Source organism: Ixodes scapularis, unplaced genomic scaffold (genome assembly GCF_016920785.2).
Source record: "Ixodes scapularis isolate PalLabHiFi unplaced genomic scaffold, ASM1692078v2 PGA_scaffold9__187_contigs__length_104089568, whole genome shotgun sequence".
In the NCBI taxonomy this organism is placed as follows: Eukaryota; Metazoa; Arthropoda; class Arachnida; order Ixodida; family Ixodidae; genus Ixodes; species Ixodes scapularis.
The window spans coordinates 42,185,934-42,311,061 of NW_024609884.1; the positions used below are offsets into that span (position 1 = coordinate 42,185,934).

The window sequence follows — 125,128 nt, forward strand, 5'->3', positions numbered from 1 at the left end:
TCTTAAGTAGTATCGCGATACTTGTTTCGCCATACTGTAACTCGTTACATTTTTTTAGTAACATTCAACTGTAACTCGATACATCTTTTTGCAGTAACTGTAACGATAACTTAAATACTTTTTTGAAAAAGTGACCAAAAAATATCGGCAAAGATACAGATACTTTTTGCGTAGAAAAATTACCCTGTTTTGCGAACACTACAGCAGGTTCGACCATGTGCGGACGTTGGGCCCCCCATTAGACACGACAAAATAAAACAACTCAAAATTGTTTTTTTTATCAGAGCAAAGTGCCAAAGCAGAGGGCAGGCGTTTTTATACTTTTGTTTCTCCTTTTTCATGGCGCGGAAAATCGCATTTAGCATTTGCTTTATTTCCACCTTTTTGCGGGTCTCGCCCCGCCTTCACCTTTTCCGGCCTCATCGAACAGCCCCGTCTCTTCAGCCAGGCGACAGAGCCACCTCGCGGAAACACGCGACGCGTAGACACCTAACGGTTAACTGTTTAACGCCGAACGAGAGCCTCTTTCGCCGGTCCCGCCGCAGTCGCAGGAATAGCTTTCTCTGCGAAAGCGCGTTGCCGCAAGGAAAGACACTGAATGACAGGGAGCCACAGGCAATGTTTTTACTGGTCGACTTGCCCTTTCCCAAAGGCCGTGAGCCCGTGATCTACGGTGCAGTCTTTTGTTCTGCGTTGCATAGGAGAAATTAAAAATAAAACCGTAACGCACTTCAAGACAACTTTGTGGGGTTTTTATTCACTCCTTTCTTTACCTTGTTTGATACTAACGGTCTATTCCACTTTATACAGTTGCAAATGGTTTAGACTTCTACTCTCCTCCCTACTATTGTAATTGACCCGTTTGTTCATCGGCATCCCCTTTTCCTGTCAGCTGAGGAAGAGGAATAAGAGTCCTCTTAAGAGAAAGAGGAAGGGATAGTGAATGTCGCAAGAAGGAAAATATTTCGATTGCAATCAACCGTTATCGTTCAAACGAGAGGCTGTCATGGGTGACGAACGGCAGGTGTTACCTTGGCCCGACTATGAACTGCACTTTGACCTTGTTGAGTATAAGGGCGATAACTTCACCGTTCGCTGCAAACACTGCAAAAGAGTATACGCAGCTGGGAGCTCCTCTTCCTCCAACCTTTACAAGCACCTCGGGGTGAGTTTTGAGTTTCATTTTTGGACATTTCCGCTAGGCATGGAGACGGAACGATGGAAGGCTGAAACCTCGACAGCGCTCTTCAGTGTCAACGACTTTCCCATAGTTAGAAAATCTTTTTACGCCTCAATACTGCGCTGCCGTCCAACGCATCTGTTGACGCCTCTTTAGCAAGAATAAGGATGTGCATCAAAAGCGGAAACTTAAGTGATGACAACTTCGAAAATTATTTGCGGCTGCGTTACATTAACGAAATATTTTACTGTTCATCCTGGTATCGAAGCAGCAAACGCCTTGATTCAACAAAGTAGTGCGACGGTAATAATATATATCTCAAAAAGTGAAATAAACGTTTTCTGAGAGTTCCAAATGAATATAAATCGTAGACATCATGTGTTGTCATCAAAGTCTCCATAGTTAAATTTAAAAAAAAACACGAAAATATCTTGAAAGTAACTAAGTTACTATGACAAAGTAACTGTAACTGTAACGCGTTACATTTATATTTAAGTAACTGTAATTGTAACTTAAATACATTTTTGACGAACTACCTGTAACTGTAACTAGTCACTTTTTAAAAGCAACTTACCCAAGACGGCTAGTTGGCGGACGGATAAGGCGCTTAAGGGACTGTAAAGCCCCCTCGGTGTGATTGTCTGTCGCCAGTGAATATCATCTAGGGACTTCACCTCAGTGCAGTCCGTGAACAGGTGGATTTGTATAATTTTCAGCTGATCTTTCTTAAGCTTTGATAACGATACGCATTACATCACCGACTGTGTTTGCGCCCGCATTGTATCGTTATCAGAGCGCAAACACGATCTATTGAAACCTTGCACCGAGTAAATATAATAAAACTATCGATAATATGCAATCGTTGGATAATTGTCGGTACAAGTCACAGCCAAACTATCGATACAGCTGTGGCCGAGTACCGTATGCACTATCGATGACTCTATCGATGGTCGACTACCGCAAAACTATCGAATGCGTCCTATTGGCACTCTATCATTGAAAATATTGATACTGTACCATTGATAATAGACCTTAGTAAAGCTAGTAATAGTAATTGAAAAGTCAATTAAGAACGCCAAAGGCACCACAGAAAATATTTTCAAGCTCATAAGATTTCGCGACTGGAAGCTTCAGCATGCTTATCAAGCAACAATAAAAAATATAAAAAAACTATAGAAAAGCGATACAAATACGGCTGTAAAAATAACGACACTAAATCAACGAGAAGCTATCAACTAGGGACGCCGCGAACCACCCTAGGTTCGAATTCGAAAGGTTTCGGTATTTTCGAACCGAGCTGACGTTCGAATTCGAAAGGTTTCGATATTTCCAACCGTACGGAGGTTCGATTTTGAAAAATCGCAACTTTCAAAAATCGTGGAGTTTCGAATTCGAAAATTTCGAAGCTTTCACGGTTTCTAAAGGTTCGGGTTGGATTATTTCGAATATCTTTTTTACTTGAGGGTCGAGAAATTCGAAAATTTCGAACTTTCCTAACTTGAAATTCGTTGCGTGTCGAATTTTCATACAAATAAAGTTGGAAAAAAGTCGAAGAGTTCGAATTTCTACATAAAGTTCGAAAAGTTCGAAAGTTTCGATTCTCTTAATGGGCTAAATTCGAAAAAAAAAAAAAAAACTTCTAAGGTTTTGAATTTTTCAAGTCCAAGTGCGCAAAGTTCAAAGACCGGTTTTCATGTTCCTGCACCCCCCCAGTTTCAGTTTCAAATAACATTTTCACGCCTCACTGGTTTTCACCAAATCAGGTTTAGAAAAGTTCGGGTATGATATTTAGACTGCGCAAAGTTGGTCAGGCAATTAAATGAGACGACGAGTGTCCCGGATGTGCTGGAATATTTGCCAGTGCAGAGTGACGTGTGACCTTAGATCAGTAATTGTAACCATAGGCGTGCGCAGGATTTTTCATTAGGGGGGCGAGGTTTCCCCAAAGCGCCCTCGCCGCTCCCCCCCCCCCCCCCCCCCCGCCCCCCCCCCCCCCCCCCGCTTTCTATTAACGCACTCCCACTGATGTCCTTACGCTCATATTGTAGTGCTGAGACGAGATATGTTTATGAAACATTTATTTCAACAATATTGAATTGTAACATATACAAAATATTATTAAGCAGTAGGTTTCACTTTCTTGTGAAACGTCCGCGAAGAAAGGCAGTCCCTGTCCAGCTGAGGCGTCAGTGACACAACGCGCATACAAAGCATTTTCATTCTTTCTAAACCAGAGAAAGATACGACACATATGCCATCTCTAACAGCACAGAATATTTAAAAATATTGCCTCAACGTGACTCTGCTAGTATGGAAAATATAGTATACATACAGGGCAAACGCATGGGTGCACCTACACATGACGAAAGCTGTCATATGGCGTCTGCAACGTTCATGCAGAGGACGAAAAACGCCACCCAGTACACAACGTAATAGCAAAGCTTAAAAGCACGAGAATATACCGCAGATTAAAAATACGACAAACAGCAAGTTACAATATTTAGTAAGTATTGAAGATAAACGCTATGACATGCCATTTTTTGTCTTCTGAGCATCCAAATGTACAGTTGATAATCTTACTTTCCGGCGCTTGATAGAAACATGTAATAGAAACAACAAGATAACAAGCACGCATTATGTCATGCTCAACAAACATTATACAAACTAATGGGTATGTTATGTGGTGGTAAAAATATTTTATGACCAGAATTCTAAAAATGTGTAGCACGTGGGAGATATAGTACTTTTCACCAACCGTGAAAAGTCTAAAGCAAAATTTTACGCGATTTTGTCGCGAACTGTTCGATGACTGACTGCGTCGCGGCGTATTTTTATGGTTGTTTTTTATTTGCGCGCACTAGAGGGAGGGAACTTTGGCGTCGGTGTTTTATGCCGTCGAAAAAGAAACCATGGGCCTCCTGCGCTGCCCAGAGGATGCTGCGAATGGGACTTGTTAGGACTTGTTTTGGGTAGTACAATATTTAGCGTCTCAGACTGTCGGCATGCAGAAGCGTACCTGCTCTGGTGCGGAGCGCGAGATCACGATGAAAATACAAAAACAGAACAAAAGTTCGAAAGCCGTCAAAGCTAAGACGCTGAGAGCGTGAGCCAAGAGCATAGAGTTATTATAATGTACGCTAGAGGTTCAACTGGCGCTAGTGTGCTGCTGCAAATTGAAGCAGACAGCAACCAGTCGGAACATGACTTCCGGTAATGCTTTTCTATGGGAAAAAGCGAGTGCATTTTCTCGCTGCGCTCGATTACAAGAGCAATTATCACAAATATTTCGTACGTACTAGGCACATTGGAACATTTCTCAGTCACGCAGACGAAATAATTGGTCAGTTACGGCGTTTTTATTTAAAATTCGTGGCATGAAAAACGGTGCTAAAACCGTTTCGTACATGTATTTGTGTGCACTGCCGGACACTGTTAGCGCGAACACGGCGTCGGCGCTTTCCGCCATGGGGATATACGTGTCAAACGAACGAAGGACATGTGGAAAACCAAGAGAGACGGCAAAAACTACGCAGTGACACTGGATAAGTAACTCCTTGCGCATGCAGGCGATCAAAATAAATTGAAAGCCACGTAATATAGTCCGATTTGCAATAAATAAGTACTGCTTTATTTTTTCTGCACGTGAATATGTGCGAAGATGCATGTTCTGGGTTCAAATCATCAACAACACGCTCCAAATCTTTACAAATAGGGAAAGGTCAGAGAACAGGTGCCCGATAAAAACTGCCTGACATAAAAAATAATAAATAGACACACCTTTCGTAGCCCACGTGCTTTATTTTTTTACATTCGAATGTTCTTTAACCGATCGTAAAGATGCACGACGGAGTCATATTCATAGAGTGAAAGGACGGGCATATTAGCAATATATAACAGGCACCAGAATGCTAGCGAACCTTGAACACACTCTACATTCCTTTCGATCGTTAGTTAGCTCAGAATCGTCGCTCGTTTTTACATACCTGCCATGGAACAGAGGTTTGGCCCTGAAATATAGCGAAGCGTAACATCGTTCAATGGCAAAGAAAAATGCTGCAATTAAAGCAATTACACTTTTACAATATTAATAAAGGTACATACTATCCGGTACAACCGAAATAATAAAAGTTATTTATGTTATTTTCCGGCGAAGAGACAAAATGCACGCGCGTTTTCCCATGGGAATGCACAGGAGCACCGCAAAAGTTGACTGGTTGCTGTCTGCTTCAATTTGCCTCCCGGAAGTCGCATAGACACTAGCGCCAGTTGAAACTCTAGCGTACATTATAATAACTCTATGTCCAAGATATTCCGTTTCATGCGTTTCAAAGTAGACATCAAAAAGAAAGAAAAAATAAAAGCGTCGCGATACAGGTGTTGTGACGTCACCACCCAGAGGTAAGAGACGCGTGCGCAAGCGGTGGTGTCATGAATTTGGCCTTTTCGATTCTCTTGCAACGTTGAGTTTGGCCGATTTCTGGCGTCCAACGGTGTTTTTTCGCTCTTTAGCACCACATAGAATTGAAAAAGCTCGACCAACGTGCCATAAGTAGGGCTACGCTCAATCAGGTGAGCTTGTATACCCAAAATGAGGGCGCTACAGTTTGTTCAAAGCTTCAGCGCAAGAGGCCTATGCCGCCAGCGCCATCGCGCCTTGAGTCGGGCCAACTTTGCGCCCCCCCCCCCCCTAGATGATTAGAGGGGGCGGCCGCCCCCCCCCCTGCCCCCCCCCCCCCCCCCTGTGCGCACGCCTATGATTGTGAAAACCAACCCGGGAGGGTCATTAACGTGCATCACGAAGTAGTGATCACACGAACACACTGTTTAACGGTACTCATCCAGTTCGAAACGGCCTGGGGCAGGCAGGTGGTTGTGGCTCAGAAAAACCTTGAAGCGATCTGGCAAACTTCCTCCCTATCCCCCTGCACGCTGGTAGTAATCCGATCGAACGCCGCCCGAGTGACGCTAGCATATAGTAAGTTTAGTTTGTACATGATGCAAAATCCTGAGACTGAAAATGAAATTTGAAAGAAAAAGTGTAAGAAGACAGAAAAAAGGGGACAGGACAACGCCTCAAACTCAGCTCTGGGAATGAAATTTTAAAGAAAAAGTGTAAGAAGACAGAAGAAAGGGGACAGGACAACGTCTCAAACTCAGCTCAGGACAACGTCTCAAACTCAAGTCAGCTGAAAACTCAGTTCAAGACAACGTCTCAAACTCAACTCAGCTGAGTTCGAGATGTTCTCCTGTCCCCTTTTTTCTTTCTTCTTACACTATTTCTTGCGAATTTCATTCCCAGTCTCGGGATTTTGCATCATGTTCAACATACACCAGCTCGCCTGCACCTTGACAATTTTTAGTCTGTAACTGCTTTGGAGGTTTATTTCCCGGGACGGAAGAAACGCCGAGCAAAAATCACAGAAGCTGACGCAACTTGAGGTCGAGGAGTGTTCTACCGTACCAGTGGCGTCGGAAGAGGAAAAACTTGGGGGAAGAAGAGAGGAAGGCTCCAATCTCTCCCCCTCCCCCTCTCCCCCCCCCTTCCCCATACATTTCGGACTGTTAAAGAAAACAATACGGGGGAAAGGGCATGGCCGAGCTTATTTTAATCTGAAATTATTTATGCATAGGTATAGCGACTGTCGCTCCTTACTGCATAAAAGATCGCGTAGATAGTCATTGTTAGAAACTCGTTGTCAGAAAGCACTACTCGTCACATGCTCGGTGGTTCCTAAGTTCAAAACTATGTCTTTTCGACCTAAATAACTGTGCCATTGGTAAAAATAATAAATAAATTAACATAACAATAAATGCAAAATTAAAAAGCTGGAGAGAGAAAAAAAAATATCAAGAACCCGCCGGAAGTGTTGTATTCTTGCATTTTCAGAGCCCCAGAACTACGAAACAAGCTTCTCCTACCCAAATCTGTACAGGCTAAAAGAAACACGTCCCACGAACGTAAAATAAGAAAAGAAAATTATGACGTGCTGAACTTGAAAAATTTTAGAAATCTTCCTTCATGAGTTAATGTATTCCTCAACGTGAAAAAGACAATAATACGTTATTTTGTATTCTGCAGATGGTAATGTTATGTACTGTCTGTGGTGTTGATTTAAATGCGATACCTCAAACAATTTAGACGAAAAAAATTACCCAGTTCAGGGCATAATTGCCCGTAGATACATGTTTGGATATTTCTTTGAAACTCGTCTTGAATAACAATAATCATGTCTTTAAACGACACTTACCTAGGCTATACAGAAATCATTCTTAAAAAGTTTAACATCTATACCATAAATAGCTTCGGCTATAGCGCGCTTCAAATATGGCACAAATAACAATTGTCAAAAACCCGTCGTCCTTCTTCGCTCCTTCGGGAATCTATTTCTTTGAAACCAATCATGCCAGATGAATGAAATAAACGGCATTGTCTTTCGGAAGAAATGCGGCACCGCATGTAAAATTGCGAAAAAAAATTACGAATGTACCTTACTGTTTGAATCCAAATGATACTGCCCGCCGGTATTTCGAAGTTAGACTAACTTCGAACTTTTGCCCTAAAAGTTCGAAGTTCATCGAACATTTGACTTTTTAGAAATCGAAAGTTCGACAATTTTCGAATTCTTAAGAGCAATAAGTTCGAAAGTTCGAAAATTATCGAATTTGTTAGCGTAGGAAGTTCGAAAGTTCGAAAAGCCTCGAACGTTTTAATACAAAAATTCGAAAGTTCGAAAATCATCGATTTTTTTTATCTATCGAGGTTAAAGTCCGACAAGCATCGAATTTCGCAGCTTAATAAGTTCGAAATTTCGAAAAGCGTCGAACTTCTTAGTTTAATAAGTTCGAAAATTTGACTTCCGTCGAATTTCTCGATATGGAAAGTTCGAAAATTCGAAATCTTTCGAACTTTTCGACTCGCTTCAATCGATCATCGAAACTTCGGTTCGCAAAAGTTCGCGGCATCCCTACTATCAACACTGAAAAATTATCGATAGCACTACCGAAAAACTTTTACCAGTATACTTCTAAAAAAACTATCGATAATACTTTAAACACACTATATCAATAGTATACTTCCAAAAAAGTATCTAAGTTACATTATCGAGAAAAAAAACATTTGAAACTGATATCAATAGCCGATTATAGTAAAACCATAAATAGTATCGATAGTTAACTACCGAAAAATATCGATTGTACTATTCATAGTCGACTATAGCAAAACTATAAAACCATCTCTAGTATCAAGAGTATAGTTATCGAAAGTTTTGCAAACTAATGCCAGGTCCTCACTCAAACTCAAAAGAGGTTCGTGCTGTCACCATAGATTGGTGCGTTGACGCTGGTGTTGCGCGCGGGGGCACGACTCGCCTTCGTCGGAGTGCGCGTGCGCTTCCGCAGCTCCACCGCTCGGTCACCAGAGCCCGTGTTTGTCAGAGCGCTAACACGCCCGTGTTTGTCTTCTATCTTGGGTACGTCTTTTTAGCGCTTTTAACCATGGTTAAATACAGTCAACACCAACTAGCCCCACAACAAGTTCTTTTACACCAGACATCAAGGAGCCGCGCCCGCGGGAGGGAATGCTTTATCTTTTCGTTTGTTTCCCTCTGACTCATTTCGCACGTTGGCCAAGTGGCCGAGAAAGACGCGCCTTTTTATAGACGTATTTGTTTCTTTTTTGTCCGGTCTGCTTTTATATTTATAATACCCATAGATTTATTTACGTAACACTGTCCCGCATGAGGAGGAGGACACAACTTTAGCTGTGTTTTTGCTGTTGTAATTTTCTGGTGGGCTTACTACGACTAGGGTCACGCATTTTACGAATATAATTCCATCCAATTAAAAAAAAATACTCGACGGTAAATATTAAACGTATTTGAACTTTTCAAGAAAATCCGAGCTGAAGTCGTTACGGCCCGTCAGGTATTTATCTCTTTGGGGGCATCCCCAAGAAGAGAAAACATGTCCAATATCCGACAAACTAAACATTTCCGATTCCTTTCATCTCTTTTTCACTGTTTTCCGACAAGTCGTACAATTGTTGAATTTCGACCATTCAAATTTTTAGTTGACTGGTAGCGAGGACAATATTGCGTGCAATGTTGACCGCGTACATTTATGATAAATTTATTTATCTTGTGAAAATCTCGACTATCATTATATTTGTATGAATAAATTCGGCGAAGTGCCTGCTCCAGGGACTTACGCCAGCATTGAAAATGTGCCTGTATGCTGTAAACAACTTTATTTTCGCGAGTTTGATATTTTGCAAATTTCTGAAAGTGTCGGTTATATATTGATATATTAATAACTGATCTGTGACCACCTGACTTTTCAGGTTATAATCAACAAGCTCACGGAGATCGACGCGTATTGTGTTATTCTGCAAAAATGAATCAGTAAAAGATGACACTTTTTGGAAAATATTAATCGTTCTTAAGTCTTAAGAAACAAGAGGTGTGTAAACAGCTAAAGGCTAGATGTGCAGCGTCAGATTTAACTTTGTATCCATAACACAGGCTAATATCTTGTCCCCCCTTTCCAATAAAAATCTGATGAGTGTCTGCACAGAAGCTCATACAAGCGAAGTCCGAAAAGCTGTAACGAGTCGACGGCCAAGATGATGGACAGGATTCAACATTTTCAAAAAAGATTCCTATGCTGATCCATACAAATTTGCACCATAGCCCAGACGGGAACGAACCAGTGAATTGTACAATCGGATAAGACAGCACCTGTCAGACCCCCAAGACATGTGGGAAAGTACTTTGAGGATATTAGACGCTTACAGGAACTTCTTTTTCAGTTCCTTGACGGGAGCCAAAAACGTATGTTTCAAAAACAACCCCTAAAACTTTGTGCTCTTGCTTTAAAGGCACAAATCTACTATTGAGTTGTAAACTGGTCTCAAGTGACAGACCACGCCGCAGCGAAAAGGGCACACACACTGTCTTTTCAGGAGAAAATTTTAAACCATTTTCATCGGCCCATTTACTAATTTTATTTACAGAGACCTGCGGTTGGGGCTCGGAACTTGAGAGGTTGCAGGAAGAAAAGGAAATCTGCGCATCGTCTACATATAACGAATAGGAGACAAACGGGGGTATCACTGCAGCCAGGCTGTTTATCTTCTCTGCAAACAGAGTAACTCTCTGTCACCTCCTTGAGGGACCCATTTTCTTCTGAGAAAAAAACAACATCACAGAGCGTGGAGCCAAACCTCATCTGAAAAGTTCGGTTAGTAAGAAAATATTGTATGCAACGCCACATCCGGCCACGGATGTCACACGTGTGCAACTCCTTAAGAATCCCATAATGCCATGTAGTGTTGTAAGCCTACACTAGGTCAAAGAATACCGACACACAGTGCTGAGTTCCGATGTACGAAAGCTTCACGTATGGAAGTTTCCAGACGAACAAGATGATCTAAAGTTGAGCGACCCATTCTAAATCCACACTGGTTCGTATCTAAAATTCTTTCAGCCTCCACAAAGTGCACTATACGTCGTCTCATCCTACGATGGACTAAAGGCGAAAGCCACGGGCCGCCAGGTCCATTCACGTTGCACGCTATACTATGACACGCTTAACATTGATTAGCGGTGGACGAATTACGCTCGCGAATCCAAAAGCGCAGCATCATTTCTATAGCTTCGAAGCTGCAAAGAGCCTAATGTCATGGCTTTCTTAGCAATGTAAACTTGTTGAGTCACTCAGTGCTCTTCAATTCGAACCACCTTCCACCCGTCCTCTCATCAGTGGTCTGAAACGCGTGCACCGATACGTGCATCGAAGCGAAATACCGAACAATTTCTAAGTGGCTCGTGATTGTATCTAGCGGTCCGTAGCTTTCGCCTTTAGTCCATCGTAGGGTGAGACGAAGTATTGTCGCTTATTTATCAGCCCCTCGTAAGTTTTCCCGAGATAACTGGTCAGCGCATTGGGACGCTAACTCGTAGGCAGTGAAGAGCTTTTACCAAGTTTCAGCAAGGGAATTATATGCGCACGTTTCCAGCACTGAAACAAAAAACAGAAGCTCCCCACAAATTGTTAAAAATGTCAACAGATATCATAGGGATTCACGAGACAAGTGCCGCAACATTTCATAATTTATTCTGTTCGGTCCCGGCGCAGATTCCTTCTTTGTTGCAAGGGCCACCTCAAGTTCACACAAGTTCACACCTCAAGTTTGCACAAAACACAAGCTGCAGCACGATGATTCGACAATCAGAAAGCCGTACACTTTCCAGTACTGCCAGCCGCATCGATTCGCTAATACATCCTAGAGATATAGGGGGTACGGATAACCTTTGAAATAACCACCGCGTCAACGAGGAACGTGCATTTGTCTGGTTTAGCTAAGGCAACATCCAACTGTCATTTAAAATACATCTGGTCAGGAGACCTTTCATTCGCTGAGCCGTCACACGGCAAGCAAAAAAAGAACGCTTGCGAACGACGGCACTGCTCTAGACCGCCCGGGTCGGTACAAAGTCGCCTTTCTTATGTGGAGAGTTTTCTTTTTTATTTTTTTTTTTTATTGTTTTTCGCCTACGTGAGTGGTAAAAAAAAACGGCTTGAATTTTTATACATTAATCGCACTGATCTGCAATACTTTGTAGTTCTACTTCTCTACAGGTGACACCACGTGCGAGGTCCATTTCTGGAAGTCAGTCTTATAAAACAAGACTTGGTATTTTAACACAAAGTACATTGTACATACTTTGTTCCAGTGTGTTTCCCGGTGATTGCTCCGGTGGGCTATAATTCTAGCAGATCGTAATTGTTCTGCTTTCTTCTTGTATGTTCATTATGCATCATTGGGCTAAGCGAAAAAAAAAATTGAAACTACAAAATCTTTATATATGAAAGTCCAGTTAAGCCTATTTCTGTGAGATTCTCATTACGGGACGCCGGAGTCACAGCGGAGGAGAGTGAACCCGTCTTTTCCTCCTGAACGTGATTTTGTCCAATTCAAGGGTTCATATCGCATGAGCGAATTACGTTTTAGCGAACAGCGACATCTGAGCGAATCGACGTTTTAGCGAGCAACGCGGGCGCGCGTTAACCCTTCCGCCGCGCTGCGCTAACGCCGCTTCGCGGCGACAGTCTGCGGCGGCTCATTACAAAAATGTGAACCCATTTGGCCCACCCGAAAACGCCGCTTCGAGGCGTCCGACTATTCGCTAAAGTGTCATTCGCTGAAACGTGGGCGTTCGCTAAAATGCCATTCAATCAAGCCAGTGCCTCTCAGTGGTGGCTAAAATAATGCGTGAGGTGTAAAGCGAGCCCATGGATATTGATGGTCACGCACCTTGACGAAGCCCATTTAGCATTTACTTGAGAAGTTCGTTTTCCTTATAGTCACTGATGGTAAAGACCCCAGGAGCCATGGAAAAAGAAAGTTTATTGTTTTTCTCCACTAGTACTACACTAATGTTATCCTTAAGGTTGGCTGCTTTCTTAAGTGAACTCTTGTAAGTTCTGTCCCTCATTCTTCAGGGGGAAATCGGTGGTCGAGTGGTCTAACATCAGTGTTGGCAGAATGCGTTACAAGGAACGGCGTCACCGGTAGCGCGTTACTTTTTCGGGTAACTTAGTAACGTACTCGTTACTTTTTTCCAAAACCGTAACGCATGACGTATTTACGTTATTTGTTTCGACTAACGGGTAACGCAGTTACGTTACTCATTACATCTCCTTCCCAAGATTTCAAAAACGTTTTAGGTCTTATGAATTATTCCACTCGTCACAGATGTCTTAAAGCTTTTGCCTTTTTGGAACCAAGAGAGGCAAAATATAGGTATAACAGTAAAATAAATAATTATGTTAAGTTTCTATACCTGAACAAATGTTTCTTGCAGTAGTGCGATTATGCACCTGTAACGTCAAAAAAAAAGTAAAACGTTGTAATTCATAAATAAGCACTATGCAAAACTAACGCGCGGCCCTTTTTTATCGATAAAGGTAACGGTAACGCGTTCTTTTTATTTTGAGGTAACGTATGTCGGTAATGCGTTCCTTTTATTTATTTGTTTGCAGGTAACGAGGAACGTATTTCGTTACTTTTTTTTTTTGTAAAGCCTATAACACTGCGTATAATGCCGCGCGCAAGGCTGAGAAAGCAACGCTCGGTCACGGACCTCCAGAAAGTTCCCGTTTATTCATCTAGCGCACGGAACTTCTGTTATTTATATCCATGTATCTTCTGCTTTTGTTTACTAGAAAGTGCGTGTTCATTCTCGCCCCGATCACGCGACGCTCGAACCGCTTTCGCCGAATCTTCGAGATAGCGGCGCACTCTAGATAAGAGGCCGCCCGCGACCTTGTCGAGTCAGTCTCGCCCTAGCGCTCGATTCTGCTAACACGCCGACTTCGACGCCCGCGACGCTCTGCTTTCTTCTGTTTCCTTCTTTATTTTTGGCACAAGTTCGCCACATTAAACGTTTATTTGTTTCTGTTTATTTCTTGTTTATTGGTCACGACTCACCACCCGTGACATTCTGGTGGAGGTGCGGGGTACCGCATGTTCGTGCAGCGCAGCCCTCCGAGTTCCCGCAGTACAAGTCCGAATCCAAGCTCCCGAGGACCCAACGAAGACCAGATCGAGACTCGATCAAGTCGCCGCACCCAAGGGCTAAACCCGGAATACGGACTTCTACCACCCAGGACCAGGCAGCCGACGATGGCCAACCAGTCGCAGACCCCCGCCGCTCCTGCCGTCGTCTACCTACCCGTCGCTCCTCGGACACCGGCTCCGTTCCACGGCGAACTCCACGAAGACGTTGAAGATTGGATCGACCAATTCGAACGCGTCGCCCGCCACAATAGCTGGACCAACGAGCAACGGCTGCAAAACGTGTATTTCTCGCTCGAGGGGACTGCCAGAAGCTGGTACGAAAATCACGAGTCTTCATTGACATCCTGGGACATTTTCAAGAGCCAGCTGAAGGCGACATTTGTCAACCAGCACCGCCGAGAGAGAGCCGAAGACTTACTTCGTACCAGGACTCAAGGCCCCAACGAGAGCATTACCGGCTTCGTGGAGGATGTTCTCCGCCTAAGCGCCCGCGCCGATCCTCAGGCTACCGAGGAGAAGAAGCTGCACCACCTGATGAGGGGTGTGAAAAGCGAGATTTTCGGCGGTCTCATCCGGAATCCCCCAACAACAGTCGACGAGTTCATCACGGAGGCGACAAATATGGAACGGGCCTTGCTAGCCCGCGCCAGACACTACCAACGACACCCTGGCGTAACTACTCTAGCGACATCTGGATCCGACCTGGGCACCACCCTCCCCGGCATCCGTGACCTTATCCGTGAAGCCGTCCAGGAGGAGTTGAAGAAGTTGCTACCTGCTGCCACAAGCCTGGCTACGCCCTCAGTCGCCGAGATTGTCCGGGAAGAACTTCAGCAGGCGCTGCAGCCAGAAGTTCTCGCCAGCGCCGCTCCTGAACCACCGAAGCTGAGCTACGCCGCAGCTACCCGACGACCACCGCCCCTTGCTCACCCGTATACGGCGCCACCTCGACGTGAACCTCTAGCGCCGCAGTATTCACGACGCCATGAAGATCGGGCGTACGTCCGCCCAGAACAAGCTGCTCCACGAAAGACCGACGTGTGGAAAACGGCCGATCGACGCCCGTTGTGCTACCACTGCGGGGAGGCCGACCATATCTACCGTCGTTGTCCCTACCGGCAAATGGGCCTGCGTGGGTTCCACCCGAACGACCCACGCCCGAGGTACGGCGAACGCCCTCACAACATCGAGGAGTACCTCCGACGTTCGCCCTCCCCAGTGTCGTCTCTCCGCCGTGAAGCCCGCTCCCCATCGCCACGACGTTCAGCCTCCCCAGCGTCACGATCCCGCCGAGAGAGCCTGTCTCCCCTGCGTCGTCGGGAAAACTGAGTGCGGCAACGCCTGGAGGTGACGTTGCCGAAAACGACGGAAGCAAACAGCCTCCAAGAACGCCGGAGCGCTCCCACTCTCTCGACGCCCCGCATTGCACCGACGCGCCTGCAACGGTGTCCAACAACCTAAACGTTGTTATCGATGGCCAAAACGCATCGGCACTCGTTGACACCGGGGCAGACTACTCAGTATTGAGTGGGAGGCTCTCTCGCCACCTTCGAAAAGTCACGACACCGTGGGATGGACCGCAGATACGAACCGCCGGGGGACACCTCATCACGCCTGTCGGAAGGTGCACCGCTCGCGTCGAAATTCACGGCGAGACGTGTCCTGTGAAATTCGTCATTCTACAAGACTGTTCCAGAGACGTCATTCTCGGCATGGACTTTTTGTGTGAATACGGCGCCGTCACCGACCTTGGAGAAAACAGATTGACGCTGCGGACACCTGTTCCGCCTTCAGAGAAACTCCAAACTGCGTCAGCCGCCGTCCGAGTCGCTGCCGACCACGTGAATCTGCCGCCGCGATCAAGTGTTGTCGTACCTGTCGTGACCGATGCAGCTACCCGTAGCGAGGTTCTTCTGGAAGGTAACCTCCAGTTGCTCCTGGGAAGAGGAATAGGCGTCGGACGAGGAGTAGCTGAACTTCAGGATGGCCGCACTGTGGTCCTCGTGACGAACTTCCGGAATGAAACGCAACACCTCACAAAAGGTGCAGCCGTTGGCCACGTCGAGGATCTCCGAAACTCCGCCGAAATCGCCGCCATTACTGATGAATCCTCGCCACCTCAGCAAGACGGTACGTCACCAGCGCAACTCGACATCGACCCTAAGCTTCCGGACCCGAAACGACGGCAGCTGATTAACCTCCTCGCCGAATACCGTGACTGCTTTGCGACGTCATCGAAGGTACGCCAAACAGCCGTTGCGAAGCACCGCATCATTACCGAGGACGACGCGCGCCCTGTGCATCGATCACCGTACAGAGTCTCCGTTAAAGAAAGGGAGGTGATCCAGCAGCAAGTTCAAGAGATGCTGAACGACGACATAATCCAACCATCAAGCAGTCCGTGGGCCTCTCCAGTCGTGCTGGTTAAGAAGAAGGACGGAACGCTTCGGTTCTGCGTGGACTACCGGCAGCTGAACGCGGTGACGAAGAAAGACGTCTACCCACTCCCCCAATCGACGACACGTTAGACCGGCTGCGCCACTCTCGATACTTCTCATCGATGGACCTGAAGAGCGGCTACTGGCAGATCGAAGTCGACGAACGGGACCGAGAGAAGACAGCTTTCGTCACGCCGGATGGGCTGTACGAGTTCAAGGTAATGCCCTTCGGACTATGTACGGCGCCAGCAACTTTCCAGCGTGCTATGGACACCGTACTGGCAGGACTGAAGTGGCAGAGCTGTCTGGTCTACCTAGATGACGTCGTGGTGTTTTCCAGCGACTTCGACGAGCACTTGCGACGACTCCGAGCTGTTCTTCAAGCCATACGGACCACTGGACTCACCCTCAAGCCGTCAAAGTGTCGGTTCGCCTATGACGAACTGAAGTTTCTAGGTCACGTGGTTAGCAACGAAGGCGTACGCCCAGACCCTGAGAAGACTCGCGCCGTCGCGTCATTTCCAGTGCCGACCGACAAAAAGGCCGTGCGAAGATTCCTTGGACTTTGCGCCTACTATCGTCGCTTCGTTCGGGATTTCGCACGGATTTCCGCACCGCTCACAAACCTCACGAAGGACGCCGAGAGGTTCGAATGGGCCGAGAAACAACAGCGGGCATTCGACGAGCTGAAGCGACGACTCCAGACGCCTCCGGTTCTTGGACATTTCGATCAGGATGCGGACACCGAGATTCACACTGACGCAAGTAACGCAGGACTTGGCGCGGTACTAGTTCAAGTACAAGAAGGCACCGAACGAGTCATCGCCTACGCAAGTCGTACACTGTCCAAGGCAGAGAGAAATTACTCCACGACTGAGAAAGAATGCCTTGCGGTCGTCTGGGCAATCACGAAGTTTCGTCCGTACTTGTACGGAAGCCCGTTCCGCGTAGTCACGGACCACCACTCGCTCTGCTGGCTTGCGAACCTCAAGGACCCGTCAGGACGCCTCGCTCGGTGGAGCCTCCGGCTACAAGAGTTCAACATGACTGTGGTTTACAAGTCAGGACACAAGCACAGCGACGCTGACTGCCTGTCCAGGGCCCCTGTCGAAACACCTTCCGGCAGCAGCGACGACGATGATGACGAGTGCTTTCTAGGGGCAGTGAACACCGATGACATGGCACGACGTCAACGAGACGATCCGGAGCTGCGAGCCTTAATCGAGCACCTGGAAGGGCGCGGCGGTACCGTACCCCGTGTTTTCTCACGAGCCGTGCCGACCTTCACCATTCGACAAGGTGTACTCTACAAAGAGAACTTCGGGAACAACAACTCGCCGTGGCTGCTGGTAATCCCGACCGACCTTCGAGGGGAGATCTTTCAAGCATGTCACGACGACCCGACGTCCGGACACCTTGGATACAGCCGGACACTGGCCCGTATTCGTGAAAAGTATTACTGGCCCAAGCTCCCCAAGACCGTCCACCTGTACACACGATCATGCCACGAGTGCCAGCGACGCAAGAAACCTCCGACGAGGCCGGCCGGACTCCTGCAGCCTATTTCTCCTCCAACTGCACCCTTCCAGCAGATCGGAATGGATCTACTTGGTCCTTTTCCGCCTTCGACGTCGGGGAACCGCTGGATCATCGTCGCCACAGATTATCTCACGCGGTACGCCGAAACGAAAGCTCTTCCTTCGGGGACTGCTGTGGAAGTTGCCAAGTTTTTCATTGAGTCCATCGTCCTCCGGCACGGCGCTCCAGAAGTTCTGATTACAGATCGCGGATCATCGTTCATGGCACAACTGACCCAAGAAATCTTCCGACTCAGTCACACCAGCCATCGTCGTACAACTGCGTACCACCCGCAGACCAACGGGCTGACGGAGCGACTCAACAAGACAATCGCCGATATGATCTCTATGTACGTCGACGTAGAGCACAAGACGTGGGACGAGGTGCTCCCCTACGTCACGTTCGCCTACAATACGGCGGTTCAAGAGACCACTGGATTCACCCCTTTCCAGCTGGTACATGGTCGGAAGGTAACGACCATGCTGGACGCCATGCTGCCCCATGAGCCATCTGACAACGAGAGCGACGACGCCCAGGCGGTTGCTCAACGCGCCGAAGAAGTTCGCCAGCTCGCCCGACTCCTGATTCAAGACCAGCAACGCGTCGACGCCGGCCGCTACAACCTTCGTCGCAGGGACGTCCACTTCCAGCCCGGAGATAGGGTGTGGGTATGGACGCCCATCCGTCGCCGCGGCCTCAGTGAGAAACTGCTGAAACGGTACTTTGGACCATACAAGGTACTTCGTCGCCTCGGCGAGCTGAACTACGAGGTGATGCCCGACGGAACACGAACATCGTCACGCCGCCCACCACGACCTGAGGTCGTCCACGTCGTGCGCCTGAAGCCGTACTACGCTCGATAGGACTGTGGACCTTTTGTGCTCCAAAAGACTCTTTAGTTTATCGTTCTTTTTTATTTTGATTTGTTTTACACTGCATCGGGGCGATTCACTTTTAAAGGGGGGAGTAATGCCGCGCGCAAGGCTGAGAAAGCAACGCTCGGTCACGGACCTCCAGAAAGTTCCCGTTTATTCATGTAGCGCACGGAACTTCTGTTATTTATATCCATGTATCTTCTGCTTTTGTTTTCTAGAAAGTGCGTGTTCATTCTCGCCCCGATCACGCGACGCTCGAACCGCTTTCGCCGAATCTTCGAGATAGCCGCGCACTCTAGATAAGAGGCCGCCCGCGACCTTGTCGAGTCAGTCTTCGCCCTAGCGCTCGATTCTGCTGACACGCCGACTTCGACGCCCGCGACGCTCTGCTTTCTTCTGTTTCCTTCTTTATTTTTGGCACAAGTTCGCCACATTAAACGTTTATTTGTTTCTGTTTATTTCTTGTTTATTGGTCACGACTCACCACCCGTGACAATATGCAGTATTAAAAGATGAACGGTGGTCGGGAATACGACTGTCCAAGAGGAGACAAAGGTATGCAATGGTTATTGACCGCGGCAATTCCCAGCGGCTCGTTGGTCTAGGGGTATGGTTCTCGCTTAGGGTGCGAGAGGTCCCGGGTTCAAATCCCGGACGAGCCCGCATACTTTTTTTTACCACCTTCTCTGTTTAGTTTGGCACTTAACTGCGATTCGCTGAGCGCTTCATTTCGGGCTTATCGAGCTAGCGCCATGGTTTCTTTCTCGAAATCTCCTCCGATTTCAGACCTTTGGGTATCAAATTATAATTGCTTCTGCTTTTAACAATGTATGTATGTCTAACTCCGGAGCCGCGATGGGCAAAACCCTTCTAAAATTTTATTTAGATACAAGCACAAAATACTTAGATAAAAATGTATTTAATTACAAATAAAGTCACACTTTTAAAGAAAGTATCTAAATGCAAAATACATATACAACGACCGCATCTGATCATCTTCAAATACTTTTCCTTTATAACTAACTTAAATTTAACCTAGGTAAAAAGACCATGCCCACATAAAGTGTGGATTTTATATATATTAAGAATCAGGTGATTAGAAAGAATGTTGCAGCTCTAAAGATCAAACTTCTTTGTCAACGTCCAAGGCGGAGACAATATAAGTAAAAACAAATGATCCAGTATACGATTAATTTAAAAGGCTGAGTTGATGCACCCAAGCATTAAAAAAAATATGCCGTTAATTCGACGTGTTTGAAAAATTAAATAACCCTGCCAAAAAGACTAATAATTGTATTATTCCCATTATTTCCTTGTTTTGATCTTATTTTTTCTTCAATGTTTATTCTCCGCAAAGCGCAGCAAGTTCTATGGTCTTTGGATATGACTCCCTTCGCAAAGAGCGCCCACTATTTTATTTGATTGCGAAAAACAGTGCCCAAAATTGTATTTGGGGCTGTATTTGTCGAAATACATGTATTTGAAGTAGTTAATTTTAAGTATTTAAATACAGTTGACAAATACATTCCCAAAATGTAATTAAATGCGTACTTTAATACTTTAAATGTATATTTCAAATACTTATATTTGAAAAAACTGCCTCGCTAAGATATTGTCTCATCTTTCCTAAAGAAAGTTTATGAGTTTCTTCATAGACGCTCATTACAGGAGAAGTCCGAAAAGCTCTTGTAGCGAGAGTCAAAGGCCAAGATGATCAATCAATCAATCAATGATGATGATGATGAACAGGATCCAACATTTTCAAGACAGATTCCCGTGCTGATCCATACACAATTGCACCATAGTCCAAACGCGAACGAACCAGTGAATTGTACAACCGGATGAGACAGCGCCTGTCAGACCACCAAAACATATGGGAAAGTACTTTGAGGATAATAGACGCTTGCAGGCCCTTCTTTTTCAGTTCCTTGACGTGAGCCAAATACGTAAATTTCCTCTCAAAAACAACCCCTAAAACGTTGTGCTCTTGTATTACAGGTACACATTTACTATTGAGTTGTAAACTGGTCTCAAGTGACAGGCCACGCCGCAGTGAAAAGAGTAGGCACACTGCCTTTTAAGGAGAAAATTTAAACCCCTTTTCATCGGTCCATTTACTCATTTTATTTATAGAGACCTGCAGTTGGCGCTCCCAACTTGAGAGGTTGCAGGAAGAAAAGGAAATCTCCACATCGTCTACATGAAATGAATAGGAGACAGATGGCGGTATATCACTGCATAGCCAGGCTGTTTATCTTTACTACAAAGTAAGGCTCAACACACCCCTTAAGAGACCCCTTAAAAGACCCCCCCCCCCCCCCAACAAAAAAAAAAGACGAAAAACATCAGAGAGCGTGGAGCCGAACCTAATCTGAAAAGTTCGGTTAGTAAGAAAATATTGTATGTAACGCAACATCCGGCCACGGACGCCATACTTGTGGAAGTCCTTAAGAATCCCATAATGTCAAGTAGTGTTGTAAGCCTACTCTAGGTCGAAGAATACCGACACACAGTGCTGTCGATATACAAAAGCTTCACGTATGGAAGTTTTCAGACGAATAAGGTGATCTAAAGTTGTGCGACAGATTCTCTAAATCCACACTGATTCATATCTAAAATTCTTTCAGCCTCCAAAAAGTGCACAAGTCGCCTATTTATCAGCCTCTCGTAACTTTTCCCGACATAACTGGTCAGCGCATTGGGACGATAACTCGTAGGCAGTGAAGAGTTTTTACCAAGTTTCAGCAAGGGAATTATATGCGCACGTTTCCAGCACTGAGGAAAAACAGAAGCTCCCTACAAAAATTGTTAAAAATGTCAACAGATATCATAGGGATTCACGGGAAAAGTGCCGCAACATTTCATAATTTATTCTGTTAGGTCCCGGCGCAGATTCCTTCTTTGTTGCAAGGGCCACCTCAAGTTCACACAAGTTCACACCTCAAGTTTGCACAAAACACAAGCTGTTGCACGATGATTCGACAATGAGAAAGCCGTACACTTTCCAGTACTGCCCGCCGCATCGATTCGCTAATAGATCCTAGAGGTAGAGAGGGTACGGACAACCTTTGGAATAACCTCCACGTCAACGAGGAACGTGCATTTGTCTAGTTTTGCTAAGGGAACATCCAACAGACATTTAAAATACACCTGGTCAGGAGACCTTTCATACGCTGACCCGTCACACGGATAAGAAAAGAAAGAACGCTTGCGAACGACGGTACTGCTCTAGAGCGCCCGGGTCGTTACAAAGTCGTCTTTGTTATGTACAGAGATATTTTTTTAATTGTTCTTCGCCTCCGTGAGTGGTAAAAAAAGAAACAAAAACAAAAACAGCTTAAATTTTTATACATTAATCGCACTGATCTGTAATACTTTGTAGTTCTACTTCTCTAGAGGTGACACCACATGCGAGGTCATTTCTGGAAGTTAGTCTTATAAAACAAGACTTGGTATTTTAACACAAAGTACATTGTACTTTGTTCCAGTGGGTTTCCCTGTGTTTTCTCCGGTGGGCTATAATTCTAGCAGGTAGTAATTGTTCTGCTTTGTTCTTGTATGTTCACTATGCATCATTGGGCTAAGCGAAGAAAATTAACACTACAACTTCTTTATATATGAAAGTCCATGTTAAGACAATTTATGTGAGATTCTCATTACGGGACGCTGGAGTCATAACGGAGAAGGGTAAACCTGTCTTTTCCTCCTAAACGTGATTTTGTCCAATTCAAAGGCGTGTCACAGTTTCGAAGCAGTGGTCCGAAACGGTTCTCTTATAGACCTTGACACAGTCGCGTGCAGCTAACATAATGCGTGAGGGGTAAAGCGAGCCGATGGATATTGATGGTCACCCACCTTGACGAAGCCCATTTAACATTTACTTGACAAGTTCGTTTTCCTTATAGTCACTGATGATAAAGACCCCAGAGCCATGGAAAAAGAACGTTTGCTTTTCTCCACTAGTACTACACTAGTGTTATCTTTAAGGTTGGCTGCTTCCTCAAGCGAACTCTTGCAAGTTCTGTCCCTCATTCTTCAAGGGGAGATCGGTGGTCAAGTGGTCTAACCCCAGTGTTGGCAGAACGCGTTACAAGGAATAGCGTCACCGGTAGCGCGTTACTTTTTCGGGTAACCTAGTAACGTACTGGTTACTTTTTTCCAAAACAGTAACGCATGACGCATTTACGTTATTTGTTTAGACTAACGGGTAACGTAGTTACGTTACTCATTACATCTCCTTCCCAAGATTTCAGAAACTTTTTAGGTGCCAAGTCTTATGAATTATTCCACTCGTCACACATGTCTTCAAGCTTTTGCGGCTTTGAAACCAAGGGAGGCAAAATATAGGTGCAACAGTAAAATAGATAATTATGTTAAGTGTCTATACATTAACAAATGTTTCTTGAAATAGTGCACTTATGCATACCTGTAACGTCAAAAAAAAGTAAAACGTTTTAATTCAGAAATAAACAGTGCGCAAAAGTAACGCGCGGCCCTTCTTTTATCGATAAAGGTAACGGTAACGCGTTCCTTTTATTTTGAGGTAGCGTAGGTCGGTAATGCGCAGACTTGTACCGTACGCATTACAAGTAATCAAGTTGATTACCTTTATTAGGCAGTAATCACAAGAGTAATCTGATTACTTTTGGAAGTAATAAAATTACTTGTAACCGTTACAATTTGTCCACGGGACCCCCCCCCCCCCCCCCCCCCCCCCCGGGCACACGTCTTTTTTTTATGCAATGACAAAAATTAATTTTTCTTTTTTCTTTTTTCGAACGGAAAAAAAAAGGTTTGTGCGGAGCTGTAGGAAAAGGGTCAATCTCTTTCTATGTACAGTTTCTGTGGAATGTCCGCTTTTTCGTTGTTGTTGTTTTGTTTTTTTTCGAGCTGGGACTGGGAGTGGGAAGCCCCAGGGAAGCCACAGTGCGTGACAAAGGCCACTCAGGGCGAAGTTTGAGGAAGCAGAATGTAGCTTTGTGAGTCCTTCGTTCAAACTAGCCTCCTCACGCACACAAACACAGAAATAAAAGAAATAAAAAAAATCCTGCTTAGGGTACCTACTCGCAGCGCGTAGGAGAACCAGAACCGAAGAATGCCTAAAGCGGATGCAAAATATAACAAAGGCAGTTGAAATATTTCCCCATTTCCCGTACGTGGTCTTTGTAACAATCAGTGTGTTGAGTTGAGAAGTGGTCGGGGCGATCTCTTCCGCTAATGGATACTACACATGATCCGTTTCAAATCCTGGAGCTGCTGCTCTTTTGTATAACATGCGAGCTTATCCACATGTAAATAATAAAATGAGCGACGCAAACTTTGAGAGACAGCCCTTGCTCAAGCTTAACAAGATCTAGAACCTCCTCCGCCCGCACCCCCCCCCCCCCCCCCCCCCAGACACACACACACTGGCGAACGCCCAAATCATTAAACGTCTTCAAACGAATTCTATGCTTGTGTCCGCATTGTGAAGGTGCAACGACCACGAAGAGGGAGCCAGTTTTTCTTCTTCAATACTTGTGCAAATGTGAAATATAGGTTGCAAGTAGTTGATTGTTATAAGCGCTAAAGATGTGTCTTCACACAATAAAGTAATCGAAAAAGTAACGATTACTTCTTTAAGTAATGTCCAATTACTTTTGCCGTCGAGTAATCAAGTAATCTAATCGAATACTTTTTAGCCAAGAGTAATAGTAATTGTAATCAATTACTTTTTTTTAGTAACGTGTACAAGACTGATGTGTTCCTTCTATTTATTTGTTTACAGGTAACGAGCAACGCATTTCGTTACTTTTTTTTTTTTTTTTGAAAGCCTACAACACTGCGCAATTGCAGTATAAAGTGATGCACGGTGGTCGGAAATGCCACTGCCCAAGAGGAGACAAAGGTACGTAAATGTTCTTGACCGCGGCAGTTTCCAGCGGCTCGTTGGTCTAGGGGTATGATTCTCGCTTAGGGTGCGAGAGGTCCCGGGTTCAAATCCCGGACGAGCCCACATATATTTCTTTTTCTTTACCACCTTTTCTGTTTAGTTTGGCTCTTAACTGCGATTCGGTGAGCGCTTCATTTGGTTGTCGAATCATCTGAGTTGACAGCCTTTTCTGATTGTCGAATCATCGTAATACAGCTGACCGGTGAGCTTGGCTCAGAATGTCTATATTTGGTTATTCCCGAAGCTCAGGGTGGAAAATAAAAATTATTTTGATGTAAATCTGATTTAACTCATTATTCAAATCGTGATTTATATCCGACCAGTTCTCCTATGATGATTTAAATAAAACCTTTCCCGGAAAAAGTATTCCCGAAAATATTTTTATTTACCGTTTGTCTATATATTTTGATGCTTGCTCTGTTCATTTGTTTCGTATTTAAATAAAATATTGATTAAGCAAAAAATATATAAAATTGGACACGAGCAAAGAGATAAGCTCTTTGAAAATCGGAGTGCTGAACTTGATTTGTACATTACACTTGGTTCGTCAACTACGTAACGGCATCTGGCAACAGAATCAGAACATAAAAGAAAGAAACGAACACTAGAAAAGTGATGTCCTACTGCAATCAAGTCAGGACTCGAAGGAAAAATGAATAAAGTTTTTGAATTAATTATTAAATCAAGCTGTTTTTGTGCTGGTATGGCGGGAATCACAGCAATAAAACGTTGTTGATTGAACTGTGCTTTACATTCACAATAATTAATTTTTTCGCATTTCCGTGATCGAACGAATTAATCAATCAATCTGCCATGTTGAAAAAATATAGTGATAGATAATTTTTACTTTCAGCGGCAGTGATTTCGATCAAATTAGTCTGATGTATATCAAATAAATCGAATTTATTTCATTAAACAAAAATAGATTTTTTTTTACTCCTGTAAATTGACTTAATAAATCTGTATTTATTTTTTATCAGTGTGCCAGACAGACCCCGCACAAAGACTAGAAAATTGCAGTCCTGATTGGTTGATAAGACAAATATTTGCGATGCCTAGTTCATTCACAAGCAAGCCCAACAAAATGGTCTTATCAGCGCATGGACTTCAATCACGATGTCTTAAGTATTAGGGGAATATTTCAAAAATTCAAGGGCTCGTCCGGGATTTGAACCCGGGACCTGTCGCAACTTAACTGAGAATCAGTCCCCTAGACCGACGAGCCTTTATTTTCTTTATTACTAGACCAACGAGCCGGTGCACGTCACAGTAACACAGTAAGACTGTGAACGCATTTCTCTGCTTGATGAGACTACTCAGGCAATATCACTTTTTGTTGTATGCTGTACGCGTATAATACCAGTCACCGCGAAGATACGAGTTTCAGCTTGAAAAAGTATGCCCGTGTGTGTTTCTTTTGCTCTTGCCAAGCCCTATTTCTGTGAGATTCTCATTACGAGACGCCGGAGTCATAGCGGAGAAGGGTGAACCTGTCTTTTCCTCATAAACGTGATTTTGTCCAATTCAAAAGCGCATCGCAGTTTCTAAGCAGTGGTCCAAAACAGTTCTCTTATCGACCTTGACACAGTCGCGTGAGTGTTGGCTAAAATAATGCGAGAGGGGTAAAGCGAGCCCATGGATATTGATGGTCACCCACCTTGACGAAGCCCATTTAACATTTGCTTCACAAGTTCGTTTTCCTTATAGTCACAGGTGATAAAGACCCCAGGAGCCATAAAAAAAGAACGTTTATTGTTTTTCTCCCCTAGTACTACACTAATGTTATCTTTAAGGTTGGCTGCTTCCTCAAGCGAACTCGTGCAAGTTCTGTCCCTCATTCTTCAGGGGGAGATCGGTGGTCGAGTGGTCTAACGCCGGTGTTGGCAGAACGCGTTACAAGGAACGGCGTCACCGGTATCACGTTACTTTTTCGGGTAACCTAGTAATGTATTCGTTACTTTTTTTTCCAAAACATTAACGCATAACATATTTACGTTATTTGTTTAGACTAACGGGTAACGTAGTTACGTAACTCATTACATCTCCCTCCCAAGACTTCAAAAAAAGTTTAGGTACCAAGTCTTACGAATTATTCCACTCTTCACATATATCTCCAAGCTTTTGCCTCTTTGGAACCAAGAGAGGCAAAATATAGGTACAACAGTAAAATAGATAAGATAATTATTTTAAGTTTCTATACATGAACAAATGTTTCTTGAAATATGGCGATTATGCGTACCTGTAACGTCAAAAAAAAAGTAAAACGTTTTAATTCAGAAATAAAAAGCTGCGCAAAAGTAACGGGCGGTCCTTTCTTTTTTTTTATGGAAAAAGGTAACAATAACCCGTTCCTTTCATTTTGAGGGAACGTAGGTCGGTAATGCGTTCCTTTTATTTATTTATTTGCAGGTAATGGGCAACGTATTTCGTTACCTTTTTGTAACGCTTACGACATTGCGTATTTGCAGTATTAAGTGATAAACGGTGGTCGGGAATACGACAGCCCAAGAAGAGATAAAAGTACGTAATTGTTCTTGACAGCGGCAGTAACTAACGGCTCGTTGGTCTAGGGGTATGATTCTCGCTTAGGGTGCGAGAGGTCCCGGGTTCAAATCCCGGACGAGCCCACATATGCTTTTTTTTTACCCCATTTTCTGTTTAGTTTAGCACTTAACTGCAATTCGCTGAGCGCTTCATTTGTGGTTTATTGAGCTAGCGCCATGGTTTCTTCCTTGAAATCTCCTCCGATTTAAGACCTTTGAGTAAATTATGATTCCTTTGGCTTTTAACAATGTATGTATGTCTAATTCCGAAGCCGGAATGGGCAAAACACGTCCAAAATTTTATTTAGATACAAATAGAAAATATTTAGATAAAAATGTATTTAATTACAAATATAACGCACTTTTAAAAAAAGTGTTCAAATGCAAAATACAAATACAACGACCGCATTTGATCATCTTCAAAAACTTTTTCTTTATATAATGACTAACTTAAATTTAACCTAGGTAAAAATACAATGCCCACATAAAGTGTGGATTTTGTATTTATTAAGAATCAAGTGATTAGATGTTGCAGCTCTAAAGATTAAACTTGTTTGTCATAACGTCCTAGGCGCATACAATATAAGTAAAAACAATTTATTCTGTATACGATTAATATAAAAGGCTGAATTGATGCACCCAAGCATTAAACAAAATATGCCGGTAGTTGGACGTGTTTAAAAATATAAATCACCCTACCAAAAACAGTAATAATTGTATTATTCCCATTAATTCCTTGTTTTAATCTTATTTTCTTCAATGTTTATTCTGCGCAAATCGCAGCAAGCTCTATGATCTTTGCATATGACTCCCTTCGTAATGTGCGACCACTATAATATTTGATTGCGAAAAACAGTGCCCAAAATTGTATTTGGGGCTGTATTTGTTGAAATAGTGTATTTGCAAGTACTTAATTTAAATATTTAAATACAGTTGGCAAATACATTCCCCAAAATGTGATTAAATGCGTACTTTAATACTTTAAATGTATATTTCAAACACTTATATTTGAAAAACTGCCCATTAATGCTCCAGATATATTAATTTTTTGTTTGTGTAAAACATCTTGCATTTTGCATAGCAGGAAGGTGCTGCTCTTTTATTATTTCTCAAGTTTCTGATCTCAACTGGAGTAAAAATATGTGCGATGTTTTAATGATCTTGTATGTAATCTGATTAGCCACGCCAATATAATATTGGAGGCTCACACTCGCAGACTTGGGTAAAGTTTATGTATAATGAATGAGTTGCAGCATTACGCTGTCAATATTGTTATTAAATGTTTAAGGGATGACAATACAGCTTTTGAATTGATTGCGACAAATTTAAGCATCAATTTACTTTCAAATAATATTTCAACTCCATTTGGTTCCATAATACGAGGTTTTCGATAAAAAAACGGCCTGATAAAAGAAACAAGAATGGCACACGCGGTTACGATTCGCGTGGTCTTTACAACAGGCAAGACAGCGATACTACTGACAGGCAAAATACAAGATATTCGTCATTAACGAAGACTACAAATATGAGAGAAGTAGTATAGATGGGACAGTACACACTGCAGGCTTTGTCCCCTGCCGTCTAAATTGCTTGGTCGCTCTTGTGCGTATTTCAATAGTCAAAGGACTAACCTGAAAAGAAAATGTCGAAATTGAAAAGCGGCCCTATCCACTGATATCATAGAGATCCCTTCCATTACTTTTAGCTTCTCCACAAAATGACCTTTCAACGTCCACTGTTTTGATGTTCTCACTGAACTATGATCAGCCAAAGTTCTTATTCAATCAATCAATCGTTTTATTTATGGCCTTTAAGCCAAAGGAGACCCTAGACAAAAAGCTGCCAGTGGCAGTTTGACGAGGTCTGGGGCCCGTCTCAAATTTGTCAGCAGGACATCCATTCAGAACACAAAAGGATATTACATGCAAAGGAAAGATACGCTGAGTAATCACTTCATGTATACAACTTCTAACAGCATTACACAAAAAGAAAAAGGTTCCACCATGTCTTAATTCCTTGTTCACTCTGGCAAGTGCTTCTCTTAGCATTAATGATATCTGAAAAACCCTCCTCGGATGTCATGCCTACATACGTCACATGTCATGGCGTGATGCATCACTGACACAGCAACAAAGTTCGAACTGCACCATTAAACAAAAATTCGACAAAAAGATCTATTGCTGGATCTTTACGGAATGCGTTAGAGTTAGAATGACTCTTGGTAAACGCCCTTTTGAAAACGCTAACGCTGACCTCTTCACTTTTCTGTCCTGACTTTCTCTTCTGGCTTTCTTTTTTGCTTCCTCTATTTTTTGCTGCATCTTTTTGGCTTCGTCACGGGGTCAGTGTTAGCGTTTCCCAGAAAGGGACGTGTGTGGGGTTTCCCAAGGGTCATGCTAACGGATTCCCTAAGGATCCATCAATGGATCTTCCTTTCATTTTTTTTGCCGCCTACTTGGACCAGAGCTAGTACTTGGATCACACTCCATTTTGCAGCACAAACTAAGGCAGACGCACTCCGCACACCTGCAAGTTCAGACTCGCTCCAGAATCCGCGGGCGCATTGGCTTCCGCCCCGTGGCGTCGCTTCCCTCTCGCCTTTACCCTTCACTACTCTTCTCCTTTCTACGCGGCGCGCTTCCCTTTCCACTGTCTTGTCCACAGGCGGACGCCTTCAGCTTTTCCCTTTCACGTGGGTAGTAATGCTCACGCATTAATATAAACGAGCCGATAATACGTCGTGTACTTCAGATGTTCGCCACGGAGACTCTGTCTTAACCTTCTACCGCAAAAATTGCGGTGGCTTAGCTCGGCTATGCCAGGACAGGGATGGGCAGTATTTCAAATAGAAGTATTTGAAATACGTTATTTGGTCTTTGTATTTCGATACATATTTGTATGTATTTTGCCCATCCCTGTGCCAGGATATACGTAGCGTGAGCTTATGCGCACAAAATGAGAAGCGCTATCAAGCGGCTCCGGTGCAGCGTCAAACTTGGTTGAACACGAGCCCCGGCCGAACACTGATGCAGCACTCGTGCCCAATCTCAGGCCTCGATCGATCTGACTGAGTTGACGGTGTGGAGGCCTCCTGCTTATCTAGGTGGTGTTGGCACAAGACAGGCACGTAGCCAGGGGGGAGGCCCATGGGGCCCGGACCTCCCCCGAAATCTTCCATTTTGCTAAGGCATCCTCTCCCCCCTCCCCCTCATACAGCTTTTTGTCATTGGCAGACCCCCCCCCCCCCCCCCCCCCCCACGAAACAAAATCCTGGCTACGTGCCTGGTACAAGACGCTGGGTTAGGACGGTACCGACGTGGTTCCGTACCTTTTTTGAGTTTGTTTCTCACTTTTACCTTTATAATTACGCTACAAATCCTGAAAGGTATCGGCGGAGGCAATTCCGCCGGTGAACCTCACTGTCGGTCCACACTGCACAAGGCGATTGTTTGAGGGGTCGGTGAAGCGGCGGCGTAAGTGTTTCAGATGCTGGTATTCTGTTCCTTGCATGTTTATGAGGTAGGTGAATATTACACCCCGCTTTGCAGGCATTTCAAATGGCATTTATATCAAAGGCCTCAGGACGGTCGGTAATTAGCTCGCGGGCCCGACTCTGCGCGTGCCACTCTCATGCGCTGGTTCGCAGATGTTTTAAAGGCCATGGGTCTGAAGGCCTATGAAATTCTCGCGGTTCAGGCTTGCTTTACATAAATGTAGCTTCTTCGGGAAATAATGACATAGTTGGTACACGTATGCAGGCATGTTTTATTTTTTAGAAGACAAACAATTACTGGAAATAAGTATGTATGGTAGCCGGAAAAACGGCCTAATTGACCCCAGTTGCCTGTATGAGATGTATTGAACTGCCATAAATACGAACAGCAATATTACCGTAAATTGGAATGTTTATACCGTTTCCTAGAATTTTATCTTTATTCCAGCCTTGTGCATTAGAAAAATACACCGTTCAGTTTGAATTATCATTTCCAGGTAAAAGAGACACTGCTGCAGACCCCCAAAAAGCTTCCTCCTTCAAAACTCCCTAAAGCTGTACTCTCGGACAAGATGAAAACAGGAGGGGCAGCATTCGAACGGCTGTCCAGTGGAACTTGCTGCACCAATAGCAGAAAAATGTGGAACCTGTGAAGGGTGACAGCTTGCGTGAGAAAAGCTTCTGGAATTTTAGCTGCAGGAGAATTTGATTTAGCTAACATCTCAATTCTACAGCCTGTAGAACGGAAATCGTTGAGAAGGGATTAAATACCAGCTAGACACCTTCATATACATTTGTTGTACATTACTTGAGTGATATTGTGAACAAGTCCACAGATACCACCAATGGAATCCATTAAAATACTATCCCAATCCAGCAAAGGCCAAGTGCGAGCAATATAAACAGATGTAAACAAATAACTGGTATATGTCTGTGTTCCTTCTTTCTTTACTTGGTCCCTGTACTTGGGCTATCTCACTTGTGAATCTCTCTCCATGGCCCAGACTATATTTACATTGTTGCTCGAGCAGCATGCCCCTTCTCTGCTTCAGCGTTTTTGTTTAAAAACAGAGATGCAAAAAAAAAAAAAACACGAAATAGGATACATAACCTGCCAATTCATTCAGACCATCAGCAGCATTGATTGTGTGAGATGTAAATCTATAGTGATGCTGCTGCAATTGTGGCCATATTTCTTCCTTTTCGTATGCCAGCTGCGTTTCACGCGTCGCCTGTCCTGTCAACCATGCCTGAAATGTTGGCTGAAGTTTCGCCTGCAGCTACAGGCCATACCTCAACATAGCCGCATATGAAAATTTACACCTCCTGTGGAACTTACAAAATTTACAAAAATTTGAAAATTTACAAAACGCGCACGCAAAAAAAAATGAAAGACGTTTAAAAATCTCTGTAATTTGAAATTAGAGCCCAGCTCTTGAGGATGAGAAATCTCTGTAATTCGAAATTAGAGCGCAGGGGCCCTAAACTCGTCAAACACAAAGTTGGAGCCGAAAGTTCGCGGAGCGCGCCGATTGGACGTCGGCGACAAAAGTGCTAAGTCATTGTCGCGATTATCCAATCGGTGCGCTCCGTCAACTTCGGCCCCAACTTTGTGTTTGACGAGTTTAGAGCCCCAGCTCTTGAGAAATCATAATGGAAGAGCGCGACTGTACTTCGTCTCACCCTACGATGAACTAAAGGCGGAAGCTACGAACCGCCAGATCTAATCGCGAGCCACTTAGACACTGTACTTCGCTTCGGTGCACGTATCGGTGCCCCCGTCTCGGATCACCGATGGGAATGGGCGGACAGTGGTTCGGATCGAGCAATGAGTGACTCAACAATTTTACATTACTGGCTCTTTGCAGTGTCGAGGCTATAAAAGTTAGGCAGCGTTTTTGGATTCGAAGCATTATTGGTCCAAACCTAATCATTGCTAAGCGTGTCATAGTATAGCGTGGAACGTGATTGGACCTGGTGGCCGGTGGCTTTGGCCTTTAGTCCATCGTAGGATGAGACGAAGTATAGGGAGCATATCAACATAATACGTACGCCAGCGGTGCCTGGTGTACAGATGTGGCATACGGATTATGTAGATCCGTACGCTAGTCGCCGAGGGCCGGGAATCTGCCGTGCGAGCGGTCACACTCTGTTCGAACAAAACAGAGTTTGAGCGGCACATTTGTTTCTTACACATTTTTAAATGATCACAATCGGAACATCACGTGCAGCATATTTTCAGGCATGAAAAGTTACTACATTTAACCGTTATGCTCTTATTAAAACGGTTTCTCGCTACCACCCCTAGGGGATTCTTTTCGGCTTCTGGGTGGCCAAGAGAGCATGCCAAGCCCTCTATCCGCGTCTGGTGCACGCCCTGGCTCTGCCCGCTCCTCCCATTGTCCAAACTGTCTCTATACGCGGCTCTGGAGTGATAGACCGGAAGTTCGAAAGTGGCGCCCCTCCGGTCGCCGCCATGTAGTACGCAAAAGTTGCTACTCGTCACGTGACCTCACAAGAGTCATGACGTCACCGGTAAGATGGCAGCGCCCCGACCTGGTTGATGCAAGTTTATTCCGTGCGCGGTAGTTGTGATGTGCCGCCGCTTGCCGACGATTTCTTTATGCTCTCTGACGTAAGTATAACGTGAAGATCTGAAGGAATTAGACGTTCTACTCCTTTTGCGCAAGATCGCTCTGGATATTAGCAGACAGCATAAATCGTATCGCCGTAGCAGTGCTCGGATTCCGGGATGTGTTCAAGGTTCGATCTAACCTTCAGCACGAAATTTTTGCATTCTCCTAGCTCTGTTTGAACGTTGGAGTGTCTGAGAATCGATGCGAAATGTATGCGTCGCACGTAGATCCTAGGAGTAGGGGAAGTTGTATCAGCCCTAGGTAACCTCGATATCGCAAAAACGTTTAGCGAGGAAGCTCCGGCGACCTTTAAGTTTTGTACTAATCAACTTTTTTGAGGATAGAAGTTTTAGCATAAAATTTTCGCATTTTTCTAGCTTCGTATGAAAGTTGGATTTTCTAAGAGCCGAAGCGAAAAGTATGCGTCGCTACTCTCGTGTAGGGCCTAGAGAGGGTTGTTTCAGCTCTGGGTCACCTAATAATCACAGCAACGTTTAGCAAGGAAGCTCCCGCGATCGTTAACCTTTTGTACTAATCGGCGATTTTACGAATTGGCAATTCCCAAGATTTTGTTATGACGTGCTTTCATTGCAGTAGCTTGAATTCAATCGCAGTACTTTTTTTAAGTGAAAAACTGGCGTTTGTTCAAGTAACGTGCACGCAAACACTTATAAACATCGAACCAATCATTCGAAAAAAAAAAATGTTCACTATACTAACGTTAATAAAACAGTTCATTTATCCCCTTGGAATTCAGAACACAGTAAGTCATAACATTTTTTATTGATAAGTGCACAAAATACTGCATTTGACGTTCCTTACAAATTAATCTTAGTAGGCTCTTGACCTTGCCGGTGGGCATCAGTAGTCCACACCAGACATCAGACTCCTCTAGGATGGATGTCTATTCTATCATTCTAATATCTAGAATCCTTAAAAAAAATGCAGCCTTACCCCTTAGATCCAGAGATAGAACATATAAAATAGCGCAACAGAAACAAGGACAAGAAGTAAACAGGACAGGCGCGTTTACTTCTTGTCCTTGTTTCTGTTGCGCTATTTTATATGTTTTACTAAGATGAACCAACTAGCCCAACAACGTACCTTACTATCCAGAGATAGCACCACACATTTCAACATTTCTTTAAACTTAATGTCACTTGGAAAAAGAAGATTAACTGCACATTTTTCCTTTTCGTGGGATTTATTACGGCCCCAATTTTTTCCGTCGAGTGCGTTGTATCAGTATGTTGATTATTTACTTGCTCTAATTACCTGGACAGGATAAGTTCTATTTCTCTTCGTCCTTTTCCCGAAGAAGCAGTCTTGTTGCAAAATGTTCATTTCCATTTCTTTCACTCTCTTCAATAGACTTTTTTCAAAAGCTTGTGCTGCGTATACTTCGTTTCGCCATAACTTGGCAAAGGGCAACCGCCACAGCCCCCTCGAGCCGATCGGAGAAACGAAGTCGAAGGTATGTAACAAATCTCTGCAGAAGGAGAGCACTCCGATGATGTGTTGTCACATGCCTCTCTCAAACGTGCATATTGGCTCACTGGGACTGTAGCCTTGGCCGTTTGCCAAATTGTGATGAAACCAAGTACAGTAGCTACTATGCTAATTACCCAGGGCCTTCATACTTTGGCCATTTGTTCGACAAGAAGGTTATGTTACCAATCATTGCGAACTCGGCTCAGCGCCTATTGGACTCGAGTGCCGCATTAACGTTCGACGTGAGCTTGCATCCATTCTCATCTTTACGCCCCCCAAAAAATGGTGACAGTCAATGTTGCTTGATGGGGTTTTGCAAAGAGTCTATTGTGTCTTATGTATATAAAATATCCTGCTATACAATAACTTGACACCACATACTATTAAAGTAGGTGCTCAGAGGTCTGTTCGCCTTTGTAATTAATAAGTTACAGAAATATTTATTGCTTACGAGTGTAAGATTTATTTTCAGTAGCTGGACCCCTTTTGTGCTAATTAATGTCAGTGTGTATGATGTTATATGTGCATAGTTTTAAATATCCTCTCTGCAATGTCTACAAAGGATTTGTAGGAAGTAAACGAATAAATAACATGTTCACATCACTGGAGTTTGTTTTCGGATGCACCGCATGTTCAGGAGAGCTGAATGGAGTGCAGCCCCATGCAACAAGCCTGTCAGTCTGGTTTGTACCATTTGTTAATATTGAGGGTTCAAAGATGCAAGCGTCCTCAAAAGCTCCATCCCATGCAGTGAACACAATTCTTGGTGTGTAGACTCTGAAGGCGTAAAGGCTGGAGTGTCCATATGATGCATACTTGTTTATTCTATCAAAAAGGTTTATTTCCAATTTTTCACTTGATTACATAATTATTGATTCTTAATATAAACGATTCCTTAACCCCTTGCCTTCAATAACGAGTGTCACTTGTGCCATCCCTTACGGACCATAAAGCTTGACCACAAGTGTGACTTGCGTTTCGGTTTCGGCGCTTGCTTAGCGCGCTCTCTGGCAGATGGATAAACCACCCCTGTTGCTTCATTTACCTTGGGCAGTGTGCTCGTTTGTTTTGCGGTTTTACAGAGAAATATTGCTCCATTTAGCCAAAACAAAAAATAAAAAGCAGTCGCTGGTCAGCGTTCACCGTTCACGCTAAAACATCATGGCTTTGGCACGGAGGTCCACTTTAGCCGACAAAGAGATACACAACCTTCTTTTTGATTGGGATTAATGCTCAGGCATATGTGACGATGAATTCTTCGGCCTTTTCGATTTTTAAAAATCAGACGATAGTTTGATGATCAGTGACAGGAGGGATGAAAACGATGTGAATCCTGCAAGCATTCCCTCAACTTCGGCGTCTGCACGTCAGTGGGACTGGGACCCGAAGTCCTGATTTAGAGCGAGACGTTACACCTGTAAGTCAAGAAAATATGTTTTGTCTTATTTTAATGCAAATTGCCTGTTTAAAATAAAATTTGCCTGTTTAAAATAAAATTTTGCAGTATGTTCCCTGGAGAAGAAAATGAATACGCAAAGGGTTAACGAGTTCTTTCTGCGACAGTCTCGTGTCAGGGGTTCAGTCGTAGCACCTGTGCTCCTTGTTCTCGGATGACGCTCCAGGCAAGTCGGTGTTCAGTTCAGTCGAGTGGCGATTTCGACTGACTGATACCATTTTTTGATCATACGTCCTGTGCCGCCGCTGACATCTGGTGCACTGAAACTGCCAGGGCTGGCTTTTAATTCACAAATATTCCTGGTAGTTTTCTGCGTCAATGTTGCAAGTTCGATCATGTATTGCTTATGTGGCTGGCTGTGCCGTTTCCTGTACCATTGAATGAATGAATGATTTGAGTTTTATGGCGCGAGAGCTACCAGGGCCAAAATGCGCCAAGTGCATAATCTATTGCAAAAACAAGGGTTGAAGAAACAAAGCTATAGTAGATGAGGATCTAATACTACTATGAACATAAGTCGTGTACAACATGAACATGAATTCTGGTTATAAAACATTATCATGTCTATGCCTTTTAAGATCAAACTGGCCATAATCTACCACACTTTAAACTATCTATAATGAAAGTGATATATTTTCTGAATAAGAGTTACAACCGGTGTATGTAGCCAGTTGCTTTAAGAAATTCTAAAACACGCCGAGAAGGGACTAGAGGTTGATCACCGAGAAGGAAGGCAGGGTGAAACAGAAGGTGATATCTAAGCAGTTCTGGAAAACATGCCCGTGGCTGCTCATGTAGGCGCCTGCAATTCCACAAAATGTGAAATACAGTCACTACTTTGCCGCAATGCTCACACTGCGGAGCCTCTTCACCACAATGCAAATACAGATATGTCAGGCGTGAGTGGCTAATCCTCAGTCGGGACGTTAAAACTTAATGGAAACGATTCCTGTGATGGGAACTCTCCCACACCCCCAAACAAGGTTCAATTACGTGTAGTTTATTGTAATTTTCCCTATATTATTCTGACTGCCCTATCTTATTAAATGCTCTTTTGAAAGCTGGCTTAAAATCTTCATGTGGTAGTCCAAATGATGTTTTAATGTTATCCTTGATAGAGGCGGCTAGCTTATTTGCCCCTTCATTACCGGAAATTCCTACGTGGCTTGGTACCCGGCAGAGTTTAATATCAAGTCCAAGTAAGAGAGTACGGTCCATCTTTACATGCACTTGTTGTGTAAGCCGGTTCTTTGTGTCGGTAAGAGGAAACCGAGAGGAGGCCAATCTGAGAGTCAAGAAACAAAATAGCTTTCGTCACATGATTCTCCTAGATATGTTCAAGGGTCATCATCATACCATAAAGCTCAGCAGTACAAATACTTGTATTGCTATCGATACACCTTGCTTTCTCGTACTGTGTTGAAAACTCTGCAGAGCCTACGTAGGACTAGGTTTTGGCACCATCGGTATAAAATTGTAGGTAATCTTAATATTTCTCCAGCAATGTTAAAAACGCCTGCTGCATCACAAGAGGTTCGACTGATTTCTTCTGAAATTTTGCCAGTGACCAGTGGCATGAAACTTTCACTGCACTCCAGGGAGGAATGCTCTCGACCCTTTTAATTATGTTATTCTCAGGGATTGTAAGCTGCAGGGAAGTTTAAATAATTTGAAGTCGTAACCTTAAGGGTCGCACAATGCTTGGCTTGTTCTCAAAAAGTCTTAAGCAACAAGAGGTATATACGCAGCTAAAGGCGGGATGTGCAGCGTCAGATTTAACTTTGTGTTCATAACACAGGCTAAGATATTGTCTCATCTTTCCTAAAGAAAGTTTATGAGTTTCTGCATAGACGCTCATTACAGGAGAAGCCCGAAAAGCTCTTGTAGCGAGAGTCGAAGGCCAAGATGATGAACAGGATCCAACATTTTCAAGACAGATTCCCGTGCTGATCCATACACAAGTGCATCATAGTCCAGACGGGAACGAACCAGTGAATTGTACAACCGGATGAGACAGCGCCTGTCAGACCCACAAGACATGTGGGAAAGTACTTTGAGGATATTAGACGCTTGCAGGCACTTCGTTTTCAGTTCCTTGTCGTGAGCCAAAAACGTAAGTTTCTTGTCAAAAACAACCCCTAAAACGTTGTGCTCTTGTTTTACAGGTACAAATCTACTATTGAGTTGTAAACTGGTCTCAAGTGACAGGCCACACCGCAGTGAAAAGGGCGCGCACACTGTTTTGTTAGGAGAAATTTTAAACCCATTTTCATCGGCCCATTTGCTCATTTTGTTGAAAGAGACCTGCAGTTGGCGCTCCCAACTTGAGAGGTTGCAGGAAGAAAATTTAATCTCCACATTGTCTACATAAAACTAGGGATGCCGCGAACTTTTTTCGAATCGAAGTTTCGATGATCGAATCAAGCGGTTCGAAAGGTTCGAAAGATTTCGATTTTTCGAATTGTCTATATCGTAAAATTCGACGGAGATCGAATTTTCGAACTTGTTAAGCTAAGAAGTTCGACGCTTTTCGAACCGTCGATCTTATTACGCTAAAAAATTCTATCTTTTTCGAACTTTCGAACTTATTGCGCTGCAAGGTTCGATGCTTGTCGAACTTTCGAACTTGACTGACCAAAAAATCGATAAATTTCGAACTTTCGAACTTATTTATCAAGAAAGGTCGAAAAGTTTCGAACTTTCGAATTCTGAAAAGTCAGAAGTTCGACGAACTTCGAACTTTTAGGGTAAAAGTTCGACGTTCGTCGAACTTCGAAAGACCGGCGGCCGGTTTCATTTGATTTCAAGGAGTGGGGTACATTCGTAATTTTTTTTTCTCGAACTTTTACACGCGGTGCTGCGTTCCTTACGAAAGACAATGTCATTTATTTCAATGTTCTGGCATGCTTAGGTTTAAAGAAATAAATCCCCGAAGGGGAGAGGACGGACGACGGGTTTTTGACGATTATCGTTTGTGCCAGATTTGAAGCACGCTGCAGCCGGAGCTATTTATGGTAGATATGTTATACTTTTTTTTAAGAATGATCTATGTATAGCTTAGGTAAGTGCCGTCTTAAGATGTGATTATTGTTATTCAACGTGAGTTTCGAAGAAATGTCCAAACATGTATCTGCATGCAATTATGACCTAAAATTGATATTTATTTTCGTCTAAGTTGTTTGAGGTATCGCATTTAAATTAGCACCACAGACAGTACATATCATTGCCATCTGCAGAATACAAAATAATATATTTATTGTTTTTTCACGTTAAGGAATAAATTAACTCATTGCAGAAGATTTCTAGTAGTGTTCAAGTTCAGCACGTCATTAAAAGAAAACTTTTTTTTTTTTCGCTTCACGTTCCTGGGACGTGTTTCTTTTAGCCTGTACACATTTTGGTAAAAGAAACTTGTTTCGAAGTTCTGAACCTCTGAATATGCACGAATAGAACACTTCCGACGAATTCTTGATAGTTTTTTTTTCTCCTGCTTTTTATTCCCGCATTTATTATTATTTTTTTTTGTTACTATCGGCACAGGTGTTTAGGTCGAAAAGACAGCTTTGAACTTCCGAACCACTAAGCATGTGACGAGCAGTGCCTTCTGACAACGAGTTTCTAACAGTGACCATCTACGCAACCTTTTATGCAGTGAAGAGCGACAGTAGCTATACATATGCATAAATAATTTCAGATTAAAATAAGCTCGACCACGCCCTCTTTCCCCGTATTGTTTTCTTTAACAGTCCGAAATACCTGCAAAGGGGAAAAGGAGGCTGAAGCCCCCCCCCCCCCCCCCCCCCCCCCCCCCCCCCCGCCGCTATCCTCTTTCTCCCCGCTTTTCCTCTTCCGACGCCACTTGTATGGTAGAACGCTCCTCGACCTCGAGTTGTGTCGGCTTTTGTGCTTTTTGCGAGGCGATTCCTCCGTCCCAGAAAATAAACCTCCAGGACAATTATAAACTTCACCGGATCGGATTACTACCAGCGTGCAAGGGGTGGCGAGCTAGTTTGCCAGGTCGCTTCAAGGTTTTTCTGAGCCTCAACCTCCTGCTCGCCCCTGGCCGTTTCGAACTGGATGAGTCTCGTAAAAGAGTGTGTTCGTGCCATCACTACTGCGTGATAAAGACCCCCCCCCCCCCCCCTTCCCCCCCGGGAGGCTGGCGGTCACAATTCTGCACTGGCAAATATTCTAGCACGTCCGGGACACTCGTCGTCTCATTTAATTGCCTTACCAACTTCGCAGAATCTAGATATCACACCCTCACTTTTCTAAACTTGATTTTGTGAAAACAAGTGAGTCGTGAAAACGTTATTTGAAACTGAAACTGTAGAAAAACTTGAAAATCGGACTTCAAACTTTGAAAACTTGGATTAGAAAAAAATTCAAAATCTTCGAAGTTTTTTTTTTTTTTTTTGAATGTAGAATGTAGCGTTAAAAGAGAATCGAAACTTTCGAACTTTTCGAACTTTAAGCCAAAAGAAATTCGAAATCTTCGAATTGTTCGAACTTCATGTCTATAAAAATTCGAAGCGTTCGAAGTTTTCGAATTTTTTTTACAAAGAATTTCGAAATCTTCGAATTTATCGAACCTGAAGTAAAAAAATATTCGAAATATTCGAATTCGAAATTTTAGAAACCGTGAAAGCTTCGAAATTTTCGAATTCGAAGCTCCGCTGTGGACAAAAGTTGCGAATTTTTCGAAATCAAACCTCGGTCGGTACAAAAATATCGAAATTTTTCGAAATCGAACCTTAGTTCGCTTCGCAAATATCGAAACCTTTCGAAATCGAACCTAGGGTGGTTCGCGACATCCCTACATAAAACGAATAGGAGACAGATGGCGGTATCACTGCAGCCAGGCTGTTTATCTTTACTGCAAACAGAGTAACGCTCAATGCACCCCTTGAGGGACCCCATTTGCTTAAAAAAACAACATCAGAGAGCGTGGATCCGAACCTAATCTGAAAAGTTCGGTTAGTAAGAAAATATTGTATGTAATGCAACATCCGGCCACGGATGCTATACTTATGGAAGTCCTTAAGAATCCCATCATGCCAAGTAGTGTTGTAAGCCTACTCTAGGTCGAAGAATACCGACACACAGTGCTATCAATATACAAAAGCTTCACGTATTTAAGTTTTCAGACGAACAAGGTGATCTAAAGTTGAGCGACCCATTCTAAATCCACACTGATCCGTATCTAAAATTCTTTCAGCCTCCAAAAAGTGCACAAGTCGCCTATTTATCAGCCTCTCGTAAGTTTTCCCGAGATAACTGGTCAGCGCATTGGGACGATAACTCGTAGGCAGTGAAGAGGTTTTACCAAGTTTCAGCAAGGGAATTATATGCGCACGTTTCCAGCAGTGAGGAAAAACAAAAGCTCCCCCCAAATGGTTAAAAAAAAAAGTCAACAGATATCATAGGGATTCACGGGACAAGTGCCGTCCACTTTCCCGTGAATCCGCCGGGACCTAACAGAATAAACATTTCATAGTTTATTCTGTTAGGTCCCGGCGCAGATTCCTTCTTTGTTGCAAGGGCCACCTCAAGTTCACACAAGTTCACACCTCAAGTTCGCACAAAACACAAGCTGTAGCACGATGATTCGACAAACAGAAAGCCGTACACTTTCCAGTACTGCCAGACGCATCGATTCGCTAATACATCCTAGAGAAAGAGGGGGTACGGAGACAACCTTTGAAATAACCACCGTGTCAACGAGGAACGTTCATTTGTCTGGTCTAGCTAAGGGAACATCCAACAGACATTTAAAATACACCTGGTCAGGAGACCTTTCATACGCTGAACCGTCACATGGCAAGCAAAAAAAAGAACGCTTGCGAACGACGGTACTGCTCTAAACCGCCCGGGTCGTTACAAATTTGCCATTGTTATGGGCAGAGATATTTTTTTTATTGTTCTTCGCCTCCGTGAGTTGTAAAAAAAGAATCAAAAACAAAAACGGCTTAAATTTTTATACTTTATTCGCACTGATCTGCAATACATTCTAGTTCTACTTCTCTACAGGTGACAACACCACGTGCGAGGTCCCATTTCTGGAAGTCAGTTTTATAAAACAAAACTTCGTATTTTAACACAAAGTACATTGTACTTTGTTCTAGTGGGTTTCCCTGTGTTTGCTCCGGTGGGCTATAATTCTAGCAGGTAGTAATTGTTGTGCTTTGTACTTGTATGTTCACTATGCATCATTGGCCTAAGCGAAGAAAATTAACACTACAACTTCTTTATATATGAAAGTCCAGTTAAGCCTATTTCTGTGAGATTCTCATTACGGGACGCTGGAGTCATAACGGAGAAGGGTGAACCTCTCTTTTCCTCCTAAACGTGATTTTGTTCAATTCAAAGGCGTATCACATTTTCTAAGCAGTGGTCCAAAACAGTTCTCTTAGATTTTGACACAGCCGCGTGAGGGGTAAAGCGAGCCGATGGATATTGATGGTCACCCACCTTGACGAAGCCCATTTAGCATTTACTTGAGAAGTTCGTTTTCCTTATAGTCACTTCTGATAAACACCCCAGGAGCCATGGAACAAGAACGTTCATTGGTTTTCTCCACTAGTACTACACTAGTGTTATCTTTAAGGTTGGCTGCTTCCTCAAGCGAACTTTTGCAAGTTCTGTCCCTCATTCTTCAGGGGGAGATCGGTGGTCGAGTGGTCTAACCCCAGTGTTGGCAGAATGCATTACAAGCAACGGCGTCACCGGTAGCGCGTTTCTTTTTCGGGTAACCTAGTAATGTACTCGTTACTTTTTTCTAAAACAGTAACGCATGACGTATTTACGTTATTTGTTTTGACTAACGGGTAACGCAGTTACGTTACTCATTACATCTCCTTCCCAAGATTTTAAAAACGTTTTTGGTGCCAAGTCTTATGAATTATTCCACTCGTGACATAATGTCTTCAAGCTTTTGCCTCTTTGGAACCAAGACAGGCAAAATATAGTGTAACAGGAAATTAGATAATTCTGTTAAGTTTCTATACATGAACAAATATTTCTTGAAATAGTGCATACCTGTAACGTAAAAAAAAAAGTTAAACGTTTTAATTCATAAATAAACACTGCGGAAAAGTAACGCGCTGTAATTTTTTATCAACAAATGTAACGGTAACGCGTTCCTTTTATTTTGAGGTAACGTAGGTCGGTAATGCGTTCCTTTTATTTATTTGTTTTCAGGTAATGAGCAAAGTATTTCGTTACTTTTTTGTACACCTACGACACTACGTATTTGCAGTATTAAGTGATAAACGGTGGTCGGGAATATGACAGCCCAAGAGGAGATAAAGGTACGTAATTGTTCTTGACCGCGGCAGTTTCCAGCGGCTCGTTGGTCTAGGGGCATGATTCTCGCTTAGGGTGCGAGAGGTCCCGGGTTCAAATCCCGGACGAGCCCATGTATTCTTTTTTTACAACCTTTTCTGTTTAGTTTGACACTTAACTGCGATTCGGTGAGCGCTTCCTTTGGTTATCGAATCATCTGATTCGACATTCGACAACCAATTTCTGATTGTCGAATCATCGTGCTACAGCTGACCGGGGAGCTTGGCTCAGAATGTCTATATTTGGTTATTCCCGAAGCTCAGGGTGGATAATAAAAATGATTATGGTGTAAATCGTGATTTAAATTATTACTTAAGTCGTGATTTATATCCGACCAGTTTTACTATTGATTAAAATCAAACCTTTCCCGCAAAAAGTAATTCCGAAAATATTTTTATCTACTGTTTGTCTATAGTTTGATGCTTGCTGTGTGCATTTGTTCCGTATTTAAATAAAATAATGATTCAGCAAAAAAATATAAAATTGGACACGAGCAGAAAGAAAAGCTTTTTGAAAATGAAGCGTTGAACTTGATTTGTACATTACACTTCGTTCGTCAGCTACGTAACGGTCTATGGCAACAGAATCAGAACACAAAAGAAAGAAACGAACACTAGAAAAGTAATGTCCTACTGCAATCAAGTCAGGACTCTAAGGAAAAATGAATAAAGTTTTAGAAATAATTATAAAATCAAGCTGTTTTTCTGCTGGTATGGCGGGGATCACAGCGATAAAACTTTGTTGATTGAACTTTACTTTACATTCACAATAATTAATTTTTCCCCGTTATTATCAGTGATCGAACGAATTAATCAGCCAATCTGCCATGTCGAAAAAATATAGTGATAAATAATTTTTACTTTTAGCGACAGTGATTTAAATCAAATTAGTCTGATGTATATCAAATAAATCGTGTTTTTTCTTTTCATTTTTTAAAAAAAATTGTGATTTTTATTTTATTGCTGAAAATTGACTTAAATCTGTACTTTTTTTTTTATTAACGTGCCAGACAGACCCCGCACAAGGCTGGGAGTTGGCAGTCCTGATTGGTTGATAAGACAAAGATTTGCGATGCCTGGTTCATTCACAAGCAAACCCAACAAAATGGTTGTATCAGCGCATGGACTTCAATCACGATGTCCAAAGTTTTAAGAAATATTTCAAAAGTTCAAGGGCTCGTCCGGGACTTGAACCCAGGACCTCTCGCAACCTGAGCGAGAATCATTCCTCTAGACCGCCGAACCTCTATTTTCTTGATAATCAAAGTGATAGCGGCGCCTGCACTGGAAGAAGTGCCTGTTTGCAGATACCCGGAGGACCGGGCAAAAACTACTTCCTCCGGAAGTCCTCACCGCTGCGGACCCCCCGGAAGCAACCTTTGACTGGGTGAGCCAAATTTTCACCAGTTTTACCGAAAACCACCAGAACGCGGGGAAAAGTAGCTAGACCTAGCGAAGCCTATTTCACCGGCGCGCCGGCGGCGCTCTTCGCCGTCGAGTGGGCGTCCGGGGGTCCCTGCCCCATCCCCCGGGCTACCCAAGCATGGAGCCGACTGGACAGGCAATCGGAAATCAAGAGACTGATCGTAACAGCATGCCCGAACTCGAGGATATGGACGAGGTGCAGGGCGAAGTCCATACCAATAATACCCCCGGTAATGACGAGTCGCAATCAGCGGAAGAGACACACTTTCCGCCTTGGATCAAGATACTTAACCGGAAACAACAAAGACTTCAAAACTAGGCCTACCGGAAGACTCTAGAAGAATCTAGACGGAACGACGAGCAACCACCCTCCGGCAAGATGATGCCAACGGGCGCGAAAACCCGCCAGACGTCGAAACCGCAGAAGTGACAGCTCCCACCGCTACCGATTGATGATTACAAAGTGGTCGTCCGCCCCCTGGATGGTCTGAACCTCGGAGCTTGGGGCCCCGATCAAGTCTACCGAGCCATCAAGTTGGCGGCGAAGCTCACTCCTCTCGAGACTGCGGAAATCAAGACGAGGCTCCGTAAGGACCAGAACTTGGCCGTTGTGAGCACTCCAAGTGTCGACACGTTGGAGCGGCTTTGCAATATCTCCTTCATCGCACTCGGAGAAAAGCAGTTCCTAGTAAAACCTTACGCCGCCATGCCGGACGACTCCTGTAAAGGGGTCATCTCGGGCAGCACATCTCGGCCCTCGTCCGTGTGGCTCATTGAAGAACTCAACGCACGGAACAGCAACTACATAGTCCTGAACGCTCGAATGATGGGTAGTACGACCTCAGCCATCATCATTTTTCACGGACTCAGGGTTCCTCGCCTAGTGAACATCGATGGCGGCGAATTTGAGTGCAGGGTCTACAGACCCAAAAAACAAGTCTGTACTAAGTGCCTAGGACTAGGACACCGAGAGCACGTGTGCCCTCAGCCTGAAAAGCAACGATGCCGAGAGTGTGGAACTGAAGGCAGTGCCATGGATTCGCACGAATGCGAAGCGAAGTGCGTGAATTGTTGCGGGGCTCACCCGGCTACGGACCCTCGATGCCCCGCAAGGCAGCGAGCTCCGTACAACAAGTCACGCGTTCAGAAGTACCTGCAGCAACAACAACGTGGCCGCCATCAGCAGGGAAGTCAACGGCCCCAGCACATGGCTTCACCGCTTCAACCCGGGCAAGCGATCCAGGCTGTAATACCCCGAGGAGCAGTGGCCACGACTACCAACGAGGGGATGGGCGAAGCAAAACCCGTACGCTCTGCTTTTTCTCTGAAGCACTCGACAGCAGCCCAACGTCGACGGCCCTGAAGGTTCAGACACCCGCTCCGGATCCAAGCGGGCCCGGAGCAGATCCAAGGCGAGATCTCGCTCCCGCAGCCGAGCCCGATCCCGGTCGAGACGGAGGATGCAGCAACAACGGTCGGCGCAGGAAGCTGAAACCCGAAAATCAAGGAGCCCCGGTCAAGAGGCCCCGAAGGTGAGCTGGACAGTGCAGCAGCCTCCCACTCCCTCCCAATTCCCCGCATGCCCCCCTTCTCCCGCTCCTAGATCCAGCGTTAGGACACAACACCACACACACAAACAAAACACTCAGCACACGTTCATTGAAAGCAATCCTTGTGCCACCGACACTTCCTTCCTCGATACCTTGAGGCGCGAACTCAGGGCGGAAATGCAGAGCTATTGAGATGAACTCCGCATGATTAGGGAGGAGATGCAGAGATCTAGGGAGGAAGTTAAAAAATCTAGACTTGAGCCACTCGGTCTCAGCGAAGAACTTAAACGCGAAGTTGACAAACGGATCGCCGAGGCCAGACTTGGTATTAGCAAGGAACTGGATCACATGACCACTACACTCAAAGGGGACATGCAGACTGGCATGAATAACGCCCGTGGACAAATCCTTAAGGAAAATAGAGCCCAACTCCCTGAGCTGGTTCGAGACATTCTCTCCACGATGCCTCGACACAGGCTCGAGGTAAAGAGCCTCAAGGCAGCGGGACACCGCTCGTCCGGAACAGGGTCTCCCCCAGTTACGCACTTAAGCTTGTCCCAGAACCATCCCCAGAACTTTAGTCAGGAACAACACAATGGAACGGGACAGTAACAGGGTCAGAACGGCGGACCACCTGGTCCTCCGCAAACGCCCACCCAGTAACATACGCGTTTGGCAGTGGAACTGCAGGGGCTATCGGCGCAAGCACGGGGCGCTCACGCAGTTCCTCGCTACACTCGACGAAAAACCCGAAGTTATCGCAATGCAGGAAACCGCGTGTACACCGGCACTCTCGGGATACGTGACTTGTGCTTCAAAACCGGAACACGAGGGCGAACCTCCGAGGGTAGCCACTCTCGTAGCCAAACATCTACCGTTCATTCCACATCAGTTAGAAAGGGTCACTGGCATACCATATGTCTTTCTCGAGTTGCTCCCGCAGAAAAGCGGACAAAGCAGTCTTTTCGTCCTTAATTTGTACAGTTCACCAAGGGCGAGAAAAGACACCTTTGACGCGATCTTTAGAGACGCTATCGCCTTAACCAAACCGAGCGAGAATACGCTTCTCATAGTAGGGGATCTGAACGCGGCCCACCCGGCATGGAGATATTATCAAGAGTCGGTGAAAGGACGAAAACTAGCCACGGCCATAGACAGAAATCAGCTTGCGCTCCTCAACGAGCCGGATCAGCCCACGAGGGTGGGGAACAGCGCGAGCCGCGACACGTGCCCGGACCTCTCCCTCGCCAGAGCGAGAGGCCCGTGCACGTGGACCAACCTCCAGGAGAGTCTGGGCAGCGATCATTTTATCATTGAAATTCAAGTTCCAGTGCAGGCTCATCGTAGACACAAGAAGGCCCTGCGGTTGGTCAACTGGGACTCGTTCCGCCAGCTCAGGGCTCAGACAAACGCCGAAGAGATAGATGAAAACGTACCATTGGCACAATGGGTAAGAAAACTCCACGCCGACATTCAGAGTAACCAAGACAGTTCAGACGACGGACAAGGCGCCCGTCGTCGACCCGCATCTTCTCCATCCATGGGAAGCCCGTCGTGGCCTAACTAAAGAATGGAGAGTACAGAAATATAATCGGAAACTCAAAATTCGCATAGCCAAAATTGCCCAAGAAGTCGAGCGTTATGCAGAGGAGCTCACCCAATCTAATTGGCATAAACTCTGGGACAAACTACAAGGTACCCTAGGAACCAGGCAGACCTGGAGTCTACTGAAGAGTCTGCTTGACCCCACAAAGACTAGGACCGAAACCAACAAGGCTATAGTAAAACTTGTTCATCAAACAGCACACAACGGGGAGAACGCCTTGTGGGAGTTCCTAAAGGAACGTTACATCGCATCCGGCCCCAGACCAAACTACCGCCCATATCCCTACGAAGAAGCAGACCATCCGCTGGATCAGGACATATCTGAATACGAAGTTAGGGGAATACTCACTGGCCTAACCTGCAATAGCGCTCCCGGAGAGGACGGAGTCACGTACAGGATTCTCAGGAATCTGGACAATGCCTCCGTTTCGGCCCTCACATCATACTTCAACAGGGTATGGAGTACCGGTGTCCTCCCACCGGAATGGAAACACGCCGAGATCACCTTCATCCCGAAACCTGGGAAGGCTCTCACGCTAGAAAACCTCTGGCCCATTTCACTAACATCGTGTATAGGTAAGCTTCTGGAACACATAGTTCTCAGACGCCTTCAATCCCATCTCGAAGCTAACGGATTTCTCGCGGACACAATGTTCTGGTTTCGACAAAATCTGTCAGCACAGGACGTCCTCCTACAGCTCAAAGAAGACATCCTAGACTTTCCTGCAAGAACGCGGACGAGAGCGGTACTCGCGCTGGACCTTAGAGGAGCTTTTGACAACGTGTCTCACGACGCCATTCTCGAGGGCTTGACCAGAGCACACTGCGGCAAAAGAACTTACGACTGTGTCCGTGCGTTTCTGACGGACAGGACCGCTACTCTAGGGCTGGGAGATCTTCGCTCCCAGCCCATAAAGCTCTCGGGGAGGGGAACACCACAGGGCTCCGTCCTTTCGCCGACTCTTTTTAATATAGCCATTTCAAGTCTCCCGACCCTGCTGGGGGCCATCCCTAACGTCAGGCATGCTCTGTATGCAGACGACATCACCATCTGGACAATCAAGGGTTCGGATGGTGAGATACAGGATGGACTTCAGGAGGTGGTCGAAATCACTCAAAAGGTTGCAGAAGTAGCAGGACTAACTTGCGCCGCCGACAAGTATGAGCTTCTACTCATTAGAAGCAAACGTTGCACTAAAGAAGATGAAATTTGTTTAAATCTAGATGGAGAGAAGGTACTCACAGTCGACAGACTCAGGGTACTCGACCCACACATTCAGTCCAACGGCAAGGCATCCTTCACCGTGCAAATGCTTCGCAGGCAATGCTAGCAGATTGCCCACCTCATACGAAGGGTGGGAAATGGACGTGGCGGGCTTAAAGAAGCCGACACCGTGAGAATTTTCCAGGTTTTTCTAGTAAGTAGAGTTATCTACCGTTGTCCTTTCCATAACTTTAAACGTAGAGAGATAGACACTCTCAATACGATCCTCCGAACTGCTATAAAAACGGCGGTTGGATTGCCTCAGCATACGTCCACGCAGCGCCTTCTTCGACTTGGTATTCACAATACTATAGAAGAACTGATTGAGGCTCAGCCTGTTTGACAGCGTACAAGACTCAGTTACACACAGCCTGGAAGAAATCTCTTAGCCAGGCTCGGTTACAAACCACTTAAGAGGGGGCGCACCTCAGAGCCCCATAGAGAATACATGAGGTTTTTCACCAAATTAAAAAAATTCTCACATAATAACGGCTGCGCGGATCTTCTTGAAAATTTCGGCTTTAAAGACATTGAGTCATTATCGAGTCACTAAGCGCAACAAATGTTTCATCATAAATTTAATTATATTCTTTAAAAAATCATGAAAATGGTCAAAATCGGCTAATTCGGCACTCTTGCGTTCGGAGCAAATTTACAAAATTATCTAAATTCAAACATAAGAAATATTGCGCTTAATGTCTTCTAAATTTATTACGGAATCGAATAATATTCAAATTATTCATGTAAGTCGATTTGTTCCGTAACTACAGCAAATATAAAGAACCAAGGTGTCGGTGCTTGTTTTCGTCGTTTTTAAGGTACCTCTCTCTCCCGTGCGATGGTGCTCGCTGTCCACGAAATGCGAAATCGTCCGTTCGGAGATCGGCCGGATCGGCACTGTGCGAGGTGTTCTTCCGCGGCCGTATTCCGCGCCCGTATCCTGTTTCATTCTGCACGCCGAGGCGTCAGTGTGCGTGTCTTGCTTTCCTGGTTCTCGCTGGGTAGGTCTCCGTGTTTTCGCAAGTGACAAATTCACCTTGGAGCTATGGGTCGAAGACAACCGTCCTGTGGCAAGCGGACCGCGAGGTGTTCCACAACCTCGCGGTCCGTCAACGCGTTGTGCTTGTTTCTACTTTTTTTTTTCTTTTAAAAACGGGCTTTTTTTTTCTTTGACGCAAAGTTTTATTTTATCGTTATCCTTCACACAAACGTCCTTCGGCCTTGGGGTCGTGGAAATCGGGGATGAAGCGTGCACAGAGTAGATCGTTGTTTGTCTCCTTTTTATTTTTCACGGACGTCCTGTGACCTCCGTATGGTTCGTGGTCACCGCAATCTAACGCGGGGAAAAACGGGTCGCCTGCTCTGTAGTCAGGGTATTCCTAGGGGAGGGTGATAACTCGCTGTTCTTCTGGAAATTCACATATCACCCAAAAAGGTGACATGGGTAATGATTACGGTATGTTTTTTCCGGTGTTTATTTTTGAGCGAAAACCGGTGCATGTTTTTCCGTGCTTATTTTTTAATCACCAGTGTATTATGGGTTGAACGTCTTGTGATGATGCTAAAAAGCGTTGATAACCAAAGAAAAATGCGATTGGACAAGAACATTTCAAATTTCCAATTCTATTCACATATCCATTACGCTCTTCTCGTGGGAGCATCTATCCTGACGAAAAATGCCTAAGTCATTGAGCTGTGAACGCATACTCAGTGTACAATCTTTCGGCCTAGAGAGGTATTGCGCACGCTCGAACGCGCTTCACAGCCCAGTAGACGAAGTTGGTGGCACCCAGAAGGCGAGTTTTTGAATGGTCTGTAGTAGGCAAAAGAAACAAATAACAATCAACGCATATCAGCTCTTCAAGCGAAGAGGCGCGTTTCTAAGGTCAATGGTTCCGGACGGCACTAATGTTGTTGGCGTTGTCGTAAGATGACGTCAGTTCGTACGAACTGACGTCATCTTACGTGATCACGTGACACAAACACGTCATCTTACATGATCTCGTTACACGAAATGACGTCATCTTACGTGATCACGCTGCACGAAATGACGCCATCTTACGTGACCACGTAACACGTCATCTTGTAAGTCAACCTCTCCCTACAGCAGCGCGCTCCGCGCTTTCCGGGCCCGTGCAGTGCTGTAGTCGAAAGCAAGCTCCATATGGCAAGCGAAAGCTTCTGAAGTCTCACATTGAGAATACTCGCAAGCGACCGTCTGTGGAAGCTTCGCACGTTGAGGTTTTTGTTGAGATCGAGCCATCGTGTTCCATTAACTATAGTTGAAGTTATCGTTCAATAAAGCCCTAAAAAATATGAATGTAGTTGGTGTAGACATCAAGATCTAATCAAAAATGCGGTTTGACGTCGTTTAATTAACGTGTATATACAAGTGTAGAAAAAAATGAGTTATTTGTGCATAGATGTTTAAAAAAGTGTTTATTATTCGACATAGGACTTTGGGAGAAGGATGTGTTATGATTTTTCTTCATGAGCGCAAATATACCTGACGCAATAAATAGTGACGATTTCATCGTCCCAGTGGTGAGCAGGTGATTTCTTGCTCGAAACAATGATGCCATTTCATAAACCAAGTTCTGTGACATATGCTTTTCCAATGTCTGGTCACTATTTTGTAAACCTTTCAGTCCAAACGAGTATACTTCTGTTTGTTTTTGTTAGCTTAGGAGGGGGTCACAGAGCCTATCTTTTTGTCTTCCTCTAGGACAGACGTACAGAGTTATACCGCAACACGCATCTGTGGAGCACACAGAGCTATCGCTCTCCTGTTGACGGTACAGTAGCAGACGACACAACGCAGCTCCGTAGTCTAGCTATCGAGGGCACGGCTGGCCGCGGCCCGTAGCGCGACCGTTCAGACTAGGGAAATGGTTTTGAAGAACCGAGAAATGGTATCTTGTGTACAATAATCACATGTCGTTAGTATACTAGTATTCTACTTGCTAAGCCAAATAAATATTTGCAGCTTGTGAGAATATGTTTGCGTGACGATTTACCGTTCACACTCCTGACGGATGCTAGCGAATCCTTCATGTTCGTGGCTCGCAGTTATCGGTACCCCCTCGGAGTGACTTCACCATATATATTTTTTTCTTGCTTGCAGGACATCATAAAAATCACAAACACGCGAGAAAAAAAAAATCTTATGAGTACGCGTGATTTTGAGCTTCGCAGCTCTAAAGATGCCCGGTAAATGTCGTCCAGCTTGGGAAGAAACTAATTCTTTTTGTTGGAGTTTGACTATCGTATGCTGGCAGCTCGTTTCCGGTTTGTTTTGTCTATACTCCGTTTCACCGTAATTTGGCAACCCTCAGTCAGGGCTGCTGTGAGGGAATCACAGTCGCGGAGCAAAGCACGTGACAGCTACTTTTAGGAGCAGTACTATGGCACCTGCAGCGCGTCTCCGACTGGTGTGGTTAGCGTCTTATGCTGGCCATACATCAAAAGTGGTTCCGAAGTGCAACAAATGACGTCACAGAAGACGGAATGTCACGCTGTTGCATCTCGCGATCCTGGCAATTCATCGTAGAAAGGCTGGCGAAAGCCACGAGGGAACACGAGTGTCGCTGTCGTCATGGCGTCCCAACGAAAAGCAATTATACAATTTCGACGTTTTTGTAATTCGGTAATTTAAATTACTGTATACAATTTTTAAGAAAGTAAAGACATCATAACCAAATAGGAACTTCCGTGCTAAAACATGCAGTGCGAAGTGAAGACAACTACTATCTTTTTTTTTTTTTTCTTGATGTCCACAAAAAAAAAAAAAAAAAGGCTATGCAGCATCGATCCTACCGTTTTTATGTTGTTTTTTTTTCGCACATTATGTGATGCACGAAAGTAACGACGTAAAAGCGCTGTAGAGACGATATAAAAACAAAAATTTAAGGGAATCGAGCTTTGTAGTGGAACGGAAAAAAATAAATAATTAACGACTTTTTACGGTAAACACTTCACCTCTAAGTAGAACTTCAAAAAAGTGACGGTTACGCGCTTTCATGGCCATTTCAACAAAGTTGGGAGAACGATGTATTGCATCTTGTGAATAGACATGTGGAGCAGCATGTTTATGTTAGAGGTATTGTGTGTAATCGCTGCGCAGTACCTGCCAAAAGAAGATATTATTTGGGCACAGTCTCAACCGTTTCCGTCTGTGTGTGCTACGAATACAGCAACTCTTTTCGTAGAAGAAGTGATGAGGAAATGGCGTGCCCTTGATGATACGATTGTGATTATGAAATAAAATTTTTAATCAGCCAATAATTGCGACCTGTCCGGTCGCCTGGAACCCCGACAACAACTATCGTTCTCTGGAAAGTTCATTCTAATATTTACACGTTTTGTGGAGTTCATCGAGCGAATAAGAATGTTCCAACAATGAGCTAAACCTACACGAGTTCCAGAATCCAACACGGCGCTTTTGAATTTTAGCGCCGTAGATAGTTCTGCGAACAGTGTATACTTCTGTGCAAATATTCGTCTAACAGTTTTGCAACGTTGGAAAGCATCGGAATGATTCAGAATCACTGCGGAGTTGATACTCGGGAAGATAAGACGGGCACTTGGGAGAAACGGACCGTGGCATTTGAGACAGGGGCACAACCGGGGGACAAACGTGCTACAATCGCATAACCTTCCAAGGTCATCGCTTGGGCGACCGCGCGCGCGCCCAAGAAACCTTTTTTTTCTTCTTTTTAGGGGTGGTGGGGGGGGGGAGGGGAGTGGTGTAGGCTCTGATTGTCTTCCTCCTTTGTGGCTTTTGACAGACGCACAACGAGACTGGCAGAACAAGCGCATGATTCATTTCTTTCGATGGAGGCGTTCTGTCCGTGTATGCGAACATGATTTTTTTTCCCCTTTTAGTAGTTAGTTGTTCTTGCCTTGACTCGGGTCCCAGTGGGTGCGTTGTCGTTGTATGCCCACTATTTTTTTTTTTTTTTAGTTATTGGTAGCTTTTGTGCTGATGGGGTATCAAGGTAGACAAAAAGAAAAAAAAATGAAATAGCGCCTCGACAAAAAAAAAAAAAAAAAAGTTGTTGCGATCAGGAACGTTTTCAAAGCGATTTTAGGAGCCTGCAGTGTTACCACAGATGCAGGATTGAGAGCGTAACCCACGCACTTGAAGAGAAGGGGAAGCTCTCGTCTTATTGGAACTCTCTTTTATGGGTTTCCACGTCGCGATTTTCCTTCAAAATCAACTGTCATTTATTTCTCGCTCGTGGCTTCCAAGTACTGGAGGCCACGACTCGAGCCACAATAGTTTTGCGAAATCAAGGTATCGCTGAAATGGATAACTCTCACGTACAGTTCGACGCGCAATACCTTTGCCGTATTGACTCGCGAGAGATGCCCCCAACACGGCTGGGTATGGCGGTGCTCCAGACCTAACATCTAAATTTTGTTGCCTTACCTGTTACTATTTCGCGCCCATTTTGAGCCATATCAAAATGAAAGCGGATGATGAAATAAAAATGACACTCGTTTTCCGCTCGATGGAAATTTCACGCCAGCTCGCTGTCTTTGCTGGTACCTTGAGCGTTTCCCAGCGATGCGGAGTTAAAAAAAAAAAAAAAAAAAAAAACACGTACGATGGCATTTTTTGCACACTCATTACTTCTATAACACTGAGCCACCTCGTATCCTTTTGTTTTTCTTTCATGGTACTAATTTCTTTCTGCGCATTACGGCTGTTACGACGCTAAAGCGCGAAACACATGTACGACGAAACCGTCCGATCCGACGTCCGACCGCGCAATACGACGGTCGGAGGCGAGGGTTTTCGTAGCATCGGAGAGCGTTGAAAACCCTCGCCTCCGACCGTCGTATTGCGCGGTCGGACGTCGGATCGGACGGTTTCGTCGTACATGTGTTTCGCGCTTAAGTCTGTCTGCCCTTCGAATTTGAACTTAGGCTCAGATCAGGGACGAACCAGTTTAAATCAGGAAAATATAATTAACACTGTAGCAAAGTAAATCTATCATATCGATCGGAAATACGATTTGGCACATTCCATCTGAACACATATTGTGCACAGCGAATGCAATAGCGAGTCAGCGTGCAAAACGCCGCCACACTGAGCTACCATAACATCTCAGCGATTTTTGCATAGCACCGAGCACGGAAAAGAGAAAACAGTTATTCATTCACATAAACGAAGCAAATTTATTTAAAGCGCGGACACTCCGTACGTCCAATCTAGCTAAGATTATCAATAGACTCGACCATATCATTTGTCGAAACAGATAAATGACGTTGGCAAAAATGATTAGACTGAATAAGTGAATCTAACGCACGTATTTTACCAACCAACGGTCGCGCGCCTTCAATACCCTTTCCAATTGTCATTGCGCACCTTGTACACACTTTGGGGAGCAATGCATATTTACATCGCCGCCCGAGGTCTCCATTGAACGTGTAGTGCTGACCCAAATAAAATGCTAACCTGACTCTCAATCGCTCACCGCAAAGGACGATTTCGAACAGGCGGTACTGTAGGTCACTTGAGATAAAAAAAAGAGAAGAAAAACAAGCTATAGAAACGAGCGTCGTAAAAAAGGGGACCGGCATTTTTATTCCTACCTCCGAACAGAAACGAGCGCCACCCACCGCATCACACAGCGCAGAGGCCGGACTCGGCCACCGCGCGTGCATACCAAGCGCGCGCGAGGGAGGGAGAAACTTCCTCCACCGGGAGAACACGGCACATTTCGGGATCTATTTCACGCAGCGGATAACGCGGGCCTTTTCACACCTCGATACTGGCGCCATCTAGAAGTTGCGCGTTCAACCACGTTTCGAGCCGCGCGCCATCTGGTGGCTGAAACGGACGAATAAATAGAGGTACCGCGCTCTCTTAATAAAGAACAGGGCTGCATACGGCTAAAATCTGTCCCACCGACCATTGCGGCTAAAATACGAGTTTTGCCCCTACCAAAGAACGTGCATCCCATTCTTAATGCAGGTAGACGCCTCGCGCGTACCCGCTACCTAAGGCTCAAATATCAAAACGACCCAGACGTCTGGGGAGTACACTTCCCCACGTGAGGCAAAGTGCATGGTCGTCTGCGACTCGCTAGGGCGAGGTGAAGCGATAGCGTCTCTCGCCGCTCCCACATCGATCGCGGAGGGCGAAGAAGCGGCAATTGCATTAGCCGTAGCACAGCTTTCGCGTAAAACTGAAAACACAGACAAGACCTGTACCATAATCACTGATTCACAGACAGCGTGCAGGGCGTTCGCGCGATGCGTCGTCTCACAACGAAGTGGACACATTCTAAACACAGTTAATCAAAGCACACTACCCGCAATCCAGATAGTTTGGACTCCTGGACATACCTCCCTCTCTGGCAACGAGAGTGCGGATGCACTCGCCCGAGAAATAGCCGGCCGGGCGTTGCATGGGGAAGGGGAGGCACCGGAGAATCACAACATGGCCACATCGAACTTACGCACAGAGCCAACACCGCTTTACACGTACAATGAAATCACGGCATTTTACAGATCACAGCGTAGAACACTACCCCCCTCCGCACAGGGACCTATCTAGGGAGGAAGGGATTGAGTGGCGGCAGATACAAACACACACTTTCCCAACTTTGTACCACAAGCCTCTATTTTTCCCTAACAGATACCGGGGCACCTGCCCCGGCTGCCAATCTTCCGAAACTTCCCTTTTCCACACAACCTGGGCCTGCCCCTCCCCACCTGGGCAAGGCATCCTTCCCCATCCCTGACCCATCCTTTACCTCCTGGGAGGCTGCGCTGTCTAGCGCAAAGCCCGAGGACCAGCGAATGCTGATCTCTCGGGCTAAGCGGATAGCAGAGGACAACGGGGCCCTGGACTAGGGGCTCCCGACCAGAGAGAAGACACTCATGCCTTTTCCTTGAATAAAGTTTTTCCTCCTCCTCCTCCTCCTGCTCTATTTTCAATATTACTAGACCAACGAGCCGGTGCACGTCACAATAACACAGTACGATGGTGAATGCATTTCTCTGCTTGATGAGTCTCCTCGGGCAATATCACTGTTTGTTGTATGCTGTACAATACCAGTCACCGCGAAGATACGAGTGTCAGCTTGAAAAGGTATGGCCCGCGTGTCTCGCCAAGGCCTCGGGCAGAGATGGAAGTAAGGACATTACTGCAACATGGTCAAAGGAACTAAATTAACTGTTCCACTAATACTAGTTTAGAAGGCACGGTCACTTAAAAGTATGCGTTCGTGCCTTTATTAAGGCTGGGGCAGACATCACTGTGTACTTTAATATGTATTGGCTGCACAGAGAAACATATAAAAAATATCTACTCAAACCAAACCATCAAACATTGCTGGACATTGAAAGCAATGTGGCTGCAATCCTGGCTTGAAATAAACAAAGATAAGAAAGCAACAAATAAAATTGAGAGGGAGATTATAAAAGATTTTTGTATCAAAAAGACAGATGACAATTGCGTTATCACACCTTCTATTTATTTATTTAAAAAAAAAAATATGTGATTTTTCTGGCTGACTTTTTCTAAGAGTGGTTATAGGTCGTGATTCAGGTCGTGCAAATTAGTGCGTATCTTGTATAAGTGACGATGGCTCCTAATAAAATCAGTTGAGAGTTAGCGCCTGTCCTGTTGACCAACTAGCCCGAATCCAAGTTTTAATGCGTTACACTATACGTCAGTCATATCTTTCGTTTAAATTTGAGACAAATAATCTGACCTAAGAATGTGAGGCAATTTGCATGGGACGTGCTGGGGCTGATCAACCGGCCTGTATCAACACCTCCTAGGCAGCTTTCAAAGCCTGCGCGTCACGTGATATGACGTCACGTCCCGGAAGCCTGCACGGGCGCTGATTGGATGCGAGTGCAGCGTCAGCGTTCGCCGTGGGACTCGTTTCCTATCATAGTCCCACGCGAAGGCTGACGCGGCACTCGAATCCAATCAGCGCCCGTGCAGGCCTCCGGGACGTGACGTCATGTCACGTGACGCACACGCTTGAAAGCTGCATAGGAGGTGTTTCCTGTATCCGGCCAATTGATTCACGTAAAATTGTTTCGCGGTGAAGAAACGTGCAGCCACCAAGTCATTGTAACTTCAAATTCAAATGGCCGAGCAACCGCGAAAGCGTTTATTACAACCAAGTGAATGCCTTCATTAGATTAATGGAGTTTTTGGGGCGGGTAATATTGACAGTGAGTAGGTCATATTGCGTTTTAGTAAAGAAAACATATGTCTAAATTTTATACTAAGTACTGCAGAAAGAGCATTATATTGAGAGTGCCGTGGAAACTGCTGAAGCCTACAACCCTTCAAAGCTTCAACAAGATTCTACAGACGATGGCAGGCTAACGTGAAAAAGATCGGCGTTTCACTCTGTTCAACGAAATGTCGTCTCGGGAATAAATTTACAAGAACCAATCTCGGTTAGAACTGACAAACGTATAATTGTATTTTTTTTAGTGAACGTTGAAATGAAGTATTACGCTCTCCTCAATAATGACAAGTACCACGCGAGGCGGAGACTCCTGTCTGAATTGCCTTATTTCTCTATTCAAGAACAGCGCAGTTATCATATAATTAATCAAGCAGGTGGACTAAGAATAAATATATATTATTGAAACGATATATTCATAAATGTTAATCTGAAAAAGAACTTATATACAATTTGAAGGAAAGCATGTATACAATGCGAAACCCACCACTGGAGTTTGTTTTTGTTATCGCTGATTTCTCCTTTATCTGACACAAATAATACTCGAAAATTGCCACTTTGTGCTTATGGTGTTACAATGGCATCATAAACCTTGACGATAATACACATTTTGTAGGTTATGCCGTCGCCGGAAGCCTATTTTTTGCTTCTACTGGTGTTAAGGATTTAATAGGTCAGTAAAATGATGTGTTGAGTAAGCTAGACACATGGGCCACATTCATTTATTAACAATCAACACAAGTAAATTCAAGGCTGTGCTTTTCAGGCCTAAAAATGGTAAAAAAATATAAAGGAAAGCCTTGTGATTGGTACCATCAGGAGTAACTTCAGTAAAAATTTTGAGGCTTTTTTTTTTTTTCAAATAGAATCTCATTTGGAACAAACATATTGATATGGTTGGTAACAAACTTGCTCGCGTTGTTGGTGCTCTTACAGGACTACGTTTTTTTTTTTTCTCTTTCTTCCCGGTAACATATACTTGTTAATTTACAACTCGTTTTGGTCCTTTCGCACCTTAGCTATACAGCAATTTAGTCGTGGGAAAACTATCATCTCTAATATTTATAAACTTTTTTTTTTTCTCACTAGGGAAAGGAAAGCTATGCGCGATATTTCCAATTCGAAATACAATGCTAATTCAGTACCAATTTTCAGAAACCTTGCAATCTATACTCTTCAATCCCTATATATTAGCACATTGCCCAAGCGATATTACGCAGAAAAAAAATCAACTTTATCTTACAATTATCGAACTTAATGAAAAACTGCAAAATATAACACTCGCCAAAGTGAAACGTGGTACATTCCTCACACATTCACTCACAATAGAAATCAATCGCTGTCATTCACATTGATATCCTTACTCAACTCTCTCAATCATTGGGCCTCAAACTTTTTTTTTTCACTTATAAGTTATCACCTACCCAACTTTGCTTATGCCCTTTTTCTATATGTGCTCGCTGTATATTTTAACACGCATTTTCTGTATCGTGTTTATTGTGTACCAAATCTTTTTTACCTAACTATTGTACCAGGCACGTAGCCAGCGGGGAGGCCCAGGGGGCCCGCCCCCCCCCCCCCCCCCGAAATCTTCTATTTTGCATGGGTCCTCCTCTCCCCCATCCCCCTCATACAGCATTTTGTCATGGGTGCCCCCCCCCCCCCCCCCACCAACAAAATCCTGGCTACGTGCCTGTATTGTACTCTCTAAGGGGGGGGGGGGGGGGGGGGGGGAGTGCAGACCCAGTCAGTCGCATTTTGGTGACTTTTTAGTTTTTACCTGTACACCCGGTCTCCGACATCGTGCAAAAATGAATGTTAAACAATTTTTATTTTATTTGTTGACTGCCGCGATCCTTGCGGTAGAACAGCGGCGGAAGTGGATGCGCCTGACGCCCGTGCTCTGGTGTAGTTTGCTCTGCTGCCAGACAGTCGACGAAAAGCGAAGCAGACACGAGACGGGAGGCCGCGACGACACGACCCTTGCGTCCGCCCGCCTTGTTCTCCAGCACTTTTACGAACAACCGCCAGGATCGCGACATCTGACAGCATGAGGTACGCCTGCTCCTCTGACGCGATTTCTTGCCCCTCAGGACAACTTTCGATGCATGGAAGGTATGGGACGGTAAATACACCGGTAGAAGAGTTGTTCCAGGCGCCGTGTAGTTTCAGTAAAATTATCTTGGATTTGAGGTTATTAGGTATCAATTATATTTCAAATAGCTTTAAGAACAATCTGTAGTGTGAACAAATTGCTAAACTAACCAAAGTTCTTCAGCTCTAATTTTGGAATAATAGTATCGGTTTCTTTTTTTTATTTATTTAATGGCACAAGCATGTGATGAAAAAAAAAACGAAAATAATACAAGACGTGGAAGCTATACGAACCTCTGATGAATCCCCTCACAGTATTGCTCTTCTATCCCGCCTATGTCGGTTGTTATTTCCTTTGATTCTAGGCGACTAGAATTTCGACAGTGCGCAGGTGGAGGCATGGTCATGGTGGGCTAAAAGAAGGAGGTGTGACGGTAGTGCAAACGAGACCGGTCCCTCGATTCCACCTCGGAGCGTCATCTCTAAGTCGATAGCAGCGCCACCCTGCACTTCTACTCAGCGAGCGAGGGTGTGCGGTCAAGAGTGGAAGAACGACAGTGGAAAGGCGAGAATTCACGACTGAGTGCAGTTGGGGTGCTGTAGGTATGATCGCGGGACCGCTCTCGACCTTTGGGCAAAGCTAGTGATCAGCACACTGTATATTCTGCAGTTACTATATAGAATTCGCTCTTTGCGCTTCTTAGTGTTACAAGTACCGGCAGTCTTTGACACGTCGACTGCGTGACAACGTGGGTTTCGGAAGCGAATGGCGGCGGACAGCAATAGAATAAACTGAAGAAGGCCATTTTGTTCCTGCGAAATGTGCTTCGTCATTCGCGCTGGTTGTAATTACTTCTAACAGACAGTATCAAGATACTTTAGCCTCTCCAAGTAATTCTAACCCAACATAGTGAGGGCGAGAAAATCTTGAGTCTTTCGTCATATAGTCGGGAATTTTGTCAATAATGCTTCCGCGCCGCCATTCGTCTCGATGAAGGCAGAGGTTTTATTTCTCAATGTAAGAACTGACATGGTTGCTTTGATCTCTTCCTGCTTGATCAGCTGACAGTAATCATCTCTTCCTGCCAATTAATTTTTGTTTCGTCTCTGCTTTCATTCCCTTCTTCAACTTGTGGGTTGGTTACTGTTGATGCCCTTTTGAAAGTATTATACCTATATTGTTAGATGAAAGATATGCACGCGTGGTCACGTCTCTTTCGTAGATGTTTATTTATTCATCGTGTCCTTCCTGCCATCTGCAGCCCGTTCTTAAGATCATTCATCCAATAGAAAAACCTACGAGCAAAACAAAATATAGGGGTACCGTATTGCACAAATTACCGGAATTATCCAATGCCATTTGTAAAAAAAAGTTAAAAAAAAAAGAATGTAAACGTTGAAGAAATACTAGTTAATTGACTGCCATGAACCAAACACGAACACAAAAACAACATGGATACACCCTATCTGTTTTTCGATTTCACAATCTGCAGGACGTTTTCCTTCCGAACTCAGTGCAATTAATCAAGCATACACGGATGTTAGGTCCCATTCCACTGTTACACAAACTCAGAGTCTGCGCCTTTGAATCGAAGTGACGCAATCAATAAGACAAAATCCACGAAAGCTTTTTCTATCGGCATCCACGACGCCGGCGCTGCTGCAGCGGCGGCACGAGGCGCACAGCCCGTGCGCCGGGGTGACGACTTGGGCACGCAACTCGGCCCATCCTCTGATTGCGTCAGCACAACCTTCTGGGCACAAACTCCGGCAGAAAAAAAAAAAAAAAAAAAAAAAAGGCCCGAGGCCGCTTGAACGGCCCGATGCTGGGTATCTCTCTTGTCTCTGGGGCTGCGACAGCCTGCGCGAGCCGCTGCGCCCTCCCCCGAGGCGTCCGCCCACTCGAGGGAGACGTTCGCCTGCGGTCCGTCCTGATTTACGATTATCCTCGCAACCAATGTGGGGAAAGCCCGCCCCTTGCACTCTTCTATCTTTTTTTGCCTCCCCCGCTCTTGAGCAGCCTCCCCTCACTCCATGCCAGACAATCGCCTCAACAGTAAGCAAGCTCGCCCCAGGCTTTTTTTGTGTGTTCGCGCACCTCGCTCGAGCTGCTCCGCGTGCCGTATATACGACGCTCTCCGAAGGGATCGCTCGAACCCCGACCGAATGTTCTCGACGCTTCGCGGTGGCGGACTGCGCCGCATCGGACTGCCCTCAGTACGCCTTGAAGACTACGTGATTGGGCAAAATGAGGTTGAAAATGACGTAAGCTTTGCCCCCGCATCGTGAGTACGCTTTGGAGTAGCGATCGAGCCAGCTTTGCGTCACGGAACGGTTTGTGGCAGTGTTTTGTGCAGTGACGTCGCTTTATGATGAAGATGGTCAAGGTCGAAATGCCAATGCCCAGCCCCATGGATAGCAGCCACGATCCAAATCAACTCTGCGAACATGTCCGCCTCGATCAACTTTCAATTAGCATGCCTGCGGTGAGCTGCAGCTCCAGCAGCGGCACCACTTTGACGACGACAAATGAGCCTGACTCTGAGGAAAAGGTTGTGTCTACCACCAAGAAATCGGGAGCAGGCGTCAGGCGACAAGAGAAACCTCCTTACTCGTACATCGCTCTTATAGTCATGGCTATACAGAGCTCACCGTCCAAGCGCCTAACCTTGAACGAAATCTACAACTTTCTGCAACGAGAGTTTCCGTTCTTCCGTGGAGCTTACCAAGGATGGAAGAATTCCGTCAGACACAACTTGTCTCTAAATGAGTGCTTCATCAAGCTCCCCAAGGGCCTGGGACGTCCTGGGAAGGGACATTACTGGACTATCGACCCCAGCAGTGAACTGATGTTTGAAGAAGGGTCCTTCCGACGGAGACCGCGTGGGTTTAGAAGGAAATACCAGACGATGAAGCCTTACACGACTTACTACCCGACTGCCTCAAGCGGCGGTCTTCTTTCACCTTCGCCTTATGATCTTCTCAGCCAACCACAGCACCAGTCCGGATCCCTTCCTAGCCACGCTCAAATAGCAGCAGGACACCACCAAGCCTACATCACTGCAGATCCACAATCCATGATGTCGTCATCCTCAAACGCTCTGACCCCGACATCGCACTGCAGCTTCACGTCAGCTGGTCAAAACACGCTGGGCGCAGTAGGGCACCACTACCTGACCAACTGCTCACTCCAGCAGTCCATGACGTCCATGGCCAGCCAGAGCTCGGATTTTTCTATGAACTCTTCGATATACAGCGCAACGCCGTCGAGCATCACAATGGAGCCCATGGCCGGGTGGGGTACCTGCCCACCCCACGCCGGTCACGGGGCACCCTACATAAAGCAGCCTCCCCCGAGCCCGGTGCCGAGTCCGGTTTCGCAGATGCAGAGTTTGCCACCGGACCTGGGGCCCTCAGCGTATTCCGCCAGTTCGTCTAATGTTCATGGACAGTCTCTACTAGGAAGCCCTGACAATATGGACATCGCACTTGCAGGTGAGGAGTACATAAGTACGTACAGCTTGATTTGGTACTAATCGCGTTGTGCTTCGTCTAAAGCAATATGTTCAACTAATGTAATTACTGTCAACAATCATTGTACCGGGACAGTCCCTAAACAATCTTATTTTTTGGGTAACCCCTACTAAAAAAACGTTCTCCTGTTGTTTTTTGTAGTTTTTTTTCTTCTTTTTTTTAATAAAATGTGCATACACAATTGTTTAGCATGTTTTCTTACAGGGCTTGCACTCGAAATACGGTTTTATTTTGTGCGGCTTGTTTGCTATCCGCACTTTTGGAAATTTATCATAAAATCTCTGAGGCTAATATAAGTCAGGCTGAGGACCATTATACTGAACGAACCATTGCAGACGTTGCTAATATTTATCCTATGAAATGCCCACATCGCTAACATGGTCACACCGTGGCCTCCAAGGCATCTGTGTGGCCGTGCAGCTGGGGCAAATCTTAAAGAAACGGGTATCGTGTAAGAGTGTCAATGCAGAGGTGCGGTTTCCTCCCCTGGTAGCCACAATAAGGAACCCGTTTCTATCCAATAGATCTTAGAATTGTTGGAAGTGGACAAAGTCTCTTCGCCACTCAATGTTATGCGGGCTAATACACTTGACGGCCACTTTTTAGCTGAGAGTGCACGCTAATGAGTCACATTTAAATCCGTCCTTAGAACCTTTTCGTTCGAAGTACTGTCGAACTCGGATCTTGAGGTGATCTAGTTTTATCCGTGAATGTTTCTGTGTCAGAAGAACTACAAAACGCTGATAGGAAGGCAATGAAAACAAAGCACCCACAACATTGTTGAGAAAGTGTGTATTGATCAGTATCAATATACTTTGTCTTGTTTAGCAAACAAAAATAAAAACCTGACATAATGACGCACGGGAGCATTCCCACAACGGAATAATGGATATTTATTGTTTGCATACCTGAATCAGTGAGTCGGGCGAGTTCACCAGTCGACGTCCGCGTAACTTTGGGGGTAACGGCATCAAGAGCCCCGCACGTGTGATCTCAAAACTTGAGCTTTATCTTAGAGCATTGGTTCCCTTACTGGTAAGTTCTAGAACCTATGGTTTATTCAACGTACGGCAGGAGTTCCTCCAGTGCACAAAATTTCTCGATTTGTTTTCTGTTTTGTCATATCAGTAAGTAAAATATAAACTCAGTGTTCCCATACTGGTTTTACATTAAGGTATCACATTACATCTTTCTAGCTTATTTTTACATTATTGCAAAATGAAGTTTCAGTATTTCAACCAGGGCCGGTCATAGGGGTGGGTGACCTGGGTAGTCCTACAGGACGCCATCAAAAGGGCGGCGCCGCCGCGCCCCCTTTTGAATTTCTTTTTTGCTTTTTGATTTATTTAAACGCGGCGCCCGACACGACGCTATACACAAACTCAACTTGCTGACGTCATGCAGAAGCGGTGGCGCTGCATGTGGGACTGCGCCCGCGCAGATGGCTTTCTTGCTCAAACGGGTTCATGAGTATGCGCAGTGCCCACAGCTCCTGTGGGCAAACGAGCTTGTTGACAAGCAATGAGTATGTATATGCTCGATCACCGTTCGTTTTTGGAATACTGTTCTCGTCTGACAAAACGCTCGTGCTGGGCCACAATTCATCTGTTCATTAACAACCTGATGTTGTACCCAGTCGACAGGGCCGTATAAAAGGAAGGGGGGGGGGGGGGGGGGGGAAGCGCCACGTTTGTTGTTTGCCCAAGGCGCTTGATGGTGTAAGGCCGGCCCTGATTTCAACTATTGTATTGCAAGGACGTCAAGAGGAGAGGTATTTCTTTACTATCTTCTTGGTGGTTACGGCTTTCCCAATACCATAAATATGCTCATTTCTGCCTTCAAAAAGGAAGAGTGCTGTATTACGGTTTTAAATGGAAGAAAAGCACTCAGATGCTGCAACGTAATATGGACAGTATATCCTTAAAATACACTACACAGATGACGAAAATAATCCCTGGAGAAGAGGAAAGAGGGGAGAGAAAGGACAAACACAAATCATCAAACACAGCTATTTGACTGGTGCGCGACCGAAAAAATCCGCCTGGCTCTGGTATCGAACAAGGGACCTCTCCACTTCCAGTAGATTTTTTCTCCATTTCCAGGCGGATTTTTTCGGTCGCGCACCAGTCATTTAGCTGTGACTGGAAATCTGTGCCTGTCCTTTGTCCCACTTGTTTCTCCTTCTCCAGGGATTATTTTCGTCATTCTTGTCCAGCTCGCTTGCACCTTTGCATTTAACTGCATTATCATCATAACCTTAAAAATGCAAGCCGTTCACTCTTGTTGGTGCTAGACTAGTGGCAGCTGATAAAATCTGTTTGCTCTACTGACATCTAACCCCTGGTTAGCTCAGTTGGTAGAGAGCTCCACTGGAAATGGAGAGGTCCCCGATTCGATACCAGGACCAGGCGGATTTTTTCGGTCTCACAACAGTCAGCTAGCTATGTTTGGAGATTTGTGTTTGTCCTTTGTCCCACTTGTTTTCTCTTCTCCAGGGACTATTTTCGTCATCCTTGTCCAGCTTGCTTGCACCTTTGCATTAATTGCATTATCATCACACTACACAGGCTTAGAAAGTCCGGTGATGCCATGATTCTTTCGACATCCTGATGAATACGTACAGGATTCACCAAATTTACATAAAACACGCGAACTCTGTCCTTCGTCATAGGAGTGCTCTCCTGGCGGAGGCCAAGCAACGGCTGTTTGACGTAGCCACTCAGTGGAGCACCTCAAAACACTACCTCACGGAGCATTGTTCTGCTGCCTCCAGGATAGCGTCTCCGTGAGAAAACACAGTTCGCGTGTTCCGTATAAGTTTGATGGGGACTGTACACCCCGATTCGCTTTCGAAAACGATAAGTCCACGTGCAGAAAGCCCTGTGAACGATTCAAAATATAAATACCACACTCTAAAGATACTCTGAACGCAAACTTTCCAGTATTCGAAGACATGATACGATGCATGCAAAAGGCACCGGTTGAAGAGGGCACGTCTTGTCTGTCTTTGTACTTCAAGTAACTGGAAAGAAACAAATGTGCTCAATGAAGAGATACATTTTATCTCATAGTAAACCAACTTTCGTCTAGGCATCTATAATAAAAATAATTAAAAAAAAATGTAGGTTTGATCAAGGTGGGCACACTTTGGTTGCAATGAGATCGGTAATTTTCCCAAAATATTTTTCTTTCTAAAACAAACTCTGGTACCCTGCGGTGTCGTTTTGTTGATCTAGTTGTACTATGTGACCTCATGCCCAACAACGTTACAAAAATGTTAGTGGGTCTAATGCCAAATTTAATTTAAATTACAGAAAGCTACACGGCGGAGTATCTCGAGTGTACTTTTGAACGTTTCGCGACATTCAATATAATGTTACTAAACTAAGAAAATAGCATGTTAACGGTTCACTTTTTTTCTTCTTTTTTTTTCATATGCCTTGCCGTTTTGTTTTCGCTCAGTGGAAGCTTGAAAAGGTGATTTTTTTTCGTTTACATACGTCCTGTGTATTTATGTTTGCTGCCGTAAACGTTCCTTGGACCCTGAATCAGGGGTGGAAGAAGGACGACGAATACAGCGTTAATCCAGCCGCTATAAATATTAAATTTCTGGGAGTTGTTTCAAGGGGACTTGTTCACATTTCCGTATTACCAGTACGTGTGGCTATGTATCAAATTAATGACCACAACTAAAAACCAACAGCATTGCATCTTGAGAGCGGCCAGGTTGTGTGTTCGGCAAAGTAGCTCAGAGTTCTCTAATTAAGCACATGAAGATTGCAATGCGTTGGAAAACAAGATAGAAATGTAACAACAGTATATTCGATGATGGAACGTAGCAAATCTCATATCAGTACGAACCAGGTACCGTGTGCATACCTGGTTCTTTCATGTGGACCGACAACTGCGTCGAGTGCATTATTGAGCAGTTTTGCGTCTGATTCCTTCGGGGAAATTGTTAAAGTTCATAGTAGGAAGCAACAGAGCAAATGGACTAGAGCACAATAGGAAGCCGCACAAAATAGACAAACAAAAACCCACCGGGGAAAATTGGCGCTTAGATCCCTTCGCCCACCATGCAGGTCATCTGACGTCAGAGCCACAAAATAATTAACTTCGCGGGGATTTTTATTATGATTCCGCGTTTATGATGGTAACATCTTCGATTTCTATTCAGCAGGTAGTAAACATGTTTGTTGAAGTGAGGTTCTTGAATGAGTGGGATGCCTTTATCTCTTGCGAAACAAATCTCCTTCTCACGACGGATCAAGTTGTGCCCGTTTTATTTCTTGGTGACTTTGCTCCAGTCGACTGTTGACTGGAGCACAATAACGTGCTACCAGTAGGGCTGGGCAAATGATATATTAACGTACGGATTAATGATTAATAGTTTAATCGAAATTATCTTTAACCGATTAATCGGTAAACTTTTGACGAACCAAAAGGAAGTAAAAATTAAACGCTTTCACCAAGCAGACGTGGACGAGTAAGCCCGTATGAAGGGCATACTTTAGGTAAATGTTTAACCTAAAGAGAACTGTAGGAGCGAGATTTGTAACTCCAGACGAGGGGCAGAAGGTACACGTGTACCGGCCACTTCAATGCCGCGCGAGTGTGCGTTTAGTTCAGCGGAGACTATTGCGAACAATCGAAGAAGGTCGGTCTTGCCGGAGAATACAACGAATCTCTTTGCCTCATGCAACGGAAGTCATAATCTGTGAGTGTAAGTATCTTTGAATTTTTCTCAACTGCACATCAAGGATGATTCATAATCTAAATTATATTGTTCATCACATATTCAACAAAAGCAAAACAAAAAAAGTTTAACCAGTATGCATGGAAATTAACGAGACCGATTAATCGATTAATTATTCGATTAAAGAGTGGTGATTAATCAGGTTAAAAATTTTATTTGACGCCCAGCCCTAGCTACCAGCGTACTTATGTTATCCTTTATTGTTTTATTTTGGGCCAAATATTATCAATATATGATTTTCATTTTTCACCGAAAGCTTACCGTGAGCATAGCGGTCGTTGTTTTCGTATAGGTTGTTTTTACTAACGCAATTTTCGCCGCCATTTTATTGTGATATGGTGTTGGGCACGCGCGAACGCCGAGCTCTATTAAACAGCAACAAAATAGTGATGTCACTTAAAAACGCCCTAAAAAGAGCGATGGCATGCAAATTTCATATGTGAAGGCCGCACCTTTACACGTGTGAAGGTGCCTGCTGTTTCACATTGCGATGGCGTTTCATTACATTATTACTATGTTAGGCTCTGCGTTAACGCAGACATACAGAGGCTGCGGATTTGATCTCATACTCCGGGTGATTTAAAGGGGCGGTACAACGATATTCAATTGTAATGTTTTTCACTTTACACGAGCTTACTGGCACTAGTGGGTTCAAGGATACTCGCACTTATCGCCACTGACCAAGATAGTCCTTTGTTGCGCTGTAATTTCGAGGACAAAACCGAGTGTTTTCATTCAATCTCTCCTTCGCAAAACCTGATGACGTAGCTGGGCGGTAGCAGTACCGCCCAGTGACGATATTTGAATGCGGCTCATAGATTGGACCCGAGCATGGTGTGGACACTCGATTTGGGCTCGTGATAATCGATAGCTCGAGAAGCATTCGGGTAGTGTCCTGTGTCCAATCGCTGCAATGACGACAACAGCCGAACCATAACAATGTCTCGAACTCAGCGCGTGTCCTGTGCCTTGCCAACCCCAGCGCGTGGCTATGATCCACATTGGCGGCATATAATCGGCTCCAGATCACATGGCCGCTTGTTCTGGCTGCGAGTTGAGGAGGTGAACTCTGCTCGTTTTCGTTTATTTTTGTCTGCGACTTCGATTGCGTGTGGTGAAAAACGAACGGGAGTTTAACAGGTCATTAACGTCAGAGATCCGTTCTAAGCGGTATTTGCGCAAAATACAAAAGTCGTTGCATCGCCCCTTTAAAGCACCTACGAACGAACTGAGCTCCTCTCGGATTTGCGAAAAACGCAGTGCAAGCTTCAACCATGCAGCTGCTCAAATTCTTTATTGTCAATATGCTCGAAGCGAAACCGGCGTCATACTAAGCACCCAAGCCTCGGATACCTTTACAAGAAACAAAACAGATCATGATGTACACTCGACAGGTGTGGAGGCACATTAACTACCCCCTAGGCCATTTTCCCCTATACTCCCGTTAGGACTGCACGATGTATATGAAGAGATTGCAATGGGACCCTTCTAGTCAATAAGTACTTTTGAATTAAAACTGCTGATTCATTCGGTTATAACGTCTTTGTATACTTTACCGGTAGTGGAAAGAAATACAAGCCTCGCAATGGTTGAGTTATATCCCGCCGCTGGTGAGCATGCTCAGCACTTTTAACGACGGGTGAGCTACCCGCTGTTGTTTGACATTCTTGCAAGAATGTGCGGCATGCAGAGACGTGTAAATCCAGTAAGCCCTCATGCATGGATATACACGTGCTTGCCATATACACAAGCAGGAATACGTAAGAGCTGAGAACGCCCCGCTTGCAAGTCATGCTTCACTTTGAAGCATGGATTGGGCTCGCGCCTGCTGAGCCCGCGCAATCTGAAGCATACGGTCTACTAAAACTAAAACTCTCTGCTATTCAGTTTTCGCACCGTAACACTTTTCTCAATTTGTTTTTATTTCGAATGTTTTTAAAGCAAAAGTGTTCGCGAAACGTTTGTCCTATTTTGAAAAGAAAAAAAGATCCACCTAAATTTAAGATAATAAAAAAATTGAGATTGCAAAATCACGTGTTGGTGCTAAGCATTTGAGAACAGAAAATAGCAATAACGAAACTAGTCGAGGCAAAAACGGCGAGCGAGAATCACTTTCTAAATTTCTCTTTAACTTATTAATAACTTTTATTTACGAAACCTAGATTGGCGTTCAGTTCTTCTTTTCCCCGCAGACGTTATTAAATAATGTCCAAAAACGAAACGTCGCACATTCAGAGATGGCTGCCATGGGGCCTCTTAAGGCTGGTTGGAAATCGGGTTCACACATGTGCACGTTCTATTGCCTGCTCAGGTTGGCACAGCCCGGCATTAACCGTAACTGAATGCAACGATAGCATATTGTATGCTGCGTGAGAGTTGTGTGACAGCGCCGCCTGCTCGCCGGCCAATGAAAGGCGCGCGCGTTCTGCGCTACGCTGCGTTCGCTGCGCTCAAAGTCGAAGTATAACAGAACCTTCAGAGTCCTACCGTCTAACGCGAGAGTTCGCGCGTCACGTCTCTGCGTGGTTCCCTCCGGTGGCTGTCATTGCAGAAACGTAAAGTCGCTGCTGCGCCATTATTTCCCTGATTATCTTTTTTAAATGATTTACTAGTGCACCAATGGATATTTTATTTTCGGCAATGAGCAATAACGAGTGATTTACTTTGCTGGTGCAGAGTTGCCAGACATAAGAGCTACCACAATAGAACGACGACGGGAGAAGAGGAAATCACGCATGATGCGCTTCGAGCGCCTACCGTGCCTTGGGGGGTTATTTGGGTGGTTCCCGTTTCGACCCATTCCCGAAACAACCTTCCCGTTTGTACCTTCCCGTTTCGACCCGTCTCAAAACGACCTTCCCGTTTCATCCTTTCCCGTTTCGACCCGTTTCAAAACGACCTTCCCGTTTCATCCTTTCCCATTTGGCCCTTTCCCGAAACAACCTTCCCGCTTCGGCCATCGTTTGGTTAGTTGTGTATTGTTCGTTAACAGTTGATTAGGTTCAAGTGTCAAGTGTCTGTTCTCCTTGCTCACATCACTTCTCCCTCTCCCGAAACAACCTCGGAGACATGGCACCGTAAGAAAAGCGCTGTGTCAGGGAGGGCTCACCCGAACATTTACAACTTCATCGACCTGCAAACGGGACGATCCTTGAGAAAGATATCGCTGCAGCAGCTTGCAAATGGTGGTGCCGTGCGGGCCAGGTGACCGCCGCGGACTATCACAATTAGAGTGCCGCCTTTCTGATGGCGCGATTTTCCTTCTCGACTTCCTCAACCAACGCGACAGCATTTTGTGGTTTATGATTTTTAGCTGTGTGCGCGACGGTTCTGTGTTTGAACTTGTAAAAAAATGAAGTCGCAATTATATGCCCGTGAACCTGTATGATTTATCACTTTTAAAAAGTATCCCATTCACTATAAGGAAGTTTTAGAATAACGCACGTAAGCGCTTTGGGTAACCTAAAAGTAGCGTCGCAATATAAAAACTTAGGCAACGCTAATTTTTGCTTACTCAAAGTGCTTGCCTGCGTTACTCTAAGACTTCATTAGGTGCTTTCGTAGACCGCGTTTCCCCTTTCGCTAAGCTCTCCGCAACGAAGAAGCCGCTACTGCGCCTGCGCGCCGATGGCCTTGACTGTAGAGTTCTGGGTATCGTAGCGGGTTGCGAAGGAGCGTCGCGTGACTTCGAAAACGGTCTACGAAAGCTCCATGTTATTGTACAGAGCGCGAAACCGTCAGCGCAAACAAGTGATTGTTAGTTTTAGCTGTTTGTCTACAAAAAAATCAGAAGACTGCCATCAATATTACTAGTGTATTTCAAAGTGCTCATCTGGGCCACTAACCTAAGCGGTAAAATGTGATACCTTCTAAAACCATTTCGAAGTAAAATTCGAAAAATCGCCAAGATCGTGTTCGTGGTAACGTTGTCGCGCAGTGTATATAGTCCATTTCGTAATTACACATTTTGGGGACCATCTTGAAAGAAACATTTTAAGTGGTTCAAGTAGAAATATATTTCATTGAAGCTTGTCTGAAAGTATTGCATATTTTAATAATACGTTTACAAGCAAAAATATTTCACAACAGAACTGAATTGCTCGCCTGCACCTTTTTATTAATTGCATTAACATGATTTTGGGACATATTCTTAAGCAGAAAAACTGCGCAAACCAGGATTAGAACGATGGACACTTTTTGCGAAGAGGTTGAGATGCGCGGGGTTTTCTACCAATTAAGGGGTTCAAACGGGACGATTTCAAACGTAGACTATGTCTTGGCTACGGGTTCAATATGAAAAGCGTTTCGGGAACGGGTTGAAACGGGACAGGTTCAAACGGGAAGGTTGTTTCGGGAATGGGTCGAAACGGGACGGGTTCAAACGGGAAGGTCGTTTCGGGAATGGGTCAAAACGGGACGGGTTCAAACGGGAATGGGTTGTTTCGGGCTACACCCGCCTTGGGAGCTTGGCGATCGGAATCAACCCAGTTTGTTGTCAAAATGTTGGACGCATGGAGATGATAGGCATTCCCACTTTCTAAAGCGTGAATCTGCACATCGTCAAATTGCAAATTGCAACCACGGCCTTGGTGTATTGGTATGGACTGTAGTATGATATGGAAGCTGCCTACAAAAGCTTTCTTCTTCCGGATATTATAGACACTGCACAATTTAGATTAGTCTTCGACACCAGACTACACACGATCCCGGCCACACTCGAAGGTGCGGTTGCAATGAGCCATGCTGCAGAGTCACGCTGGAAACACTGAAATGTCGATAAAACACCTTGCGTCTACCCCTTCTCGAAAGCGATTTGGGTCGGGTCTATACTTCGTTCCACATTCAGAGCGCAGTCAGCGCAGTCAACACACAAACAAGTTAAATTTCATTGAAACAGGCAATAACGTAAAAAGTGTCCTCGACGAACGCGAGGAGATGCCCGAATGGATATTGGCGTCTAGAACGATGCCCATCCCTTCCCGAATTCGGAGTGTCTGCACATGTCAATTACATCATTAAACATGCGTTATTTTCAGAGCTCTCCTGATCATAAGTTCGTCTTCCCCTTCCGCACCACGTGCGTTTGTAATCCCCCCCTTCCTCCCTCCAAATGCGCCCACGTGGCTTTGTTTACCCCCCACCTCAACCAATGACGGTGCGCGCATGGTTGCCTCGCCATCGCGAGCTCCCTGTGCCTCCTCTATGTTGACCTTTGCATGGCGTGCGCTTCCTTGCATTCCGATGCGCAGAAGACGCATTTTGTAACACTTGGTCGGCGTAAACACATTTCCAGTGCTTATCACGTAGGCGAAAAATGACGAGTCACTGGGCTGTGGGCGCATGCGCGGCGTCTCATATGTCGTGGAAGGGGACAACTGCGCATGCTCAGAACGCCTACTGGGCATCTTGGCCCAGTACGCAAAGATGGCAGCGCGCAGAAGGCGATTATTGGAAATGCCAATTGGGGAGGAAACAGAACCATCACGCCCCTAGCGGTACACTTCAGCTGTGGGCACAAGAAACCGAATTTGCTCGTTTGATTTTGATATATAAGAGAAATTCAAGATGACGACATGGAAGGCTGCTCCTCGTGCGACCAAAGCACTAGTCAGAGCGAAGTGCTCGCGCCCAGACCGTGCTAGGCGAGCCATAATTTCTGGGTTATGCTTAGTAAACACCGAGCTGTGGGGACAACAAGCTCGATAAACCACCCCCTATAGTTCGATCTCCTGCCCAATAGTAGCCCGGTTCGCAATGCGTGGCAGCGCTGGAAGCGCCTCATGCGGGGTTTCTCTTGCTCCGGTCGGCGCTCCGCCGCGAGAGCTGTGCGCTGCGCGACACTGTAAGCGCAAATGCGACATCGGCTACTTTTTTTTTTTGTTTAATGTATGCTTTTTGCCTTTTTTTTTGACAGGGTATTGACGAGCACCAAATTTTACCCTGGGTTAATGCGCGAAATTATCTCTTTTCGCCACGCTTGTATTTACGCTAGGAACGTAATAGCGTTTTCGTGTATTAAAATAATAATAATAATAATAATAATAGTAATAATAATAATAATATCTTTATTTTCCATTTACAATTGGGGAGGCCGAGAAAAAAAGCCGCACGAAACGGCTTGACGAGCTCTCGGCCCCCAAATTGCATTCTGCAGCAGCTGGTGACCAAGGCGAGAGAGAACCAAAAAATACACACGCACACCAAAAACATTAGTCGTCTACAACAAAATGGCACATCAACGCACGCTATTCTTTCATGCTGATGGTGTCGTCGTGAACATCACTGTGAATAAAACAATTAAGCAGTTTAGATAATCTGTAGCATAACATTTATTTTCCTAGGTTTAATCGGCAAGTAGGTACATTCCAGTATTCAGGGTTTCGAAATTGGTCATTGGGAACGCGTTGGTTCAAACCAGACAGTCCAATTATGTAAGTACGGTTAGACAGCACAATTCATACCGCTCAATACCGCCACAAACGGCGCCACTGGGGAATATCAGAGATGTACAGTATCCAACAAATATCCCATTCGGTGAGACAGTTTCATGTGGCTGTGCGGGATTCGCTTTGGTCAGGTTCACAACGTTTTCGGTGATGAAATGAATCAGCGTTTTATTTTATTCTCGCTTTAAGTATAGTGACTCTGGCCGAAATGTGCTTTGCACCGCCGCATAAACTGCCTCGGAGAATGGGTTTTTCATATTATGGGAAACTGTATGCATTCACATTCAAGGTTGACGGTACTTCGATAAACACTAGAGTTTGAAACCATACTTTTTTTTTCTGACCGCGCTAGTCAGATAATAAGGAGTTTTAGAAGACCGCGTTTTCTTCTAGAACGACATTGCTGTCGGGAGCACCCGATAGCAACAACCCGGCATTAAAAAAAAATTAGAAGTATAGATGTCACTATCATGAAAACACTAAAAAGAAGTTTGGAAAAAGTGGTGACCAAGAGGGATAAATGAACTGCAAGTGTGTCACTATGAAAACACAAGCAACAAACAAAAATGGCAACCGCCGGCACAGCGCCGCAATCGGCGTCCCTAGCGAACTGTCAGGAGCACGTGTATTACTGCCCTATGATTCTTATTATACCGTGTTTAGGAATTTTATCATTTCATTCTGGGAGAGCGACAGACGATATGTAAAACGTTCTCAAGTGCGACTATATTTCATGCAGTTGCTGCGGAGCACCGTGTTTCCAAAGTTCAGTTTGGCCTCTTTGGTAACTATCAACATTTGAGTTTACGACTTTTTTTGTGCCTACTAATGGTCGATTTCTAGTGGCAGGTGGAGAAATAAGTTGAGGACGTGCTCCTAAGCTGGTGACACGAGGCATGTGAATATTGAAGACGTCAGCACAATGCCACGCACGAATTGGTGCCGAGCACTTCGTGAGCGTTTGTCTCGGATTCGGTTGCAGCCAAGATGTGCACATCTGCTCAGATCAGTTCCTCGCACAAAATCTCTCTCTGTTTCTTTGAAACCGCAGAAACACAAATGAAGCAAGAAGCGAACGCGGCAGAGAAAACATTCCCGTCTGTCATGTAGGTACGGAAGTTACGGTGCCAAAATAAATCAATAATTTCACGACGCGATAATAATAGGAGTGGATACGCTGCCTTTGGGGCCTGTAAATGCCAATAATGTATGGAAAGGGCATACAGAACGACCCAAATGACTAGGGTCGGCGATAGGCTAAAACTTTCGCGGCTAATTGTCCCAGAGGGATTCATATCACTCCACCAACCAATCGCTTCCACTTGTTTACTTGACGTGACTGGCATCACGGCTTTACGAACAGACTTTCAATATGGCAGCACGCGCCGTTCGCATCACCGACGGTGCCGAGAGAAACCGGCTTCTCTCAGTGATTTTCTACTCTTTACATACCCAAATTTACGTCGTAACGTCGTGCCGGTATCCGCTTATGTCATAGATTTACAGTCAGGTCTCGTTAATATGGACCTCATTAATATGAATAGCACACAATGGACACCATTTTCGGTAATAAACTGGGAAAATACATGCAGTTCTGTCTCGTTATTATGGACAACTCATATTATGGACAATTTTGTACGGGAACGGAGGTGTCCATATTAACGAGATATCACCGTATTACAATAAACGCTAGAGGCTCAGCTGGCGCTAGTGTCTACTAGACTTCCGGTTGAAAATTGAAGCAGACAGCATGCAGACTACTTTTCCAGTCTCCCTGTGTATTCCCATGGGACAACATACGCGATATGTTTCTCTTCGCCAGCGAATAACAGAAGTCAGCGTAGTTACTTTACTCGTAACTGGTACTATGTAGATTTATTCACATTATAAAAGTGTAATTTATATAGTTAATGATTTTTTTTATTACTGAGCGATGTTTAAGCTAGTAAAAATTAAGGGCCTGGTATATGTTGTACAGCATGATATGTCAATACAAAATATCAATTCAAGCGAAAAAAACAACAATCGTATTTATTTCAGAGAGTAACATTCGGTTACTCCTTTTTTTTTATTATTCATGCACAGTTTGTTACTAATCCAGTACGTGTTCTTCGTTCCATAACTCGATGCTTCGTTCTTTTCGTCTGTTTTGATCGTTTGATTTGGCATATATTAGCATTCTTTTGGTGTTTTGTCAAGCTAATTCACTTTGTGTGCTTCATGGCATTGAGAATATGCGTACATGGTGCCCTATGATAGCAGTCTGCTACGTCAACACGTATTATACATGGGTATTGGGCTATTTTAGCGCAGTTCGACGCCATGAATTCTAAAGAAAAACGCTGTGATATATTTTTGTACTCAATGTGGTGAAAGGTTTCAAACTTTTTATTCGTTCACAACATTAGGCAATATTTGCTCTTATAATTGATCGCGAAGAGAAAACCCATTTGTGTTTTCCCAGAGGAATGCATTACCGGAAGTCAAATTTAGACTGGTTGCTGTCTGCTTCAAAATGCAACAGCACACTAGCGCCACCTGAGCCTCTAGCGTTTATTGTAATAACTCTACGGCTTATGCCCACGATATAGTTTCCGCGTGATTACGTGAGAATCAAACGGGCCGTGTCGCCGTCCAAGTGTTCAAAGTGCCCGCTCGGTCGCGCGGATATGTATAGCGACCTCCGAGACTCTTATGGACGACAGGCTTCGTGGACGCCGATTACTTCTCTTTGTTCCTGTGCGGCTCGTCCTTAATTCTAGATGCGACGCCAAATCATAGCGGGATGCACGTTTCTTCGCTGAGGTTTCTATGGGGAAACGTGAAAATGCTGCTGCCGCCACTATATCAATGCGGTCCGCTGCGTATGATGATCAGGTAACGTCACCGCCGTGCTGCCACACCAGACACCTGTCTACTTCCCCGCTGGTTTTAATAAATGAAGGAGACCTACTGAAATGATGCCTCCGAAGCAATATTCATTCATCGATGAAACGTGACGCACTTGCCAAATCTCATCATGGCGATCAGTTGCATGGTAAGTCCCGTAAACATTAATGATTGTCTCGTCCTACCCCTTGTCACATACACTCTAAAAAAAGTCTATTTGTCGATTTTCCCGCACAACACTCGGAGAGCCAATCACCGCAACTTACAGAGGCAGGTCAACGAATGACGATGCCGAATCATATGTTTAGACCAAAAAACGCAATATGAGTTGTGATATTAAGCAATGCAAGCGTGACGTTTTGCATTGCTTAATGTCACAACTCAGACTGTGTTTTTTGGTCGAAACATATGTTTCGGCATCGTCATTCGCTGAGCTGACTCCGTAAGTTGCAGTGATTGGCTTTCCAAGTGTTGTGCGGGAAAGTAGACGCACGGGCTTTTTTTAGAGTGCATAGGTTCCCTCTCTGTTTTGGTTGTAAAAATTGCTAAGGAGACACAGAGAGAGAAACTAAACGAAGATGACAGTTGCTGAGGACTTCACTGCATCTGTATCGGAGTTTCAACTATACTCCGTTTCAGCTATACTTCGTTTCAGCTTCGGTCCGAGCGCGGCCGATGTTATGAGCCGAAGGCCCAATCAAACAGCGCAAAAAGCGCAGCGTCATGGCGTGCTCTCTGCGCTTGATAGGTCCAGCCGGCGGAAGAACGCGCACAGAGAGACGGCGAATACCGGCTGGTCCTCAACTGCAGACAGCACGCCATGACGCTGTGCCTCTTACGCTATTTGATTGGGCCTTTCGGCGTTTAACATCAGCCGCGCTCGGACCGAAGCTGAAACGAAGCATAAGGTTCGAGCGCGGCCGATATTAAGAGCCGAAGGGCCAATCAAACAGCCAAAGAGGGCAACGTCATTGCGTGCTCTCTGCAGTTGATAGAACCAGCCGGTATTCGCCGCCTCTCTGTGCGTGCTCCTCCGCCGGCTACTCCTATCAAGCGCAGAGAGCACGCCATGACGTTGCGTTTTTTGCGCTGTTTGATTGGCCCTTCGGCTCATAACATCGTCGGCGCTCGGACATGAGGTGAAACGAAGTATAACTTGTGCCAATATTAAAAAAAAAAAACGCTATGCGTGTCGTACCAAGGCTGTATTATTCACAGTCATATCGAGCAAGTCAGTATATTTTATGCGATTTACCAAACTGACTAATCAACACAAATTAATTAGCTATTTTGTAATAAAAAAAGATTATTTTGTGCCTAAGTCTTTTAATGGAAAAGTTGTAGAGTGTGTTGAGAAACATCCCATCGTGTCGTTGCCATTAAGGTATCCTTCGTGTATCTGCTAGCAAGTAGCCACGTAAAACTTTTTTTTTTAACACAAGTTTGTTGAAACACAATATGAATAATTCCAAGCAAGGCCATTGGCCGCCGCCCTGTCTCTGCTGGTGCGGACAATCCCGTGCAATTTCAAGCTTGTCAAAGCTATGTTCACGCGCAAGCTGCACGTGCTTGCACTCCCAGAGCACCAGTCGGGGCGCCAGACTTGCAATTCTCTATTGGCGATATGCGCGATCAAAAGCGTCGCTGTGGTCGGCCTTCCACAATTGGCCGAAGGCCGACTATGACGTCGGCAAAAGATTTCTCATCGACGGAAATAAGAGTAATGTAAGAACTTCATTTTGGCTTCAGGGTGCTATGATTTCGAGCTTCCACCATGCTCATTAGAAACAGCATCGCACTTGTTGGTTGAAGGGTAATGATGCCACAAAAGGTAACCATACGAGGGCGCCAACAAAACATCCCGCCGCTAATAGACGCTTCCAGGCAGCTGAGCATGGGCACCGCCATAACCGACCATCAGTTTTTGTTTCCTCCTTATTCCGTTCGCCTCACTTCAACATTGCCACAGCAGGGCAAGTTATTGCCACTTTAGGTGCTACTGTGTCCTTGTCCCCAGCATAGGCCTTTGTGGGGGCTCGTCAACGCCCACTTCTGTGGCTCGGCATCTTAGTAAGACAAGGGAAGGTCGGCAGTGGCGGCCCGTGTTTAAAGCGTCTATATAACGCGCCCGGGCCACACTGCTTTTACATCATATGAAAAACAGTACATACAGATTCGGAGGCGAGTCACCGCGAGATCTTCGCTTCGAATGCCGCATGGCAGGGAGTTCAAGGAGAAAACTTGGCACGTGGCATTCGAACCACTCATATTGCGGTGACTCGTGTTTCCAGACTGTCTGTTGTATGATGTCTGAGCAGTGTGACCCCGGCTTCAAACGTTGGACCCAGCTCCGTTGGATTTATTGAGTTATTTATTTAAAGATGATTCTTATCGGCTGTTCGAATTCAATCTTATTTAAAGCCAGTATTTTAGATTCCTTTTATTACTATTCAAATAATGTATCCTTTTTTACCTTGGTGTTACCAATTATTATCATCACTAAATATGCGGTAGTACATCGTTATGTTGGTCCTACCTGACAAATATTATCACACGTAGGATGCGTAGGATACAGCCTAGAACTTGGTCTGCCTCACAGGGGCGACGAGTCTCCCAGCTGTAGATGAGCAATTTAGCCAGTGCGGTACAGCCGCTAACCTGGGGTCTTTAACGTGCATCACGCAGTAGTGGTACACGACCGCACGCCGGTACGATGCTCATCCAGATCGAAACGGGCAGGGGTGGGGCTCGAACCCAGGATCCCTGGGTTCTGCAGCGCGAGCTTTCGCTCCACGTGCTCCGAGCTGGTGTGCGCTAGACCACTCGGCCACCGATCCCCCCTGCTCAGAACTATGAAAGAAGTTACCAGCGAGCGTTCGACAACCGTGTTTACGAGATGACGCATAAAAAACACGGCTGCCTCAACCGAGCTTGACGTTTGACATGACCAGGCGATTTGGTGTCATCCTTCTGAACTATCACGTAGAATACGCCCTTTCAGGGCCCTCATATCTCCCTACTACTTCATTTTATGAGGTGACATATGGGATGTCTCCAATATGAAAAAGAGTAGCAACTTTTTGAGGGTCCCGAACTCCAAATATTCGCCCTGTCTCATGATTGCGCCGGTTTTTGTGTTGTATACTTCACAATGAGACCCGCAATGGGGCGATTTCCGCTGGCTGTATATCTAAACGCACATGTTGACGCATCTTTGGAAGGATTTAACTGTCAACGTTGAGACTGTTCAAACACAACTGGCAAAGTATACTAGTTTTCTTCCATTCCGACGGCCTATGCGGGCAGAAATAGAGGGAGAGGAGGAGACGGCAGGCGTGTGGGGACTCCAGAACGTCAAGCTCTGGTTGGACGGTTTAGTGGGTAGACCGAAAGCTAGTAGCCTCTGTCTCCACCGCACTCGTTGAACGCGTTAGAAGGCGGCACGCCGGCGTCTGGTGTTTGGCTTTCGCATTCGAACGCGTTCGACGACTGCAGTGGAGACAAAGGCTGCTAGCTTTAAGTATATCCACTATACCGTATTTACTAGGGCAATAGCCGCACTGCTTATGAAGAAAACCTGAGTGTTCGCTTTTCCGCGGAGCACGCAGATTGCCAATCACCGCGATCGACAGCATGATTTCAGCTGCTTACAGGACAGAGATAACGTCTTCTTGCGAAGATACCGTCTGTGAAGATTGCATTTGTAGGGATAATCGTTTTCTCGATCTGGTTATTCGCTATGTTATTCATGCACAACGCATTGATTGGCTGTATATGTGTTCTGTAGGAAAGTGGACGCAAGGGCCTTGTTCATAAATAGTGCGGCTATTACTCGAGTAAATACGGTAATCATTCGAACTAGAGCTCGGCGTTCTGACGTCCCCCGTGCGCTCTCGTCTTCTCGCCTCCCTCAGTTTGTGCCCGCATTCACAGCGATTGCAACAATGATTCGTCAATAGTGAGAGATGGACTGGTTGTTACATCGTTCCTTTTGACAAAAGCTCCACAAGACAGTGACATAAAGCAAGAGACACGGCGCAAGCGCTACTTTCAACTGACTGTTTATTGAAACAACACAAGCTTATTTATACGTTTAATCGATATGAACCAACTATAACCCCAACCAAAGTTTTATTTATACGCCCAATCGGGCTTCTCGAGCAGGAATTCAAATTCTTTATCTGTTAAATGAACAGTTGAAGCACTTATGATTCTGTCACTCCCTTGTATTGTGATGTTGTATGACTCTTACAATTCTCTCGAAAACTTGTTTCTTAACTTCCCCAGAATTTTTGTTTCTTTTTCCAGTTCAGGGGCACGAGGGCACCTATCACAATGAGTAGCCAAAATGGGGTAAGGCGTAACAGGCAGGTGCGTCAATGACAGGGTATAAGAGGACGTACTTCAGTAAGGAATTCCCGCTCCGCTCGGAGAATTCAGCTATACATTGTGATAGATGCCCTTGTGCCCCTGAACTGGAAAAAAACAAAAATTCCGAGGAAGTTAAGAAACTAGTTCTCGAGAGAATTGTGTGTGTCATTCAACATCAGAAAGCAAAAGGGTGACAGATCCGCAAGTGCTGTAACTGTTCATTTAACAGATAAAAAAATTTGAATTCCTGCTTGGGGAGGCCCGACTGGGTCTGTGAATAAGTTATGTTGCTTCAATAAACAGTCAGTTGAAGGTAGCGCATGTGCTGTGTCTCTTACTTTATGTTCTTATCTTGTTGCGCTTTCGTAAAAAGGAATGATACAGGAATGATTCGTCGAAACAGCAATTCGTAAACACTGCATCGATATCCAGGGAAGTGTTTCAGTTCTCTTCTATTCTTTACTTCAAGTTACCTCTTTTGTTTTATGTTTCAGCTTCACTTGTTTCGTCCCTTTTCTTTGACGCATGAAAGAGCCGTCGTCGGATCTCGAATATATAAATATATATTTCGTGTGGTGCAGGAGAAGTGTTTTATGCCGTTTTTGCCATGAGAGAAAACAGCACATAGCCGGCCGCATTCCTAGACGTTCAAGCCTCACGCGCCCAAACAGAGCTTCGGTGGAGAGGGGGTCGACAACAGCCGAGGAAGGAGAGAAAGAGAGAGAGCTTGGGAGAATGAAAGGACGTGAGATATCCCACGTCGGCGGCAGTCGTATCTTCTTGCTTTATTAGTTAAATAGGCGAGAGGGAGCAGAGGAGGCGAAAAACCAAAGGACCCAGTCAAAATACAAAGAAGTGCGCCTGCTATCAAGGTGAAGAAGACGAAGAGGAAAGATAAGAAAAAAGAAACCTGGCCGTCTTAGCTCTTAGCAAGCAGATAAAAAGGGAGGTCCGTTCAAACGATGATGCAACACGTTACGAAAGAAGACGGCTCTCAACTTACATCCGTTGCCCAGTGATTAATATTAGTTAATGTTTGAATTGTTAACGTAAGAGGTGGAGCTTTCTATAAAGTACGTGACAGAGTGCTGTCGGGGAAATGGACCTAATGCATGGTGACCAATGTCTGTCAAACAATTATGCTTCTCTCATTTGTATCTTATACACCAATAAGATTGTTTTTAAGCAGGGCAATTCATTAAAATCTTAGATTCTTCGTACAAATTACCGCGGAATTGCGCGAAATATAGGTTGCCAATGAGTGATACCGGCACCCTGCCATATTTCAACTTGCTATGGGAGATTTACACTCTAGAGAATTCGCATACGGTTTCACTCTGACTGGTAAGTGTTACTACCGGAAGAAAAAAAAAGTGCGTAGACAAATTTTATTAAGTAGACGGAATTATATCCAGGGGTCCAGGTAGGGTTGAAACCCCCGAACTCCCGTCAGCAGATCTTACGAACCAAAATAAACTTCGCCATCGATCCCTGAAACTAATACCCCGGCTCGCCGGGATCGTTGCACCGCTCGTTTCGGCCATTGGGACGTTCAACGCTAATTTTCGTGTGCACCATAAAAGACCCACAGCTACAGACACGAGCCCGGGCAAGCTGCCTGCCCAAACGTATAAACAAGCTAGCATCTCGCAGCAGCAGAAGCTCCGCCGCTTAATGTGGGGAGAAGGAGGCAGCATGGGCGAAGCGGGGCGCATGTGGCACGGCCCGGGCAAGACGAGCGGAACCCAACGAGGGGGTGGAAGAGGGGCGAGCAACGTTTTGCTCGCCCCTCTTCCACCCCCTCGTTGGGTTCCGCTCGTCTTGCCCGGGCAGCAGCGGCAGCGGCGGCGGCAGCGTGCGCGAATGACGCTGCGGAGCTTGGAACCATGCCATCCCGTTAGCACGCGCGTGTTTTCTTTACGAGGGCGCGCTGGCTGGCTCGGACCGTGGACCCACGCAACCGACTCTCCGTGCGCGCCACGTGCTGGCTGTCCTGAGAGCGCTCGAGGACTGCCAGGCGCTGCTGCGCCCGTCCATGGTGCGGACGGCGCGGAGGAAACGCGAGCGCCGCATCTTTTCTCTTCCTCCGAAAAAAGCTTTTTTTTTTTTTTTTTTCGTTCGGAAGACGGGAGTGACGGCAATCGTCGTCCATCGTTGCGGACAAGGGTAGATTCTAACACAAGTGTGATACGAGTACACTCGCACGCAGCGCCACGAAGTCGCAAGCTTCTTGGTCGCACTATAATTTTCAAGGATAGAAGCGGAGTATTTCTTGCAGTCTCTCCTTCGCCGAACTTGCTAAAGTAAACGTGGGGGTGGGCGCGGCGATCACCCCCAGTAGGACGATAGTCGAATGTGGCTCGTCGATTACACTTCAGGACTGGGTGAACACTCGGCTTGAGCTCGCGCGCTACAGTCAGTGGACGGGCATTTAGGTGAAGGGCTCGTGGCCAATCGCTGCCGTGACGGGAAAAGCCGAACTCTAACAATGTTCGGCAATGACCTTTTTGGAATTGGGACCGAGGCGTCGCGCCTGGTTCCCCCCAATGCAGAGGTGGTTAAAAATAAAAGAAGGCACGCCGCCATGTTCTCGAGGCCTGGAATTAACTTGCGCGATGAACTTGTCGTGTACGCCTTCCAGTTCCCGGAAATAAAAAAAAAAGTCAAAATATCGGGCGCTTAGGGCGCATTCACGCTAGAAGCGAATCCGCGTTCGCAAAGCGGTTGATGAACGCGGTTGTATAAAGATCCAGTACAATTGCACGCGCATTTGACATCATCAAATGCGTGTAAAATTGTACTGGATCTTTATACAACCGTGTTCGCAACCGTTTTGCGAACGCGGATCCGCTTCCAGTGTGAATGCGCCATTATAGGATTTCGTCACAGCTTCCGGCGTATCGCGGACCTCGAGCCCGCGCTCGCAACCACAACACGGCGGGAAGCATGGAGCGCGTGCCAAGGCTGGACGTTCGAAAGACACGCCAGCTGTTCTCACTTTGTCAATAGAAGGAAACACCGGGTCACTAGTTCTTACACTTGTCACGCACAACGATACACAGTAGTAACACTTGACGCAGGCCGTTTACTCCGAGCACAGTGCCAATAAAGGAAATGTCCCTTGCCGATGCATGGTATTGTATTGTATTGTATTGTATTGTATTGCACTTTTATTGTACAGTGCCGCCCGGTGTGCAGGTATTCAGGGAAAGGCAGTGCGCCCATACACGTTTTGTGCCCCTGACACCGACCGGGCGGCGCTATAAATTGAGACTAGGAAAAGAAAAAAGAGAGAGAGAGAAAAAAAAAAAAGGGGGGGGGGGGGGGCAACGAAGATAAGTATCGGTCAGGAACAGACAAAAAGGTCCAGGCACACATACTGTACAGTACCTAAAGAGGACATATATGCACACACACGCACTATATGGGGGACGCGATTGCTCTGCACAGCTCCCGAATGTCATCACGGTGGTCGGGGAAAGTTTCTGTCATCTTTGAGGGGAGTGACCTCCAGAGAGTTGCAGCACGTATGAGCCACGACTTGCTGTGGCGCAGGGTCCGCGATAGAGGGGGCTGCAGCCTGCCGGTGCGTTTGTTGAGGCGCAGTGGAAAGGGGACTTCAGGCGGACCAGTGCCCATAAAGAGGCAGGGCAACCTGATTGTTGCCACATCCCTACGCTGTTGTAGGCTCTGCCACTTGGCGTGCTGTAGGAGTCTTGCGGTGGGGAGGTCCCTCGAGGCCGTGTGGCACGACGATGGGAACACACGTCTGTAGAGTGTGAGGGCTGCTCTCCGCTGGATACCTTCAAGGGAGCTTAGCTCTTCAGGGCAGTTGAGGGGGGATCCCATATAGCTGAACAAAACTCGAGTTGAGGGAACACCAGAGCCGTGTATAGATCTCTAAGTGATGCCGCCGGCATGATGCGCGTGATGTGAGTAATGAATCCCAATGTGCGCCTTGCACGGGAGGTGGTCTTGTGCACGTGTCTACTGAAATTTAGGTGCTGATCGAATGTAACTCCGAGAATTTTGCTGTTGCTGACGTTGGGTAGGGGGATGTCACCAAGTGTAAGACTGCAAGTAAGTGATCTTTTATATGAGGACACGCTGATTGTCATGCTTTGGCTTTTTTGGGGTTTATCGGCAGTTTGTGGACCGTAGACCAGTGGAGACAGGCGTCGAGGTCACTTGGTAGGGAGGTAAATGCGTCAGGTGAGTTCAGGGGCTGTATGAGCGTGAGGTCATCGGCATATAATATGGCTTTGGATTGCATCCCATCAGTGATGTCATTCACATAAATGGAGAACAGCGTTGGTCCCAATACGCTGCCCTGTGGAACGCCGGCAAGCACAGTGCAGGGCGGCGAGAGGTGGCCATGGAAGGCCACTCGTTGGGTCCGGCCACTGACGAAGTTCATCAGCCAGTTGGCCAGGGTGCCCTCAATGCCTACCTTCTCCATCTTTTGGGGAAGAAGCGCATGGTCAATCCGGTCGAACGCTTTGAAGAAGTCCAACAGGACTAACTTGCAGGGAGTTCGCTGATCAAGATACGTGCTGAGTGTGTGGACAGCCACGGTCAGGGCGGTCTCGCAGCTGTGCCCTTCGTCGGAAGCCATGTTGTGCGGGGCTGAACAGTCCATTGTCCTCCATGTGGTCCAAGATTTTCTTATTGATTATTCTTTCGAGCGTGCGGCACACTATTGAGGTTGATGCGATGGGGCAATAGGAGTCCGTGGTGTCCGTGCCAAGTCCACTTCCCTTGTGAACAGGTGTTATAATGGACCTCTTCCAGGCCGACGGAACAGTGCCGGAATCCAGGAGGCGCTGGAACATTATGGTCAGGATAGGCTTGATTACAGGGGCAGAGAGCTTGAAAAATGCAGGATGCACTTGGTCTGGCCCAGGGTTCTGGGCTGTGCGGATGGAGGACACTGAGTCATGTACATCCTGTTCTGTGATTGATAGTGACGAGAGAATGGGCTGAGGGGATGATGCAGGGCTGTCGATGATTGAGGCTGGTGCTGGTGGTGGTCTTGAGGGGACTGGGGGCAGGGACGGGGTAGGTGGTTCAGGGGGTGACCAAATTGATGAGAAGTGTTCGCTAAATAGGGTAGCTATTGTGGAGGGGTCGGATACCAATCTATGCTTGTGCTTGAAGGATGGGTGACTGGGAGAGGAGGATTTCCGTTGGGAGCGTACATAGGCCCAGAATAACTTGGGCTCTTTGGCTGCTCGGGCTGCGATACTCGTGACATAATCCTCATGCGATATGTGCACAAGCCTCTTTACTTCCCTCTGCAATTTCTTGGCTTCAGTGTAGCTGGACTGGCAGTGTCGTTCCCGTGCTCTGTTGAAGAGTTGGCGCTTTCTTCGTGCGATCTTTACGATGTCGTTGGATATCCATGGCGGCCTTCTCTTCTTGGAGGCATGAAAATGAGGGACAGTTTCGGCCTGAATAGCGGCCATAAAGTCGAGCCAGAGCTCGTACATGTCGTTTGGAGAGGATTCAGTCAGCACCATTGACCATGGGGCAAGGTGGAGGAGCTTGCAGAGGTGGGTAAAGTCTGTCTGTGCATAGCGGTGTACCATACGGGCAAAGCGACCCTGGCGGGGAAATGAGGTGTAACTATGGATATGTATGGCCTTGTGATCACATCCAAGTAAACTGTCCTGGGCGTAGCAGTCTGATACGAGAGTGGGATTTGTGGTGAAACACAGGTCGAGTTGGGACTCCTTTCCTGCTGGCGACCGGTATGTGGGGTTGTTGCACAGCTGGACAAATCCAGCAGGTTCCATCATCTCGAGGAGCTGCTGGGACGCTGGGGTGGACGGGATGGGGGACGAGAGATCACTCCAATCGATGTGCACGTTAAAGTCTCCAAGCAGGTAGATGCTTGTGTACGATGAGCGCTGTTCCACAAGTTTGTCGATGGAAATTTGGAGGGTTTCGAATACCAGTGTTTGTTCGTGAGGGGGAATGTAAATACAGGCTAGGAGAAATTTGCTCCGGGAGTTCCGAAATTCTACGGAAATGACCTCCAATGTATCCTGTTTGAGGTCGTATCGGCGGCGGCAAGCAAGGTGGGATGGGGCGAGCACCATGACCCCACCCCCGCGGGACGTTGAGCGATCTTTCCGGAACACCTGGTACCGGGTGGTGTCGACGATCTGGCCGTCGCATGTCGCCGAGTCCAGCCATGTTTCGGCCAGGGGAAATACAGTGTCGTCTGTTGATTCAAGTAAAGTGTTTAACTCTTTTATCTTGTTTCTCACTGATCTTACGTTGCAGTACCAAATTTTCAATTGCTTTGCATTCCTTCTCGTTGACGCAGTCGGGACGGTCGGGCTGGGTCTGTCCCCGGCTGTGGTAGGTGATGCGATCGTCGTTAGTGCAGGCTGCTTCGGCGCTTCGAACAGGCTGTCGACAAACGATGGCAGCTGGCACACGCCGCAGTACCATGGTTCTGTGCAGTTCGACAGACGCCGATAGGTAGGCAGTGAGAGCTGCTCGGGCATTTCCTGTGGACCCAGATGTTGCACCCGTCGCATATTGTAACGCCGCCACGCTGTCGTAGAGCGGCCTGCAGCAGCGAGGACAAGTAGGACGCGGTCCCGGGTTGAGCGGTACATCGCCAGCACAGAGCAGAATCAAGCACACATGAGGTTGAAGGACGGAGGTCGGGCGGCAGTACGTCCGGTTCTTCGCCGGTGACGGGTTCCGGCCGAAGCGGGTAGGCTTAGCAAATCCGCGAGTGTGTGCCGCCGCTGTGCTCCACTCCAGATGATCGAAATATGCTTGACGACGGTCATGTTGCGTCGCAAGGTGTTTGCGTGGAAAGAACGCCGCAGGCGAAGAGTACCGAAGCGTTGAGAGCGTAAACCAAAGCATAAACAAGCGCACGCATTTCAAACCGTGACCGTTCGTCATGGCGCCCGGTTCGACTCAGCTGTGATGTGCTAGGGCGCCCGGCGGCTCAGCCATGGCCTCTGAGATTGCTGGTACGCAAAGCACCTGGAATATTGGGGGCCATGGTTCTGCACTGAGGAGGGGTCTGCGTACCATGCGCGTGCCCGTATCGATTGTCGGCTGGCCGCGCGCCGAGCGGCAAGCTATCGCGGATAAGAAGAGTAACAGGAAACGGCTTCATTGGGCAAAAGCTACTCATTCCGACACTGACGAGAGCAGCCGATTTAGACGGTCATCTTATCGTACCCCATTGGGTAGCCGCACAAGTTGTGACGTTGGTTTGTAAGCTCTATTGTCAAAATGTTTTCTTTTTTACTTATTTTCGTGCATTTTTAACTATCATCTTTGATGCAGAAGCCCTTGAAAGATTGACCACCTTTTTATTTCCTTCTTTTTCAATAAATGTTTTCTTTCTTTTTTTTTACAAAATATATATAGGCCATAAATAGAATTTGATTCGAAACTAATCCCATATTCCTTTCCGATTTAAAATTTAGTACTGAAATGTATTTCATGATGCTTTCCCGATCAACCATATTTTAAACAGGCAATTACTCAACAAAAGCCAGGTAGCAAATAATTAATCTTCTAAACTGACACGAGGCGGTTTGATGACTATACTACAGATCGCTAGTTGAAAGATGCTGGTGACGCTGAGCTGTTAATGTAGCTATAAAAATATACAATTTTAGGTACACTAGGATGCAATAAAAACGTACAGACACATTCATTCTTCAATGACGCCGGAGAGCGTGTGAAACCCATATGCAAGTATGGGCAATAAAAGAAACTAATAATTACTTACACTACCTCCAAAACCCATCTGTTCACAAAAGTCAGCAAATAGTGCCAACAAAATCGTATAGAAAAAAAAAAGAGAAACAGACAGTTTCTGGGGATTTTAACAAGATCCCGTGGAGCGATTAGCTCCATTTTGGGTCGGCATAATATCTTTCCAGCAGCCCCCCCCCCCCCCCCCCCCACACACACACACACACACGCACACACCCTCATTCCACCCTTGCCTCGTGCGCCCGAACCTTTTTAAACGATGATGTACAGAAACCGAAACCGCGTGAGCTCAGGCAACTTGAGCTGAGCTCCAATTTCTACGCGCGAGCGCCGGAGTGTCTCGAGCAAAAATATGGGCCGTTGATTTCTATGTGTTGTTCTCCCGTCCGGGTGAGGAATATTTATGGCTCACTCATCACGGCAAAATGCTCGGCAACTGCAGCGGGACCATTCGCTTACACCTCGTCTGACCCTACCATGAACTGAAGGCCAAAGCTACAGGCTGCCAGGTCCAATCACGAGTCAGTTAGAAACCAGATGGTGTATTGCTCGGACGTGCGTATCAGTGCGCGAGTCTCGGAGATAGGCACGCCGGAATAACACGTGGTTCAAAAGTGGCTCGTGATTGAACCTGCCAGCCCGTTGCTTCGACCTTTAGTTCATCGCAAGGTGAGACGAGCTGTAGTGTTGTTTCGGCGTGTGCCTTAGGAACGCTCTTAAATTGGGAAGGAATAAAAGAGCACGAATAAGAAAGCAGTTTTTCTAGAAAAACAAATTATTGTACGGAGATTTAGAAAGCGGGAAGTTGGCCTGCGTGTAAATGGCGTATGGTGGTGTCTCCGCGGTGGGGGTGGGGAAATTCAGACAGTGCAGTACGACCGCTATCCTGAGGTCTTTTACGCGCATCACGCAGTAATGATTACACGACTGCACCCCGGTATACAATGCGCATCCACATAGAAGGGGTGCGGAGGGGGGGGGGGGGGGGAGGGGGGGGCGAGTCTAGGAACGATTTTTGCCCTGCAGCGCGAGCTTTCGCTCCGCGTGCTGCCAGCTGTGGCACGTAGAGCCACTAAATGAGCTGCGCTTAGAGTATCGACACTCTGTTCCCCGACATTGCTGTGGGTGCCGCCATTTTGGTGCTTCTGCCGAGCAGACGCAATTGCTGATCGTCATGATTCAAAAGTGCAACTTCCTCGGCATTAGATTCGGTGTTAGGAAGCTCATGTAATATTGCTTTGCTCTGAGCGAAATGTTTAAACAATTGTGGAGGGCGGAAAAGCGTTTACAGTGATTTCAGATAAAGCTTCAGATAACTGGCAACCATAATTTTAAGCCACAATATGGATAAGTGTCGTTACTCTGAAGCGTAGCTTATTTAGTGGCACTAGTGGCGCGCTCTGTGAGCTAACCTTCGTCTTTAGGAGATATGCTCCACAGTAAAGCATGTCTATTGTAATGAGTATATGGAATAAATTGGGCTAATTTCTGCTTCTTTATTTTCTTGCCTGTGAGTTCCAAGCTGATATACAGCCTTAACACTAAATACTGAATAGCTCACACTGTAGACATCTTTCAAAAATCAAATCCATCTATACTCCGCTCACCCTCAAAAAAACCCTAAAAAAAATTCTTTCATCACAGTTTGGTTTGGACACGCCTGTAAAAAGAATAAATTTTACGCGGAAAAAGTTTTTAGAGCAATATTGACGGCGAGAAATTTATTTGAAATTCTGCACGCAAAGTCCGTGACGTCACGGAATGGCCATTCGCTCAACGAGATGGTCATTTGGTGTTTCCACCTCAACGGTGAAGGTTGCCGATCCACCTCTCCTCCCGGCGCCCGAAATGCCGAGAGAGAAAAAAGTGGAAGGGAGGTGACTACCGACTAAATCGCGTCTCGCGCTGTCAATATTACTCTAAAAAATATATTTTTCGCGTAAAATTTTTTTTTTTTTTTTTGACACGCGTGTCCCACCCAGAGTGTTTTTTTTTTTTTTTTTTCTGGGGTTTTTAAGCTAAGGCTAGAAGCTCCGCCTTCAGCACGAGCTTTCTGCCCTTGCTAAAACAAGTGTGAACGCACAGGCACGCGCAACCGAAGCGCTGAAGGCGGAGCTTGTAGTCTCAGCTTAAGGGTGAACGGAGTATTGGCGACGTGAGCGATCGAAAGCGTCGCTGTGATCGGTCTTCCATGATAGGCCGAATGCTGACTATGACATCAGCAAAGGATTTCCCATCGACGGAAATAAGAGGAACGTGAGGACTTCAATTTTGACGGTGTTGACAGTGTAGGTTCAAGAACGCTATTATTTCAAGCTTCCGCCATGCTAATTACAAACACCATCGAACTTGTTGTTCGCAAGGGAATGACGTCACGAAAGGTAACCATACGAGGGCGCCACCGAAACATCTAGCCGCTAATAGCGGCTGTCACAGAAGCTTCCAAATATCTGCTCTGATGGCGGTGATAAAAGAACAACTGGCCTTTTCCAATACCATTCTGTACGATGTTGTCAAGGCTAACGTAGTTCTCATAGTGCTGCAGTCGCGTACTGCTGCGTGAGCACGTGAGTTCTTCTTACATAGAGCGTCGCGCTTGTGCGTAGGATACACCGTACGAAGCGGCGCGGTTGAGCACGAGCCTGGCCGGTACCATTTCCAGCGCTTGCGTGGTGCAATATTTTGCAAACATTGGGATTTTTGTTTTGTTTTATGGTGTTTTATTATGTTTGAATCTTTATATTTAATGTATAAAAATGAGTAGTGCCCGATATGATCACGAAATTTGCCAAATACGCATTTGAAGACCTCTAGGCAATCCAGAATGGCATGAATTTGAGCCATTTTTCTCTATGTGGTTATTCAAGGTGCGACGTCGCCCTCCATCACATTTACGTTGACAAGTAGGCCTAGCCGTCTCCACTCCATTGCAGGCTTCTGTAGCTTATATTTCTCGCGGAAAATTATTAACAAAATGTTACTTTCCAAACCGTGAAAGAGTATAGCGACACATCTACGGTAATATTATGACGCGGTTTTCTTTTTATGTAATTTTGGGGCTTCTTCGCAGTTTGTGCACAAGCATTTCTGTTCTTAACATTGTCCTATTACAACAAAATTAGGCATGAATATACTTTGGAATATGTAAAATGCAACTACATAGGTTTGCTTAGAATATTTTTATTTATATTAATGCAAATTTAAGAAACGCTTGTTAGCCCCTTAAAATGGTATATTTGCTTTTTTTAATTACTTTAAAATTAAAAAAAGCGTCACACACGCCATTTTTGTTGTTCATTTCACTCAGGGGATTAAAGAGAGCGGATTAGTTTATTTTACTTGGCTTTTTTTTTAATATGTTGTCATTACTTACAAGTGCACAAAAACACGTTTTTTTGTTTTTTTTTGCATGTACATTGCACCAATAACCTAAAAAAAAAAAAAAGCTATATCAAGTCGAACATCAGGTTTATACAGATAAGATGAAGCACCATAAACTGTAATAATTTCACTACGACATCGTAAATAATACAAAAAAAAAAAAGAGAGACACGAAAGCGGTAGATGTAGGGCGGTCGCGGGCAACGCGGATGGAATGGTGCCGTCACATGCCTGAGGACGGAGGAGCGATGTGGTTAATGCTCACAGGGGTCATGGTTGCCGTCGCAAATGTCACTGACGACTGCCTCCAGTAATCCCTGAAGTAAGTGGGCAAGCGCGGTGAAAGTTTCTAAAACCATCCAACATCACGTATAGCAACTGGATACTGCCAAAGTGGGATTTCATGTAACGCGACGAGCGTTTGAAAATGACTGTTTGAAGCAGACGACACGAAGATTATCCCTTCGCCGGGCCATTCTTAGCGGGATGCCCAGGGCTGCCCTCTTCGCTCCTTTCGCGAAGCACGGCCGACGCGAAGTTCTGACTTCCTTCTCCTCGCGCCAAAGAAAAGTTTTCCTCTTGTTCGCGCGCGCGGCGACGACAGCCCACGAGCTCGAAATCTCTGCAAAGCGTCACCCGTAAAGTTATCGCTTTAAGAAAATTTCCGCTGGCGCATGTTCCCTTAAGGCTGGTTCACACGTTTGCATCTACCGAGTCGACCAGGCCCACTTCCGATCTAGACTGAAGTTTCCAGAACGAGACTGAAGTTTTGACGGTATATATTCGAGATGAAATATACACGCCAGCTACTGGAAATGTTGACTTATAATGCCTAATAACATTGTAAGAATTATTTCAAGCCTATAAGGGGAAAGAATAATGCGTAACAAATTGGGAAATATGCGTGGACCGGAAGTGGACCAGGGCTACCCGATAGATCACGAAAGTGTGGCAGCTCGTCGTAAGCAGCCCGACGCGGTTGCAACGCAGTGGGTCATATTCGAACGCGAATGCATGAACTAGCCTTAATGGCCACGTCTTCTCACCTGCCCAGTTCTGCAGCTGGCGGACCAAGATAAAGAAACCACGAAGAAAATAGTAATGCATAGACGTGCACGCGTGCCGTGGAGAAAAATATGCGGTTGACTTGTTCCATCCTGAGCGTAATCTTTATGCATGCGAACGTTTCTACTCCCAGCTCAAAGTAGAACGGAGTGAGCTCAAATTAACCTAAACGTAAAGAAAAAAAAAGCAGCTTAGCGTTTACACAGCACTAGCCAGAACGTGCTCCTCAAGCATCCGTACAACGAATTTGACTTTTTGAATAAATGAACGTTTATATTTCTTTTCTACCTTTCCCACAGGTGAAAGGTCGAACAAAAGGATAGAAATGCTGACGAAATAAGCCAGAAAGAAAGCAAAAACAAAAAAGCATGTAATTGTTTTCCCCCGTTGAACAGACCGTACGCGAAGCGAAGCAAACCAAGTCAATATGTCAAAACTTGCTAGATCGCTAGAAGGCTGCTTCGTGCAGTCCAGATATACTTCAATACAAGCCACTCACTACACAGTCTTCGTTTGGCCCCTATATTACCACTTCAGGGTGTGGCAGATTACGAGGGGTGAGTAAAAAGATAGCATAAGCAGGACGGTCATAGCTATTTCCTACAGCGCGAGCGAGCTTCCATCAGCCAGAAAACACGCCCTCGCGTTTCCTGTGTGCAGAAACATTTGCATCACCTCAACGTGCTGTTGTACAACCTTTCCCGCCCCTTGTTTTTGTTTCCTCTCTGTACTCACACTTCGCGCCCGATGCAAAGTGATAAGAGGCAAGTGAGAAATCTGAAAGATCAGGGGGGGCTATGTTCGAGAAATGTTTCGTTTCTCCTAAAAAGGGACTGGAGTGACGGAAGTGACGGAAGTGACGATATCGCGCCTTGATTGGTTAGAGGCTAAATGACGAAAGTTCCCACTTTCGTCATTTGAGCCTCTAGCCAATCAGACTCCATATCGTCACTTCCGTCACTTCAATTTCTTTTTAGGAGAAACGAAACATTTGTCGAACATAGTCCCCCCCCCCCCCCCCCCCCCCCCCGCGCGCCAAGATGTCAAGATGAACCACCCGGAAGGCTGTGTCCGAGATTTGTTTCGTTTCTCCTAAAAAGAAACGGAAGTGACGATATCGCGTCTGGTTGGTTAGAGGCTCAAATGACGAAATTTCTCTATGAAAATGAGGGCGGAGACAGGTAGCGAGCGCCCTCCCTCCCCCCCCCCCCCCCCTTCCCGGATGTGACAAAACATTGACGTTTCGTTTCTTTGCTGTTTCGTCTGAAAACGGGACGAGTCCCTCGATGGTCTCTTTCGGCGTGAAACCGATAGACTTTGTCTCATTTTAGTGATGGGTGCCTTTTTGTACCGGGAACAAGGCTCGGTTGTGTTTATTAGTGTGTTCCTTAATTGCTTTGCCAAAACTTCGCCGCCGGATTTGGCCACACTACCAGGACGACGCTGGTTGTAGAGCGCTGAAGGGGCTGAAGGCATATCTGCGAAATTATGCGGCTCGGCAGCGTTTCAACGGTGCTCATCTTAATGCTCATCCACTGAGCGTCGGCGAGCGTCGACGACGTTATCTCAACATTTATGCGGAAAACACAGAAAAGCAAGATCCCCGAGTAAACTATACACGCATATTGAGACGCTGGCAAAATACATTTTTATTGTATGCTGATATACAGAAAATACAGTGACCAGTCTCACTCTTTGTAAGTGACCGCGTTACTTTCTCGCCAATATTGTCTTAGTATACATTTTGGCAACACAAGACATATCCACAACAGAAGTAAAAATAAAGTCAACGAATCCGGTACACACAAAATAAACACAATCGCTAGGTGAAGTAAGGAACAAATAAATATTGTAAGAATGAACAAGCATACACACGGTGATTTCAGATTGTATCCAACATACGCTAAGAATCAGAAGCGAACGTAGTACAACGCCATGGCTACCTCTACATCTAAATTACACTGGGACTGGCTGGGCACCGCACACTTGCAATTTATTTTTCTCCCCCCCCTCCCTCTCCTCCCACCCCCCCCCCCCCCCCCCCCAAAAAAAAAAGACGAAAAAAAGTCCTGGCGATTTCTGGCTATGTGTCTGAGGTATTCTTATCTGGTCATCAGAGCGAGCTGTATAAACCAACACGCTGTTTACAAACAAGCCCACGTTTGCCCACACAAGGTGAGGGCACTGCGCGTGCGCAGAAACCAAATTCGGGAGGAGTGAAGCATCTGCGCATGCGCAGTGCCGTCGACACCGCCGCCGCATCTGCGTGACATCAGGGCCGTGACTTATGACTCATAAGTTATGAGTCATAAGTAGGGTTCCGCGTTTTCGGTTAAATTTTTTCGAAATTCGGCGTACTTTTTTCGGTGTTTATTTTAGGATTCAATTTTCAGGGGTTTTTTTTCTGTATATATTTATGCCCACAAAAGTTTACCGTTTTTTTCGGTGGATATGAAAGAAACATTATCGGACACCGGATCAGATGATCCTTGTAACTCGGATATTTGTGATCCCTCAAGGAAAAACGGCACATATACATTGAAAATAAAAATATCGACATTTCTTGGCAAAAATGGGCAACTGTAAAAAAAAAAAAAAAAAAAAAATCACAAAAGTACAAACAAGTTAGTGCCCAAAAACATGGAACTTCACCTTCTGTACATCATGATGACGTGTTCTTATTATAGTAAATACATATGTACTTTCCCAGGTTCTCCTCGTTGATCCACGCTCATTTGTTTCTGTTAATGATAATACTGACCCTGGGCTTCGAGAATGCCCTCTCTACGTTAACACTGGACACTGGCAGGCTGAGGAGATGAAGCGCTGCCTGATCCAAAATCGTCCATTTAACCAAATGTGACTAACGAAAGAGACATGGTGCGGTCTTGCATGAAGCTAACAACAACCTTATACTAGCCCACACCCGAACTTTTTTTTTTAGGACCAGGAACTCGACACACTCAGCCCGATCACAGAAAGGACATCGATGTCCCGGGACAACCCAAGACTTCTTTTGTTGCATGTTCAACCTGGGAACAGGACAATCAAGAAGAGGTCACACAATGTCGAACCTTGCAACGCCCTCTCTCCCCTTCCCCACCCTCCCCCTTCCCATCTCGGCGCGACCCTAAACAACTGACCATATTCGGTTAAAACAGAATTTTAGAGAATGAGTTCGGCTTACTTTTATCGGTTTTTATCGGTTTAAACCGAAAACGCCAAATCAAAAACTGACCTTTTTCGGTTAAAACCGAATTTCTGAAAATGAATTCGGCGTACTTTTATCGTTTTTTATCGGTTTAAACCGAAAACTCCGAACCCTAGTCATAAGTCACCTAAACTACGTTTTAATGGGGCGAATTAAACCTCACCAGCTTTAATGGCGCCATTTAAAGATATGAGCTTGATGGAGTTTCCACTTCAGCACATGCCGAAGAGAGAAACACACACATGAATGGCAGCAAGTGGAAGAAGTTCATTCCTCGTGTCTCTAAAGCTTGCGACTTCTGCGGAAGTTCGACTGAAAATCGTAATATGTGGGTTCGGGCGGCTACTGTGTCCCAGCTGCCGCGGATCCGAAATCCCATCTGCGAATCAGTTGCAAATACCACGCCGTGGGAAGCGACCCTCACAGAGAAGAGTTGGAGACTACGCTCCACAAATCTGAAGCCACATCCAGTAGTCAAGCGACACCCCGCACGCTCATTCAGAGCTAAAATTATGGAGCAACATTTCTCGTTCGATCGGAAGCGGAAGTCCCTGGTGTCCGGTTTCGAGCCATGAGTTGCTGTTGTCACACGTGTATCCTGTATCGGGGGTGCCGACGCGCACGTGCATGGCCCAGACACCCAGCTCAGCTGCGTCTTTTGTGGTCGCCAAACGTGCAGACACTATTTCATTTCAAATGCGAGACGGTTTAACGTTTTTACGACTGTTTTGTTCCTGGAAACAAACTATTCGTCTTACTCTAAAGCATTATTATGTCTGTTGTCGTTTACAGGCTCATATAGAATTCCATGGCGAGAGATCTCGCATAAAGATACTCTGTGTTGTTGTAATTCGAAGGATTTCAAGCGTCTCATTGCAATATCGAAAAGGCAAGCTGAAGAGGTTCTTCGGCTTCCCGGCTTTAAACTCGCTATTGAGCCCCCCGCAAGCTTGGCAGTACGCAGTCGTCATATCAGGCCTCGAAGGGTCAATGAACTAAAATAAATATCAGGTTTCTTTAAAAAAAATAAAATCCCCGAGAACGCTGTGATTTTGACCTGGACAGAAACAGATATTTCTGAAGTAAAAAAAAAAAAAAAATTACTTTATATTTGGTTTTTTTGGAAAAGGCTGTAAGCTCACAGTCATTTTCTTTTTTTATTTTGAGCATTGAAAATGTGCTCGCACAGCGCATTACACCATGTAAAAGTCTCAATGCAGAGCATCGAAAATTACGATTGTGACAACATCTCGAGCGCCATTAGCGTACCTCAGATTTCGACGCTTCAAGGGTTCAGTTAAACCAGCACCAACCAGGCAAATTCTTCAAATACTCTTCCATCCTGTATGCAAGGTTATACGCAAGAAATCAGGGCGGTGAGGGGTAACCTTTACGCTGATCCCTGGGTAACCTAACACTCTGGCATCCCGGCCCACTGGAAAGTCTTCATAAACAAGCGAGCTCCGGCAGTCTGGCCGGCAACTTGGCGCCTCTGTGCCGAGCTCGCTTTGAGTCCAGTGGGTGCGGGAGTTCACCCGGGTGAGTCAAATGAATACAACCTACTTTAAAGGGGCACTGACACCCCAAAAGTCGCATTTCTTTTTGTTGTCTAAAACGATGCAAGTTGTAGCTATAGACACGCAATAAGATACCGCAACGCGAAAAAAAAAAAAAATCCCACAAACGCGCGCGTTTTTTTTTTTTTTATTTTTTGCGCTTTTTGTTTTTTCTCCTTCCCTCCTCACTTCTTTTGATTTCTGACGCCAAATATTATGAAATTTAGAAGCTTTGTGAGCGACATATCTATAACATTTAATAGCGGCATTTGTAAAACATGTTTTTCAACGCAGCTGCGAACGCACAACGGCCCTTCTTTTTGAAAGACCAAAAATCGGAGTCCGAAGTGATGTCGCCCCCTGGCTTTTTATCTTCACTCGAAAAGCATGGCGGCGCTCGACGTAGCAGATAGAGTTCCTGCAGTGGCAGAGGTTGATCGGTGAGTCGGGGAATCGGAGGAAGTTGTCTTTTTTAGGTGCTCGACAATCTCTCAGACTTCGAAAGGGAAATCGTCAAACGGTCAAAAGAACTGGGTTTGGTGTCTGTGATTCATGGTAATAAAAACCCGAGACTCGGAAACACAGAAAGGGACGAACACAACACAACGTTACCATGAATCACCACCAGCACGCTTGTTTTCTAAGTATTGTTGGTGCCTGAGTATCGTAGTTTCGGTCGTGACTCCGCCGGGGCAGCCTTTCACGCAGAACCTGCACGAGGTGCCCCCCCCCCCCCCCCCCACCCCCTCTACGTCGCTCACAAAAGTCTACTGCGCGTTCTCTTAGACTTCGCACCGTTTCAAAGAATTTGAGATCGCTGAAAGGGCCCTAAAAGAACTTCAAACTCGAAAGCCAAGCGTCATCTGCTCGGGGTTTACCACGGTTGATCGAATGCCATTTCATCGAAGCACGTTTTAGAGAACGGACACGTTTTATCGAAGCACGGTTTAGAGGAAGCGGAGCCTCAGTTTAGAGAAACGCCGTTTATCGAAAAGGGGACAATATTTAAAAAGGGCTTTCCAACTTCGCGCGTGTATCACTGCTGCGCGTGTTAACCTAGGTCCCCTGCTGCGTTCCCGCCGCTTCGCGGCGGCAGTCTGTGGCGGCTCGTAACAAAAATGTTAACTTACCTGACTTATGCGCAGCGCACACGACGCTTCGCGGCAGCCGAATTCGCTTAGAGGAAGGTCATCGCCGTTTTCTTGAAACTGGGTTTTCTATAAATGGATTCGATAAACTGGGGTCGGTAAAACGGCGGTCGCAAAAACGAGCTTCTCTAAACCGCATGCCTCCGGTCTGCTCGCAGCCGGTTGTTCGCGGGACGCCGGCGAACACGAAAATTCGGAGGCGTCAGAGAAACTCGACTCGCATGACGGCTCAATATTTGAAGTCACTGCACTGGCGCGGATCGCGCGGGAACTTCATATTCGACATTTGGAAAATATTCTTCACTTTAAGAAATGCCTGCGCGTCTACTTTTCCGCACAACACCCGGAGAGCTAATCACCGCAACTTACGGAGGCAGCTCAGCGAATGACAATGCCGAAACATATGTTAAGACCGAAAAATGCAGTCTGAGTTGTGACATTAAGCAATGCAAGCGTGACGTTTTGCATTGCTTAATGTCACAACTCAGACTACGTTTTTTGGTCAGAACATATGTTTCGGCAGCGTCATTTGCTGGGTTGCCTCCGTAAGCTGCGGTGATTGGCTCTCTGAGTGTTGTGCGTGAAAGTAGACGCACAAACTTTTTTTAGAGTGATAGGGGCGAAGCTCCTTAGTGGGCTAGCCATGTCCGTATGTCCGTCCGCGGTCGGGTCACGAGCACGTGAGCACGTGCTTCCGTGCTCGTGTAGGGCAAAAAAACAACAACCGCATCTCCACGTGGTAAATGATGTTGATTGGGGCGAAGCTCTGGTGGTGCTTGTCTGCGTAGACGCAGAGCCGCAGCATGCCGAGCTTTTGGTTCGTTTTCATCCATGTCAGAAAGAAAATGTGTGGTATGGAACATGGTTATATACGCATTTGAGTATTTGACCGCAGCTTGACATGGATGAAAACGAACGAAAGGCTGGCCATGCTGCGGCTCAGCGTCTACGCAGACAAGCACCACCAGAGCTTCGCCCCAATCAACATCATTCACCACGTGGAGATGCGGTTGTTTTTTGTTGTTTTTGTTTCACTTCACAAATGCTGAATTCCCAAGTTTCGAATTTTTAAGGTAATGTCCGGGCGGAGGCGCGCGGTTTAGAGACGTTCGTTTTAGAGAACGCCGTTTTATCGACCCCAGTTTATCAGATCTCTTTAAAGAGAAACAAAAGTTTACAGAAAATGGCGGTGAGCCTCTTTTTAGCGAATTCGGCCGCCGCGAAGCGGCGTGTACGGATGGTTCAGGTGAGTTAACATTTTTGTAATAAGCCGCCGCAGACTGCCGCCGCCAAGCGGCGTGAACGCAGCGGGGTGTGATGGGTTAAAACGCGCGAAGTAGTAGAGCCTTTTTAAAACAGCGTCCCCTTTTGGATAAACGGCTTTTCTCTAAACTGGGGGGCTCCGCTTTCTCTAAAACGTGCCCGTTCTCTAAAACATGTTTCGATGAAATGGCGTTTGACCAACCGTAGTAAACTCATGTCCGGGCATGGTTTTCAATCGTTTCAGATAATAAAAAAAATGTTTTTGACATGTTAAGCGAATGGCGAAAATCAGTTTCACATGAAGAAACATTAATTGACAATGTATAAGTGCTTTTTCTTTTACTTGATCTGATTTGATTTGTGAAAATATAAAAGAAATACTTGCCCCAGTCAAAGGTTGCAAATAGAAACGACAGTTTTTTTTTTCTCTACAGACCAACATAAGGTTAAGAATGCTTCATTTCAGTATTAAACAATGTTGTAGGCGATTACGACGTTTAATTTCACAAAATACAAGGAAGGGAAAAAAGGAAGTCCTCACTTTGCTCTCGTTCTCTGTTTTGTGAAACAAAATCGCCTCAACGGCTCGTAGCAGCATTTTTTTTTTTATTTGATATATATATATATATTTTTTTTTTTTGCTCCATACTGGTCAAAAGAAAAATGTGTGTTTTTAGTTGTAACTTTTGACTGAGACAAGTTTCGCCTTAAATATTTTTTTCCAATAAAACGCACCACTGAATCGCACTTATAGATAGAGAGATTGTTCATCCAACCTCTGCTGCGCTGTCATCGCGCGACGCAGCAGAGGCTGGTTGCACTATCTCTGCACGGGGCGCGGTGCCGCCGGGGCCGATATGCGCTCCGATAGCAAACCGAAACTTAAAAACCCGTCGATTTTGTGCGGTTTTTCACAAAGGCGTAAAAATGATGCGCGTGCCTTCTATCGTTCTGCAATTTGTTGATTTACTGTTTTTCGACGACGCTGAACAATTTACTGATTGAAACCACGCTCTTAAACACAATATTAAAAAAGTTAGTTACGCAAAAATAATTAACAACTTAATATTCCCGGACTTTAATCATTTTTTCTAAATGGGCCCCTGGCCCGGGAACAAAACGACACAAGTATTTTTTTGTTGGGATGAGTAGTTTTCGCAGGAGCGATTTGGCCTGAGTTCTCTGAAACACCCTGTATATATATATATATATATATATATATATATATATATATATATATATATATATATATATATATATATATATATATATATTTATACGGCACAGTTCTTCTTTTAACAAATGTAGCTTTTGATAAACGCGTAACGATTCGAATGCCCAGTGAACACAGGATTCAGATGCACTAGGTTTTGTAGACTTATCTTTCTTTGAAACACCCGGCCAAGACATTATGAAAGACATCTTAATGCCTCCCATGCATTAACACTAACTATTCCGTCTCTCTTAAGATATGTACTTTTCGCAATAAAACAACAAAACGAAATGCGTTCCCTAAGGAAGGTTTCAAATCGCCTCCACTGCTTCTTCTTTTACCTACGTAACCGCGATCTAGCAGGTGTGCAAAACTACGCGGGACGTTTTACGCCCTTTTCATTGAGCAAGTGTGAATTCGTTAGGTAGAGGGGGCGCGGGACGTCGCCTTTAGACTAAACAAGTAACACCCAGTTCGTCGAGATCGCAGCTGTCGGAAATTGGCCGAGGCCTAGACACAACAATCACATACGTTGCGGTGTCGGGGATATCCGCGTAACGCTGGATTTCCAGAAGGCGCGGCGCGACTCACACAAGAACAGTGAAAGCTTTCAGCGTCTATTTTTATTTTACTGACTGCTATTTCGTATGGCCTTCCTCGTGGCGAGTCGTGGAAGGCTGGAAGCTATATGAGTTGTTGCGTTTGCCCTTCTCGGGGAGGAAACTAGTTTATTTAAAATTTTAGAAAAAAAAAAAAGTTTCCCGCGTTGAAAGTAATGAGTCGAAACTAGGGTGGGGGTAGGGGTGAGTGGAATTTCAGAAGCTTTTGAGACGTATTGATGGGGTCCTTTCGTCGAAAATTAAGCACCAGTAAATGCGTGTCATAAGCTTACATAACTTTTCGCGCATTATTGTCGTTCATAATTAGCGATGAGCACGGAATGAGACTCGCGAGTTTGATTAAGTTAACGCGGCTGTATTTGTCGAGGCTGCAGGTTCACACTACGGCACCGTTTTCTAACGTTACCTTACGTTCCGAAAGCTTACCTCTGTTTACGCCAAAGGTCACATCTGTGCTTCATATTAAGCGTGCCTATTAGCAGTTCAAGGAGATTCCCTGGCACGCGATATTCGAGACACGAATGTTTTGGGTGACTTATACCCCTAACGTAAGGAAACGTACGACAACTCTGCTGCGTGCACCAGCCATCAGTTTCCTTTTCTCGGTGCGTACGTGACGAGCGTCCACCACAGCTGCAATCAAAACGCTCGCAGAACGAGTGCTATTGGCGACGTGCGCGATCAAAAGCGTCGCTGTGGTCGGCATTGGCGATTGCCCAAACGTCCAGTACGGCGTCATTAATTTTGCTTTCATCGATGGAAATATCACATTGCAAGCTTTGACGGTGTTGGTTTAAGAATGCGACGACTCCAAGCTTCCTTCGTGCTGTTTACACACACCTTCCATCTTGTAGTTCGCAACTGATGATACTTAGCCAGGATTACAACTTGTGACGTCACTGCGAGGCAAAGTCCTGGTCGTGACTTCACGGACGAAAGTCATACGAGGGCGCCACCGAAACATCTCGGCGCTAAATTACGAAGTGAGAACGGCACGGCGTCTCTTTCGAATGCCCGACTTCGTTGCCTTCTGCCGTGCTTTGACAACGCGTGTACGCTCGAAGCTCACGAGAAGTCGAAGCGTTATCGAAGGCAGGAAGCTTGCGCCAGAGGCGGGACAACCTGAACGACCTCCCACGCAGTTCTCATATTGTCCGTGGCTATAGTAACAAAGTTTCTGCCAAGCCACATCAACGAAATGTCTCTTAAATGTGGCACTTGTGTGCAAACTTTTTTTTTTTTTCTCTCTTGAGCAGCTGCACTGGTCGGGTGCGTGTAGAATTTGCCTAACCAGTGGTCGCTCTAGTTGCCGCTTGCATGTACAATTAAAAGCCAACCCTGCAAGGCACTGTGCGAAGGAAGGGATGTTACAGTGGAACACCGGACGCGAAATCGTTATGAGATTTAAGTTTAAACACGGTGTAGTGACCGAATGCCGCCAAGTTTGCACATTCTTATTGCGAGCTTTAGTTACTTTCTGTCGCGACACTTCGCCTTCACCACCGCAGACGGGCAATATACCCCTTTCGAAAGTCATGTGGTAATTATTAGAAGTTAGGGGGCACTGCACAATGGCGGTACAACTCACATCATGGAACGTGCAAGTCATTCTATAAGATAGCCAACGTCGGAGCGCGGCCAACCCTAGGAACCGACGAGCCAATCAAACAGCGTCGAAAGTGCAACTTCACTGCGCTGATCACCTTTTCCTTCCCTGTGCGCGTACACTATTGGCTCTCACCTTTCCCCCTTGACTTCCTTTTACAACCCATACGCACACACGGACCTCTTCCTGTGGGCGTGTTTTTGATTTCTAATCCAACCAAATGCATAAAGTGTGCCGTGAGGTCGCTGTTTTAGTCCGCCAATGTGCAGGGGTTCCACAGCTGATAACAGAGGGCAGTCTTTCGAATGGGGACGGCTGTAGCTCTCAACTTTGGACTGCGCGTCTGGCGAGCAGAATCGAATATTTCTCGGGCGCGTGTCGGTTGCACGTCATTGCGCTTTTTCGCGTTACTCGCGGACGCTGAGCTGGCGGAATTTCTTTGGCGGAAAGCAAATGTTCAAAAAAAATACGAGAACAAAAAAGGTAAAAGAAAGGCACTCTTATCGTCTCGATAGGACAGAGCGAGCTGCATTTTTCTTTCGTTTATTTAGACGTTTTTTATACTTTTAGCCGACGCAGCCGACGTTACGAGCTAAGGGACTAATCAAGCACTCAAAAGCGCAAATCACTTGGCCTTCTTTGTTTATGATTCGTTCAGCGATGATCGAACACGTACAGAAACATGACGAACACCACGATGGTGCGTTTTTGACGCTGCACTACCCCAACCCCCCCTCCTCCACGCTGGCGCTGGCGGGTGTGGCTGGCTTCGGCGGCTCACGTCGATCAGCTGGCTCTTGTCCGCTTAGCGGAGGAGCACCTCTAGAGTCTTTATCTGACCCTCAATAAAGTCATTTATCTTTCTCTCTCTCTCTCTCTGACGCTGTCTGTTTGGTCCCATGAGCTCGTAGCGTCGGCTGCGCCTGGACTTAAGCTGCGACGAAGTACAGACAAACTCAACTCGCTGACGTCACGCCACTGCAGTGGCGCTGCTATTGGTACTGCGCATGCGCAGACGCTTCACTCCTCCCAAGTTTGGTTTCTGCGCACGCGCAGTGCTCACACCTTGTGTGGGCAAAGCGGGCTCCTTTGGAAACGCTGTGTCGGTGTGCTGACGCCTGTACACGACCGTGGCTCGTGCACGATCGAACGCTGCAATGGTGCTTTACGCTCGATCCAAGCAAAACATGCATGTACGTCTTACGGGAGCGCTGGCACCTCCTGGCCGAGGACAACAGATTTATAGACCCTTGACAAAAAAAAAAAAAAAATGACCGCATCTTCACGTGGTGAATGATGTTGATAGGGCCGAAGCTCTGGTGGTGCTGACGATACTGATTTTATTGTTTATAGGTAGTGCTGATGGTGCTGATTTTTTTGTATTGCTCATAGGTAGTGCTGAGTTCCGGGTTGCGTTTTGACTTCATTATTACTGCTTTATGGTCGGTGAAATGCAGAGCCAGTGGTTCTTCTGGTGGATCAGCTTGGATCCGTTAGAAGCCGTGGGAACGCATCTCCACCGCTTAAGTCAACGGTCCATGTCAGAAAGAGAATGTGTGGTATGGATCGTGGTTATATACGCAGTTGAGCATTTGACTGCAGCGCCCTCTCGTCTATAAACGTTGAGCCAATGCATGCAAAGTTTAACGCGATTATATACGCATTTGACCGCAGCGCCCTCTCCTGTACGTTGAGCGGCTACATGCAACGTTTCATCCATGACAGAAACCCCAGCTCTTGATTAACTACCACATCTCAAAGCCCCTACTCGTCCCGCAGTCGTGGCCGAGTGGTTAAGGCGGTGGACTAGAAATCCATTAGGTTCTCCCCGCACAGGTTCGAATCCTGTCGACTGCGCAAACATTTTTTGTTTTTCTTTCTTTAAGAAGACAGATGGGATGGCAATCGATGTGAGCACGGACGCCGGACAAGGCTATACTCCGCGACAACTTTTCTTGGCAATGCAGTGGAAGGTACGTCCCGCGTCCCCTCTCCCATTTTGAGTGCACGCAGGCTCTCCTCCTCATCCTCTCTCCTTCCGGGGAGAGGAGGAGAGCCCGCGCACACTCAAAATGGGAGAGGGGACGCGGGACGTACCTTCCACTGCATTGCCAAGAAAAGTTGTCGCGGAGTATAGACCCTAAAAAGCTTCTTCCCTAAAAAAAGAAAAAAAAATGGATGCTAACTGGGGCCAGCAGCTCCCCATCCATAGATCCGAGGCCACCGTATTTTCGCCGCGCACTCTCAGCGCACGTAATGGACACGCGAGTGCTGCTTCAGTGTTCGGCGTTTCTTCCAATCCTTGCGTCGGCGGGCCGGCTCGTTGTTGGCCTCGGGTCCAATCGAACGCTTCGCGCTGCAGGTGATGCCCAAAACATGGCGACCGCGAATGTTGCTCGAGGGGCTGTTCTAGAGGGTCTATTTATCCCGTACAACGCGACTGCTAGACGCTTGCACTCTTGAGTGTGTGTCTTTTGTTTTATATATAATTCGCGAAATCAAATCGGAGACATTCCGTGGCTCGACTCGGTGAAAAACACCCGTATATTTGTGCTCTCTTATGATCCGATGCAGACAATCGAGCGGCGCCAAAAGTGCATCGTCACGGTACTCAATCGTCTTTGTGGTTTGCTAGCCTCAACCATAAACCGAGCACGCCCAGAAGGAAAACAAAGCGCAGGATAGCGACGTATTCAGTGCGCGTAATTGCTTTTGTCGGCGACAGCACAAACACACAAAAGCGATGAGCGCCGCCATGACGGTGCTCGTTTGGCGACGCTCGATTGGCCCCATCGGGGTTGGACTTAAAAGTGGAATGGAGTATTATGGCGTTTATTATGGGCAAGAGCAGGCAGAAGGCCATGTCTGGGAGGTCACGCAACACGTAAGGTGAACGCTTTTTTTTTTTTCTTTTTTAACTTGGCAGGAACTAGAAGTAACGAACTCCGAACCCAAACATCTGCGAGCGCCAAGGGGGAAACGACCGGGCTTTATTTTACGCGTTCCAACTGCGAACGCGGACGGGAGGGCACGCACGCACGCACGCACGCACGCACGCACACGCTCCGTTCCTCCATATATCCTCGCACTTCTCTGGGCGCGGACACCCAGGACGCTGCCTATCGAGTTACAGCTCGAAGGCAGCAGTGCGCTATCGAAGAAGCCTCCCCCTCTCTCGGGGGCCTTTGTTGTTGCTTCACAGACAAAGAGACGAAACATTTCATGCCAGAGAGCCACATAGTTGGCTATCTTAGAAGAACCCTGCTCTTCTGCGGTCAACTAGTGGGCCGAGCGAAGCAGCCGCGAACAAAAAACAGCGTCGCTCAGTGGGCACCCAAATTGACGTCATAGAGGCTTTCCAAAACAATCACCTTTCTGCGATAATGGGATTTAGAGTACGAATGGCGAAAACTTTTTCGTAAAAGGATAAAAAAAACAACTAAATGAGGACACAAAAAAAAAAATGCATGAACGCTAAAAAGCCGCAATTGAGGAGGAAGACGAAGCATTGGCAGCGACTTTTGTCTACAAAGTCCTACGTTAAAGAGTCGTTTCGGGATTTGAAGGACTAGTATTTTTATCAACTTCCACGCTAAGCGGGGAAACTGAATTGGTGTATAGGTCACGTTGACATCAGGTCATGTGACGTTAGCATCCCCGCTAAATTTAGCGGGAAAAGCGAGGAACAGACGGACGGACGGACACATTTTGACGATATGGGGATTCCGTTGAAAGGCCTTCGCTTTAAAACAAAACAAACCCAAACACACTGAGGAACAACTCCAGTGCAACTACAACAAATGACTTCATGTTTGAATTTGTGCTGCTGCTCTGCTGCTTCTCCCCATTGTCAGGATTATCAACCCATAGATTTCACCAGCTCGCCTGTGTTATAAACCCCCGCTGGAACTTACAAGACAGTCTGCGCTGGGCCGTCAGTGAAAACAGCGAAAGCGTTTAGTGGTGTTCCTTCATTGCAGCGTCCGTCGCTGACGCCCGTGTCGACAACGCCTCGCTCCACGTTGTCTACGCCGGCGTAGACAGCGTGGAGCAAGGTTTGAACTTCGTGCTCTGTGTCATGCCTCATCTTATTATCAGACTTCAGTATTACAACCTTGAAAGTGAAGAGCGACGAATAAAGAGTTGGGGCCGCCTCTTCCCTAGAAACGTAGATACCCCTTCTTTTTTTTCTTTTCTATCTCTTGATTATCAATTTGTGTGCGAGTAGTTGTCGTTATATATGGCTTCCTGTCTGACCGAAGCCCGTGCTCCCGTGACACAGGACGGGCCTTGTTTCCAAAGCTTTTCGCGCAGGCGAAAAAAGCCCCGAAGTCGACCAACACTGAGAATGGCGGGGCGTTCGCCGCATCCCTCGAAGCCCCGACAGTCGAGGGGGGGCTTTCCTGACAGTAATGGTCCGGGTGCCGCAAACGCGAAACAGCAGCAACCGCAGCCGTAGCAGCCCGAGCCCGAGGCTGACAAGAAGGAACAGGAAGAAGAGGGCGCCGGGTGTCTCCAGCTAAGACAATACGGCTGCCTGTGTGTGGGCTCGACCCGCTACGAGACGCGCTGTTATTCTTTCACCGGATCAAGGACAGAACACACACACACAGGCAAAAGCGAAAGTGAGGAGAGTAATACCGAGCACACGCGCCGCCATTGCCCGAGTCCAGACAGGGCCTCGCTGCGGGGGTCAGGACTCTGGAGCCCGGAGCGTCGGATCACGGGCCGAGTGTCACAACTTCCGTTGGTTTTATGAGCGGAGTCTTATCACTCGCTGTGACTGCGACGCGTGGTGTCGATCGGTTGGCGGCAGCGTTTGATGAATACGCCCGTCTCAAAACCGGAACGTTTTAATGCTTGCTAGGAGAATGAGTTACATGGCAACTGTCCGTAACGGTTATGGTACTGTATGTCGTTGCGTCTTTTTTATTTTTTTTTTTTTGCCGCAGCTTTTTTGTTTTTAGGCTGTGAATTATATTAAATGAATTATACTAAATGTACTAAAAATCACATTCTAAAACAAATTATTCGTCACAGCGCCTCTCGTCACAGCGCCCTCCACGCCGATGTGGTCTTGGTTCGAGGCTAGCTTTGAACATTATTTGTTCTCGTTACTTCCGCGGAGAGCAAACGTGTCATCAACTAAGTCCGTTATTACATATTAACAAAAAAAATATTTTGTTGACGCGTTAAGACGAAAACGGGTCCCGGTTCCGGCTTATAAGAACATTCAGGATTGACTAAGGGCACTAGTTAGCAAACTTTTGAAAATAACATTAAGGACCCTTCTTAACTTGCGAGGATAAGCAACAAGAACGGCGAAGAACCGGCCGTGCTTATGACGCACGATGAGATGTCGTAGAGCCAGAGCACGGAACAAGGCGGACCTCGAAGAACGGTGTACAGTCACGGCGGCGCAAACTGCCGAACATCGGCTTTCGCCATAAACGGTATTCGTCCTTACTTGAGCTCACTCAGCGGACCAGCAGTGAAAAAGAGCACGAGCCACTCTGGCTCAATTTATACGAGTCTGCAAAACATACCGAAATGCGGTGAGCACAATCTTGAGCGGGGCGTGCTGGGGGCACGACTCGCTTTCAGACAACTATAGGAAGGGAAGTCACAGACGGATGTGACTGTTGCTTCCGTCAGCGTCTCGGGCAGTGCGCAGCTGCGAAAACACTTTACCGTGGCAAAGACGGATTTTCATTTCATTGGCATGTACTTCTTTTGTTTTGTATTGCAGTCTACGAATTACAACCTTTTGTGCCCGAGACGTTTCTGACTCGACCCCCACCAGTATTGTGCACACATTACAAAAATTATTCACCTTCAATCATGTAATGAGTGTTTAGAAATAAAATGTGGTCTTAATAACGACATTTGCGGTCACTAACTGCGGTATTCTAATTGCAAACACGAATGTGAATCTTTGTGTGTGTGTGTGAGTGTGTGTCTGCGAACACACACACACAAAATTCATTATAATAAGATCACACTTTTCTACACGTTGATAAGCTTGCTTCATGATTGGCAGCTACATAACATTGTCGTAACTCCAGAAATGAATTTATTACATGCACTAAACATGGAGCTCATTTAACAATCTTTAAACATCCACGTGTGTCTTGGGGCCCTAAACTCGTCAAACACAAAGTTGGAGCCGGAAGTTCGCGGAGCGCGCCGATGGTAAGTCGGCGACAAAAACGCGAAGTCATCGTCCTGATTATCCAATCGGTGCGCTCCGTCAACTTCGGCCTCAACTTGGTGTTTGACAAGTTTAGGGCCCCTGATATAGTTTGACTGAGGCTTGCTGTTCACAGAGCTTCAATCATCGGTATGTACTTATATATATATATATACCTACCGTACTGCAAATGTGTCGGTAAGAACCTCCGAAGTTGCTTCAACGTCGTCGAACTTTGGAAACATTTCGTTGCCAGCTGCTTTGAAATGCGTTCTGCGGGAAAGTTCGTTTTACTATGTGAGAACGGCTATTCAAAGCACGAAAAGGGGTTAGACGTTAGTGTCATTGTGCTAAAATCAAATATACTGTTCAATCGAGTCGCAATCCACACTCATTCAGTCCAAGGTAAGGTGCTGGGCATATCGAATTTATCTCTACCGAAGATCATTATATCACGCAAGGCACAGTCGTGCAACTACCTGAGAACGTGAGTCAGAGTTCGGGAATAAATATAAATAGGGTTCCGCGTTTTTCGGATAAATCAGAAAAACTCCACAAAACACTTGCCGATAAAATGTTCGTCAATTCGAATTTATCCGAAAAACTCCGAATATCGACGCCACGATGGCAAAATAAAAAAGCAATAAACAGCACAAAAAAAAAAAAGTATTTTGCGAATTAATTTTGAGAGAGCACAGGGTCAGTGGTTCTGATCTGAGGACAGGTTTTCTTTGAAATTGTGGACTGTTGACGAAATCGAGTTTACCACCGTTTATCTCGTCAAGGTTCGTTAAGAACAGCGGATCAATGTTCGTATGGGTAACGATAAAAGCTACTGTTCCTGTTTACAGTTTGGACAATGCTATATTTGCGTCCCAGAAGGAGGGTGAGAATTGTTTTTATAGCAGTGAAAGCTATGAACTGTAGACTTCCTATGATGGGGGCAGGGCAGCTGCAGTTTTTTTGCCTCCCAGTGACCAAGTCCAGGTGTTTAGTTATTCCTAGGTAATGACGTTATTTGAAGCAACACTTCTTTGCAAGATTTGTCGTGGAACAGTTAGTATTGCCAATGGCAAGGGCGTCAATGACAAATGCAGCTGTAGACATATCATTCGATCAGGTTCAAATTAAAGTTTTAGTTTATGTTTATTATGGCCCATGGACGTTCATTCGAACGTATTACATAAGCGGGGAGGAGCACGAAAAAATCAAAATACAAAAGCACCGATTACCTTGGCAACTAAAATAACTGAGACTGAATAGCAAACTTAAAACAGATCTTAGAGAATTTGAGCACTCATTATTTGAAGAAAAATGGAGTAATATCCAAAATTACTAGAAAACATGGACACACACGTGGCTTAAAAGAATATTTATCAAACATTGAAGCCAAGTATTTTTCGCTGAATAGGGTTTCGTTCGTTTCAGTGGCTTATGCGGTGTGTTCTTATAAATTTAGGGTACGTTTGTGCCCAGATATTATTTATTTGTATTGTTGTTTTTTTTCAGTGAAATTGGAAACACAGTAAAATTAAACTCCGAATTCAGAAAAAATGGGAATCTTAAAAAAAGAAAAAAAAAAGCTTCTATAAATTTTGAGTTTTCAGCGAAAAATGAACTCCAAAAAACACCCTCGGAATTTCACCAAAACTGAACTCTGAAAACACAAAATCCTAAATATAACATGGACATAAGCCCAGCTACAATCTTATTTGTGTGCCTTGAGCTGACTGCGTTCAATGGACCTGTTTTGGTGCCGTCTTTGAGGAGTGCATGAGTTTGGGGGGGGGGGGGGGGGGGGGGGGGGGGGGGGAAGGGGGGGTGCTTGAAGTTTTTTTTTTAAGCACCTCTCAGCAAGCAGCTCTTTAGCAGCGATATGTCAAATAACAAGTTCCTGTCGCCATAGGGTTGTTGCGGACAACGAACGAGCTGCGATGATCGTCGAACTCCTCCGTTGATGGGGAGTTGGGTTGGCGAAGACTGCGAGGCTCGGATTCTAAAGTGTGTTCCTCTCTTTCAAACTGCGTAGGGATCGACTACTGGTGGTTCGAGAACCAACTTTACCCTAGTCACTGACAAGGCGAGAAGGGTAGGGCGTCCCTTACAAACGCCCGGCCTCCAGCGCGCGTTCACTGCATGCCTCCCGCCGTGCTCTGGCTGCTCGTGCTCAGGCTCACAAGGCGCCGAAGCCTCGCCGAAGGCAGGGAGCTCACGCTGTAGGAGGCACAACTGAAACTCCTCCCTGCCGTTATCACCCTGTAAGTTATTATACGAGCATGAGAACATTGAGAAGTAACGTAGTGTTCAACACTTTCCTGCGTCAGCAAATTGTGTCGAAGCATCGAAGTCGTGATCGTGCTACTTTGTGTCGCGCGCTGTACCACCGCAGACGTGACGCACGACGGGCTTTCATAAGGGCGTAAGCATTTTTGTTCAGCACTTATCTATATCTCGCCAGATGTAAGATAAATATAAAGTTGAGAAGCGCCCAGTCCCGCCATCTATAGACTACGCACTGCCGAAGCTGCAAAACGACGCGGCCTATACGTTATACGTCCTGCGTCTTTGAACGAATCCCGCAAGCGCGTAAGCCCAGGGTGCTGTTCAGACAGTCGTCGACGCTCCCTTGGAAAGGCGTGGCTGTCTTATTTCCGGAACGCGGCCGAGCCCGCCGCCGACCAGACGGCCGCACTGCCTACGCTGCTCTTTACCGGAACGCCAAAGGGACGAGCGTTACATATACGAACCCGGAGTGGACAGGGACGAGACGGATCGAGGTGGGCCGATGAGTTGTCAGGGGTGTAGTATGTGCCCCATTCGAACGCGTACTGTCATTTTTTATAAACGTACTTTTTTCTCAGTCTTATTGGAAATAGTATTATTTAATTCCCACATGCCATTTAAAACAGGGATACGAGTGTGCATCTTAACTTCTGGCTGCGACTGTTGGTTATGAAGTGCGGGCACTGACCATATGCCTGCACAGCGAGTTTCAGTTCAAGGTGGGGAACTCGTAGGTAAACAGTTTCATTGAAACTAAGACACTTCTTGTATGGAACATCGCATTTACATATATAGTGATTTGAAATGTGTGCAATATTGAATTGCCACAGCATAAAAAGTCGGTCTATTAGTAAACGTTTACCACAGAGCGTCGCCAAATTGGGCAAGTCGGCGGAGAATACACGAAAAAAATAACTGATTCGCATTAATAGTGGTAATTGGGACACCACTTAAACGCGTATACATTGGCTTCTTTATCAACTAAACGGTCTCGGACGGACGTGTACTACGTATATGTCAAAGAAGAAAATGTCACCCGATCCCCTTTTGTACGAAGGGTTGACGGAACCGCCAGTTTGGAGCTGCCGAAAATGACACAGCGGCAACAAACCCGACCCTTCTGTTGCGTTCGTTTGTTTGACAGAAAGCGAAGTTGCCGGTGATGCCCTTTAAACAGTCCCGATATTGTTAGCCCCCACTTGGTACAAGAGGCCCGTTATCACTCTTCAGTTCGTTTGTTGATATACTCTAGTTGTCGCGTAAACTCATAGCGAGAGGTCGCGGTGGCCTGCGCGTAAATACACAGAAACCTGTAGATTAAACAATGCGATAACTCAACCAATTGCTTTTGTTTGTATCGGTTCACTTATAGTATACACAGGCGCGAGCTGTGAATGTTTCCCGACGGGGCCGACTCGGTTTGTGTAACATTCTCTTCTGGGTTGTATATACGTTGTTAAAAGAACGTGTTTACGGGTCCAAGTTTATTTTTTTCTTTTTTGAACACAAACTGATTGGAGTGTATTTTATTCTGCGGAAGAGAGTGGAAGGCGGAAGTGTTCGAGCCAACGAAAAATCGCTTTATCACCGCATAACCTAATTATTTCTGTTTGATATCTCTAGTTGTTTCCGTCTTAGAATGTGGACATTCTTTAATGTTTTAGTCGCGAAATAAGTTGTGAATTTTAGTGGGCTCACTCTATCCCGAGCTTGAGTAGATGTCGCGCTTGTAAAGGGTTTAATTAAAGCGAATGAGCTGATATATTGAAGCATTTAATTACTGTAAATGACTTTATTCGCCGAACTCAATATTTTGCAAATTTAGGAACGTGCGAGTTTGGGTGATACTTCGCGGGCACAAATATTCGCGATTTTAAGTTATATGCCATTCATTCTTTACCGTAGTGTGATTGACACATGCGGCCGATCAATTCTTTTGCGATACGTTTCAAGTCGCAAAATACGCGAAAGTTAGGTCTTCGCGAAAATTTACCCGTTTACAGTCAATTTCGCGAGCCCCAACGAAGAGACCACTTCGTTGGGGCCACGAAGAGACCATCCGTCACCGCGCTCGCTGCATTCTGACAACCTTCCTCAAGGACTAGTCGTTCACCTTAAAAATACACGAGTCGTATTATTTCAAGTAAAATATGTTGTGTGATGTAATTTAGCCTAGCGTGGACCAGCTTCTTTTCTCTTAACCACAGTTAAACGTCGCTCATTTATCAATATATTTGGTATCGAGAGCGGTTGGAACCTAACTATAGACTAGTGCCCTATGCGTGCAAACACGTGCAGCATGTGCGTGAAGGTAGCTTTGACAGGCTTACACTTGCACGTGCTTGTTCACACGAGCAAGAACATGGCGGCGGCCAGGTGCCTTGTTTTGAACCGTGTGTAGAGCAGTACAAATGAACCCAGAGAATTAATTCTGCCGCTTCGGCTGTCATCTGAAGCGTAGTCAAAATTTTGAACTTCTATTTCTATCATATGAATACGATGAAAACATTGCTATATTTCATGCATAGGTTATAATTAGCGAATATGCACGAATGTTTAGTGTTCCAGCCTGCACTACCCGACGGACACGGGCAGCAGCCACGCGGCATCTGCAGTTCAGCATAACGACGGAACTCAAAATACGAGCACGGTGTCGTGGCTTCACTCCCCGACAAATCTAACAGCCTCTTATCTTCGTCAGTTCTACAGCTCCCGTTTTAACGCAAGTATTAACCAACCCGATAACGCCGGATGCAAAAGATGGCAGTTATGCAGGTACACTGTGCCTGCTCGAAATACTCTATTAAGAGTACTTGCAAAAGGCAAATCATAATGTTGACGTGAAAGTGAACAAAACACGCACGCACGCACGCACGCACGCACGCACGCACGCACGCACGCACGCACGCACGCACGCACGCACGGGAGAGGCACGCACGCACGCACGCACGCGGAGACAGAATATCATATGAATAGTAGCATAAGAACATTCTGCCGCTGCCACCATTGCAGATGAAGTTGGATGATGGAAAAACATGATTCGGTTCGATTCTTTGCATGCCGCCTATAAAAATGACTTTTGACTTTTTATTGAAAACGTGTTGACTTCTTGTTGGCTTGGATTACTTTCTGTTGACTTTGACTTCCTGTTGACATAGCCAATAGAAAGTTTGTTGATCTTGTGTTGAAACGTTTCTGATGGCTTTCTTCAGTCCGAGTCAAAAGAAAAGCTGTTGACTCTATTAACTCTATGTTGATTTTTTTCTGCTGCTTCTTGTTGACAGCGTCATCAGAAAGACTGCAGATGTTCCGTTTACTTCGTGTTGAAAATGTTCCGTTGACTCTCTGTAGACAGTGTCAAAAAAAAAAAAGCTGTTGATTTTTTGTTGACTTTTAATGAAACACAGTGCGTCTTGACTAGATGTCAAAAGTCACTAAGTTCCTCTGTAGTCACTGACAAGGTGAGAGGGAGGAGCTTCTGTTGTCCCGCCTCCAGCACGAGCCTTCTAGCCTTGACAGCGCTTCGGCGTCTCGCGCCTCTCGAGCGCGAGCGCGCAGTCAAAGCACGACGGAAGGCATGGGGCGCGTGCTGGAGGCCAGGCGTTCGAAAGACGCGCCGCGCCATTCTCACTTTGTTAGTGACTGTAGTGATTTTATTGCGGAGACATGCGGTTTAGAGAATCTCTTTTGAGCGCACGCCGTCTTTACTCACCCATGTTTTTCGAATCCCTTTATAAAAAAAACCCAGTTTAGAGAAAATGGCGACGAGCCTCCTTTTAGCCAATTCGGCCGCCGCGAAGCGGCGTGTACGGATGGGTCAGGTGAGCTCAATTTTTGTAACGAGCCGCTGCAGACTGCCGCTGGCGAAGCGGCGTGAACCTAGCGGGAGGGAGGGGGAGGAGGGTGATGGGTATAACACGCGGCCCAGTGAACACGCGCGAAGGAAGAAAGCCTTTTTTAAACAGCGTCCCCTTTTCGATAAGCGGCGTTTCTCTAAACTGAGGCGCCGCTTTCTCTAAACCGTGGTTCGATAAAATGTGCCCGTCCTCTAAAACGTGTTTCGATGAAATGCCGTTCGATGAACCGTAGTGAACCCACTTTACTGACCCTATTAAGCTAGTCAACTAGTAAAGAAAAACAAAATAATTATTTTAAAGTAGAGCAACTGCCTTGACTCCCTTCGTCCTGAGTGGTGCTATGCAGAGACGCGATAACATTTCTTTTAGGAGTCGTTTTTGTGGGTGTGCTTTTCGCGACTGTGTCTAATTGTTATTAGTTGTACCAATGTTTTTAGTAAGAGATAGGGTCCACGAACTTCAAAATACTGTTATCCCTTTGACGGACTTCTGAGAAGACCGGATACTTGGAACCTTAAAAAAGTCTGCAGAGACACTTAAGACTGCTTACATATAGTAATGCCAAAGCATTCCTACACGCAGCGCGCCATGTCTTCCTTTCCCACACGGCGCTCCGGCGGTAACATCGCGCTCCCCCACTGCGCAGGCGCGGCAAACCCCGCCGGCTCCACGGCTTCCATTGACGATGCATCCGCGTTGCTGTGCTTTTCTTTGTGTTTTATTTCTGAGACGCGTCCGCTTTGACTTTGAGCGCACCCGCCGGCTTCCGTGATGATGCATCTGCGTTGCTGTGCTTTTCTTTGTGTTTTATTTCTGAGACGCGTCCGCTTTGACTTTGAGCGCACCCGCCGGCTTCCGTGACGAAGCATCTGCGTTGCTCTGCTTTTCTTTGTTTTATTGAGAATGGGAACCCAGGTGACGTTTCGCTCAGCCAGTGGGAATTTAGGTGCCGTTGTTCGATGCTACAGACAACGGCTACAGACAACGACGGCTTCGCTCCATGGGACAGTTAATGCTTTCGTATTAATAAGTGCTGAGGTAGTCACCGGACAAATGATTACCTTCAAAAAGTAGGCTACATAAAGGTCTGGAGAAGTCAGCGGGACTGTGATTCGGGTGTTGACTGCTTCATGGGGTTCGTGTGTGTCTCTAATGTGAATTTGTGGGATGTACGTAGTGCGTTCAAATGCCACAGGAAAAGAATTTCCCAAAAAAATGCAAAATATTAAAACAAATATATCGCGTTTTTTTTTTCTGTTTTTACGGCAGCCAATTTGGAGCAGAGTGGAAAGCTGTAGTAAGCCTCCAAAACTTTGTTGCATAAATAACTAAGGTGTAAAGCATTTTTTTTTCTTTTTGAGCTTCTGTAGCTTTTCAATTGAAAAGCTACAGAAAAAGCATCTCGGAGGCGAGAAAAGGATATTGACTTTTTTTTTATTTTTTTATTAAGAAGTGGGCCAATATTCAAAAGAAGGTCAACAGAAAAGCTAGAGAATGTCAGATGAAGAGCTATGGACATTTTATATCATCTGATGACCTTTTTCAATAGCCTTTCAACACAAAAGCGCCACAGTGTTTTGTAAGTGGCAACATGAACGAATGGAACCAAATTATATTTTTGAAGCTAGGATGACACTGGGCAGTGTATGCGAAAGAGACGCCTATCATTCGCGCTCACCGCAAAATAAATGGCACCACTTATAGCCACACTATGCTCTGTTCTTCTTCTCTTTTTTGTTTTTTATGTAAAATATGGGTGTACAAATACTTCTTCCAATTGAACGGAGCAGCGTCGTCCCTAATTTAAATACTGCAAAAAGAGCTGGCATGTGGTAGCTTGCCCTTGCTTTGTGAAGGCTATAAATGACGCAGAGTTATTCAATTCGAACCACTAGCCCTAGTATACACTCTAAAAAAAGCCCGTGCTTGTACTTTCCCGCACAACACTCGGAGAGTCAATCACCGCAACTTACGAAGGCAGCTTAGCGATGGTGAACCGAAATTTGGATTTCAAAAAAACTATGCTGCAGATCTAGGCGGGACGCTACAATCCCTACAACAACATTCGTAAGGCGATATCTCAAATGGACGGCCGTATTTTTGGAAAAAGAAGTCGAGATTGAATCAGGCCGACGAGGCGCGTGACGTCAAGATACCTAGTTTACTCCTCGTTTCGCTTCGCTCCCTCAAGGCCGCGAGGCGGAGAAGACGCGAGGCCGTTCCCTCTCCTTCTCGGAGAAACATGACGTCAACATTCCTGCCAAATGCGCCTCTTTTTTTTTTTAAAATACGGTCATTCGTTCGAGATATCGCTGTATGAGTGATGTTTTGGTGTTTGTAGCATCCCGTTGCACGCTTTTGCCGCGTGTTTTGGGGAATCCAGATTTCGGTTCAGCATCCCTTTAGCGAATGACGATATCGAAATATATGTTTAGACCAAAAAACGCAGTCTGGGTTGTGACATTAAGCAATGCAAGCGTGACGTTTTGCATGGCTTAATGTCACAACTCAGAATGCGCTTTTCGTCTAAACATATGTTTCGGCATCGTCATTCGCTGAGCTGCCTCCGTAAGTTGCGGTTATTGGCTCTCCGATTGTTGTGCGGGAAAGTAAAGCACGGGCTTTTCTTAGAGTGTATAAAGCAGGGGTGTGCGAATATCGCTTCGACTTAGCTTAAACGCCGCAAAAAAAAAAAAGAAGAAAAAAAAGTTGGTATTTTGTGGGGTCTTTTTACGCTCTGAAATCTGTGATTCAGCCCTATTCGATTTAAAGCAGTCTTCGCACACCCCTAATTAAGAGGCATCAGCTCAAGTTGCGTTTGAAAATCATCCACCCACTTTCCGTACTCACAACAAACAAATTTCAAGCACGTGACCCGCTCGCTAATACGATGTCTCGTGTATCTTTACAGGAATGCGGTTCCAGCATGGCGGAGGCAGCCCTTGCGAGAGGAAGGTCTTCCCAACGCCCTTCTCGACTTCCCTGGGAAGCATGAGTCCTAGTGCCGCGTCCCCAGCCCTGCCGCAGCCGCAACCATTGTATTACGAACCCAAGTACACGCTCTGAGGATGTGCGTTGGTGTAGGCGCCGGGGGCCGATCGCTGATCTTACCACGGCTCTCGATAACTATGGTGGCAGCAGGGACCGTCCGTTTCTCAGCTCATCTGCGGGTCGAACGAGACGACTTGCGAGCAGTAACCAGGCGTCACTTGTCATGTCACGGTTTGAATTGTGGTGACTCTTGCTTCTTATCTTTGGAAACTGCGGATGATCATAGTGTCGTCGAAACATCAACTTGGTGGAATATCAATGCGACATTGACGTGGAACGGGAGACGCTGATAACGCGCGCAGATGCACCGTCTAATATCAGTGCTGTGCGCGTAATTTTGTTGGTTTTGTAAAAAGGGAGGAAGAGAAACGATGAGACGCGCGTAGGGAAATAAAACAAACAATCTAGAGAACTAGTTCCGTAGGTCCCGTATTTCCTGCTAGTCTCCTCGCGCGCTGCCCTCGTTTTGTCGATGATCCGTCAAACTACTCGGCGCACGCGGGGCTCCGGGGACGGCGTCAAATATCACTCAAAATTGGAGAATAGTGCCACTGAAACACTCATCGTTTATCATATTCCCTCTCAATGCATTTGGACGAAGGAAGATTGCTGTAACAGTTATGTGGCATTCGTTATTCCGCTTGTAGGCTAGGCGATATATATATATATATATATATATATATTGTTTGCACAGGACAAGAAAATCATTTGACGGGTTTCAAGCTGAGTTTCATAATTTTACGTTCTCGCTGCCTGCTCCGCCCCGAAGAATTAAAAGTAGAGCGAACAGCGAGCAAAAAAAGAAAACATATTGAGCGCGGTGATCGGGGTTCACTACACTGTCATTTTCCACTTCAGCAGTATTTATTTGAGTGCACAATACCCAAGTTGTAAGGCTCACAGCTGCCTCACGATAATGTGCAGCACATACCACCGCAGGTGCACAAGTGGGTATTTTGGTGAAGGCAACACTCGCCAACAGTCTCGAAACGGAAAGGTTGTGCCCTATTTAACCGGTGTACCGTCGCGACGACTTTGCCAGTGTTACTGCTGTTGTTTAATATATTTGTTGGTACAACGAACTACCAGAATACAAGGCGAGGTAAAAGTTTCGAGATGTGCCTTGAGTTGTATACTGCCCGTGGTCCTGTGTTTTGTATTGGTTGCGTTCACTGAAAGCGTCCGGGGTCAAGCTCTTCCCTTCAAGAAAACATACATAATAACTTCGGGTCTGTGAGACCACAGTTAATGTACGGTGCACCCGCTTCGGGTTCCGGGCTCATTACCCTTGTGACTCCGAAGCTTTCTACAATACGCAACCAATGAGGGACAAACCAAATGAGGAGAACGAACACTCATAGAGCTGCCGACACTGCAAAGTTCCGAAGGAGGGTGCTGGGTGATTGTAACCTTGTTTTGAAGTTGTTCCTTTCTTGTGTTCAAGTGTCTTGAGTATATATATATATTTAATATTAAGTTAATTTGCCTCTTTCGGTCACCTCGAGTCCGGTGAATGTTCAGTATACTTATATGTTTGTATGTTTATCAGACCCGCGCAATCAATCAAGTCATTACCGTTTTATCTATTGTATACTTGTTTCTTTTCGGTGTAACCTGTGAAGCGGTGTAAAATTAATGTTGAATTTCTTAGAAGTTTGTTTTGTTGTCGCTTTTGTCATGTTTCGATGGGTTTGCGCTAGCCATAGTCTCCTCTATACCGACATCGCTCGCGAGTCAGCGCACTACCTTCTGCATTTCCGACCTGCACGTGGAAGTGCCTGCTAACGTACGCCTGCGATTTACGTGGCTACCTCCACGTTTTGCCGCACAATGCTTTAAGCTCTTGGGTCTGATGATCTCAGCCGAACCCGAAGAGCCACAACGCGCGACGGGTTCGGGACTGTGTCACGTTAGGCGTATACCTGCAAACATAATTGCTCTTCAAGTTTAATCAGCTGACCAGCTGGCTTTCAGGGAACTGTCGCAGACGGGCTCGAACTTAATATCTGAATAAGGGGAATTTTACTGCTGTTCTATCGGAGTGGTTCGACTGTCTGGTGACGGCGACCATTTCTGGGAAGCAGCGTCCTCTCCTTGAAATCGGCAATATAGGGTCATTCCCCGCCAAACGATCCAGGCCTAAATTCCACCCTCACGGATTTGGTCTAAACAAAAATTGCATGTGTTATTGGTGATTTAAAATTGCGTTTTACAATATTCTGTTGTTATAACTTTCTTAAATGTTTTGACGACACCTTGAATTCTGCGGAAAACAGGCCCCAGGGGTAAAATAAGTCTTTTTTTTTTTCAGAAATGTTTGAAACGAGACTGCGAAGTAAACAACGTTTTTAGTAGGTCAATGCAATCTTCTAAATTATTAATTATGATTTTTCATGTATTTTCGAGCGTTTTTAAGGGCGTAGATCCGTTAAAAATTTCCTAAAAGCTGATATTCCCTTATTTTCAAAAACACGCTACAATAATAAGTCACAAGACTTCTGTGTCTTTGTAGTAAATGAAACAAAGTATACTTCGATCATATTTTAATAACAAATGTAGTACTGTGTTTTCTAAAATAAATGCTCATTATTGAACATTTAGCCAAATGTCCAGCTTTCGAAAAAAGATAACTCATAAACGTGGTCGGTCTAAAACTATATACTCAACGGTTATGGATAGTATAGAATCCACACAACAAACAAGCAAGGTTAGAAAAAGTATTATTTTTAAGAGCAAAACACATTATATATATATATATATATATTAATGTTGGTCTATGGCAGCAGTGAACATTTTCATCCGAACTCGCCTGGGCTTTATGTGTAAGATCGGGAGAGCCTAAGGTCAGTTGACGAGTTTTCATCCGAGGAGAAGCTCGACGGTCACCTCCAATGTGTTGAATGACACAGGCAGATGAGCTTCAAATAGCGCCTTAGTTGGATTTGCTCCTTTCTAAGTACTCTAGGAGTTTTGGCCCGAACAGCGCTCGCCGAAACGGAGGGACTGAAAGTCGCCGCGAAGAAGACAGGCAGAAACTTGCGAAAGAGTCTATAGAGTGGACTATGGTTGTGTCTGTGTTTCAAGTTTAAACGTGTATGTGTTGACCTTTTCTCTTCTTTGTTTTGGTCAGTAGAAAAGGTTTTTTTTTTTCCTATAAACCAAGTTGCCATGGAACTGACTGTATTTGTACCAAAGACCAAATGCGGGAGCCTTATTTCGCGGCACGCGCATCTAAATGCAAGAAGTCTTTTTGTGTGTATATATTGACGGCGTCAGCGAGAGTCGCAGGCAACTAAAAAGAAATATTAACGCTCATGTTGTTTAGTTTCCGCCGCTCCTTGCTGCTATGTCCGTCACGCAATAAAATAAATTTGCAATACCGCGTACGTGTTTTTGATCTTTATGTAAAAAAAAAAAAAACGAAATTTCCGAACTCGGTCCACATCCAAAACTTGTTGAGAATGTTTGCGTTGATCGAGAAGTTCGTCGGACTCCATATGCTAGCAAAATCACTTGGTAAGTTTGGGATATTTAGGGTGTTCTGGATAATTTTTAAGCCGTTTTATATTTATTTGCCTCTAATATTATTTAGAAATCCTCGTAAACTGCGAGATTCAGAGGAACTTTCCTCTTTTGTTTGACTTCCTAGCAAAACAAAAAGGTAAGTAGAGGGCTCTATATCCGGAGCTTCGTCAAAAACAGAGAATACTATTTTATTATAAAAAGAAAGAAAAATAAACTATTTACGCAGGAAATAAAAAGAAAAAAAGCCTCGTTCTGATAGCAAGGATGTGTGGGCAGGTAATTCAGGATCCTTGCAGTCAAATATTTTGGCATGCAGATCACAACCGGAGGGTTCAACATTGTAAACCCGAGACTAGACGGCACAATGATGGGACAGATGCAACATTAGATTATCGATGGGTCTGCGACGTTCGATGACTATCGGCCCTCCTATGTGCTCAACATTACCGTAACAATGTAAAGAACTTGTGCAACCGTTACAGTTAAGTCCACGGAGTGTGCGCGGCTCCGTCTAGCCACATCTGTAGGCTTGCCTCTTAAAAGAAACCTCTGTATGTCTAGATTCAACACGCGCTTAGACGACTTAGACACTCATCTCTACTAGGATCCCTAATCCAAAGTATAGATTAGAGGGCCTTGCATCCGCGGATTTTGACAAAATAACTGCTTCACGGCGTCTGGACATTGCACTACGTCCG

At 45.5% G+C, this 125,128-nt stretch overlaps 1 protein-coding gene and 4 non-coding genes across 5 annotated transcripts; all 5 read left to right on the plus strand.

The window, feature by feature from the left end:
* Positions 1-19,241: 19,241 nt before the first annotated feature.
* Trnap-agg lies at positions 19,242-19,313 on the plus strand. Its single transcript has one exon. It is a non-coding gene; the product is annotated as a tRNA-Pro (tRNA).
* Positions 19,314-24,573: 5,260 nt separating this feature from the next.
* Trnap-agg lies at positions 24,574-24,645 on the plus strand. Its single transcript has one exon. It is a non-coding gene; the product is annotated as a tRNA-Pro (tRNA).
* Positions 24,646-27,138: 2,493 nt separating this feature from the next.
* On the plus strand, positions 27,139-27,210 carry Trnap-agg. Its single transcript has one exon. It is a non-coding gene; the product is annotated as a tRNA-Pro (tRNA).
* Positions 27,211-43,547: 16,337 nt separating this feature from the next.
* Trnap-agg lies at positions 43,548-43,619 on the plus strand. Its single transcript has one exon. It is a non-coding gene; the product is annotated as a tRNA-Pro (tRNA).
* A 19,132-nt stretch (positions 43,620-62,751) lies between these two features.
* Positions 62,752-121,554, plus strand: LOC8036846 (forkhead box protein F1-like). The gene is made up of 2 exons (XM_002412027.4): positions 62,752-64,202; positions 120,766-121,554. Exons 1-2 carry the CDS (start codon positions 63,077-63,079, stop codon positions 120,918-120,920), a joined length of 1,281 nt encoding a protein of 426 aa, XP_002412072.3. The 5' UTR covers positions 62,752-63,076; the 3' UTR covers positions 120,921-121,554.
* Positions 121,555-125,128: the final 3,574 nt, after the last annotated feature.

Excerpts from the sequence above, each read along its gene's own strand:
- LOC8036846 (XM_002412027.4), top strand. The coding sequence starts at position 63,077 with ATGATGAAGATGGTCAAGGTCGAAATGCCAATGCCCAGCCCCATGGAT. Across the intron at positions 64,203-120,765 it reads TATGGACATCGCACTTGCAG|GAATGCGGTTCCAGCATGGC; the intron begins GTGAGGAGTACA and ends GTATCTTTACAG.